Source organism: Rosa rugosa, chromosome 7 (assembly GCF_958449725.1).
Source record: "Rosa rugosa chromosome 7, drRosRugo1.1, whole genome shotgun sequence".
NCBI classification, from domain to species: domain Eukaryota; kingdom Viridiplantae; phylum Streptophyta; class Magnoliopsida; order Rosales; family Rosaceae; genus Rosa; species Rosa rugosa.
Genome location: NC_084826.1, coordinates 6,228,289 through 6,352,398, shown reverse-complemented (window position 1 = coordinate 6,352,398; position 124,110 = coordinate 6,228,289). Strand labels below are relative to the sequence as shown.

Below are 124,110 nucleotides of genomic sequence, written 5' to 3'. Positions count from 1 at the left end.
CGCTAGGGCATTGGTAATGCGCACCAATCTCCCTATTTCTGCTTGGGGCTATGCAATATTGCATGCAGCTGTGCTTATTCGTCGAAGGCCCACTGCCACTCAACCCTTTTCTGCGTCCCAGATGGTGACTGGGTATGAGCCTCATGTCTCACACTTACGCATATTTGGGTGTGCAGTATATGTGCCTATTGCGCCGCCACAGCGCACCAAAATGGGTCCTAAAAGACGATTAGGCATTTATGTTGGATATGATTCTCCAACGATTATCCGCTATATAGAACCCTTGACAGGCGATCTCTTTACCGCTAGATTTGCGGATTGTCACTTCGATGAGACAGTCTTCCCATCGTTAGGGGGAGATAAGAACATCAATGTTCAACAGGAACGACAGGAATTGTCGTGGTATGTCCCCACTCTGTCTCATCTTGATCCCCGAACCGCACAGTCCGAAATTGAGGTGCGAAGAATTCTCGATCTTCAGAACGTAGCAGAATCGATGCCTGATGCGTTTTCTGATATCGCTAAAGTGACGAGATCACACATACCTGCTGCAAACGTGCCTGCAAGGATTGATGTCCCTAAAATCAGAGGACATGACGCCATCTCAAGGGCATTTGAGCATGGCGCCAACGTCCCTAGTGATGGTGACGTTGTGGCTAGGCCCACGGCTCCTGCCAGGAAGCGCGGGAGGCCCATAGGTTCGATGGATTCTCGCCCAAGAAAGAAAGCGAGTTTGGCACAAAATAATCCATTAATCATCGATGTGAATAATCCATCTCATGAGAATATTCCGGATTATGGTTATGTCCAAGAGACATCATTGGGGGACGCTCCAATGTCAGAACCAACTCCAGAGAATAGAGAGATCTCCATAAATTACACTAGTGTACATGAGATGATGGATAGAAATTCTATGGCGATTGATGATGCATTTGCATATCATATTGCAAAAGGAATTATAGAATATGATGATATCGAACCTCGCTCTGTTGAAGAATGTCAACGAAGAGCATATTGGCCTAAATGGAAAGATGCGATCCAGGTTGAATTGGATTCACTAACAAAGAGACAGGTATTTGGGCCTGTAACGCAGACACCCCCAAGTGTAAAGCCTGTTAGTCATAAATGGGTCTTTGTTAGAAAGCGTAATGAGAAAAATGAGGTGGTAAGATATAAAACCCGCCTCGTGGAGCAAGGTTTCTCACAACGCCCTGGAATCGACTACGAGGAGACATATTCTCCCGTAATGGACGTTATAACGTTCCGCTACCTTGTCAGTTTGGTAGTTTCCGAAAAACTTGACATGCAGCTTATGGATGTGGTTACAGCATATCTCTATGGGGATCTAGATTCAGAGATATATATGAAGGTTCCTGATGGACTTCAATTACCCAAATCAAGTGGCTCTAAACCACGGAGCGCGTTTTCAATAAGATTAAAACGCTCACTATATGGATTAAAACAATCCGGACGGATGTGGTATAACCGTCTAAGTGACTACTTGATTGGGAAGGGATATACTAACAATGAAATATGCCCATGCGTGTTCATTAAAAGAACAAGTTCCGGATTTGCAATCGTAGCAGTTTATGTCGATGACATGAACCTAATTGGAACTCTAGATGAGTTGAAGGAAACTGCTAAATACTTGAAATCCGAATTTGAGATGAAAGATCTTGGGAAAACACGGTTTTGTCTCGGTTTAGAACTCGAGCACCGTAGTGATGGGATTTTGATCCATCAGTCTGCATATACTCAGAAAATCCTAAGGCGCTTTAATGAAGATAAAGCAAAGCCTGTGAGTACTCCCATGATTGGTCGTAGTCTTGAGCCCGGAAAAGATCCGTTTCGTCCAAAGGATGAGGACGAAAAACCATTAGAGGCCGAAGTTCCCTATTTAAGTGCAATAGGCGCATTATTGTACTTAGCTCAATGCACAAGACCAGATATCTCATTCGCAGTGAACTTGTTAGCTCGACATAGCTCCGCGCCAACACGCCGCCATTGGATTGGTGTAAAGACAATCTTTCGATACCTAGGAGGTACGATTGATATGGGCCTATTTTATCCCTACAGAGAGAAGAAGAATGACGGAAGAATGGGATCGGACCCCATTAGGCATGGAGCCGCCGTCCACCATGACACAGTGACCGGCCATATAGCCGCCAACGCCGCCACCATCACCAAGGGTAGCCGGCCTCACTCTATCCCCCTCCATCAAAACGACAATGATGTTTTGATGGGTTTTGCTGATGCAGGGTACCTCTCTGACCCTCACAAAGGTCGGTCCCAAACAGGTTATGTCTTTACCATGGGAAGCACTGCGATATCTTGGAGGTCTACAAAGCAGACCCTTGTCGCTACTTCCTCGAATCATGCAGAGATTATTGCTCTACATGAAGCCGTTCGTGAATGTATATGGCTAAGATCAGTGATTCGACATATTCAAGGAAGTTGTGGTTTGAAGTCTACCACAGATGAACCTACATGCATTTATGAGGATAATGCAGCTTGTATTGAGCAAATGAAGTTAGGTTTCATCAAGGGCGACAACACCAAGCATATATCGCCTAAGTTCTTTTATAATCAGCAACAACAATCACTTCTAAAGATTGAAGTGAATCAAATCCGATCAGAAGATAATGTAGCGGACTTATTCACTAAGTCGTTACCTAAATCTACCTTCGAGAAACATGTGAAGAGCACCGGATTGAGAAAGTTATCCGAACTCCCACGATTGTAGCAATCAGGGGGAGATATCGACATCAAGGGGAGATATGATGTCTACATGTTCGATCTCGACGAGTGAAGGACGTGTTGTGCTCTTTTTGTCCTTCGACCAGGGTTATTTTTATCCCACCGGGTTTTTGTTACCTGGCAAGGTTTTTAACGAGGCAACGGATGAAGCGTCACCACCAAGTTTGAAGCGGCACAAGGGGGAGTGTTGAAGGAATATCGATTTAGTGTGCCTTATCAAACTAGGAGTAGCAATAGGAGAGAAGGTTCTAGATTTCCCAATCCTACACGGATTGGTATTCCTTGTAACATTAGAACTAGTACTTTGTAATCCCTATATATAGGGCTCCTATTCTCAATAATATGATTACAATTCTCTCTACAATTTCTCTCAAATCTCTTTTTCCTTAAACAGAATATAAGTTTTTACAAAAAGACGAGTGTTTTAAAAGTGGTCTCTATGGGGATATTGGATTTCATGGGGGCCTGGTTGCTTTGGGCTCACATGAATTTTAGGTTTTTCGTTATTATTTTAGCTTTGGGTCTCCATTCTTTTTGAAGAAAGAATGATGGGCTTTTCTTTTTCTTTTTTTGAGTAAGAAGGATCAACAAAAGACAAAGTTGCTTCTTTGTTAATTTATTCGTTCTTGGGCTAGCTTTGGTTTCTTGTTTTTGTTCTTATTCCAAAAGAGTAGGTGTACTAGGGGTCTGCTTGGTAGTATGCTCGTGTTGGGATGTACTTTTTTGTGTACTCTATATGATGACTTTTTTTGACAGCCTTTCCGAGCAGGTCAGTATTGTACTGCCTACCGAAATGCATAATGTATGACATTTTCAACTAAAAAAAAAAAAAAAGTGCTCTCTTTCAATCTTCCCTTGATAAACCACTTTCATAATACCAAATTTACTATTTCTCTATAACCCGATCTCCCCCGATTGAACCGTGCCAGCATTGTCACCACTGCGTCCCAGCTCAAGAGAGGAAGATGTTGAGTGCAGTTGCCATTTTTGAGCATTGGGTTCTGTTGCCTTCTAGGGTTAGAGCTTGTTTAGGAAGAATGGAAATGAGGAAAGTTGTAAGAGTTGCAAATCCAGTACGAGTGTTCTAAAAGTGGTCTCATTCAACAATTCTTAGGTCACCCACTTGCATGTTACCAAATTTACTTTTCTCTATAACCCGATATCTCGGTCGAACGCTGCCAGCATTCTCGTCGTTGTGTACCGCCTCAGAAGAGGATGATGTTGAGTGCGTCTGTCATTATTGGATTCTGGCTTCTATTACCCTATAGAGTTAAGGTTTTTCAAGGAATGAGAGAAGTGAGAAAGGGCGTTAGAGTTGCAAATTGATCCGTTGTCAATGAGAGAGACCAAATTTGATATCGACAGAAGGGATAAGGGTTGGCTTAGGGGTTGTGAGTCTTGATCCATGTTCTTTCCTTTTGTTTTAGGTAGTCTGGGCTTGTTGTCGCTTGGATCGGGAATCCTTGAGTTTGACGTTGGATCGGGTTGTCAGATTACAGCAGGCGGTTAGAGTAGGCCAGGGCTTAAGTCCGGGTCTAAGACTGGTTCTTGATTTGGGTCCGATTTTTAGGCTTGTTTTTTTAAATGGGCTCAGATCTGAGCCCAACCTTGCTTGGATCGGGCAGCAACACTGTTTTATGTTTGTCTATTTTCTATTTGAGAAAAATTCAGTGTTAGTGCCCAAACTCTAGTGCCAAGGCCAATTTGATACCCAAACTATGTGATACTTGAAGTCTTATTTTGATATTGACGTGATAACTCCGTTCAATTACCGTAACGGCTCCGTCAAATTAATGACGTGGAAAGCACGTGCATACACAAAAATACATAAATGACCAATTTACCCTTTTGTTTTGTTAATTCATTTTTTCTTTCCTTTTCTTCTTGTTCTTCTTCTGCTTCTTCGTTTTCTTCTTCTTCTTCTGGGATTTTGTTCTAGCTTAACCCATGAAACAAAACAATGCAAAATCAGCAGCTTGCTTAGTTTATGATCTCTGATCTATATCTATCAAACCAAAAGTCCATACTTTGCTCAAGTAAACTAAACTTTGACCTTCTACAACTAACAATCTAACATCCTGGCCTATATTGACAAAAACCCAGATGCACAAACCATCAATTTGCATTAAAAAGCTAAAAACCCATTTTGCTTTCTTCAACAACTTCAAATCCAAATTTTTCACCAAGGAAAAGCCCAGGTAGCTTTAGGCATGCAAAGAAGGAAATAAAGGAGTAATCTTTGGAGAAACTAATGAATGTTCTTAAATGTAGTAGAGGAGGAAGATATGAATGGTGCTGGTGAACGACCCCAAGATCTTCGTTAACTCCACCGTACGTCTCGCAAAACCTCTTGCAGCTCAACTCGGCTCCTTTCCCGCTCAGAATCACCGCCACCACTCGAAGACCCCGAACCGGAGTCATAGTCCCTCTTCTTCTTCTTCGATTTGCTTTGTCTCGCCTCTCTTACTTTGCAGTTTCTCTCTCCTCTCCATTCTCCTTTCTTTCTTTCTTCTGAAGTTGTCGTCGCTTCTATGACGGTGGAGACGACGCTGTTTGATTGGCGGAGGAGACTGAAAACATCTTGTTCTGTTTGTCATCTCTCTCGGATCCCCTGGCCAGAGACTCGCCCGATTCAAGTGTTTATGGTAGAGTTGGCCATCTTGGGGTGAAAGATCAAGCCGAGGGCAGATCGGGCCTGGGGTTTTAGGTGAAGAGGAGGAGGTGGGGTCGAAGAACAATTTGAAGACGCAGGTTGGTTTAAGTGAGGAGAAGAAGAAGAATGGGAGTTGCAAAGGGTTGTGAAGAAGAAGAAGGAGGAGGAGGGGAGGGAGGGAGGGAGAGAGATATGGTCATGCTTCGGTTTTTTTTTTTTTTCTTTCCTTCAATTAGTTAAAAGTGAAAAGACTATTTTATCTTTGAAAAAAAATAATTGTCACATCAATTTAACAGAGTCGTTACGGAAATTGGACAGAAGTATCACGTCGATATCAAAATAAGACTTCAAGTATCACATTAGTATAGTTGAGAGTTTATGTATCAAATTGGCCTTGGCACTAAAAGTTGGACACTGACACTGGATTTTTCTCTCTCTGTTTTTGTTTATTTTGTTTCAGTTGTTGCAGTAAGTCTGACCCTTCCTAGGCGTGTTTTTGCTTCATACAAAATATGGCTGATGAATAAAGATAGTTTAATCCCTAAACTATCACGTGTGTTCACTACTTGTGAGGCCGAGTTAACCTCAACACGAGTACTTCCATTGCAGATTAGAGTCATTTCCCAATTGGTTCGCCGATGTCTTCTACCATTGATTAGTCGAATTTAGGGTCTCTATGGTCAACATGACCATCTTTCCAACCTCGAGGTATAGCAAAGATTTTGTAGCTCCATTATTGTCATATTGGACTCAAGAAGTTATGTTCAGGTTTGCTGGTCTAACTTTTGTCCTAAATAGCAGTAAATGACTCCAGATTGTATTGTTCAATTACTTGTAACAATTTCTTCCGCTATAATTAATTTCATTTGATCAAAAACAAGGTAAACCACTTGCAATAAATCCTAGGGAGGAAAATAGTACCACACACCCGAGACCAATTTAACTTAAAAGAGTCTCAACATGGAGACAATATTGATCGGTCGAGATCAACCTCAGGCATCTGACTTTAGACTAACTTTCCACACTATCTTCAAGAACAATGAGTTAAACCATGCATGGTGGTGCTTGGTGCTCCTCCCGTCCCCTGCCACGGCATGTTAAGCTTAAAGCATGCTTTGATGCACCATGAGTAGCACTATTACACAATCTGGGAACACAACCCCAGCTGCACAACTCAAACTCCCTACATAAAGACTTATTTCACTTATGAGCAGATCCTCCGCACTGAAATCTTTAAAGATTTGAATACACCCAGGCATCTCCTTCAACGTCAAAAGATATCACAAACTAAACAAAACCAAGACAACTAGACACATTAGAAGCTTTGACCATAGTATGCAAACCCTTTTAGAACATGACATCCAAAGAGTATGAACTATTTCAACTTGAAATGTATGCATAGGTTACGACTAAGACCTGTTTCAAAAGGACATATATACACAAGGAAGAGTCACTGACATCTGGTTCACTAAATTCTAATTTAGATTATCCTACCAAGTCCTAGAAATGAACAAAGCACTGAACTTTTGTTTATCTAAAGTCTAAACATGTACAATACAATGTCCTCCCTCAATTAGAACTCAACTATCACAACCAACAAACAAGTCACTGAAACAAGGATCAAAAAGTGCTTCTCTTGCTGACTGATATTGATCAAGCCGCTTCTTCAACGCGCGCAAATCTCTCGCATCCTTCGAAGTACGATCCTAGCAAAGAATTGAAAAGTCAAACTTCAGTCATTATATTACGACATCTTAATTCAATTTTCAAATACACTAGACATATTCAGAAACCAATCCTCATTCTGACCCAGATCGTGACAGATATAGATATGAAAGCCAGCAGTAACATGAGAGAAATTAAGAGCGTAGCACAAACAGCTCAACAAACAAAATAAAGAAACTAATAGTAACACGATGATCACTATCCATTGAAGATTATAGATTCATGGCTGCTGCTCAGCTTGATCTTGTAGCATTTGTAAACTTCCAACATGCTTAATAAGTAGTTTTTTTTTTTTAAGTAGTTTAGTTAAAAGAGATACTTACAAATGCTTTGTTTAGGAGTAATATATCCACCAAGTACAGCAACCACAACACATTTGTTCTAGGGAAGCTGTAAAATATGAAATGTCAACAATGATAACACCAAATACCAACAAAAATTAGCAGATAAGCTTGCCAACTTTAATTTAGAGAATTTTCAAAAGTTTCTATCTTTACGAGAAACTACCCATAGGGGAGGCTGAAATATACATTCTGAAGTTTGATTTTCATTAACATTACCCTGCGCAATTGATCATTGTAGTTGAACAAATGAATTATACCTTTCCTTCCAGTGGTCTTGTGTTACCTTCTTCATTTTCTTGTAAGTTTCTGACTGCAAATGGTTTTGCTATCAGTTGTCATAACAAAGATAGTTATTTTTGATAGTACAACTTTAGTTTCAGTCCCTTACTTGTTTATCGCTTTTTGGACCATTAAAAAGCTCAGGATCTGAACATAGGTCTAGAAAGAGTATGGCTTCGCCTGGGTATATATCAAGATTGTTAAGCTTGCTACACCAACAAATGTAACCACTACCATAGCGAGCACATTACAAAAGTAACTTGAAAAAGAACTCACCCGTATTGATTCTTGAAAGAGTGAAATCAATGATTGATATTGCTAATCCAAATGTGCGTATGAGCATCTGCTTTCCTTCAAGAGTGAACTGCATTGTAACTGAACCACTCCTTCTCAAAAGTATGTTTCCCCTGTGACAGAAGCATATCTCCAATTCACAATCATCGATTCACATGTTACTATTACAGACAGAAAATAACCATACCAGTGGAGATCACGGTGCTCAAATTCATATGCCGCTTCAGCCACAGCAAGGGCAGCCGTAACCTGCAATGACAGTACAATAATTTATAACAAATTAACGCATCTGAAATCACCTAAAGAATGCTGTTTTAAAACATAACTTACCTGTACTAATAAACTCCTTGCCTCGTCAAAGTTCAGAAGTACAAAGCTTTCCAGATCTTTGCCACCATGCTCTAAAACAAACACGACATAGAACTGTACGCAAAATTGCCAATTACATTAATTAAACCCATACAGGTATTATATGCATCATAAAAAATAACTCACTTATGCATGAGAAGATCACCAAGAGTTACAGAAGCTCACTAAGACAACACAAAGTTCATATACCAAAAAGAATGAGTTATTAACTTATTATTCTTTTTTATTAGAATGATCAAACTTTACGTGCAATACAGACAAAGCAAACATCAAAATAGACAAGGAAACCTGGTTCTCTGGAAACGCCTCAGGGTGATCATTTTCTGAACCACAGTTTTCATCCCAAGCTTCCCATGCTTTGATCAAGGCAGCGTCATAGGAGCCTTGGCACACCCTCAAACTGCAGCGGAATCAGATCACAGAAATATGACAACAAAATCTTGCAACTGATTACAAAATATATAACGAGGATGATAGAACCTTAAAGTAAATACATACTCTTTTGTTTCTATAAATGTTGGGCATACATTCTGAACATTATCATTGTTTCCTCTCAAGTAATTAAGAGTGCGGGAAAGCACGACTTCCTCAAGCAATTCTTCAGATCTCTGAAGCACAGTAGCCTCATCATGTCATCATCCAAAATCCAACAAACCCCAATACTAGATACAAGGGGTTTCTAGCAAGTACCTTTTGCACTTCAACCCCATTCACTCGTAAGTTGCCATCAATAGGAACTATTTTGCAAACGCAGTTGCCAACCTTGAAAGCTTCTCCATATGTCCCTTCTCCAACTTTTTCAATCTCTTCTGGATCACTGTTTCAAGAAAGTTTCATCTTTGATTAGCTTATGGAAACAAGATCTATCTTCAGATAATATTGCACAAAAAGGAAGTTCAAATTGTAAAAAGAGTGGGACTGAAACATAAGTAATGTAGAAATAACAAAAATATAAGAAGTAATGAACGAACCAATATTTGGAAAATACATCCTGTAATTTTGAGGGAGATGACTGGCCACAAACTTCTAACAGAGCATTAAATCGATCCAACTCCTCAGAAGTCGATACCAAAGAGAGTTCTTTTACAGCAGCATCTATATCTTCACAACCCTCATTGCCCACACCGGGAAGTGATTTGGGGGTGCTCCTTTCATGCACACTTCCATCGAGCAAACTCAAATCAAAACTAATTTGGCCAGAAGACAAGCGAGAATTGACTCTAGAAGATCTTTCTGGGGTTTTCAAACTTGAAGGTTCAAAATTGATGCCACCAATGGGCGAGGGCCGCATGGCTGAAGATTGTAGGATCCTAGCCAATGTGTTGGAAGACCCTAAACCGAAATTCAACTTCTTGGATAATAACCATTTCTCTAATGCTGAGCACAACTTCGGTATTTCAACATTCCCCTTTGGGATTCCAGCAACCCATGTGCGGGGTATTGGCGAGGGGCTCTCCTCTATCAATTCTTCTTCATCAAGCTTCTCAAAGTAAGCTCGTTCCTTTTCAAAGTTGTACTTACTCTGGAAATTTTGAACATCAAAAACAGCATAAACAAACCAAAGTACAATGCTTTCAGATACAAAAACAAAATACACAGACGACTCACTTCAAACTTCAAAGTACATGCATTTGAGGCAATAAGTTGACAAGAACATGCAAAACAGAAAATGCAAGTTTCTTTCAAGAGTAAGAGTCTCACTTTGGGACGAGGAGGTCTTCCTTTCCTTTTAGCCTTCTTCTGAGGAGGCTGATAGTCCAAGCAAGCACCAACAGCAATACTTGTCCTCCCTCTATTAAGCACCAAAATAAGTCAAACCTCGGATGAGAATGTATCTACAACACTTGAGCAAAAGTCTCAACTCCATAAAACCAAAGAACCACAATGTCTGCAAAGCTATTAGAAATCAAGCAAATTTGTGCCAGCCAAACATTTCCACAACACTAATCAAACTCATATCACAACACAAAAGAACAATATCATAAACCCAATTCCTAATTTCATTACTAATCCCAAAAGATAGAGATAAAAATAGAACCTTGTGGAAAGAAAACGGTTCCAACTGACTCGCTTAACCGGAGCAGCAGCAGCCAAACTCACCCTAAGCTTCTCTTTTCGACTCGAACTCGATTCCCTTCTGAAATCAACAAAAACAAAAACCCACTTAACATTCTGAGGACCCAAAAACACCAACTTTATTAATTTTCTCACAAAAACCATGTAAAGATTAGATTTTGAACATACAAGGATTCTTCATCTGGAGTGGGCTTTCTGGGTTTTCTTCTTCTGTAAACCTCCTCAACTGGGTGTTCTTGATCGGTGAATTTCCCGCCTGAAAATGTAATTCGAATTGAGAATGGGCAATAGGGAATGGAATTAGCTCAAGAAAATTTAGGGGTTTGTTTCAGTACCTGAGTTGGAGTACATTTTAGAAGCTGAATTACAGAAATGGGTTCGTCTTCTGCCTCGGGATGAGTGAAAGCTTCTTGGATACGATACTGAAACCCTAACCAATTGGGTTGGTTTTTAGGGCAGCGGAAGTGCGCGGGAACTCCTGTGCTGTCAACCGGTTCAACATTTTGGTAATGTGAACGGGTAGAGTGGGCGGGTCGGGTCGGGTCGGGTCGAACAATGTAGTCAGCCCGACGGGGCTAATTTCAATAGGTTATAGGGCAAATGTGCTCTAGAAGGAGGTGGGTCATTTTCATTCAATATGGAAAAAAATAATATTATACATTGACCCGCTTTAGTGGGACGGTCAAAAAGAGACATCGTTAAACGCAATATCCCGCTCCACACCCGTTCCACATATTGAGTGAAGCACAGTGGAGAATAAAGTAATAAGAAACTGAAAATAATTTTTTTTTTTTGCATAATCCATTAGTAGACTCGCTGACAACCTCAAACCAATAAGCCCTGCAGTTCCTCGCACGTATTGATCCAAAAAAAAAAAATGGAGAGTGAAATCCATACTCCCCATTTTACAATCCACACTCATTCTTCTTTTTTATTTGGTTAAAATTTTGATAAGGAGACGAAATTTAGGTTACTTAAAAGAAAACATAGAGTGTGGATTGTAAAATGAGAAGTGTGGATTTCATTCTCCTAAAAAATTAGGTACCACCTTTTCCAAAAAAAAAAAAAAAATTAGGTACCAAAATGGAGAGGGTCCTGGATCCCAAATTTTTATAGAAAAACCAGTGGGATCCCAAATCCGGAAGCAAGAGTTGAAAAGCCCAATTTCTACTAGTTTAAACCACCCAAAAAGGCCCAAGCCCAAATATGAGAAATAGATCAGAGCCCAAGCCCTAAGAGGAGGTCCACCAGCAGTCAATTCAGTAACTCTGTTGACCTTGCCGCCACCACCACACCAAAGCATCCACCGAGCCTCCAAACGGCCCACGACGAGGGTCTGACAAAGAAACCCCCACAAAACCAGTTAACCTAACCAAACCAGCATCGATTCCTTTGACAACGGGCCAACAAGTAGGCTATATAGCCTCAACCTTTCTGTATCTCTCTATCATCGCTGCAAATTGGCTTTGCTAGATCAACATGGGACGCCAAACAGCCAAGAAAACTCCATGTTGAGATGCTTCCATCCGTGAAGAGAAAACATGGAATGACTCTAACCCGACCAAGACAATCACCAATTCTCCAAATGCGATCGCCATGATCCACCCATATTTGCCATCGGCTCTGACAATACACCACTACCTTTTAGCCGTGCTCGCTTTGGCCTATAGAAGCCACCACCAAACGACACCTTCAAGGATGCACTAGCCTGCACATCAAGTGGCAATCTATCCGGAAAAACACAAACCCCCACGCTTGCCAGCCACGATGGTGCAGAAGACGTCTGCGACAGAGAAGACAATGCAATAGCCGACCTAAATTTGGGCGACTCTAAAGAAAACGCTGTAGTTGTACTCCATTCAGGACAAACATAGGTATAGAAAAGCCAAAAATCATTTGAGACCACTCTTCAAAAATCATTCTACATGGGGCAATGTACTGTGGTTCCACATCAACATCTATTTTGGTTCTTGAAAAACTAAGACTCTTGCCAAATTCGATGGCCAAAAATCTATTATGGCCTTCCAATTTCTTAAGAAGATAATTGCTAATTAAACACCTTCAAATTCATTCCGGGTCGGAAATCTATTCTCAACCCCCAATTTCTTATAAAACATAGTATGTTCACACTTGTTATGTTTAATATGGTTTCAAAATTTGATAAAAAGTTAAGAAACATAATAGACGATATCAATGATCAATTTCAACCATGTCAATATGTTCTTGTTTTCATTGATTTGTTCTTTTTGGTTAGTTGATGTCTCTCTATTAATATTTAGTAAGAAATTACTTGCCCAGTACCTGTTTGGCTCCAGTTTTGTTGTAGCTGGTCAACAGTCTCTTTTCTGCGCGGGCGTGCCAGCACCGTTCGGGTGCGGTCGTCGGGAGTGTCCATTAACCTGACTTCTTTTGAGCGATTGTGAACGAGGAGAGCACCAACCTCGTCGCGGGATTCTTTGTGCCTCGTGGTGAGGACTTTTGCTAAGCTTCTTCAAAATCACACAATCGATACTCGACGTCGTAGATCGAGCAGAGCGAAAATCACTGGGAAGTGGGGAGAACTTGCTAAAGCGTGACTTTAGCTTGGCTGGTTTGCGAGGGCGTTACCCTTGCTTGGCTGGTTCCGTAACCGTTGTGGTCGCGGTACTACAGTCGGCTCTCGAGGAGACTAGGACCTAAACATGTTGACAGAGGGTTTGGTGGCACTGACAGTCGGCTCCTGAGGATTCTGGTATTGGAGTGTGGTCACCTGTAAGAGAAGGAGAGGGGTTGCTCTGGAAAGGCTTGGATGATCATAGAGATTGATTGATGAATTGTGTCTTGTTACTTCGTCGTAGCCTCTATATATAGGCTACCAGGCCACAGTGGTTGGCCTTAAACAAATCATGATGGGTTTTCCAATTAAGCACTAATGGAATCATGATAGGTTTTCCAATTAAGCATTAATGGAATCATGATAGGTTTTCCAATTGGCCACCATGAAATGTAGTTGAATGCTTCCCCACGTGCATGCCATATTCCTTAATTGAATGGAGTATGAATATTCGCATGGGCGTGCCTTTTCTTGCAGCTTGCATAATCTTCCATAATTCTGCATGTAGGCTTTATCTAGCCTCTAAATAATATATTTCGAACTTGTCGACAATATATAGCTTGAGCCACTGACATTGGCTTAATTTCTCCAAGACACGCCTTGTCAGGCCAAAATGCTTATTTTGGGTTCAAACAGTACTATTTGGCCTAGTGGTATAAGTCTCTCTTTCGTAAGTGGAAGGTTGTGAATTCGACTCACGAAAGATAGGGCTGGGCTCGGGTCGGGCCGGGCCCGAAAATTAGTGAGACCGAGACCGAACCCGAAACTGTCGGTTCGGGCCGGTTCGGTCTTTTTGTAAACTGAAAACCGACAGAAACCGAACCTATTCAGGCCGGTTCGGTTTTCGGGCTTTTTCGGCTACGAATCAAATCTACATTAAAAACAATCTCTCCTTTCTCTGCGGATCAATTCTTTCACACCCAGCAGGGGAACAAGAATTTCATTCAATTTCTCCCACCACCAATCCTTTATGATTCTTCCTTTTCATAAAAACAAGGGCAAATTACTGGTCACTCCCTCAACTTTTGGGGAGTCGACAGTTCAGTCCCTCGTATCATAATTTTAACAAATAACTCCCTATACATTCAAATCTCACACAATTTGGTCCAAAATGACCATTTTACCCTCACTTCTTTTTTTTCTTTTCTTTTTTTCTATCCTCTCTCTCACTTCCTCTTTTTTTTTTTTTTCTATCCTCTCTCTCACTTCCTCTTCGACTCAGAACCCGGTGAGGCCGGACGGGTGGTTTGTTTCAGGTTTGTGTCTCAAGCTCGAAGTTTTGGATCAGTGGGTGTTCGGTGTCTTTCTGGGTCGAAGGGAGTGGATGAGTCGGGGAAGCGGGCTGGGATTGGAAGAGGAATTGGATTCTCTTGGGTCGGAGCGGCGTCTGTTGGGGGTCGATGGTTGGTCGGCCGGATTCGATGGCTATCTGGTGCAGATCGAAGGCCGGTTGGGATCGGTGGCTTGCGGAGACGATGGTTCCGGCTCCTTTTGCAGAGATTCCATGTGCCGGCGGGTGTTGGGTGGCCTGAAGTTGTCCGCCGTTGCTTGGACGACGTCGGAGGCGTGAAGGTGGCTCCACGCCGGTGGGAAGGCGGTGTTGGTGGCGGGGTGGCGACAAAGCTGCTGCTTTGGGTCGGGAAGGCTGGATGCCTCGCAGAATGAGAGAGAGAGAGAGAGAGGATAGGGAAAAAAAAAAAAAAAAAAAGAGGAAGTGAGAGAGAGGATAGAAAAAAAAGAAAAGAAAAAAAAGAAGTGAGGGTAAAATGGTCATTTTGGACCAAATTGTGTGAGATTTGAATGTATAGGGAGTTATTTGTTAAAATTATGATACGAGGGACTGAACTGTCGACTCCCCAAAAGTTGAGGGAGTGACCAGTAATTTGCCCTAAAAACAACCACAACCCAATCAGAATTTTGATTCCCACCCAAGATTGGCCTTCACTTTTCACCCACAGGGCATCTTTGTTTTTTCTCCTATTAATCTTGGCTCTCTCCTCCTCCTTCCCCATTGAAGCCATGAAGGTCCATCCAATCCCCAAGAGGCGCAACATCTCCATCCAGTACCATTCAAGAAGCCCACTCTCTGAAGCCCAGGCCCTCCTCGGTCTCACCCACAAGAAGCTCCGCCGCCTCCCCCATGTCTTCAGCCGCGTCCTCGAGCTCCCTTTCCGCTCCGACGCCGACGTCCTCATCGAGGAGAACCCCGACTGCTTCCACTTCGTCGTCGAAACCGAGAGCTTCGGCCACGACGTCAGGGCCCACACCGTCGAAATCCACCCCGGGGTGACCAAGATTGTCGTCAGGGAAAGAGGGTCCGCGGCGGAGCTGACGTTGGACGAGCTGGAGCTGGACATGTGGAGGTTCCGCCTGCCGGAGTCGACCCGGACGGAGCTGGCCAGGGCGGTTTTTGTCGACGGGGAGCTCATTGTGACGGTGCAGAAGATGGAGGGGATGGAGAATTCGGAGGGCGGAGATGGTGGGGAGGTTTGGGGCGGTGGTGGTGGGAATGGGAATGAGGGTTCAGAGGAGGTATGGGAAATCGGCTTGTGCTTGTACATTTCAGCTGCAAATCTGGGTTTTCAGATTTTGATATTTTGGGGCTGAGATCGTCGATACCATTGAGAGAGGGACTGAAGGAGTGAGGGAGGCTAGGTTGATTTAGACGACTGGTGTGACTCGTGTGAGTATTTTAGACTTTTAGGTTGTTTATTTTTTATTATTTAATATTTAACATATTATTATAACACCCAATTATGGAGCGACATGTGGCAACTGCTACAGTATTCGGTTCGGTTCGGGCTTTCGGGCCCTGAAAAAATGAAGACCGAGACCGAACCGAAAATATGTATTCGGGTCGGGCTTCGGACCGAACCGAAAATTTCTATACTAAAACCGAACCGAATCGGGCTTTTTTCCTCGGTTCGGGTCGGGTTCTCGGTCTTTCGGGTCCGGACGCCCAGCCCTAACGAAAGACTAGTTGTATTTCTCAGTTGTTGATGTAATCCAAAAAAAAAAAAAATACACATAATATATAACTCACTCTTTGGGACGTGACGAAAATAATCATCATCTAAATAAACTAAGCAGAAATAATCACTCTTTGGTAATTTTCGAGACATATATTCCCTAACTCTTGCAAATGCAACTAAGAAGAGCGTCATTCCCCATACTTCCTTTCTTGATCGTGTGTATGATGACATTACCCTAAGTCTCCACGAGATGCCATGTTCTTATTTTACATACTCATACTTATCGTAAAGCAAACTCTGACTCACAAATTAGCAAGATTTGGTCTTTATTTCAGTACTCAGTTTTCTTCTCGGGCCATTGCACCCTCCTTATCTTATCTTTGATATAATCACAAAGGAGAGTTTTTTTTCTTTTTTTTTTTATCAAAAGTTTTTTTAATTTTTTTATTATTATTTTTATACGAAAAGACTATTAATTGAGATGAAAGCCCCTAAACTCAATCAAGTTTACATTGTCAAACAACAAGGCATTTGAGGCCTCTCTCGGAACCAGATTCGTCCAAGAAGCACTAGTACTAAGATCATGTCCTAGATTGGCTATGGCATCAGCTACAAAATTTGCCTCCCTAAAAATATGTTTAAAACTAATGGCTGAAAAAGAAGTAGCAAAAGCTTTGATATCTTAAATGATCTTGAGAAGTCTCCATGGTGGTTTGAGGGTTCCATTAACAGCATCGATCACTAATTTTGAGTCGCCTTCAACCTTATTAAGAGTGGGTGTTGATCCATTAATAGTGAAGAAAAGTAACATTACACAATAATAAATTAAGGAGAGTTCTCCTTAAGTTTAATAAGAATTGTGAGCTTCCCTCAACAATAAAAAACAAAAGTACCTTTCAAAAAAAAAAAAAAAAGCAAACTCATATTTTATTTCCTAGCATGCCCTAAGCAAGTAAACACTTTCAAACCCCAACGAGATGCATAAACGATGACTCAAAGCATATGTGCAAGTTCGTAAGCCCTCCTTCCATATGCAGAAGGAAAATCTCCAAACCCCTCTATACTTCTTCTTCCTTGAGTGTTGATCACTAGCGGCATAACATTCGGACTTCGTTTGGTTCGCGGATTTGATAAATGGGAAATAAAACTTTTTATTTTCCTATATATGGTGAGCATAAGGATATGAACAAACTTTATGCATGTATCTGTGAATACTCAAATATCAACCAGATTGTTTTTATGAATTTTCTTACTATTTTACTATGAAAAATAATTGAGAAAATCTTAGAGAATTTGGTATTCCATCGATTATAACACATTTTAAAGATCATGTTTTAGTGTTTTACCAATGATGAGTTTAAAAAAACACGACAATTTGAATAGGAATAGACCTTTGCATGGTTTGGAATGTCGGGATGTTCTATGGGGGCACATGTTGAATGTCATGTCAACCTTGTTAACACTATTTCTTCTTGAAGCTCTCTTGTACCATAAGGTCACCATTCAATTCATAGAGCATAAATTTTAAATGTGTTCCAATTGACAAAATACCAAAACCTATAAGTTTTTTTTTTCTTACTTTGATAAATTGTAGAAAAAATTTACATTGCGATTTTCGCGTTCCATCAATTCGAGAAGTGTTTAAAAATTATTATTTAAAGGTTGAAAAATTTTGGTGAGAAAATGCGATTTTGGCCAAAAAATGTGTGCTATAGTCCCCACAGTTTGGGTAGAATTCATAATTTTTTTTTTGGTAAGAAAAAATTTAGGTAAGAGGGAGAGGCTTCAAAGAGTTATATATATAAATTAAGGCTTGAACAATTATATATAAATTATTAACCGGAGCCTAAGTAAAAAGCAAAAAAATTAGAGTCTGTCTTAATTTGGATACCATCATTGACTGAGATGGATGTTCTTTAACATGGATCATCAATACATTAATTTAAAATTTTTAGTAAAATATTCTTACTAAATGAAAAAATAACAAGAAATACGCTGAAGATAGCAAGAACAATCATCCATCGCATATGGTGGCGTGTCTGATAGTGTCTATTTGCGTCTGAATTATTTGTTTGGAACAGCATCATCAATATTTTGATAACCAATTAAAAGGGGGGAAATTTAAAGCCTCCCAGAATCATTTTCTGATTAGATGAAGCAACCAACCAACCAGTAACAGTACGTTCAATCACTAGTAACATCAACAGTCTTTATCTGAAGAATCCAACTTGTAAAAGCCAGGATCAATAATTTTACTCTTGCTTTTCTGTTCCATCTCTACGTCCATCAAATTCTAATAATATATAAAATCTCACCTTAATCAAATTGGGATCGCTTAGAAGTTGACAATTAGACATAACACTACCACCTAACCACATATACCATCGATAATGCTACTTCAGCCATTACTTAATGCCTTTGTTAAAGTCACATAATTATATATAAGTGTCCATATCATATATAGGATGGATGCTGATGATGCTGAATAGTGTTACTTTATTTGTCTTGAAGAATCCAAGTTCCTCTAACATGTGACGAAGTGGTGTTAGCTCAGTGGTTAGAGCACCCACTACTTAAGATCGAGGTCATGGGTTCGAGTCACCATGGGGATATGAGTGAAATATTTTGATCATCTCAAAAGAAGAAAAGAGCATTTCAAAAAAAAAAAAAAAAAAAAAAGAGAAAAAAAAAAAAAGTTCCTCTAACATGTCAAGTGGTGGTACCAGCTAACACAAAACTTTAATATCGGAAATTAATCCTAATTTGCAAGTTCGGTTATTATAATAATACATTGGCAGTTGATTAATTGAAACTTCAAGGCTTCAACTGCAGGCATGCAGACGTACGATATCTTTCAAATCATTTTTGTTGGGGTTTCTTTATCAAATCTTATGGATTATGCAGACTAACCAACCTATATTTAGTGCTAGCTGTTTGTCAGTTAATGAAAACTTAATTGTGAATTATCTCTCTTGTGTGTACGTCTCAATGCATTTATCTTCAGGCCTATCTTAGTCTTCACTATTTATTTGTCATGTCTGGTACCTTTTAAGTTTTTCAAAAAGAATTGTCGCCGCTTGTTGAAACAAATCAAATGTCGTGTATTCAAAACAATTCGTATAATCATTTATCGGAATCAGATTCGATGTTAACAGAAACACTTTTCCGATTGGATTGAATACTTTTAGCTAACAAATTCTACTCATTAAAAATGATTACTTGCTCCATCGCATGTTGAATCAACAGATCAATCATATCCTGCCAACTAAAACGATAGAGAAAAAACATGCCTTTTAAGTTTTTGAAAAAAAAAAGTTGTTACTATTTGTCAAAATAAATCAAATGTCGTGCACTCAAAACAATTCGTACAATTATTTATTGGAATTACATTTGATATTAACAGAAACACTTTTCCGGTTGGATTGAATACTTTTAGCTAACAAATTTTACTCATTCAAAAAATTACTTGCTCGATCGCTGTTGAATCCAGATCAATCATATTCGGCGGACTAAAACAAGAGAAAAAACACGCCTCTTGCAGTCGTTGAAAAGAGGTGAGCACGACTCATCATATACAATGAATGTGAATTCATTTTGTTTTACTGTTAATGTAGCCTATGACATCATATGAGAGGAATCTAGGCATCTAGGTAGCCAGTCGATATGTTCAGAAAATTGGAAGAATTGGAGTTTACAGATGTGTTTTGGTACGTGGACTCGAAATTATTGGCTTAGGAGTTTGATCCTCAGTCCCCAAATTCTCTGCATGGAGTCTCCTGAATCACCGCATGGATCAGCAATATCCTGCCAAACTTCTTTCAGTAGTACGTGGACGTGTAGTTTCTATCACTCGATCGTCATAATGAGATCAGAATATACTTTTTTTATTTTTTATTTTTATTATTACATTTTAAAGAAATTGACTGACCTGGCCTGATTCTAACACAATATCTCACCTATAGGACAATCGGTCCTGATCACCTGGTCAGCAACTGACCAGGGATCATTTGCTCAATCACCGTCCGATTGAAATCGGACGGTTCACAACTCTCTTCTCCTCTCTCATCACTTAGCTGTGAACCGTCCGATTTCAATTGGACGGTGATTGAGCAAAAATTCCATGGTCAGCAGCTGACCATTGGAACGGGATCGATAGGACAATATGTATGTGTGGCTGTGTGCTAAAGGAGCCGAACTCTTTGATACAACACGTGTAAACGTATACTAGCTAGCTAGCTAAACATATAGGACAGCTGATCCAATTTCAGAAATCAGAATTAGATATTGCGATCATTTATATATATAAAAGTCGAAAATAAATATAATTTTTCAACATTTAGAGTCACAGATTGCGTTGTAATGTTGAAGAAACATGAATATTTTAACCCATGCATGTACGAAGAAAACTAGCTAGGGTACTCCAATATGTCACAACTCACATGCATTCTGCTCAATCAACGGGGTCACTAACGTTATATATGATGCATGCAATAATCATTTCTAAATCATTTGCAGAGTTTAAGTTCTAGCCATAGGTCTAGCTATAACAATTTCTATGATACGTATACATAGGTATACACATGTCTCATCTGTAACTTGAGAATCTCTCGTGTCTCGTCGTGAATTAATCGACAGCTAGAGACTAAGAGTGTGCATGCCCAGTGACAATCAAAATCTCACCGTAACACAAAGTCCTGAGCGTCGGGTAGAAGCAAGTCCTAGATGCACAATGCCGATGCAAACCAGGTCTTATTGCGCATTATTAGATCAATTATTAGAACTTTAACCTCTATAGATCGACCACTTCAATATGAAACCAAGAAGGATCCCCACAATTGCTGCCACTTTGTCGTTGTTGTACGTACTTCAAGTTTTAACTACTTCCGGATTTTGGTAAGTTTCAAAGTGAAAAGACTTCACCGAAAAACATACAGGATTTAGGCAATTTTAAGTTTACCTAAAGCTTACGTTTCCTGTTTCTTGTCGTTCATCAAGAACACTGTCGGACTGTCCCATATGAACCAATCGAGAGGACCAGTACGTGGACCACACTGAATCAGGTACATACCCATATGATCGATCAATTCAATTTCGACGGTACTTATTGGTAGGTAGTTGAACTAAATTATAAGCTCAATGTGTATGGATGCGTTAGGCCAGTGCTGTGTGGTAATCAATAATGATATTCATGATGATTGATCATCTGGATAAGGCTAAGTTTTTTTTTAACTTGGCATGCAGGTGATTAATTAGCTTTAATTAGATCCATGCCTGCACGCAAAAAGGAAGCTAAATGGTTCCAATCAAAATATGAACCGACTTCCACCATCCTTACATTAACATTAGCATTCACGCACCTAACATACTAAACCCTTAACATAAGGGATACGTACACCTGTTAAGCTAGCTGTAGAATTATGATCGAACTTGCTTATTCAGAGTTGATCAGATCGGGGCTAGCTTCATCTTTTTCCAAGTTAATTAGGAACAACATGCCTGGTACTGTTCTGTGCTGACACTGTAAAGCTATAGCTATATCAGCATTTATGGTTGTTAATGCATGCATATGAGAATCGCTTGCTTTTGGTATCTCATGAGCTTATCAGCCAAACTCTCTTTGATATTTAATAATGGAGTTGAATCTCCAACAGTTCCAACACCAGCAAGAAAGCAAGCATTATTCGCTCTTATTGCTAGGGTTTTTACTGTCTTACAAAACGTCTTCTCCGGCGGTCTTCGCACCTTTTTTTTACCTTGCTGTCGTGAGAAACTCTGGTTTTGTGTAGTGTTCGTATGTATGTGTATACACGTATATGATGTCATCATTGACGTACCATACTCAGTTAATAATTTCTTAGCCTTTATGTGTGTGGCTAGCTAGGCTCCGATAACACCTTTGTAACGACCCAATACCAAAGTCCTATTAGAGCAAGTCCACTCGTTGAGTCACCGGGGTCATTTACTATTAACTACTTTTTATGTTTATTTCCACCTTCTGGGTCACGGGCATAGTTTTCAAACCGACTTGGGTCACTCTGGGTCAATTTTGTGACCTGCAAACTGACCCGGTAATCCAGGTCAGTTTGCAAACTGTGCCCGTGATCTAGAAGGTGGAAATAAACACTAAAAAACAGTAAATAGTAATTGACCCGGTGACCCAGCGGGTGAACTTGCTCTTAGATCGAAAATCATTGTTCACTAGCTAGATTCTTTTTCGCTTAAAAAACTCATCATCAAAACAAACAAGTAATCTATAAATCACATGCATATCAATTTCACAAATCTATTATTCAATTCAAACACCAAGCAGATGTAACCGGCCGGGTATTTTCCCGGCCAATACTCACCTACACAACTATATGAACATGCACAACCCATCGGATTGTCACACAACTTTTCCGAAAACATTGAGCTACCAGTACATTAGACAAACTATATATACGAATGGCATGATAAGTATACAAAGTTGAGTTTCCACTGTATACAAATTTGTTTGATCCATCGACATTGAACATTGAACATTGATGGAAGTTAATGTCGATCTGCACAAGTGCTTGGACCCCTTTGCAGATGGATGAGATAAATGGAACCTATTAAATAATCTGTTGCGAAAAATAAAGCCTTCCGCGCACGTATTGATTAATATTAACTCATGCATTGAGTGGTCCTTCAATTCTGGTGCATGTGTTATGCTACCCTCTCCAGATCGAGAACCTCAATTTGGACCATCATGAATATCCATGTAGGAGAGACCTAAAATTATAAAGAAACCAAACCAGTACTCCTATACACTGGTCCTATTTTATATTAATATACAGTTAAGGCTGTTTACCAGGTACTGCTATGAAAAATTTGCAGCTTGCTGACAGCTTAAATCAGATACCAAATTTTGCCAGCAGTATCAGACCAGAAAAATAAATAAATTTGCCAGCAGTCATTTCCGGTCAAAAAATTAATATTTCTCTCTTAATTATTTTCTGGCCAGAGTATAACCTATTGTATCTTCCATACTTTTTTTGATCGGAAGAGGTTAGCCCGTTCATTAGATTCAGCAAGCAGTACAAAAACGAAACACCCCTATGGGGTCGACAGAAAGAATCGTTCCTTAGAGCATCCTAATATCCTATCCTAAAAAAGCATAGGAACCCAGCATACCCCTAGTACACCCACATTTTAGGAAATCCACGCACTATTATTCTAACAAAAACCTAGAAACCTCGAAGTAGACAAAAAATGGTTTCAACTAAGGCACTGGTTTTTGCGACCCAAACAAAATTAAACAGTACTATGGGCCATAGAGACCCAATCCATCCAACCCCATAGTAGAAGGGTAATCCAGCCCACTTGAAACCCTAGAACAGTAAGCCCAATGCTGAGGCCTACCAACCAGTTCAATGCACAAGAGGCCCAGCCACTCCAAATGCAGGCCCAAAGAGTAGGGTAAACCAAAGCCCTAGCCCATTGAGCCCACAAGTATCTGTCCAGCCAAAATCCACCGGTCGCGCCGCCGCCGATACTCGTCGTCGGGGCCATCGCTCCATCATCTTCGTCCTCCAACCCACGAAGGTGGATGAACGCTGCCGTGTCCGCAACAGCTTCCCAACCAGAGACTGATCCCAATCCAGCCCAACCACCGGAACATTGCATCCCGCCACCCGCGTCTGCAACTCGATCCCAGCAATCCATCACATCCCCGTGAAACCACCGAACTGAACTGCAATCTTCATCGCAAATAGACCCCGAGCAGATGCAAGCTGCCCTCACCTCCGACAACGTAGGTACGAGTCGTCCACCAACATCGGCCCAGCAAGCAACACCACCACTTCTCTCAACGTCGCCGTCAAAGAGAATGCCAGTTTGTGGATCCGATTCGACACCATCAATCCCATCACCGATGCCAACCAGTCGACCGCGATCCAAAATCCGGACTCGCCGATCCGCCATAATCCAATACAGTTTCACTCCCTTGGAGCTCGGCCTCATCTCAGCCATCACCCAACCAGCACCCCCAGGCAGCCCCGTCCAAAGCGGAACCCCAAGCGCCAGATCGAAAGCAGCAAAAAGAAATAGAGAGATAGCCACAAGGCTAGCAATGGCCATGATCAATGAGATCTGGAAGGTTTGAGAATTTTGTCGAAGGAGGAGGCCAACGATAAACCCTAGCAGAGCGCTAGGTCAAAGGAGATAATGTTTTACATCGTATCTTCCATACTTTATTTTTCTCATAGTTTCACTTTTTTTTTTTAGAAAGTTTATATTCATATAGGAAAACTGTGGGTGGACATTATGTTTTCTTAAATACTAGCCCTCCTTAACAATTAGGAGTTTAATATATGAGGCCAGGAGAGGAAGCAATACATTTTCTCTTTGGCTTTCAGGAAGGTATCTTAATAAAAAGTGAAAATCATATGAGAATCATGTAATTTTTTTTTTCTTTTGCTTGAAAGGATGCTACTGTTTCATCATTTCAGTACTAGTATGTAGCTTTTGTGCATTACATGCATTTTTGTTTCATATTTTTTGTGAATTGTGTATTGAGTATTTATGGTGAACCAAATTTCCTAGTTGTGGCACCGCATGCCTTATTGTCTCGTCACCCACCCTTTCTTTGTTAGTTAAGACCTGAGAGATTGTACGTAACTATGTATTGCTCTGTTTTTGAGAGGTTACCCAATTTTCTCGTAATGAACGTGAATAGAGTGATACAGTAACAAGACGTATAATAAAACAACGGTTATATGCTTATCATTTTGTTGGTTAGAAAGTCTTAATTTAGTTCAATAATTCGTAATTTATAATGAGCAACGGTTACATTTTGTTGGTCGATCAGATAGTCTTATCTCGGTCAATAACTTGTAATTTATAACGAATAGTTACATGCTTATCATTTATTAGCTAAATACTTACACTGATCGATAATCTCATTAATATACACAGTTACAGACTTATAATTCTGTTGGTGAGATACCCTGTGATTACTTGGCGAATAATATGTGTCATCTAAATGAAACCCAGAATTCCCGGGAACCTATTTATAGGAAAGAAGACATTTAACATTTAACATTTTAAATTTTATGTATAAAATTTCTTTGTGATATTGATGGAAATGGAACAACATTGGCCTTCTTCATGATTGATGACTCTACCATAAAAGGAAACAAAAGCTCTAAATGTTACTGTCAAGGTGAGTCAGCTATGAACCAGAGGCCAGGGCCACAGTACTGACTATATTCTTCAATCCACTAGGTGTTTGCTTCAGTAATATGACATCATTGACATGTATATCTAGTAATTCTCAACTGTTTATTTCTCACCAAAAATCGACAGCATATGAATTTATAGGTCTTCTGCATGCAGTACAACAATTATGCTAAAAGTTGGCTTTGATTAGATTGGACGAGCCCTAACTTTCAGGCAATGATGGTTCCTTAATCTCATATTTTATGTCGGGTAAATATTTCATCAAGTGCTAGTCATTTACATGTTTAGTGATGTTGATATCTTTAATTGCACTACAACCCATTACAATTCGAACAGTTTTGCGATTGATGACCGTTATCGTCCGTTATTTACGATAGTATATCTATAACTTTTTTCAAAAATAAAATCGTAAATTGACGCGAATCTCGCAATGATATGTAAATCAATACTTCAGAAGTTCAGAATAATTCATATGCGTGTCAATAATTTATGAAGGAAACTCGCGTAGTTTTCTTGTTATTTTTTCATTTACTCGAGAGAAACAAGTAAGGTTTAATGGAATTCTGGTAGCAATTCCTGTCAAATTCACCAAGACAACTGGTAACAGATGCATTCCAATTTCCAAGTCCATATCTCATGAAATGCCTTGGCTTGACCAGTTGACCAAGTAACCAACCTACTGAGAATCACATCTTCCAAAACAAGCAGAGCTGTGCCTACAGTGACATCAACAGTATATGGCGCCCCACATACACACCACACTAGCCAACAGGTATATCAATCAATTCCAATAGAGTAATACTAATAATAATAATGCTCCAAAAAAAAGAAAAGAAAAAAGTGAGAGGGGAAAAATATTAAAGTAAAATGACTGATAATCAGTCATGTTCGTAACAGATCAAGGAAATCCCAATAAGGACATCACAGAATTCCATGCTTCTCTTTTACTGTATGTTCTTATGTTGTATCAAGACATCATCATCATCTATCTCAGTCTGAACTCACCACCTACCTCTGATAACTCCATCCCTTCTTCTTATATCCCCACCAATCACACACACAACTTCTTTTTCCATGTTTGCACAGCTGAACGATCAAACTTGTTGTTTTTGGATTTGGGTTTTTGAGAAGGTTCAAGGCTGGTGCTTGAAAGCTCCATCTCCGCTTAGATTCAGATTTCAGAGGCACATTTGACCCACAAAGAGATAACCCATGTAGGTATTCGAGCTTTGTTGGCTATTTATGTTATTTTTTTGTCAAGTGGGCTCACTTGGCTTTGTTTATTGAGGCTTACCTGACATAGGTTTCTGGGTTTTTTTTGTGGTCAGAGATCTGGAATTGTGGGTTTGTTACCTTGGTTTTGGATAAGGAATGTCGAACTGGTTTCAAAGATCTGGCATTTCAAGGTTGCTGTTTTGAGACTCATTACACAGAGGTAAAGAAGATGAATGTTTGTCCTTTGAGTTATTGACATAGAATGATATTGTTCATGTTGCTGAGATGATTAAGTGGAAGATGTGAAATTTAACCTGGTCTAGTTGACATTTGAGTTGTTATGGACTCATGGGTATATTTTTCATGATATGATCTGTTCATATGCTTGTTGAACTGTTTTGGTTGCTTTTCTACTTTGATTTCTGGGATTTTGGCCTTCATCCTTGTTATTTGGTTTATTTTGTTTTTGCAAGTTCTCTTCTTTTATTGTTATTCGGTGGAATTGGTAAAAAAGATTGCAATTTTATCATTACTAGAGAGTAATGGATTTGAAAGAACAGATTTTGATATGATGAAGCAGAAGCAATGTTAATGTGAGATTTTGTTATGTGTAGGCTTCTTGGCATCTGATAGAATGGCCTCTGATCTCAAAGCAGAGTTATCCAAGGAAGCTTTTTTTGGGCTGAAGGTCTGGGAAGTGATTGGCATAGCTGTTGCATTGTTTATCATAATAATCCTTACTGTCCTATCACTGTGCCTCACTTCGCGTAAGAAATCAAGAAAAGCTGGGGCCAAGATTCCCCATAGTCAAATCCCAACTGTCTCAAAAGAAATTAAGGAAGTTCGAGTGGAGCAAATAGCTGCCAGTGAATTTGTTCCCCGTGATGGAATTCTTCTTACCATTCATGACAAATCCAGTGACAGAGAATCCGATAAGGTTATGGTCCATCTGGGTATGGGAAAATCAAAGAATGGAGACAATAGTAGTCGGTCAGGTTCATTTAATCATTTAGAAAAAGATGGTGGAGGGTCTCAATCTGGAGAAGAAGGGAGTTCTGCCACGGGTACAGTGTATAAGCCTTCTTCATCGTATCCCATAACTGCTCCATCTCCTCTAGTTGGTCTGCCTGAATTCTCGCACTTGGGTTGGGGCCACTGGTTTACATTAAGGGACCTTGAGCTTGCAACAAACAGGTTTTCAAAGGAAAATGTCCTTGGCGAGGGTGGATATGGAGTTGTTTACCGGGGAAATCTCATCAATGGGACTCCTGTCGCGGTTAAAAAGATCCTAAACAACCTGTGAGTTGACTGTTTATATCCTGATTCGATTGTGGTTTGTCCACTCTTGTTTCCATGTTCTTGTATTAACTCAAACTGTTATTTCTTTAGTGGCCAAGCAGAGAAAGAATTTAGAGTGGAAGTTGAAGCAATTGGCCATGTGCGCCACAAGAATTTGGTTCGTCTCTTGGGATACTGCGTCGAAGGGACTCACAGGTACCTCTTTGTTTTGAAGCAAACAAGTTCATATTTTATTGAATCCATAAAATGGGTTATCGAAAGTACATGTAGTTCACTAGAATTTTTTTTTTTTTTGGTTCGTGGGGGCGATGGGGGAAGTATCTTTTTTGGCTTCGGTGTATGATAGGTTGATTGATCATTGATCTCTCAGTGTTGTGCATATAGTGCCATACTCTTCTCAAAAGTTATATAATAGCAACGAGTATTTTGGTCATGCAAAAAGATTAGTTGGCCTGAATTGCCTTTTGAATCTCAGGATGTTGGTCTATGAGTATGTCAACAATGGAAACTTGGAGCAGTGGCTTCATGGGGCTATGCGTCACCATGGATATCTCACTTGGGAAGCCCGTATAAAGGTTCTCCTTGGAACAGCAAAAGCGTAAGTCGAACTATTTATGTTCTTTTAATGCCCAGGTGCTGTTCTTGTTTAACAAGATATACTTTTTGCAGTCTTGGTTATTTACACGAGGCCATTGAACCAAAAGTGATACATCGAGACATTAAATCAAGCAATATATTGATTGATGACGAGTTCAATTCCAAGGTATCTGATTTTGGCCTGGCCAAGCTGCTGGGTGCGGGGACAAGTCACGTGACAACTCGTGTTATGGGAACCTTTGGGTTAGTATTCTTTCTAGAGCATGACCACTATTTCCCCCAAGAAATGATGTGTGTTTCAATGTTGGATGTTCACAGTATATATTTATAGACTGATTAGAGAATTAGTCATTCCTCATTTCCAATCCTTATCCCAATTTTTCCACAATTTTCTTTTTTCAGATACGTGGCCCCTGAATATGCTAATTCTGGACTTTTGAATGAAAAGAGTGACGTGTATAGCTTTGGGGTTTTGCTCTTAGAAGCCATCACTGGAAGAGATCCTGTAGACTATGGTCGCCCTGCTCCTGAGGTATTCACAAGCTTTAACATATACTATATAGGAAGTTAATCTAATCATCCTCTGATACCGAATTTGTGTCAGCACACAATCATAAAGGCACAAGAGGCAAGTTAGATTTTGATTTAGTAAAACTATTTTTGTAACTACAAGTTCTACTGTACTATTTTTGTTGACAAGTGCATTCTATGATCATAGTCCAGTTATCAGTCCAAGCTTCCCCAATAGCAATACTTTAGCATCTGCCACAGAAGCTAATGTTTAGTGTCCTAGAATGTATGCACCAGTAGTTTTTGACGTAGTTAGACTAGATAGCTCCCAGCAACATGACTGTGTGGCAGAGCTTATCCATAACTGTATGCATAAAGTCATAATTATACCCATGACTTGTTTCTGTGGTCAATCAAACAAGTACTAATTATCTAGCATGTTCTCATTTCATGTAATCTTCTGATCACTTTTTGATTTTGTTTCTTTTTCCTTGGCTAGATAACTGTCTGGAAGTTTTATTTAATGTTGACTCTTAACTCTCACAGGTAAATCTGGTTGATTGGCTTAAAATGATGGTTGGGAACAGAAGATCAGAAGAAGTGGTGGACCCAAACATTGAAGTCAGACCATCAACAAGAGCCTTAAAACGAGCACTCTTGACTGCTTTGAGGTGTGTTGATCCAGATTCTGAAAAACGACCTAAGATGAGCCAAGTTGTCCGTATGCTCGAGTCCGAAGAGTATCCTATACCAAGAGAGGTCAGTTTCTTATTCTTTGGAACACATATTCTCATGGATTGCAAGTTTAATTCATGTATGGGTAGAGTATGAGCCCACAATATTTCTAATTTGGTATGGCTACTTTTGAATACTGGGAAGAAATCTAATTCTAGTTTCTAGTCATATATGTTCTTATTTTGGCCTTGTTATATCTTCTCGAACATTATATCTGCCTTGGGTGTTTCCTTTCAAATGAACGAGGCTGTAGAACTTTCTTGCTTTGACTAAATTAATCAAATGTCAATATAATGACCAAATTTCCCCTGCAAAACATAACTGATTCTCCATTGCTCTTTTTCATTCTTTTCTGCCCAGTTTGACAGTTTCTATAGCCCAATCTTTATCTCTTCATTTTGTTTTCCAATATTCTAAACTGTTTTCTTTTCAAAGCTTATAGGATTCAAGGCTTTTTAGTTTCTACTGATCCCCAATCAGGTCTTTCAATTGAGAAAGGCTAGCTAATGACTGGATATTAAGTTTTAGAAATTGAGCTCAGCAATATATTTTCAGCTGTTTTTCTGAGTATAAGTTTTCTTCTTGCTGCTCAGGATCGAAGGAACCGAAGGACTCAAGCAGGTAGCATGGAGATCGACTCCCAAAAGGAAAATTCAGATACTGATCGGAGTGATTATCCTGTTTCAAGATCAGAGAGTAGAGACTACCAACAGCGATAATAAAACCAGTAATTGATTTCAGGATCTAAGAAGTATATTGAGGGTAATTCATAATTTTTTTTTCTACTCTTAAATTCTTGGGTTTGTCGAGCTCGTACTATCTAGGTCATGGGGGGAGGGGCTCATGTGGGAGAGGAGATGGTCCTCATATTCTTTGTTTTTATCCTCCCCTCTTTTTTATTTCTTGTAGATTAAGAAATATATATTGTTTGTGTATGGAAGTGGTGGTATTTGTGAACAGTGGAGAACCCGAGACATTGATTGTGTGTACAGAATGGTTGATCTTCAAATTTGTTGGATGCAATGCTCCTCTTTAGTCTGATTGCCTAAATTTGACCAACTCTCATGGAGTTCACATTGGATCTTTATGAAAGCTACTGCATGTAATTATTTACTGTAAATGCTCAATATGGAAAAGATAAATAAGAAACTACAATGAAGAAGCATCTACCTCCCTACTAAGTCTTTGAAGTCTGAATCTCAAGGCACAGCTCTGTTCATACTTAAGTGACAGAAAACCATAGGGTAAAAGAAAGAATGGAAAGTTGAATGAGTATCTGTTGTTGCTTTCAAGAATCAATAACTATGAGCTTGTTAATGACGCCTTGAACTTTCAATCGTCTATGAAACTCTGGTTTCAAATTACATTATACTATGCTTCGCGGTTGTTTCGGAAGAAAAATAACATGTAAGCATTTAAATTATATTGTAAAAGCCATAGTATTAAGGCCATGGAATGATGGAAGGTAAAAGTTTGAAATGGGTCACGTAATAGTTTGAAATGGGGTATTGATTATATAATTTTCACTGTCATGGTTGCCTTTTGGTCTTAGTATTAAGCCAGGCACCCAATTTGTTCATATTGTTGCTAGATGAATAAGTTACTTGTCTCAGAAAACCCAGCAATGTTCTGTTCTACTGAGGTGAGTTTTTTTTTTTTTTTTTGGCTGACACTGCAACAAAATTCACAGCATTATGAACTTTCATCGCTATGTCGATCAATGCCTCTACCTGTTTGATTGCAGGGTAGGCTCTTCTTTGCACAGAATCTGCTGATCATCAGTTCAGCTGTGTTCCGAGTCCGATGACTATAAGGTAACAAATTTTTACTGCCCTCTACATAAGAACATGGTGAGCTATAATGTATGAAAAAGAGGGATGGGGCAACAAAGAGTCAAAGACAGTGACAGATAGGTTCATAATGCATTAGTCATAGAACGATGCATGGTTATCTTGTATCTCTTACCAAGCAAGGCAGTGTTTTGTTTTGTTAAATTGACTTACCTTTGTTTAGTCAAATTGATAATGATAATTAAGTACAAATATATCGTCACCCTTCTGTTTAATAATTTCTAACATGTGGTGCGCAACAAAGGGTAGTAATGCAAAACCTCATGTCATTCTTATTTCCCAAGTATTCTTCTCTGTTAAGACTCCATTGAATTAGTCAGCTCAATATTTTATCACATTGAGTTTGAACTAGTGGATAGCCAACCAAGGAACACTGATTTTGAGATATGGCAAGTTTGATCCTTTGCAGTACGTAGTATATCGTTACAATGGTTACTTGGCCGGCTGTTTTATAATCCATAATCGAATATTCACTTGCTCGAAACTGTCTTGTTTGACTGAAACCCTGCTCTATCACAGCAGAAATGTGTTTATGAAGCAGTATGATTGAGCTATACAGGATATATTGGCTTAGTGGCTTACTGAAAGAGCCAGGGTTTAGAAATGATCCTGATTAATTAGTTAATATATCTAAATGCTCTTTAGATTATTATAGATCAATCCTGAACAAGTCAATGATTCACCCTTACTAGCTCACATGTTTTTTGTTTTTGTTTTTTTTTTTTTGAATTTCTCTCCTTCAAGAATATATTCTAACTAGCATCATTTTCAACTTTCTTGGACACCAAGGATAAGAATAATGCCAGCTTAAGTATCCTGCATATTTATATACTCCTCCAGTCAGTTATTCTTCAAACTGTCACAAAGTTAACAACTATGGCTCAGATGGTTGGCAGAGATGACATAGAGTCGCTAAGAATTGAGTTGGAAGAGATAGGAAGAAGCTTTAGGTCATCGATTCAGAGTCGTAACTCCAGTTTCCGAGCCAATTCAGCATTGAGTTCTGCCAAAGATGACACTGATGCTCAATATGCTGTGCAGTGGGCAGCCATTGAGAGACTGCCAACGTTTGAACGGCTCAAATCATCTTTGTTTGACAAGGGTGATGATGGAAATGAACTTGATGGTGAAGGAAAGCAGGTGGTTGATGTTACCAAGCTTGGAGCTATGGAAAAGCATGTCTTCATAGACAAGCTCATCAAGCACATTGAGAATGACAACCTTCGTCTCTTACGTAAAATCAGAAAAAGGATAGACAAGTAATCCCTGGCTTCTCTTTTGCCTGCTTATAATATATGTGTCAATTCAAATGGAGCTGATGATGCACTTACACGTATACTTGAACGGTCTACTTTAAGTGTAGATGCCAGTGGATATTTGAATCCAGTCATTATGCATATAGAAATCTTAATAGTCAAGTCAGATAAGGTGTACGTTGTTGATAGTTCTGAAGTGTTGTCATATCTCAATTTACCTAAACTTCCATTCTGATGTGCTGATAGTACATTCGATGATTGTATTCATTCTGTTAGTCTATTCATTCATGTGGTATTAAATGTTCCCTTGGGGTTCATCCTTAACTGTTTTTGTAGGGTTGGAGTAAAGTTGCCCACTGTGGAGGTGAGGTATAAGAATCTCAGTGTCGAAGCAGTGTGTGAGGTAGTTCATGGAAAGCCCCTCCCAACTCTTTGGAACTCTGTCAGAAGCACGCTTTCTGTAAGTAGAAAAAGTTCGCTCCATATATGCAATAAATTGTGTAAACAATATAAGTAGGATGCTCATCCTTTTTTGCCTCCAGAGTACAGTAGCTTACAAGTACTATATATGTTCAACTGGACTTCAGGACTACTAAACATGATTTGATTTTTCTGCACAGCTCTTTGCCAAGTTTCTAGGTTCTAAGACACAAGAGGCCAAGATAAGCATTATCAAAGACTTTTGTGGTTCAATAAAGCCTGGAAGGTAGGCTACCGTCATTCCCTTTACTAAGTTCAACTTACCTAATCCGACTTCCTTTTAATCTTTGGGTCTTTGTTGTATATGAACCAATTATATTAATGGACCTTTCGGTGCTTATTCATTCTATTGCAGGTTAACTTTACTGCTTGGCCCCCCAGGATGCGGGAAGACCTCCTTTTTAAAGGCTCTATCAGGAAATCTGGAAAAATCGCTCAAGGTTTTGTAGTATCTTTATACTTGAATATCTTTGTTTATGAGTTGCTTGGGAGAAGTTTGTTTTCTTACTTCATAGTTGCTTGGTTTGTTCAATGACTTTTTGTCCAATAGTTCTCTGGTGAAGTTACTTACAATGGACAGAAGCTAGCAGAGTTCGTCCCCCAGAAAACATCAGCTTATATAAGCCAATTCGACCTGCATATTCCTCAGATGACTGTCAGGGAAATACTTGATTTTTCAGCTCGCTGTCAGGGTATTGGAAGCCGAGCCGGTAGGTTTGTTGTGTTCTAGATGATTATTATTAGTTGTATACAACTTATTGATACAGGATAGTAATGGTTATTTGTTTTCTGCCTACAAAGATATTATGCTGGAAGTCAGTAAAAGGGAGAAGGAGGCAGGGATTATTCCACATCCAGATATAGATACTTACATGAAGGTACTTCAAGCTTTTCTTATATGATCGTTCCTTGTTTATGAGTTCATTTGTATGTTGCACCTTGTGTTATCGGTCAAGGTTATGCTCCCTTTGTTATGACATTGAAAAAACTTGTAACAGGCAATTTCTCTCCAAGGACTGAAAAGAACCCTCCAGACGGACTACATTTTGAAGGTCACTCTGTTCAATTTTTAGTCTCTTTTCCTATAATTTGTGTCTGCATAAGTATTTCTTAGTTTGTTACAATTTATGGTCATCATTTTGTAGATCCTTGGACTTGATATATGTGCTGACACTCTAGTTGGAGATGCCATGCTAAGAGGTATATCTGGTGGTCAAAAGAAGAGGTTGACAACAGGTAATGCAAATAGAGATTGGTCATAATTAGCATTTGCTTGTTGTTACTGAAGTTACTGATTTTCAACATCAACTTTGACCTATCTTGGATGTGAATGGTAATTTTTCAGCGGAGATGATCATTGGTCCCACAAAAGCTTTGTTCATGGATGAGATAACAAATGGTCTAGACAGTTCCACTGCATTCCAAATTGTTGCTTGTCTTCAGCAGCTGGTGCATATAACAGATTCTACTTTACTAGTTTCTCTTCTTCAGCCAGCACCGGAGACGTTTGAGCTCTTTGATGACCTTATTTTAATGTCAGAAGGGAAGATTGTTTATCATGGTCCACGGGATCATGTCTTGGAGTTTTTTGAGGATTGTGGGTTCAAGTGTCCTGAGAGGAAAGGGGTTGCTGATTTCATCCAAGAGGCAAGTGAATTGCAGCTTATAATTTTCATTTCTTCATATTAACGCATAAATTAACATCTTGTTCTGCAGGTAATCTCTAAGAAAGATCAAGCACACTATTGGTACCGCACGGAACCTCACAATTATGTCTCAGTTGATATGTTCTCGAAAAAATTCAAGGCATCTTCTTTTGGGAAGAAGCTAGATGAGGATCTTTTAGAGCCATTTGATAAGCTTCAAGACAATAACAATGCTCTTTCCTTTAGTGTGTATTCTCTTTCTAAATGGGAACTTTTTAGAGCTTGTTCGTCAAGAGAACTTCTTCTCATGAAGAGGAATTCTTTTATCTATGTATTCAAGACAGTTCAGGTCAGAGTTTGTGCTATTGCATTTATACCTTTAAACTCATTTTGGAGTTGAACACTTATAATTCCTATTTTTATGTCTATATCAAAGGACTTGGGAATTCTGAGACATGCTAACATTTTTTCACTGCAGCTTATCATCATTGCATTTATCACCATGACTGTATTTCTGAGGACTCGTATGGATATTGATGTTCTTCATGCAAACTACTACATGGGTTCCCTATTCTTTGCTCTTACCATACTTCTCGTGGATGGAATTCCTGAGTTGTCTATGACACTTCAAAGACTAGAAGTTTTCTATAAGCAGAGAGACCTGTGTTTTTATCCAGCTTGGGCTTATGCAATTCCGGCAACACTACTGAAAGTACCTGTTTCATTTGTAGAAGCCCTGGTCTGGACTTCTCTTACTTACTATGTCATTGGATACAGTCCTGAGTTCCAAAAGTGAGTTCAAGTGAACAATAAGCTTATGTTATTTGTGCTTTGAGTTTGCTTTGAATCATAGTGAGTTTATCGACTTGTCATCTTAATGTTTCTGGAAGTTAAGTGCACAAGATATTTCACACTATGCTAATTGTGGCTGAACTTTTGTTATGATATGATTTTCTTTCAGGTTCATCCTCCAGTTCTTTCTACTTTTTGCCGTTCATTTAACATCAATATCCATGTTTCGCTTCCTGGCATCATTCTTTCAGACCATGGTTGCCGCAATGACAGCCGGTAGTTTTGCAATATTGTTTCTGTTACTATTCAGCGGATTCATTATCAAAAAACGTAATGCTAGTTTACCTTCTCTCCCTTTCTTTTATTAAAATCAGCTGAAGAAACATATGTAATTAGTTATGTTGGTGCTTGCAGCTTCCATGCCTGGTTGGTTAGAGTGGGGATTTTGGGTTTCCCCACTGACATATGGGGAGATAGGCCTCTCTGTGAACGAGTTTCTTTCTCCAAGATGGCAAACAGTGAGCAACTAATGTCATTTCTGCTAATTAGTCTTATTTGAGGTAATTGAAATTACATTCTTCAGTTTACTAATCATATTATCTTTAGATGCCATCAACGAACATTACTATCGGGCATAAAACCCTTGAAAGCCGTGGACTAAACTTTGATGGATATTTCTACTGGATATCACTTGGTGCCTTATTTGGATTCACAATGATTTTCAATATAGGATACATCTTGTCCTTGAGTTTCTTGAAGTGTAAGTTAACTTTCCTTTCCTTTTCTTTTTTTTCTTTCTGTTATTCTATTTTAACTCGAGAACTGGAACTTAAAACACATTGGTTCCTCCCATTATCTACATTCAGCTCCCGGATCATCTCATGGTATCATTTCACATGAAAAGCTTGCCCAAATTCAAAGAACTGATGATTCCCTCGATGATGCCCAAGTGAAAGAAAAGTCTAGAATTCATCCTTCTAAAACCACTGGTATTGGTTACAAATTTGACAATAAGATTTTTGTTCCTTTATTTGTCTCCTATGATTCCACAGATCAAATTTTACTGTTGCCTTTTTTTTTAATTAACAGGCAAGATGGTCTTACCCTTTACTCCATTGACACTGGTTTTCCAAGATGTGCAATACTATGTTATTCCTATGGTAACCCTATTTGGGATTAATTAGTATAAAGTTTGATGTGTTTGTAGTGTTAAAAGCTTTTGACATCACATGACGTTGTTTGTTTCTTGCTTATATTCGTGTTCCAGGAAACCAGGGAGCCAGGATTTAATCAGAAGAAACTTCAACTTCTAAGTGACATTACAGGGGCATTTAGACCTGGTGTTCTTACAGCATTGATGGGCGTCAGCGGCGCTGGGAAAACTACTCTTCTTGATGTTCTTGCAGGCAGAAAGACTACTGGCTGCATTGAAGGAGACATAAAGATTGGTGGATATCCCAAGGTTCAAGAAACATTTGCTAGGGTATTGGGTTACTGTGAGCAAACCGATGTTCATTCTCCACAAATCACTGTAGAAGAGTCTTTGATGTTTTCTGCTTGGCTGCGCCTGGCTTCTCGGATTGACTCAAAGACAAAAACTGTAAGACTGACATTTATAGAATACTGAATCAAATGTTTGGTTTTAAATTCATTTTTGAGATAATATTGTCTAAAGATACTATGTCATCTGTAACAGGAGTTTGTCAATGAAGTCCTTGAGACCATTGAGCTTGATGGAATAAAAGATGCCTTGGTCGGAATACCTGGTGTTAGTGGTCTATCAAATGAGCAGCGTAAGCGGCTTACAATTGCTGTCGAGCTTGTTTCAAATCCGTCCATAATCTTCATGGATGAACCTACAACTGGTTTGGACGCAAGAGCTGCTGCAATAGTCATGCGAGCAGTGAAGAATGTAGCTGATACGGGAAGAACAATTGTTTGCACCATCCACCAACCGAATATTGATATATTTGAAGCATTTGATGAGGTAAAACCAAAAGGCTTTGTTTGTAGTTTGCATCATGCTTAGACAAGGTTGTTACAGTGTCTTACAAGTTGCAGCAAGTTTTTTATCAAATCTTGATGAGTAATTTCTTATTCTTCAAATGAAGCTAATTCTTTTGAAAACTGGAGGGCATATGATCTACTCAGGACAGGTGGGTCAGCACTCGAGTAGAGTTATCGAATATTTTCAGGTTAGTTTGCTTCTGTCGTCAGGACTGGGACATACTAGTTGCCTCAAGCAAAATAAGTTTGAACAAAACTTCGGTCTGCTGAACTTTCTTTCTTTATAAACTTTATGGCAGAGTATTCCTGGCGTTCAAAAGATCAAAAGTAACTACAATCCAGCTACATGGATGTTAGACATCACTTCTACATCAGCTGAAGCTGAACATGGTGTTGATTTTGCCCAAATATACAGAGAATCTAGTTTATATGGGTGAGTACAGTTAATTAATTATCTAGTTACGTGGTATTGAGTAATGTTGAAATTTTTTTATGTTAAATGTTTGCCTGATATGACAGCTTTCCTATAATACATTTGCAGGAATAATATAGAGCTTGCAAGACAGTTGAGTACTCCACCTCCTGGTTCCAGAGATCTGCATTTTGCTACACGCTTTTCACAAAATGGCTGGATGCAGTTCAAATCTTGCCTATGGAAGCAGCACTTGTCTTATTGGAGGAGTCCGTCATATAACTTGATGCGCATCATGCATACGGTTGTATCATCTCTAATTTTCGGGACATTGTATTGGAACCAAGGGAGGAAAATGTAAGTACTTATCTGCTCTCTGTGTGCCTGCAGTGTGCATGTTTTTGAAGTTTCATCTAATGGAAAATAATAAACAAAAGTATTCTATCCTATTCATAAGTTACAGTGTTACACATACTCATATCTAACCACCACTTTTTCTGTTTTAATTTGGATCAATATTCTGTTAGAACCGACCAGCAGAACTTATTCAATATACTTGGTTCTATGTATGCCGGTGTCATCTTCTTGGGCATAAATAACTGCGCAACTGTTCTGCAATATGTTGCCACAGAGAGAACTGTCATGTATCGCGAAAAATTTGTGGGGATGTATTCACCATTGGCCTTTTCGGTTGCACAGGTACACTTTTCTTAGAAATGTCTACTTACAAGTTTTAAGTACTCACAAGAAGCTTAATTAAAATTCTTATTGTGCTAAGTTCTTGCTATCTATAGGTGGTGGTTGAACTTCCCTATATATTTATCCAGGCACTCTTATTTGTGATCATCACATATCCAATGATTGGGTATTATGCTTCAGCATATAAGGTTTTCTGGTACTTCTATGCCTTATTTTGTTCACTGCTATACTACAATTACATGGGAATGATGCTCGTTTCGTTGACACCAAACTTCATGGTAGCTGCAATTCTATCTTCAGTGTTCTACACAGTGTATAACCTGTTTGCTGGTTTTGTGATTCCTAAGCCGGTAAGCCTGAGCCTACTAATTCTCCTTAACATGTTTGGATCCAAGTAGAGAGCTATAGTAAGAATTAGGAAATATATATGACTTTGATATGTTGTTGTTCTTGCAGCAAATTCCGAAATGGTGGATTTGGTTGTATTACCTGACTCCCTCATCTTGGTCACTAAATGGTTTGCTCACTTCACAATATGGAGACATAAACAAGGAGATTATCATATTTGGGGAACCCAAAACAGTGTCTGCCTTCTTGAAAGACTACTTTGGGTTTCACCATGATCAGTTGGCTCTGGTGGCACTAGTTCTCGTTGCATTTCCCATAGCTTTTGCATCTATTTTCGCCTACTGTATCGGACGGTTGAACTTCCAAAGGAGGTGATAAAAAAGTCCTCTCTTCTCATAGAACGGATGTGCGCAACACATATCAGTATATACCGTACCATAGCCAGGAAACCATTTCTTTGCTTCGTTGTAGTTACTATCAGTGGTAGCATATGGTTGTAACTTTATATATTCATCTATAAATGAAGGCAGCACCAACTAGCTTGTGAAATTTCAAAACAGTCTTTTTCAAACTTTTCGCTTGTACAGCTAGACTTTACATAAGCATACTATTAGCAAACACATTAGATCGAGTGCACAAACGACCCAGCAAAGTCTTAACATGTTCCTTCCAGATTTTCATTTTTTTCGCTTGTAGAGGAAACTGAAACTCCTCTTTATTACCAAATCCGTCGCAAAGCATAGATCTACTACCCTTTCAGAACTTCATAAGAAGTAAGGATTTCAAATGGATCCTCTGACTTCTAATTTCTCCCTCTTAAAATTGCATCTAGTTAACTACAAATTCCTCTCACTATATGGATAAAAATAGCCCTACTTAGCTTCAATGCCCCTTCTTGTACATAGAGATGAAGTCATGAAACAGGCTTTAACTTGATGCCGAAAAGGATAATTTTTGTATCAGTTCTACTCCAACAATGGGGTTGGTGTTTGTTTTAAATTAAACAGCTTTTGTTATCATACTTTCAGAGTTTCAGAGTTCCCCAAACAACTGTATTAGTACATTGATGTTGATTTTGATGTGGCCTTGCAGCTGATCCTTTCTAGCTTTTGCACAGAAATCTAATACAGAGATCAAGAGAGCTATTTTCTACTTGTTTCATTCACCAAACTAAAAACTCCACAATCTTCTTCAGTATGATTCAACATGCCAAATAAAGCTATTTGATAAAATAAAGAAAAAGAAACACACATGCACACAATCACAAGCAAGCAATAGCAAGCCTCTTCTTGATTTGGAAGAAGCAAATCAATGATCAGCTGCTATAAAGCAGAGAGAGAAGCACATCCGTTACTCTTTACGCCTTTTCCCACTTCAAGGACTTGACCACTTCCCACGAAAAGTCAGGGTCATCTCTACCAAAGTGTCCATAAGCAGCCGTCTTCAAATACCTTCCTCTTTTGAGATCCAAGTTAATGGCAATCATTCCAGGCCTAAAATCAAAGGCCTCCTTCACTAACTTCAGAATCTCCTTGTCCGGAATCTTTCCAGTCCCGTAAGTGTCAACAAACACCGATAGTGGCTCAGGGACACCAATTGCATATGAGACCTGCACTATGCACCTCCTAGCAAGTCCATTGGCCACAATGCTCTTAGCAGCCTGCCTAACAATGTAGGCACCACTCCTGTCTACCTTGGTAGGGTCCTTGCCGGAGAAGGCACCACCACCATGTGCTCCCCAACCACCATAGGTGTCAATGATGATCTTTCGGCCAGTTAGACCTGCATCACCGTGCGGTCCACCAATCACAAATCGACCTGAAGGGTTGAGATGGAAGATAGTCTTCTCATCTAGGTACTTCTCAGGAACAACTGGCTTAATGACATGTTTCTTGAGGTCAGCTGCAATTTCATCATTGGTAACAGTCTCATCATGCTGAGTAGAAATGAGAACGGTGTGGACACGGATTGGAACCATAGCACCATGGTCATTGTAGTACTCAACAGTGACTTGAGTCTTGCCATCAGGTCTCAGCCAAGGGCAGGTGCCATTCTTTCGAACATCAGTGAGACGAGCACCAAGCTTGGTAGCAAGAACATGGCTTAGAGGCATAAGCTCAGGGGTCTCATCAGTAGCATAACCAAACATGTGACCCTGGTCTCCTGCACCAATCTCCTCAGGCCTCTTGGTGAGGTGGCCATGCACACCCTGAGCTATATCAGGGCTTTGTTGCTCAATGTTCACGAGGACCTTGCAGTTGTCAGCATCAAGGCCTACATCATCCGAAACAAATCCAATGCTGCGACAGGTGTTGCGCACTATCTTCTCATAGTCCACTTCGGCTTTAGTTGTGATCTCTCCGAAGACCATGACCATGTTGGTCTTGGTGCAGGTCTCACAGGCAACTTTGCTGTCAGGATCTTGTTCAAGGCAGGCATCAAGCACTGCATCGGAAATCTGATCACAGAGCTTATCGGGGTGTCCCTCATTCACAGACTCGGAGGTGAAGAGGAAGGTGTCCATTTTCTTAGAAGCTACAAAATGACCAAAATAAGAATGAATAAAAACCTCAGATTTTTAAGTAACTAGTAGCTAAGCAACATATTGGAATCTAACTCTAAATGACCAAGCAATATTAGAAGTGTTGGAATAAGACATCAAGTCCATGCGTAAGATTGCTTTGCTTGGAGCATCAAAACATGGTATCTTATTTTTCACAATTTCCAAAAGTAACTATACTAAAGGAAAGGGAATCAGGCAACCTAGCTTCTACCACACACCCATTAAAGGAAAAATCGGATCAAATTTACCAGAAGGAGAATCAATCTTATTAACCTTAATATCGAAATGGCCTAAATTCTTGACTCAGATTTTGAGAACATATATGAAAGTAAGACTCTTCACAGTAACATCACTGTAAGCAAGTAAAACATGCATTTTGGTGCGGAACTAAGAAATCCAATGAACACTATATAGACCACAAGACTTAGAGGCAAAGAAACAAGAGCCAGAAGTCAGACAATTAAGCCCAGAGTTGGGTGCCAAAGACATGAACTTAGATCTATTCAATGTCCTCCTTACTAACAAAAACAAAAAAAATCAAAATCTGACTGAAAATTATACATAAAGAATTACCAATTAGGCCTAATTGTTCATTTCCACTTAAACATCGGGGAACAAAACAGTCAATTCAAAACTAATTGTGAGGCAATTAAAACCAACAAACAACTCAAGAAACAAAGAACACGTTTACAATCAAAAGACTAATTGAACTTCATATGAAAGACCCCCTAATGACAGTTCTTCCCAAAGAATCCGAAACGAGCCCAGAAGCAAAGAAAAATCTCAAAGCTGTGTACAACACCAAGTAAATTGTAGCAGTTAGCTAAAAAGAGAAACAAGAAAGCAAAAGGCCTTAGCATGAAATATAATGTGTAAATGGTACTCACTGCTTACTTGCTAAGCAAGAATCCTGAGCTGCCTATATTATCTGGGTGCCCAAAGCTGGAATATTTGGCTCTCTCACACTGAGACTCTGGCTCAGGGCTTTGTATTTATAGATCGAGGGAACTTCAAAAAGGTTATGCTGTACGTGTTTCATGAAGTTTATGGCCATTGGATGAGATGGACTGACGACTTGGACTGGAGGGAGTCGGTGGGGGGGGTAAAAGCGACTGACCCTCCGATTTAGTTTTGAGGTTTTGTCCATGGAGGTTTGTATTTGCAGCCATTTTTTTGTCTACGTACCCACTTGAGATTCCATTATATTCGTCGATCAAAAAACTTGAGATTCCATTTCCCCTATTTTTGCTTTTTCAAGCCACTAGCTATGTTTTAGTATCGAACCCAATACTTATTTTAGGGATACATCTCGAATATTTGCTTCCAAAATTAGGGAAACAAAAAGCACCATGAACTGTTGTAGAGGTTTTTCGACTAGGTTCAAATCTCGGTTTCATCTCAATCTACCAGTTACTACATTTTATCGACTCATTTACGGGTTGGGGCTGGGGCAAGGCAAGATCATGAGCGGATTTTAAAGACATCATAGTAGATAATCGTTCACATTCAACATTATACTCACCAATGATCTACGTACCATTTTTTGTTATTCAACTTCTTCTCTTATTTTCTTCTCATGCAACAGTGATTGGTATATGACCTGCAAAACAAGATGTTTATTAAAATGACTTGAAAGAATCTAAAATTTATTCGCCGCAAAGATTGTCAATTTCCCCACCTATCTCTTGAATCCACACCAACTTGGGGTTTGGAGTTGGTGAAGTATTCTATGTCTACCAACTCCATTATGTGGGTTTGAACTCAATAGTCACACATGATCATGTGATTCATAAAATTCACATTAGCTCTCTATTTGCCTTGGCACTCCATGCGTTATGCATATCTGTAAATTGATAGTCTAAACTCTAAAGTCGTACTCGCACCAGCCAAAAACTTGCCTTAAATTTGATCATTAGATGAAAGATAACTGTCACCATGATAATATAATCCTACTTAAAAGCTACGTACTTTGCTTCCAATCTCTTTTAGGTGGTAATGGGGGTTTTATATAAGAAGTTTAACTCATTTATATTGTAATTGTGGTCTGATCTACGTACCTTAGATGCGTAAGAATCACTAAAACAAATCTACTAACAAAGGGTGCATCTCAATCATATATAATTAAGATCCTGTAAGGGGTAGGCCTAGTTAGAGCTCATAATTCATCAAAGTATTGGAGTCCACGTTGTTTGCACATCATGCTAATTGCAAATGGTCTCCACCTAACCTCTTTTGAATTTACTCTATGGAAAAAGAAAGGTATAAATGTATAATGTTAAGTTGTTGGATTATGGTTGGTCTAATTTGAGTTGATTAAGAGAAAATATATGTATAACTTGTTGTTGAATCCTGCCATGATGTCACAGAGCAGTCCTATATATGTCACAAAGCATTATAAGAAAAGTTAAGCATTCTTTTTAACTTGTTAGAGCAAGTTCACCCGTTGGGTTACCAGGTCACCCACTATTCACTGCTTTTTAGTGTTAATTTCACCATCTGGGTCACGAGCACAGTGTATTTTGTGCCCTGGGTCACACTGTACAGTGTTCTGGGTCACCATGGTGACCTGCACAGTGTATTTCGTGCCCTAGGTCACGGGCACAGTGTATTTCGTGACCCAGAGAATGAAAATATACACTAAAAAGCAGTGAATAGTAGGTGACCCGGTGACCCAACGGGTGAACTTGCTCTTATTATAGGAAAAGTTGAGCATTCTTTTTAACTTGTTCATGAATTTATTTGGCCATGTTTCATAATGTTTAGACTCTGAACTCTAAAGTAAAGCTTATATAAAATACTCACTTTTGCCAAGGAAAAGAGAAAAAAAAAAAAAAAAAGACAAAAAAAAAACAGCAAAAAAAAAAGGAACAAAAAGCTCCACAATAAATAAATAAATAAATAAAAATTAAACCTATGCGGTGAAGGTGGATCGAACACCTGACCTTCAGATCTTCAGTCTGACGCTCTCCCAACTGAGCTATCCCCGCACGTTTGAGTAGTAAGCACACATATATATATTTATCTCATATAAATCCCAAACCATCCATGCAAAGCAACAGAATTTGAGCCAGGCGTGGGGATGAGATCACTCCCAGAGATCAGATTATTTCTCTCTCCGTGTCTGCATCCATCCGGGAATGTCGCTGTCCATTTCTTCTACCACAGATTCCTAAAGACTGAGGCATTCTGCCAAAGAATAACCCACATAATAATCCATTTTTCCTAACAAGCAGCCCCAATGCCCCCAAAATACTAGACAATCACTAGTATAATCCATAAACATACCATTTAGATATTCGAACTTTCGAAGTACCATGAAAGCTGTTTATGGAATCACATTTCTGGAAAACGTTTTTCGTTGACTTTCCTAAGTCCTGTAGTTCCTGGTAGATTACAAGCTTTACATAGAAAACATCAGAAACCAAATCTTGCTCTTCCAATTTGGGAGAGAGATTGTCTAAACTCTAAAGATACTCATTCAATTGTCTAGCCACTGCAAATTGTTTTGGTACTACTGCAGAAAACATACAGACCATGTATCACAGAGACATAAAAACATTCACACAAAAGAAATGGTCCATCTGGTGCCAACCCTCTTAATACTACTGGCCGTTCTGCACTCAGATCAGACAACTCCTCGTTTTGGAGGGTTTCTCATGGTCAATTTCACAAGTCTATGGCCACCTCCATTTTGCCAAACACCACGAACTGGCAACCCTTCGGGGGGATCCTTGTCTCTATCTGTTTTTTCTTCAATCAGGTCAGGTCCGGTTTCAGCATCACCAAGTTCTGCAAGTGCTACAGCATCATCACCAAGACGGTTTCTAAGAAACTTGGGAACCTTCTTTTGTTGCTTATTAGCTCCTTTCCCCAAATTTTTCTTTGAGCTGCCACCAGCTGACTGAGAACCATTCTGACCCATCGGCATATGATTCCCAGAATCCAGGTTGATCTGTTCATCCTCAACTGATATATTTGACTTTCCTTTGCTGCAGCGATGATCATTCTTCAATACGACCACTGCATCTTCGACAGGAGGTTTACAATTCAACTTCAAAGCATCTTTTGAACTACTGATCCCATTATCTACACATTTTTCCTTGCCTTTCTTGGAACTGCTCTTTGACTTGCCACCACCAATACTCAAATTGATTCCATGAGAACGACTGCTCTTCACATTGAAATTGTAAGTCTCAACAAGCTCTCTTCGCTTCTCAGCATCAGGACACAGTTGAGCTAGCTCAAGAACCAAGTGTGACAAGCCAAACTGGTCCACACAGGCCAGATATTCCCCGGTGTTGATTAGATCCTTGCGGTACTTTCCAGATATTTCTTTAAATGCGGTGAATTTGCTCTCATCAAATTCTAAAGCATCCCGGATTTTTTCTACAAGGGACTTGTTGGCAGTCTGAACATCTCCGACCTTGGGTATTATTGTCTGACTATTTGCAGGTTCTCTATTAGTTCGAGTAGAAGATACAGTAGGAAAATCAGAGTCTATAGATCCTCTCTCAACAAGGTTTGGAGCTGAAGTAGAGTGGCCAACCTTACTAGTGCTAGGTGACTTCACTGTGCTAAGAAAATTGGATGATACAAAACCATTAGCTGCAGCTTGTCTCACTGGACCAGAGCTTGCATATCCAGAAGGCATAGTCCTATTAATAGTTGCAGTATTACTCTGGGAAAATACAGGAGAACTAGATGATGATAACTGGTGAGAACTACTGGCAGATGATTTAGGTTGACGCCTTGCTGTGGGCCAAGCTGAAGAAGAATTAAGGACATTTACGGTATTAAGGCGACGAACTTGAGATGCCATTGTGCTACCATCCATCCGTTCGGAACCATTTCTAAACTTCTGTCGCCTGCTACTTTGAGCCAGAGGAAGTGGAGGGAAGGCTGATTCTTCTGCTAGTACATTACGAGAGTTTTCTCTTGAAGCATTAGAGCATCGTACAGATGACTCAGTTTCTGTAGTAGCTAATGACTCAAAACGGCCAGCAATAATCACAGAGTCACTTGCTCTTCGACGATCAAAAACTGCTTGGACACTAGAGGATGTATTACGAAACCTTTCTGCATTGGCTGTATCGACACTAGCTTGAACAGTCAGGAAAAGTCGATTATCTTCAGCATCAACATCAGAAACATGTCCTCCACTATGGGGTCCATGATGATCTTCCTCATTACTTCTCCTACACCGGAAGCTTATTGGTATCTGGTTTAGACCAAAAAAAAAAAACACATGATTACATTGGCATCTTAAACATGAATGGAACTTTGAGGATGCAAGTTGATGCAGAACATGGCTACAAAATACCTAAAATGTAGTAGACAAGAAAAAGCAGGAAAAAGTGAAAAAGAACCTATCAGCTAAGATTGAAATAAGTTATATCTTACAAACCTGAAGAGCAGCATTACGCCGGGAGCGAGACATATTCCCTCCATGTTCTTTGGCATTATGCCTCTGCAGATATAAACTGAAGTCAGAGCAACCTTAAAACAACAAGTAAAAACACAATTCTGTTTACATCATGTATTAAAAGTCCAAAATTAACAGCGGAAAAGAAGGCAAGCGAAGACCAAGTTCTAAAATGTCACCTTCATTTCAGATTCAGTTGCAAAAACAACAAATTTTTTTGTTAGGCAGGCATCATCCTTGCATAAGAAGTGCGCTTGTTGAAAATGAATCTGTAAATTAGACTTTATGTCAGCTACTGAGCAAATCTAGAGTATAAAAGTGTACTTGCAACAAGTTATTATAGTATTCATAAGGAGTTATAAATGTAAAACTGGCCTCCAAGTTGTCATAGTTACTGTAGTATTCATACTGTCCTGGACACTGCCTACATCACAGAACAAAAAATGTGTCAGTTTGATAAAGGTTTAAAATAAACACTTAACTTCTCATAAACAAAGCAGCTTACCTTTGGCATATATGACAAGTAAAATGCTCGGTAGACATATGCATGTACAGCTCATTATCTCCATAAAATGGATTCTTGCAAAACTCACACATAGGGTGTCCTTTAAACCCACCTCTTTCACTCTCACTGCCATCTACCTCTGAATCACCTGTCTCTGTATGCCGATCCAATTGTGCTTTAGTATATAACTTTTGCTCACATATAAATATCTGTATTACAACTTAATGTCAGAGACAACAGGGTGCAAATAAATAAAAGAAGAATTTTGGCAAGTTATCAAACTAAGTATAAACCCTCCAAAACAAGATAGACATATGACAACATTATGATGATATCTCATGTCTAAAGCAATACGACATGTTAAATGATAATGATCAGCAGCAGAAATGCATAACCTCAAAGCCACAGTATTTCTCAAAATATCTATTTGGAGTACCACATTATGCGATTAAAAAACATGTATCATGCAAAGTTTCATCCAATATATCTCACCTTCCTTCCCTCCAAGCATAGACTGCACATAAACAGCCTATGCCGATGAAACAAATGACTTTTCAGCTGCTCAACATTTTTAAATTCCCCTTTTTTCTTCGACCCCTCACTCCTTTGTTCATTAATCTTATTACAAAGACTACAGGATAGCCTGCACATGGTCTTTATCATCTTGTAGTGATCAACATCATCAAAAAAGGCTTGTGTTCCTTCATGGTACCAGTATGGTCCAAGTTGACCCTCCATTAGAGGAGTTGGCAAAACAGAAAAATCATTTATCATCCTTGTATAGTCGCCTAACGCCTGGAGACATAAAACAGGAAGAGAGAAATTTTGTAAGAGCAAAAAACACATCCCAATTATGTAGATTAGATGTAAAATAGAAGAACAGTACTCAACTGTTGATCTAGCAGTAACTTCACATCATTAATAATCATCTATTCTTTATTCCTTAGATGCACACTATAAGAACACTAGAATAGTACTTATCTTCTTCAGTATCTCCACTACCAAATAATGGAGACAGATGTTAATCATGGAATATAGTTATACTTGTACTATAGGAAACTGGTTATGAATTGATTGGATCCAACAAGATAGTACATTATAACCCTGGAAAGTACATTACTACATTAAACTTGTTTGGCATTGTAATTCTACATTTCTACCAGACCAAAAACCATAATGTGCACTTTACTACATAAACAGTGATGATGTCTGACCTTGGTGACAAAGATGATCTTAGATTCACTCTTGCAGAGGCAGCAATGGGAATCTCCACAGATGAAACGGAGGCGAATAGTGCAGGTGGAGCAGACCTCTCGATGGCCACAGGGACCATATGCGACCCATTGAAGTGTCTCCGCACAGACAGCACAGCTATCGTCCATAGTTTTTCTTCTCTTTTCTGCCAAATAGTATGCATCATCGGTTTCAATAATGTTACAACATAACCCACACAGTAAAAAGCAATAACCTTTAACATCTAACTATGCTCTAAAGCTTTAACCGAAACACATTTTAGAACCTAAAATCCTTCACAAATATCCATTTCCTCCTAAGCCTATGCATTTGATTGTAAATGAGCTAAAACCCAAACTAATTAAAAACCTCTTTCACAAAACAGCAATGCATTTGTCTACAAACAAAGCAAGCCAAAACAAAGCCCACTAATCCCAAACCCCTAATCAAGATCATTTCACAAAACAACCAAAAGCCACATTTCCATTTCAAGCAAAACCCAGAAAAATTCCAACTCTTTCAAACATACCCAGATCACAAACATCACAAAAATCCAAACTTTCCCAAGTAATTCATATAGATTGATACAGAAAACCAACCTCTGTTGACTCTTTGTGAACAGACCAAAGGATTTGTGAGAGGTAAATTGGAATCACTATTCACTTTACCCACCAAAAATCAAAGAAGAATTTGTATTTGAGGCGCGTGGTGCTTTCGTTTTTCTCAGTAAACAAAGAGATCCATGTGATTAAACCCAGGGCTTTCTCTGGACTCTCTCTCCGATACAATTTCTGGGTGGAATCAAAGGCCGGACTACTTTAAATGACGTCGTATAGGGTTTTCTTTGGGACGAAACGGCGTCGTTGGGGAGTGGGACGTTTGGTATTTAAATTCCTTTTGATGCGCCTTATTAAAACCGAAATTTGGTTTTCCCTCTAAAACGGATTTTTTTCCTTTCTTAGTCTTTTTCTTTTTTCGTTTTTTTGGACCAAAATTTTTTCATTGTCTATGATTATTTCATTTCATAAATTTGGAGTTACTCTTTTTTCTTATTATTTATCAAGTTGGAGTCTCTCCCTTTGAGAGAAACCCTACCTTGGCGACGACCAAGGTGCAAACTTCTCGTCCGGCAGCGGCCCTGGCACCTCAGTTGGCCTTGGCCTCGCCGATGTCACGTGGTTCTGTTGCCGGACGGACGGGGACTGAATGAGCTATTTCGGTTTGTCCTTTGATTGGGTTGCTGAAGTTTCTGGCAGGTGATGGTTGGTTTTGAGTTTCAGGCAGGAGATCTCTGGGAGGTGGCACGATTCGAATTCGTGTTGATAAAGGTTTGGATTGACGGCGTGATTCAAATTCGTTGGCGGCGCAATTCAAATTCTTTGGCGGCGTCGTTCGAGGACGGTGAAATTGAGACGAGTTCTGGGATGCAGCTTGTGGCGACGTTGGTTTCGTTGTGTTTCTTGTGGCGGTGTGTTTCTTCGGGTTTTTCAGGTGTGGCGAACTGTGGCGGTCTCGAGGCGGCGGGGATATGACGGAGCAGGCACTGGGGCAGGGTTGCGCTAGTGATGCGGCTTTGTTGCGGCGGTGGTTTCGTTGTATTTCTTGTGGGGACATGTTTTGTCGGGTTTTCTGACATAGTGAACTGTGGCGAACTCAAGGCGTGGGAATAGGACGAAGCAGGCAAGGGGGCGGGGCTGCACTGGTGGTTTGGAGGTGGTGGCTGGATCTCAGGCCATGCCATGCCTGCTGGGCCTTGAGTGGGCCTTCTTCTTGGGCTACTTGGATTGCAGAATTTTGGGCTAGGGTTTTTGCCCTAGGCCCATCTTTATGTTTTTAGTTAGTCTAATTACAATAATTCATTGTATTAGGAAACTAGGCATTTATATGCTCTTTGTCTCTAGCGTTTCTGGAGTAGTACTGAAGGAGAATATCTGTTATTTCTACGTATTTGAATATATAATGGGTAAGACTATATGTATGTACCACCTGTGGGTATTACCACTAGCTTATTGTCTGTCTATGGTCTTAAATGACAGCGGAAGGGTATGTAACGGCCTATTCTGATTTGTGATGAATATAAATGTTGAATTTCATTAAAAAAAAAAAGTTACTCTTTTCTCAAGATCAAAAGAAAATATTTATCTCCACAACTTTCTATTTTGCCCTCATTTATTATGCTTAATTTTTTTGATATAAAGAGTTCATAGCATTAATATGACCCTGAATCATGGGTTAGATCGAATAGTACAAAAGACTACTCTGTATACACATTGATAGCGCATAGTAGTCTATGCTAGCAAAAACACCTCGCCTCGTAGGTAATCTATTCTACCTGACTCCAAACGCCGAGCACGCAATTGTGGTACGTTGAAACCAAGTACTTCTACAAAGGCTCCTAGAGGAGCTTCAACGAGCATAGACAAGACAAACCCAATCGAGCTAAAAATGATCGAGGTTTGTCACCTAACTAACGAATCAATAACTAAAAAAGCCTAGCCCTATGATAGTGCCACCATTCAGCAATAGCCCTATGAGTTATTGTAAAAAAAATTGTGACATCGATGATGACGAATAAGAATGATGATCTTATTACGTGTCATCTTGAGATTTCACAACCATATTTCAACTAGAAGAAGGTCAGTCACCACTACTATGTCGTCGAGGCACGTGGAGTATGGTTTAATTAGAAGTGATTTTTTTTGTTCTTAGGAGTTGGTGGGGATAAATTTAAGCTTGGAAAAGTTTAAAAATTAGTAAAAGGGTTCGGTGGAAAGGAGATGTGATAAGTAAAATTTCTCTAGATATATTTCTCAAAGTTTCTGGATAAGTCTTTGAGATAATTCCTATATATGTGTCATTGTTTTCATTAGCTGAGTTGTATAAAAGAAGTGGCAAGTGGTAACTAGTAAAGAGTAGTACGTTGCCACAAACATAAGTATCCTAAGCTTTAAATGAGTTGAATAAGAGCATTTTCTCGTACTGTATATGCCCTCAAGGCTTGAGACTTGCGCATCATATCCTTGAGTGATTGAGACTTGAGAACACTGTCCATATGAAAGCTTGAAGAAGCACCATCAATTAACCAAAGTACAAAAGCTCCAAATTAACTCCTTAAAAGCCACTTGATTGCTTCATTTACAGTCTCTGAAGCTGGTTGGTGACCAAACTCACAATTGCTTTGAAGGTAGACATAAATTGGTGTTTAGGGCCTAATTAATGGGGCTCATATAATCATACTTTACATCTTGAGAGATTCTTAATTGACGACCAACCAAACCATCTAGACTCATATTAATTATGCTTGTTAATATGGATGCCTGATCTACTCACTGCTCTTGCTGCGAGGGCTGTTTCTTTCCTGGGATCTTGGAAAGGTGCCCTTTCCATGTGGTATATTGCCTGGGGGCATATTGGTAAAGCTAATATTGGACTGGTCTTCAACCTCTGGTTAACAAGATGTATGCTGTACTGGGTTTAGCTTATTACAGGAGTTCTTTGTGCACCAGATTAAAGATCTCTCATTAACATAATGGTCATTTAACATATTAAGAGAGGATAAGCAGCTTACGCAAACTTTTCTCTTCAATTGCTAGTCTTTTAGAAATTTCAACAAGATCGTGATGCTTAATTTTCAAAACAAAATCAGAGAGAGAGAGAGAGAGAGAGGCATCACACCAAATATCACTTTTTATTAACAACTGAACCATAACAATATTGCTCAAGTACTAGTAGATGCACTTGTAGAAGAAGAGCATCACTGATCAGTACTTCTCTAGAGTCAAGAGTCTAGACCCAACAATACTTAAAAACCCTAAACATTAAAACAGACACCAACTGAGATAACCAACCAGAACTTTCACAACTAAAGCAAACACATACCATAACTAAAGACTCCAACTACTAGACCAGTACCAAACCCAAGACCCTCCTCCGATCCATATCCATATCCAGCACGCCAAATCAGTCATGTGGTATCATTGGAACTGAACCACCGCCACTAGTACCAATAGAGCCACCAGGTATAGTGGGCAAACCACCGGCAGTAGGGACACATCCACCAGGGAGTGTGCAGAAGCCTGATGGGCTAAACCCAATTCCAGTAGCAAAGCCTGGGCCTGAGCCTGGGAAGAAAGCACCTCCAGCTCCTCCATAGAAGTTTTGGGGGTGCTCAACTTGCTCTTTAGTCTTCATCACTCTTGCTTCAACACCCAAAGCCAGAACCACTGAAACAACAGTCAGGATCATCAGCAGGACCTTACTCACTCTCTCCATCTTAAAACACTCAGATCTCTCTTAACAATGACAAAGCTAGCTCTCACACTCTTTGTTATACAAGGAAGAGATGCCTAGCCATGTGCCCAAGGGCCCCTTCTTATAGTGTAAAGGGTTTCTATTTCAGGAAAAACTTACTAAGACTTGGCTTAGCATGGAGAGAGGGTTTCAATTCCTTGCTATGTATGGAACTTACTAATTAATTCAAGGGCATTTTTGGACCGGGAGAAACACAAAACCAAGCTTATTAAGTGACATTAAAATTACACACATGACCTTGTCCATGCCCTTCTATAGTTCTATTGATGATAACACTAGCATTCCAGCATGTAAATTTGTAACATCTACTTGCCTATTCCTGAGTTTTCACCATCTAAAGTTGAAAATGCAAGGGGAACTATGATTTAGTTATATGTTAAAATCATGCTAACCAGGCTGTAGTAAAAGGGGTAAGAGTGTTGGGTAAACTACCTAACAGCATGAACAATATTTAAAGACAGTCATCAATTTGCCAGTTCAGCATATTAAACTTTTGTTACTAGGGTAGATTTGGGAATAGTAATGTCTTTTTACTTGGATAGTTGGAATTGCCAAAGTCACCGTTGCTGTAGTAAAAATGGAGTTGTGGAACTGGTGTAGAATTTATGATGGTAATACCTAACAAAAATTGAAAGGACTAAGAAGTAAAGAAGCAATGGCCCTTAAATCCCAGACACTGACCTTTACGCTCTTTACCCTCCTTCACTTTATTACTTTTCCAGTTTCTTCTAGTGACATGTGCTAATTCATATATCTGCCCCCTACATGACTACTGATACATTTCTATATATATACAAGGAGTTTTAGCTGGTCTGTTGCAGAAATTAATTTCATCACCATCATACTGGTACCTACACTGATATTAATATAGAATAAAAGGAAGGGAAAAAAAAAACTAGTTGTGACTTGGCCACCTGCAAGTTTTAATAGGATTTCTATATAGATGATGGGGTAAACTAGAAAAAAAGTTTGGGGCCGGGGCTTCACACATTTGCCACCTTCTACAATTACAATTTGATTTGAAATGAGCGCAGTGTAAAAACTAAAAAATGTTGCCTGTATTTTTGAAGCTGGGATACACAAATGTACGTAGTAGCAAATTAAAAGCATATGGATGTCCTATTTTTGCTGAAATTCCTTGTCATATTAACCACTTATATGCATATATATGTACTCCCATAAATCATCCATCCATTCATACCGGAATCCATTAAACTCTTTCTTCTTAGAGGTCCTCGATCTAGATCAGCTTCTCTCTTTTTACAGTCGAACCAGTGTGACATTTGACGATTTATAAGTCCAAATTCATCCGTCAAAGAAGAAATCCTTATACATATTCATTCCTATCTTCAATGCAAATAAAAAAAGTTTGCATCAGTACGTCCATCGATCTAGTCATTCGTTTTGGTGTAGCACGGCCATCCAAAGCTCTCTTTCTCTTTGCCTTCCCCTTTCCTTTTTCCTTCACCTTATCACTCTTACCTGTAGAACAAATATTCAAAGTTGGTCGTGTTTCTAACTCTCACATTAGTACTTTAGTTCTCACACAGGAATCAAATTTCAAATTCATATTTTTGTATAAGTTTTTATGAGAATATGAGTACCTAGCATTCTAAAAAATATTGCAAATAGATGGAATCGTTAATATCTCTCCATTAGTTTTACTTGGAACCTAGGACATTTTATGTAATTAAATATGGTAACATATGCATCACCATAAACCAAAGCGACTTACAAATTGCTAGTGTAGTACACCTTCGGGTTTGTTCTAGCTTCAAGCTGTTTGTTGCTTGTGTTTGCTCCCAATGTTTTTCGGGATGCCATTCCAAACGATTGTAATTGTTAAAAGTTTCAATGAATTCACTTTAAAAAATAAAAATAAAATAGTAGCTTATTTTGCATTTTACATTCTTTTTCAAGTCTGAATTTACACACATGTTCTAATGATCTTTGGTTGTAAACAAAGTGATCAAATAATTAGACGAAAGAATTTAACCTAACTGATGAAAAAACGGCGACAGCAAACAAACAAATTCAATATGATAACTGATGAAAAAACGGTGACAACAAACAAACAAATTCAATATGATCGAACCAACAAACCCTTAGAGTTCTTCTAGCTAGCTAGTTCACAACCCTGCACTTTTTTCTGATCTCACCCTGTCTTCCTGTGAGGATATCAATGGAACCCATTTTCACCATAGCGGATGCAAAATTCTTAGCCCAAGCTGGACCAAGTCTAACATTATTCCTCACCATCCCCGCCGTTGAATGGCTGCTAAGAAGAGTTTGATCCGACTCAAATAGGCCACGATGGTTCATCAAGTTAGTGTAGTACTTATTGTCAAGCCTGTTTGGTGTAAGACCATCAAGTTGGACTACATTGTTTGATGAGGATGGAGGACACTTGGCTTTCAAGTCCCTAGCAAACTTGGGATCCAAGGAAGGGTCTTGTGGGTGAGTTTTATTGAAGGAATACAAGCGGTTCGAGAAGGAAGAACAATGTGACACACCAATGGAATGCGCCCCAGATAATGTGACCATTTCATCCAAGCTAAAGCCTTTGCGTGCAAAACTATCCCCGAGCTCCTTGGCATTCGAAGAAGGAGAAGGAAGATCTTGGGAAGGGTCGTCAAATAATGAAACTCTCCCATCACGCCTCCCTGAAGGCACTTGGTAGTTTATGCCACCAACTGCCAAGGCACCGTCACGAGCTGCGAATGCAAGAATGTCAGCACATGACACAGTTCTCGGGCATAGAGATTCAAGTTCCGCCTTTGCCTCATCGATCACTTCAAAGCCTCTTAAGCTTGGGTTGTTTGCCGGATGTTCTTTTTCAGATAGCTTTCCAGGAGTTGAATCAAGTAGGACAGATGCATCACAACCCTGAAATAATACATAGATTTGATTAGTTATAATTAACTTAATAATTCAAAAACTAAAACCATTAGTTTCATGAATGAAAATGAAGCATGTATGCATACCCTGACAAAGCAATCATGGAAATGCATTCTGATAAGGCCAGCAGCAATGCCAGGATTCTTCGCCACGGCTTTGTTTACAGCTTTTCTCACAATTGCTTCTGCAGAAGGACAACTTGTTCTATAGAAACCAACTCTGGGGGTTATGGCTGATGACATGAAGACCATCATAGACATGGTTAGGAAGATCAAGCACAACCTTAACATTGAGTTACTCATTTCAAAGTATAGTGCAGCCGGTGGTGATATGAAAAACTGAATGATTGAGAACTGAAGTGCTGAAGATTGAGAAAATTGTTGAAGTTAAATTAATATTTATAGCTTAAGAAGTGTAGTATGGTTTTCGTGAAACGCGTACGTATAGCTGCAAAGCACAAACTGCAAAGCTGTCTAAGTTTGAACAGTTCAAATATTGCAAAACTTCACTTATATTTTGAAAGATGTCAACTGGCAATGAAGAGGATGATAAGGAGTGCTCATTGTCCATTTTGGTAGTGGTGTCCACTTCATGACAAAAGTTTCAACCTATATATAGCTAGCATTGTTTCTAACGTTTTTTATTATATCATTTGCAGATCGTTTAACTAAGATTTTGTAATGTATTAGTTGGCTAGCTAGTAATGGCTTCTAGTTTACACTACTCGAACAAAAGATAAGTTAAGCGCAAAATGAACAAATTAACTTGATGCGGGTGCGGGTTGAAAACAAAATAACATAATCGATTTGGTGTTTGACCATGCACCATTTCAAGTTTCAGCAAAATGAAACAAAACAGTTTGATAGTCCTCATGCAAGAACACCAAAATAGGAAGCTTGACTTAGCCATGGCACTGCAGGCCTTCCTCTTTGGTAATAATATATAGGCTAGCTTAAGGTATAAGACAATTCTATTTGGTGGTTGACGTGGTAATGAAGTTGGTAAACAACCAAGCCTCTATATGACAAAGCCATACATGGCATTAGTGGCAGCCCTTCTTTTGTTTTGAGGAAAGTTTATAGTGTTAGACTTAATCCTCTAGAATTATTAGCCACTGCTATCTATCCATTTGGCATGTCCTGGATTCCTGGAAGCCTGGTTCCTGTCCATTATTTCTTAATCTCTACACGCTTAATTCTGAGACTGATGCAGAGAGAACAAGAACAAAAACGTACTTAAGCTGGAACAAGTCTTAAGAAGATTACTAATCAAGGCCAGACACATCATCAGCCATAGCCAACAGTCCCAAAATCCAATCCAGCTGCTCCAAGAGATCATGAAAACCTAGCTAGAATGCTGGTATGATCATATGACGGGAAATCTTGAGTGGGGCTGTCGGATCACTAGGATGGTCTAATCCCCCAATCAAACTTTGATACGTTAGCCAACACACAAATTAATCTCAATAGTACAAACCCCCATGCTTCGTAAGCGAAAGTATCGAAGTATCCCTAATTTTTTTTTATTGTCTATACAAATCTAATAGTAATACGGTCTAACTCAAGACCTTCTTAATTCATAGGAAGAACAATCTTCAAATTTAAAAAACTCGGGAGAAATGTCCTAAATTTTAAAATAGCATTGGCAGTTACTCCCTAGAAAACATGAGGTAAAAAACTGAAGTGATCAAATTTTGATCACATGGACTGAAGAAAGTTACCAACTCAGCTAGTGCTACTTACGTTAGTCACAATGTCTCCTTTCGAGGTGTCAAACCTGTTGATGTCAATAGCATACTCGCATGGGGGGGTGTGAATAGCGTGTAAAAATCACTTCCCTACTTTAAGCAGAAAAACAGGAAAAAGAAGCCCAATGCAAGGCCCAAAAAATATAAGAGAACCAGTTTTCCTAAAGCAGCACAAAATCCAAAACCCAAAACCCAAAGCAGTATAAGGAATCTCTTCCATTCCCAAATCTCAACTTAGAAGCCATTTGTGGCTTTTGTGAGGGAAATGGAGCCATTCTAGGAGCATTTGGCAAGGTCAGGTTTCATCTTTGCTGCTTAATTTCAACTACATTTACATTTACAAATACAAGTAATGCATTTCAAAGTCTGATTTGGAGGGCTTTTGTGTTAGGATTTTGCTGAAAATGTGGCTGCAAATCATGCTTTAGTCTCTCTACTGGGTTTACAAAGCTGTTAGTTCTTGAGTAAGCCCATCAATCACTTTACTTAATGTTCTTGATTTACATATTGGATGAACCCATTTAGCTGTTCAGTAGTTAGTTTGGTTTCACTTATCATTTCCTAGTTTATTGAAAATTTTGCTTCAATTGAGTACCATTGAGATGATTCTTTATAGATTAGAAGATAATGGTTTCTAGTTTAGGGTTCATTTCACCAAGAAGTTGTCATATATTGTAATAATTTTGTTTTATGTTCTTGATCATTGACTCCTTATAGGTCTAAGGTGTTTTACAAAAGCAAAAGTATCATGGAACTCTTTGCAAGTTCTCGAGCTTCTCGAGAGAGAGTGAGAGATAGATTTACTAATCTTCCAGAGGATGTTGCTTGTAAAATTCTTTCCTTCGTCAGTTTTAGAGACAGTGCTTGTGTGGGATGTGTGTCCAAAAGATGTAGAGAGTTTTCTCTATGCGTTCAGAACTTGGATTTTGATTCGGCCTATGCAATTTACATGCGGGATAGGTTGAGGTTGTTGAATTGTTTGGATAGGTTCTTGTTTCAACGCGGGGAGAAGGAGATAAAGAGCTTTCGTATTCATTGGATCTTTGAAGGAGAAAGTGCAAGAAACGATGAGCATTTTCGAGTAATGTCATGGATCAATTATGCAGTCAAGTGCAATGTTGGAAGTCTTAATCTTGAGCTCAGTAAGTTTGGGGGGATGATGACATTAGAATTGCCGTCTTGCATCTTTCATTGCAAGTCTTTGAGGCATCTAATTGTGGATGTATTGAACACAGGAGGGAAGATTCTTAAGACGCCCTCCTTTGCTTGTTCCAGTAATCTCCAATCCTTAAAACTGAAAAATGTTACTATTGAGGAGGGGTTTGGTAAATGGATCTCATGGTGTTGCAAATGCATAAAGGAATTATCACTTGAACAGGTATTCAAGACAGAAAGAATCAGCATTGAAAGCTCATCTCTGGAATCATTTAGTCTTAAGAGTGATTATCGTTTGTGTTCTGATGATCTCCTTAAGCTCTCCATCCTTAACGTCTCAGGTGAAAAACTGGGAAAAATACATGTACAATGGAAAACACGTAAACGTGGCATAGATTATTTGCAGATTTTTGCCCCTAATGTTAAAGATTTGACATTGATCGGGATTTTCATGAATTACCTGTCTTTGGGGAAATTAATGTGTTTAGAAAAGTCAATAATTTATCCATTAGGCATACATCATTTTGACAAGGCGTTTGAGATTCTTTGCAGTGTAAGCAGAGCTAAAGTTCTTGCTGTGATCGGAGACATCATAAAGGTAATAAGACACCATTCTTTAGACGTAGTTTTCTATAAAGGATATTACAGGGAACAGATCTTGGTTATGTGACCATGGCGTGGCGACAATAATTAATCTATGTTTCTTATATTAAGCAATTTTCTTTTGAAGTTATGGTGAGACTTGCTATCATGTAAATTTTTATTAATGCTGCAAGCTTTGTATATATCATACTAAAAGACATTAAGTTGAAAAATTTATAAATTGTCAGTTACAACTTACAACACTGAGTCACAGATTTTGCAAATGATAGTCATTGACAAACATGATAGTGATTACGATTTGGAACAGTTGATTGCTATTCATGTGTATTTCGGAAACATATTAGATCAACTTTTGTAACTGTTTTCTCGACTCCCAAGCGTTTTTGGTTTCTCATTCTTTTTCTATTTAACATTTTTCCTTTTAAAATACTGCAGGTTGTGTTCAGGGAAGGCATCATGACACCACCCTTAGATAATGTTTATTGCTTTTCTATGCTTGGGACGTTGACTGACGACCTTGTCCCACCTATGGCCAATCTTCTTAAAACAGTGCCTAATTTGATTAGTTTGCGCATAAGTAATGCAGTCATCCCTCTCAACTCTAGTACAAATGTAAGTAAAGTAGTTCTCCTTCTTTGGCTTTGGTAAATTGTTTTCTTGGTTATTTCAGAAAAGATAAATTGGTCTGTTTGTTTTGTTGTGTCTCCAGTCATCTGGGTTCAATATCAGCTATTGGAAATCCCTGAACCTGGCTTTTGTTGATCATCTTGAGTACGTATCAATACCAATTTTCAATGGAGATAATGAGGTGGAGTTTGCAGCTTATTTGCTCGAAAATGCTAGGAATTTGAAGAGAATGGTCATTTATCACTCAGGCCAACATAGTGCTATAAACTGGCTTCAAAATAAAAGCTTCTGCTATTCCACTGCCAATGTTATCTTTATGGAACCAGTCAAGCAGTTGATCAAGAAAACAAAGGAAACAGAAAGGAGGTATAATATTTTTTTACTTTCAGAAATTTTTATATCACATTTCATCATATCAAAACCTTAATTTGATGTTGATGGATGCAGTATGGCCATTCTATTGAAATGTAAAACTCGGATGTCAATATGTTTTGGTCAGACTCTTGATATATCTTAGTTTTAGATAACGTACATTAGTTGCGCAGGGTGTGTTTATGATTATACCCTTTCAGATTTTTGAATTGCAGTAACATATTTAAACACTATTTATCATGGCATGCACATAAATACTCATCCATAATCTGGTGTATGGTTGATTACATATAGGCTGATGTTCTAGTTGATCACAAGTCCAGAATGCTGAAAAGAAGAAGCTATCCTTAGAACTCGCAGGAATTCTGAAGGTTTTGAAGAGGGTGAGGAAGATGTATCAAAGCTTGTTTCCCATCGTAGTAGATTTACATGCAAGGGTTCTTCTACAGAAGGAGTACTTTGTGCTGTAATTTTTGCCTCTAGCTAGTTGGTTTAGATCACCTGTCAGGGTTCTTTACCTATAAGGTGGTAATTGTTTTCTTGTTTTGGGTCTAAATCAGTCTTAACCGAGCCAACATCTTACTGGATGTTTATTTTGCGTAGAGATACTCCACAAAACTCAGATATTTTATGTTACTGATTCTAAATTTCTGATATTCATTCTTCGCCACAAAAGTCTTTAATTTCAATGGTTCATGAAGATTGAAGACATGAAGTAGCTATCTCTCTTAATTTTGCTGAACATCCACTTCAGATTGCTCGATTTCTCTGACGTAATTTTCTGAAGCACCATAGTATACAACCATTTAACTAGAAAACTAGTAAATTTTATTGTTTTTCATATGGCAGGTAATACTACCGCCGTTAGGCCGGAATACAAAGTTATTTACTGCAATCACGAACAACCTTGCATTTCAAGGTAAATCTTTAATCGGAATCACTAATTAAAATGGTTAGTGAACCCTAACAAGTGCTTACATCCCTCCAAAACCATAATTTTTCCCGCCATATTTTCAACAAAGAAGAATCATTTTCCCGCCACCGCCCAACTCCTAAAGCCCAAGCCCAATCCCCCAATTCTATTTCCCTCTCAACCCAACGACGTCGTCTGGCACATATTCACTTGCACTGACAAACCCAATCCGAACAACCCGAAATACCCCTCTCAAAACTCCCAATGACCAGCAGCATACACCCACAGGACAAGTCATAACCCCAAAACATCAGGTCCATTTTCGTCACTCCAGAAAATCAGGTTTCCCTTCTCTTCTAGAGCCCTCGAAATCAAAAGGAGTGTCTGTGTCCCTGAATCGAAACCCTTCCTCTTCTCTCTGTAATTTTTCTCATTTCGAAAATCCGAAGCGAAACCCTAAATAAATACCCACCTCCACTCTCTCTAATCCTTTTCAAAGAACCCAGCTTTTCTCTCTTTCTCTGAGCCTCTCTCTCTCTCTCTCTATTGGTTTTGTTTTTGCTTAGAATCGGGGGATTTGGGGACGCCGCCAGGGCCGAAAGCAAAACCCTAACCCTAATTCGCATTGCGGGCGCCGCCAAATTTCACCGCAAGGCAACCGCCGGAGCCACGGAAAGGTACGTTGTGTTGATATTTATGGATTAATCGAGTAGTTTTGTGCTGTTTTTTGGGGTTGTATGCGGCGGACGAAAATCTAATTAGGGTTTCGGGTTGGGGGTTTTGGAAAAATTGAAAAGGGGGTTATGATATTGTGGCAGGGGTTTGGTGGGATTCGACTGTAGCTTTTGAATCTGGCGAACTTTAGCAAAACCCTAATCGTTACTGTATATCAATTCGTTTGTAATTTTTTAGTAGATGAAACTATATGATTCCTCAGAAAGGGGAAAAGATTGATTTTTTTTTTTTTTTTTTTTTTTTCTGTATGAGAGGATTATTAGCTACTTTATTTTGGGATGAAGATATTTATGTTTTTTTTTTTGGTGGTAACACAATTGGATTTGTTTATGAATGTTGGGAATTCTCTCATTTGAAGCCCATTAATGGACTATCTTTGTTATGCAGAGTCAGTTCGTAATGGCTGATAATCGAAATGGAAATAGTAAGCCTACAAAGGCAGCTGGAGCAGGAAATAATCCCTATTCCATTGATTTGAATGTCTTCAGTCAGAGATTGAAGTCCCTCTATTCGCACTGGAATGAGCAGCCTGAGTTGTGGGATTCTAGTGACGTTATTGCGATTGCAACACCGCCACAATCAGATGAAATCCGGTACCTTAAGTCTTCAACATTGCAGATGTGGTTGGTTGGGTATGATGTTCCGGATACGATAATGGTGTTCATGAAGAAGCAGATTCATTTCTTGGGTAGCCAGAAGAAGGTGTCTTTTTTTCAAGGTGTGAAGAAGTCTGCCAAAGAGGCTGTGGGTGTTGATGTTGTGACGCATGTGAAGGCAAAGAGTGATGATGGCAGTGCTCTGATGGATACTATTTTGGGTGTAATTCGTGCCCAACCAAAGGCTGATGGCCGTGATACTGTTGTTGTAGGAAGGATAGCAAGGGAGGATCCTGAGGGGAATCTTTTGAAATTGTGGTTTGAGAAGCTGAAGAGTGCAACTGTTCAGCTTGGTGATGTAACAAATGGGTTGTCTGACTTGTTTGCTGTCAAGGAGAAAGAGGAACTTGGTAATGTCAAGAAGGCCGCTTACTTAAATACTCTTGTTATGCAGAAAATGGTGGCGAAGCTTGAGAGTGTTATTGATGATGAGAAGAAGGTCACTCACTCTTCTTTGATGGATGAGACAGAGAAACTTATACTGGAACCCTCTAAAGTTGGGCTGAAGCTCAATCCTCAGAATGTTGATATCTGTTACCCTCCAATCTTTCAGAGTGGAGGAAAGTATGATCTCAGACCTGGTGCTGCCAGCAATGATGAGCTTCTTTATTATGATTCTGCAAGTGTGATCATATGTGCTATTGGATCCCGTTATCACAATTACTGCTCGAATGCTGCCAGGACTTTTTTGATTGATGCTAATCCCCTTCAGAGTAAGGCATATGAGGTTCTTCTCAAGGCCCATGCTGCAGCCATTAGTGAGTTGAAGCCTGACAATAAAGCCAGTGCTGCATATCTAGCAGCACTGGCTGTTGTAGAGAAGGATGCTCCTGAACTATTACCTAATTTGACAAAATCTACGGGGACAGGCATTGGTATTGAGTTCCGTGAATCTGGGTTGAATCTTAATGCAAAAAATGATCGGGTGGTGAAAGCTGGCATGGTCTTTAATGTGTCACTCGGTTTTCATAACTTGCAGAGTGGTATCAGTGATCCAAAGCACCAGAACTTCTCTTTGTTGCTAGCTGACACTGTTGTTGTCAACAATGACAAACCAGAGGTCCTGACAGTAAAAGTTTCTAAAGCTGTTAAAGATGTGGCATACTCCTTTAATGAAGTTGAAGAAGAAAAGCCTGAGAAGGGAAAAGGTCCGGCTAATGGAACAGAGGCCTTGATATCTAAAACCAATCTGAGGTCAGACAATAATGAGAAATCAAAGGAGGAGCTACGAAGGCATCACCAGGCAGAACTTGCCCGCCAGAAAAATGAAGAAACAGCCCGTAGACTTGCTGGTGATGGACATGGATCAGGTAATAATCGTTCCACTGCAAAGTCTTCATCTGATTTAGTGGCCTACAAGAATGTAAATGATCTCAATCCTAAAAGAGATCTGATGATTCAAGTTGACCAGAATAATGAAGCTGTTCTTTTGCCTATATATGGGAGCATGGTCCCCTTTCATGTTGCCACCATAAGGACAGTTAGTGTCCACGCGGAGTCAGCCAACACTAATCAGGCTTGTTATATCAGAATCATCTTCAATGTTCCTGGGACTCCTTTTAGTCCTCATGATACAAACTCACTGAAAAACTTGGGTTCTATATATTTAAAGGAAGTTTCATTTCGCTCCAAGGACACAAGGCACATAAATGAAGTTACACAGGTGATCAAAAACCTTCGGAAGCGAGTTGTGTCCAGGGAGAGTGAGAGAGCTGAGAGGGCTACGCTTGTTACTCAGGAGAAACTCCAACTAGCTGGTAACAAATTTAAGCCGCTGAGATTGAATGACCTCTGGATTCGACCTGTGTTTGGTGGACGTGGCAGAAAGATTCCGGGTACTCTTGAAGCTCATGCAAATGGGTTTCGTTACTCTACCACCAGACAAGATGAGCGCGTGGATGTAATGTATGGAAATATTAAGCATGCTTTTTTCCAGCCAGCAGAGAATGAGATGATTACTCTCCTTCATTTTCATCTTCACAATCACATAATGGTGGGCAACAAGAAAACCAAAGACGTGCAATTCTATGTGGAGGTTATGGATGTAGTTCAGACCTTGGGAAGTAGTAAGAGATCTGCCTACGACCCAGATGAGATTGAAGAAGAGCAACGAGAGAGGGCTAGGAAGAACAAAGTCAACACTGAATTTCGGACCTTTGTGACTCGGGTACAGGATCTTTGGCAGCAGCCCCAGTTTGAAGGACTTGAACTTATGTTTGATCAGCCTATGAGGGAGCTTGGTTTCCACGGTGTGCCTTATAAATCCTCAGCATATATCGTCCCTACTACAAATTGCCTGGTTGAACTGATTGAAACTCCTTTTCTTGTTGTCACTCTTGGCGAGATTGAAATTGTGAATCTGGAAAGGGTTGGGCTTGGACAGAAGAATTTTGACCTGGCAATTGTATTCAAGGATTTTAAAAAAGATGTTCTTCGGATTGATTCGATCCCATCCACATCACTTGAAGGTCTCAAGGAATGGCTTGACGACACAGAGATCAAGTACTATGAGAGCAGGATGAATCTGTCGTGGAAACCTATACTGAAGACAATTACTGAGGATCCGCAGAGCTTCCTTGATAATGGAGGTTGGGAATTTTTGAATTTGGAGGGAACGGATTCAGACTCTGAACAGTCTCAGGAGTCAGACCAGGGTTATGAACCATCTGATATGGAATCCGAATCAGAATCGGAGGAAGATTCTTCTGATAGTGCGTCACTTGTGGAGTCTGAGGATGATGAGGAGGAAGATTCAGAAGAAGTCTCGGAGGATGAGGAGGGGAAGACATGGGAAGAGTTGGAGAGGGAAGCAAGCAATGCAGACAGGGAGAAAGGCAACGAGTCGGACAGCGAGGAGGACAGGAAGAGAAGGAAGATGAAAGCTTTTGGCAAGGCTCGAGCTCCGCCTGCTGGTAGCATCCCAAAGCGGTCCAAGCTGAGGAGATAGATAGGTGGTTGTTTCATGTCTAAGTTAGTTATTATCTCATGCTTTAATGGTCGGCTGACGACGTAGCTTGGAACTTTTATATTATTTTCTAGTAGATCGTTTTTAGGGAATTTGGTTTCATTCCAATAGGTTATGTTATTTTGCTTGTAAATTGGTAGCATCCTCGCTGGAAGTGATCTTTTATTCTCTTTCCTATGGTTTTTGCTTGTACTTGTTGAGTTTTGTTCTTTTGCTTTTGAAACAAAACAATTTATCATCTCGAAACAAAACTACGATTAATGATCCAAGATAATGAGTAAAGGTTCAGGTCGAGTGGCTTCATTTTTACTAAATGGCTATAGTTTCGTCGGAGGACTACTATCTTTCTTCTTTCTATCTTATCTTTATAGATCAATCCTCATTAAACCTCTCAATTTCGTTTCAAATCCATATATGAAATTCCCACGGATTAGCTTTTACTTTTGGAATGAGTTTCAGATACTCAATTGCCAAACACATGCGCCACTGGATTCTTGGCCAAACCTAGTAAAACTTATTATTTATCCAACTGGGTTTTGTCTGTTTCTTCATAGTTTAAAGATTTGAGAACAGAGAGTCTGGCTTTAGTATCATATAAGTTTAGGGGGGTGAAAGAGCAGTTTCTCTAACCATGTATTATTAGTGACCAGATATATATTTTTTTAGGGGAATGAATTTAATTCATAGATAAGAAATCTCTACGATCAAAGTTCATAACTTCCCCCACCTCACGGAGGTAATTCAAAAAAATAAATAGATGCGGTAGATAAACATATGTTGTAAGAAAAAGAGATTGAGGAGAAAGTAGATGTGTATTTCATTGATAATATAAAGGAATACTAGCACAATATCTTTGAGTAAATGAGTCATATTCTAATTAAGACCATCCCTTATTACAATTAGGATAATGAAATTTGTTTCGGCCAGGCACACTAAATATGAATTTCCTTCAACAGAAATCAATATAGAAAAAATATCTATTAAATTCTCAACCTTTGTATAACTCATGATGAGATCACTAAAGTGTAATTTACTCAATACTAATGAGTTCTAACTTAAATAAAGCCGATCAAATTACAGTTTCCGACCTTATTCAAGACACTAGCGTCATAATTTGCAAAGAGGTAGGCAAGGATTCATCTTTGGCTTCAATGATAAAATCATAAATGGTACTGTTAACGAGCTCTTTGCCACACACCACACTGACAAAGACTAGCTTGTTGGGGCTTCCTTCTTGTACTGAGAGACAGTAAACTCTGCAAGCTGCTTCATCTTTGGGTCTAGGGTCTTCCAAAAAGTGATCGAAGAGTGTCGCTCTGTTGTGAGAAAAGTGAGACGAAGAAAGAGAACAAGAAGGGTGATGAAGCAATGGAAAGACATAGTGACTAATGATCTTTGCTTAAGTTACTTGATTTTATACTAGGATCACGAGTGAAAGAATTGTTGGTAAATGATTTATAGGGCAGCAGTTTGGAGCTTTGGATGGAGCAAACAATTGAAGAACGAAAGTTCCATATACAATAAATGTAATCAAAGATGCAAAGTAGAAGGGAATCACTATCATTGATTTTATAGTCATACAAGAAGAGGCATGTATGGCACTAGCACCTGTAGCCCGCTAATGTATGTTACATGTAGTTTTTAGTTCTCACAGATGAAGCTCGTGAACACTAACAAAACTTCACTTCACATTATGCTGACAATTACAGGCAATACAACGCAAAATTGTGTCAGTCTGATAGAAATTCACCATATCATGTAGAATATGTTGCAGTTAAAGAGAAAGGTAACTTTCAAGTATCATGATTAAAAGTAACTGTATCTCAAGACAATTTGTAAGCATGGTGTGGCTTGTTGTACTACCTCTATGTCCTCTCACTAATCCCAGAAAATATAACCAAAAAAAAAAAAAAACAGAGAAGGTAATCATAGTCTCATAGAGTACATCTCCTTTAATTATCGTATCCAGTGATGAACCAACAAATTGTCACAAACTCTGCCTGGCGATGAGCTATTCTTCAACTCTACCTACCGCACTCAAGGGGATAATGCCATGGCTGAATTACCATTATTAATTCATCACATTGAACAAATTGGTCCCTCACTTTTGCCTTCTTTGGCAAATATCTGCTCCACCACCTCACTGATGTGAGGTGGAGGTGCAATAACTTTGAGAAACATCCTGCTGTATTTGAAGTAATACAGAAGTTAAAAAGGGACTCATCTTCACAGGAACAGAAGTAATTTATATGAACGTGGATAGAATAGCAGTTTGCGGAAGTATCTTTAAACAGAATCATTGAAATACCAGTTTGGATACGTACTTTGAATTTGATCAACATATTCTGAAATTATCTTAGCCAAAATTTAAATTAAGAAATTCTCAAAAAAAAAAAAAAAAAATTAAATTAAGAAATCATTACCTCTATATTACAGATTTTGCTGGACTTGCCCGGTGTACCTTACTCAACATAACCATCGGTTCCCCCCATCTCTAAATTGGCAAGTATCCTCATTAGCTTCTTTGACAATCATTATCACGGTCACAAAGGGTCACCTGATTAGCCAAGACAAAGTAAGAATGCAGTAGAAGGGAATAAGAACGGATAGTCGGATACCAGTTGAATACGTAGCAAGTAATGGTAAGTTTGCAGATAAACAGAGGAAATAAATAGTTCTTGAGACAGCCATATTAGAAACTTCAAGAAAGTTCAGGTTATAAAGAGCTCTCTAACAGAACCTAAACCAAAGGCTAATCATTCTAGGAGAATTCAATGCCCAAGAATAATGAAGCCGTATGTTTAAATTTCATGAGAAGCAATTGAACCTAAAGTTCCAAGTGCATCCAGCAGGAATCAAACCACTTATTACGATAGTCATACAGCTAGAACTGACTCCTCCAAATGATATAAGGAATCGACAGTTCATTTCATGTGTCTAATGTAAGGAAAAGGGGAGAATCATAAAGTGAACCTCTAAAAAATTGGTCAGCTGTGCATAAGCCATTTAGACAAGTACCTGTTTCTTATCCTTTTCAATCATGCAGACATATTATAGTCTAGCATAACTATCCTGTCCATTGATAATCAAAATTGCATATGGAGCAGTCATAAGCTTATCCAATTTTGTAACATACACTAAAGCCCCAAGGAAATCTGTAAATGCGTGGACAAATTGAAAACCAAATAAAACTAAATCAAAATTTTAACATACAAATTTAGAATAGAAAAGAAAAAAAAGAAGAAGGGAAAAGCAGAAAGTATAACTGAATACTCGCATACCTAGCATATAGTTTCAGTCACCCACCTAGCCTGGAAAGCAAGGTGACAATGGCACCAGTGTCAGCCTGGCGATACATCTGTCTCAGATCTGTAACAACAGGTACTGCTGATTCATGTACTCTAATACGCCTTTCTTCACAGCATTCAATGTATCTTTAATACGTTAAGGACACTTGAGTCATTAATAACCTTCACGATACAAGTGTGGCATTGCTCCTAACCAACTTAAACTAGAGAGTCACATATCCAAAACCAGGATAAAGAGTGATAGGTATTTGTTATGCAGATCAAAAAAGAACTTGGTAAATGGTTATCAGCATAGTGGAAATTTAAAGATATACAGAGAATACAATAGCAGTGTTAATAATTGATATGGACAGCAACATATGTGAATAACCAAAAGAAAAACAAGCACCATACAGGCTGTCTGTGTTGAGCTTAAATAAAACATCAAAGCAGAAGGATACAGCAAAGAAAATATAGCGCTGGCCTTTCCCTTTCACCAATAATCTCCACAGGAACAAAATCCATCCTTGAAATGGTGGAAACGCTTTGCATCCCTGACAACTATCTCCCTGTTGACAAGCTTAGATATTAGCTTAGTTGCTGCATGACAATTCACACACGCGCGTAGGTTTTTAGTTATTCTTAGTGTAGTTCCAGGAGCAGTACAGATGAGGCCATAAGCAATTGCCAGCCTCTCACTATGATTGCAAAGTGTCTCCTCTGTCTCTTCATAATTCAAATCATGCAGGACGGATTCTGTATGTGGAACAAATCCAGCCTCCTTCAACCTCCTCTCTAGACTCTCAAGCTCTTCATATATTTCCTTAGACCTTGGATGTGACTTGTCTCCTACATGAAATGCCTGAAGTTTTCCATTGATCTCAATCAAACTATGTCCAAGGCCCTTGATCAGTCCTTTCTCCCTCATCAGTACTCGCACATGTACAACACGATCCCATAATCGGGCTGAAGCATAGAGATTTGACAGTTGAACATAATGCCCTATCTCATATGGATCTAATGAGAAAAGCTTTTCTGCAGCATATTCTCCCAAAGTCACATTTCGATGGATCTTGCACGAACTAAGAAGTGCTCCCCATACACTTGCACCAGGTTCAATTGGCATCTTTTGTATAAAATCATAAGCCTGTTCCAACTGGCCTGCACGTCCCAGAAGATCAACCACACACGAATAATGATGGTTTCCAGGCTCAATCCCATAGTCTCTCATGCGGTGGAAAAGCTCCCATCCCTCATGTACAAGGCCTGAATGGTTGCATGCGATAAGGAGTCCAAGAAAGGTAACATCATTTGGTACCACCCCAGCCTGCTGCATAGAATAGTAAACATCAATGGCTTCTTGTCCTCGACCATGCAATCCATAGCCCACAATCATTGCACTCCAGACGACAACATCTTTATTAGGTGTTCTATCAAAGACCATGCGAGCAAAATCTACACTACCACATTTTGCATACATATCAATTAGGGCTGTGTTAACAAAAACATGATTTCTATACTCACTTTTGCTGATATAATCATCCATCCATTTCGCTAGTTCAAGAGAACCCACGTGGGCGCATGCTGAGATAGCAGACCTCAGAGTAATTGAATCAATTCTAATGCTTCTAGAAGAGATCATCTCACGGAATAGCTCTACAGCTTTCTCAGCGTGACCGTTCTTTGCATAGCCAGAAATCATAGCATTCCACATCATTACATTTGGTCTTTCCATCTTATCAAAAAATGATCTGGCAACCATCACCTGCCCACTTTTAGCATACATGGCTGTGAGTGAAATGACCAAGTCAGGTTCAAATTCAAGTCCCATTTTAACTAAACAACCATGAACAGACCTCCCCTGTCCCAAGTCCTCTACATCAGTATACGCTTTGAGAACACTAACCAAAACAATCCAATCCGGTCTAACATTCAACTCCCTCATCACACTAAAAACTCTCAGAGCTTCCAAACACTGGCCATTCTGCGCATACCCTGAAATAATCGAAGTCCACGAAACAACAGACCTCTCACCCAGCCCATCAAACACAATCCTAGCGCGTTCTACTCTACCACATTTGGCATAAAAGGCCACGAGACTGTTCTGCACAAACACATCCGACTCAAAACCATGTCGAAACACCTGGCAATGAACCCGGCGGCCCATTTCAAGCGCGGCCAAGCCACCGCAAGCTTTGAGCACATGAGGGAAAGTAAAGCCATCTGGACTCACACCGGTCTCTTGCATCCTACAATACATTTCTACGGCATCAGCAAACGCATTGTGCTTCGAATAGACCCGAAGGATTGCATTCCACAGGAACACATTCGGGTCAGTAAATTCATCGAACACCTGGCGGGCGTATGAAATGTACCCGAGGTTTGAGCTGCAGTTGACCAATTTGGTGATTAAAAAGCTGCTGGCTTCGAAACCAAGTACAAGTAACTGCGCTTGGATTTGATTCAAGTGGCTCTTGTGGGTGGAATTATCGATGAGAGAGGCAAAGAATGACTCGGAATCGTAGGTGAAATGGAGGAGAGTATGGTCTAGGTTGAGAGGAGAGGAGCAATAGTGATTGGAGAAGGTGAATGAAAACTGAGACAAAGTTCGGAATTTGGCGGGAAGGGGAAGCAGAGAGACTCTCTTGATCAGAGTCAAACTCACACCCATCACCACGGAGTAGCTAAATTTCACATATCATATGAGCAACGCTCTCTTAAGGAGGTGAGCCCCTAAAAATGCAAACATACTACACATGTTCTTTCACTCCTAGAAATGCGATTATTTTTTTTTTTATAAAGAGAGTTTAGAACTCAGTCAGGTTGGAAGGCTCATCCCCACGCCCATATTATTATTATTTATTTAAAGTCACCGCATCGAGGGAGACGTAATAACCTATACCCTAAAAATGCAATTATTTTTACGGATAGAGATTAGGTCTTCGGATTATGGCGAATCGTGGTGTGGCTGCTATATGGCGAATCGTGTATGTTGGTGTTGCGGTGCCGCTGTGTAAGTACTTCTAATCGATACGTATATATATGTTCTTTCACTGTGTTGTATGAAGGGCAAAATGAAATTTATAAGTATAAAAAGTTTTGGGAGGTACATATATATAAATGGATAGAAAGTACAAAAAGTTTGGAAGGTTCGTACATCAAAATGGGAGGCCGGAATAGAACTATTCAAAAATATTTTTGAATAAGGCGTGCCAACTGTCAACACTTGGAGAAAAAAAAAAAAAAAAAGAATTGAAGAAGGATATCACATACAAAAATTTTCTCGACATTAAAGATGAAGGCACAAGAATATAGGACTACAGTACATCTATAATTATCGCATCCTGTGATGAACAAACAAATGATCCCCAACTGTGCATGGCGACGATCTAATCTTCAACTCCACCAACCACAGTCCCGAGGGGATGATGCCATGGCTGAATTATCCGTTGTTCTTCATCACACTGAACAAATATTTGCTTCACCACTTCACAGATGAGGCATGCAATAAGTTTAAAAAAAACATCCTGCTGCATTGAAAGTAAGACAGAAGTTAAAAAGGGCTCATCTTCACAGGCACAAAGGTAACTTGTATGCACATGGTTAGTTTTGAATAGTATGGGTAAGTTTCTTTAAACAATATCATGAAATACCAGTTTGGATAAGTACTACGAGAATTTGATCAATACATTCTGAGAGAACCTCAAAGCCAAATAAGAGCCAAAATTTAAAGAAATCATTACCTCTAAATTACGGATTTTGCTGGACTTGCCGGTGTACCTGAAGTATCCAATCAACATAACTGTTGGTCCCCCCCATCTGTTCCTCAACAAGATTGGCAAGGAGAAGATGACCTTCTCGTGGCTGCTCTCCTTGTCTTACAAGATAACACAACTGATGATATGAAGGATCACTTTCTCTAAATTTCTTAAGTATCCTCATTAGCTTCTTTGACATTTCATTATCACGCTCACAAAGGGTGACCTGATTGGCCAAGAAAAAGTAAGAATGCAGCACAAGGGAATAAGGGTCGATAAGTAGCAAGTAAAGGTAAGTTCTCTGACAGCCATCTTAGAAAATTCAAGAAAGATTACAGAACCTAAACCAAGGGCTAATCATTCTAGAAGAATTCAATGTCACATAAATAAGGGGAAGCTAAATGTTTCAATTTCATCATTAGCGGTTGAACTGAACATTCCAAGTGCATCAAGCAAGAATCAGACCACTTACTACGGTAGTTCTTTTCTTTAATCTATTTTATTTTTTGCCTTTGAGGGGATTTTTTCATACCTTTGATAACTCGGCTGCAAAGTCAGCCCCAAGAAGATTCTTCGCTATATCAGGTGGAAGAACTCTACCAAACCATAGAACAAAGCGAAACCCATCATCATATATGTAAAGGCCTCTGGAATCTAAGTTCTCAGCTACTAGTGGTAATCTATTCTCTATGCTGTTGAAGTCATCAGCATCAGCAGAAGGCTACAAATATAAGAAACAGAAATGAATTTAACGATTTGTGAAAGAAAATTACCATGAAAAAATTTCAAGTCAATGCAAATTCATACCTTCAAAAGATACTCATCGAGCCGTATTAAACTAGGGTATAGAAGCTTCAACAATTTTTTAACTGGTAGAGTCATCATTGTGTGGCCTGCTGCACACCGTTCATCAAGTGATACATCTGCATACCCCCCACGGAGAGGTGCTGACTTACAAAGTGCTAATCCATACATGGGTAAGAACTTCAGAGACTCTGGATATATCATCTTCCCTCCCAAACGGTGTTGTACAGCATAAAGATTTCTAAATTCTTTAAGGGCTTTGACAATTCTAAGCTGCAAAGAGTTCCGAGCATCTTCCAACTTACTCGACAAAGTCTTTTCTATTGCTGCAATTATTTCACGTACGACAATAAGAAAACAAAAATACTAACATATTTACAACATCACTAGCATAGAGTTTCAGTTAACCCACCTAGCCTGGAAAGCAAGGTGACAATAGCACCAGTGTCAGCCTGGCGATACATCTCTCCCAGATCTGTAACAACAGGTACTGCTGCTGTATGTACTCTAATACGCCTTTCTCCGCAGGATGCAGTGTATCTTTAATATATATGTTAAGGACACTTCAGTCATAATGACCTTCACAATACCATTTTGTGGCATTGCTCCCAAGCAAGTTAAACTAAACATATCCAGAACAAGTATAAAAAGATAGGCATTTTTTTTTTTTTTTGGGTGTTTTGTGTGTGTGTTTTCTGTGATAGCCACTCAAAAAGGCAATTGGTATAGTGGAAATTTAAAGGGATACAGATAGTAGAAAAGTAGTGTTAACAATTGACATGGACAGCACGATATGTGAATAACCAAAAGAAAAACAAGCAAGATACAGGAATGTCTGTGTATATCTTAAATAAAAAAAATTGAAGCTGAAGGATACAGTAAAGCTACTTGGAAGTATACTGTCTGAATAGTTAGTAATGTCTCTTCAAGTGAGAGCTGCATCGCAAATGCTTTATCACAATCTACAGCTGGAAGTGCTAATAAATCGGTGGACCTCAGCATAAAATTCCCGTGATAAGATGTAAAGCGGACTCCTACAAGTATAAACGAGTAACAAAACATGAGCATATTTCCAATACAGGCAAATAACAAATGTATGTGCGTACAATGGGAATTACTTTGGAAATCATCTATAGCATACCTTTTCCACATCTTATGCGCATGACTGCCTCCCAGGCAGTTTCCCTAGTAAGATCTCTGGCTAACTCATGTCTCAACTTCTCTCCATGAATGGTAGATTGGAAATTTGGGTAATAGTACACCTGACCCCCGGTATATTTTGCCAGAGTACCTACATTTGAAAGACCAATTAGAATTATAGCATTCAAACTTCTGCTGCATAATAAACAAAGTTCAGTAGAATGGGACGGTATATTGAAAAGTCATAACCATTATCTGCAGGTTACACTAAAAACTCAATCCGACAAATATGCAAACTCAGTCCTTCAAAAATACTAACTACTGGGAAAGAGACATGACAATTTGTAGGAAAACCAGTTAAATGCAAGTATGCAACACATCAGAAAACAAATATTTCTTCACAACTGCAAAACTGGTGGATAACTTAGAAGTCCTCAACATATTGAATTTACCAAACTGCAAAGAGATTCATCAATATTTATCTATGATTCTATGAAAACGAATGTGAAGAAAATGATATGAAACACATCTACCTAATGAGGCTATATCAGTGTACTTGTCACTGAAGGCATATACGTTTACTCCTATCTGGAACTTGGTAAATTCTGCAGCCATCTGCTTGTAGAAAGGATCTTCTGGTAGTCTTAGAGGATGTTCTTTATCTGTTCCATAGACACGAAGATCATCTCCACGCAATTTCAAGCGGCCAACACCAAGAGATGGAAGTGTATTTTGAAAAATCAACAATTTTCCACCAAGTTGACTCTGCACAAGCACACACATCCCCAGAAGTTAATGCAAAGTAGCTGAATAATCAAACTCTCAAAAACTGCATCAAATCATTCAGTAACCACATTACTCGAGAAATACAAAACTACTCTATGATTAATTGAATACTCTGTCCAAAGTTCAAAATACTGGGAGTGGAAAAGCTAGCACACCATAAGCATAAGTGAGGCTTTAAGAGCTGGACCAAAAGCAGACTCCACATTTGAGTTGTCCTGGAACATAGACGGCAAGCTATCTAGGAAGGTCTCCACAACACTTCTTGATTCAGATAAGTTGACCAGAAGATCATCTGGCAATGGGACAAATACGTCATCCAAATCTGAGACCACCATCATTTGAGGCTGAGTTAAAGAAGACTGCACAGATAAATCCAACAGAAAAGAGCACATATGTTAAGAGTAGGATGAAACACGAAAACGTAACTTATGTCAACAGGCCCGAGAAAACACATACCTTCATATTATAAAAATGTATTGTGCTGTCAAAAGTTGCAAACCCTATTTGTGTTCTGGGGTGGCCAGGCAGGTCATCCAAGCATGACCGAATAGTTTGGGCCACAACCTGCAAAAGGCCAGACTTGAATTTCATTCATTCCAACACTTGAAAGCAATCCTTGAAAGTAATTTATCAAAAGAATAACAAAATTACCCCAAATGACAAGTCGGACACAAGGGCTATTGGTTACATTCACTTTATACAAGTAAATTTTAAATTTTAATATTTCCAACATGGAGAATGTGGGCCCTGACTAGCAACTTATCCAATATAAAAAAAATTGAAAATTAAAACAAATAAAAGATTGAGACCCAGCCAATAGTTACATTGACTGTATTAAAGCCCTTACACAAAAAATATATATATATATATATATATATAAACATGAGAAACTCAATAACCATGCTACTCTGGCCACTGCAAAACCCAATTCTATCAGAACAATTCAAGAAAACATGCCCCACACTAAGCACCTGATCCACGTACTTATATCACTTCGACAAAATAAAACCAAAAAACATACTAGACACAATTTCCTAAACTAAATCAAAACCTCTGTCATTATACCAGCATTGGCAACCGAGAAAGAGATGATCTATGAATCAGGCATAAAAGTCCGCAAGGTTCTGCAGTTGTGTTTACTGTATTAAATGAAATACCAGATTTCCATGATGCAAGACTCAGTTTCGCAAAAACATTAAAAAGGAAAACCTGTTTACCTCAATCATACCACTTCTCACTGCAGATGAAGAAACGTCGATGAGGAAAAAATACAGTGGCGGCATAGGAGCCCGCACCATATATTCAGTTGGAGCAACAAATTCCACACTACCATGTGTAAGCTCAGGTCGCTGGTCCATATCAATTCTTCTGCCAGTGGCATCCAAATTGGCAAAGTAATCGCCTGGAACTGAACAAAAGAAATACAGTGTCATTTTACGCGCACAGTAAGAATATTAATGTAAGATATACTTTCCAAAAACCTAACAATGAAACAAACACCCACTGTAGTGGATTCAATTAGTAACCGAAAGAATGTGGTCTCTAGCAGGAAACTTGATCATTTATCATGATATTGAATTGATAACTAAACACTGCATTATTGCAAACAGTACTTAGTTAAAAAATATGTATACAAAATAATGAAAAAGGCTACTGTAGCATAACAGGCAAATTATCTGCTTTATATACTAAAATGAGGGGCATAATGCAAAAGCTTTCAACATTGCTATTCTGTGTGAAATATCCCATACAATATATTGCACAAGCCCTACTCAGGGTATTACAATTGACCAAATATGAACAAAATCGCAGTCCTCAGCTGCTTACGTAAAGATGCATGATGTTGATCTTAGACAAATATTGTGCCTACATTAGACCTTAACTTTTTTTCCCCAAAAAAATAAAAAATAACAACTAAATATGCTTTTGGGGGAAAGGAGATGTGAGTTTTACCATCATTAAGTAGAGCACAGATATTGCAACGCCACTTTCTTCCAGCATCTGTAAATGTCACATATGGGTTTACATATGTCCGACATCTTCTACAGCGAATAATCCCAGCAGCACCAAAATTAACCACTGGCACTTCCTCCTAGATGAAACAAGAAAAATATAATTACAGCAAATCCACCATCAATCAACTTTGATTATTCTGATGATAAGAACACTTACCCCATCAGGTGATTCGGCAAGTGGACAAACAACAGCACCCAGAGGTAGATGCCACCTTGACGACAAAGACTGGGAACTTGGTATTGCACCCGTTGTAAGCCTTAAAAATCTAGGATTGCAGTTCAAGGGGAACATCTCAGCAAGTGGTTTTGGCTCCACATCACCACACAAAGGCCTCGGCAGAGCTTTAGGGTCAATTCCAGGTTCAATTGATCCGGGAACAGATCCAACAGATAATGAGCTGAAGTCCTCTGTCAAGGCTTGGACACCACCAAGTGGGGGTCCGGAGCCAGGATGTTGCGACTGCAGACCCAGTGGAGCTGCCACTGGTGGAGGTACTCCATAACCCACTTGCTGAGCAGCGAAAGGGGAAGATGCTGCAGGTGGAGCGGGAAAGCCTCCTTGATGAGTAAGAAATGGAGACTGAGCTGGTGGGGCTTGTGGATTTCCCCGTGCATATCCAGGGAAAGATGTCTGAGCCCTTGGCTGGGGAGCTGGGAAGGACGAATCTGATGGAGACTGATGAAGACTCATACCTGGTGGAGCAGAATTTATAGTTTGAGGTGGAGATCCCATTTGTACAGAAGGCATCTGCTGCTGTGGTCGTTGAAATGGAGCTTGACCTCCTGGAGGTTGAAAAGGTAGTTGGCCCATAGGTGGAGGACGGGAAGGGGGTGGTGGCGCTGTCGAAGGAAACTGAGGTGTTGAAGAAAATGGTGGAGTCGGGAAACGGGAGAAAGGTCCAGCAGTCGGTGGAGCATTTGCTGTTGGTGGAGGAGGCACGGATGGATCATTAAACCTAGCTGGTGTGCTAGGCCTAAAGGGAGAGGTCTGTGGTCCACCTGCAGGCCCAAAAGATGAGAAAGGCATGGTAGCCTGTGGAGGAGCTGGTGGAGTAGGTCTGAAGGTAGAAACATCTGATCCAACCACAGGCCCAGACGAAGAGAAAGGTGTCTGTGGAGGTGGTCTAAAACCAGATGCCTCTTGTCCAACCACAGGACCTGAAGATGTAAAAGGCGTCATGGTCCGAGGAGGAGCAGCAAAAGGTGTAGTGGTAGGTCTTGGAGTAAAATTTGGTCGACCAGGATTTTCAGTCCCCATAGGTGTCTCTATAATCACTTGCTATTTCAGTAGTAGCAATGCTCTCATGAGATAAACCTGCCACTGCATGCAAGAAAAGAGGTTTGATATACCATCCCAGAAGAATTACTACATCACAGCCTAGAATGACACTCAAACTATTGGAGTGTACGAAACTTACACCAAAAAAGAAAAGAAAAGTTCAATTTTTTACTTTTTTTGGATAGTGTAAGAAACTAAGAACAGATCAACGAAACCTCGTCTAGTCTAACGAAACTCATAAAGCAGCTCATTCAGTATATCGTGTCAAACTCATACTCTTTAATTTCTCATATCTGACTAGACCCTAGCACCATTGATCAGTCGATGAAGTTTCCATTAACAAGAATCAGCAATCAAACACAATTCAAGACTAAAAACCAACGAAGCACCGCAATTCGAACTCTTAAGTCTCTAACACTTCTTAAAGTTTAAATCCCACATGTTCAAAACACAAACTGTGCACAATGGATCAACAGATGCTGATACTAACCTTAACCAATTATGAATCAAATACGTATCAACAATGTGTAAACTGTTAAACTTGTCACCTAATACTCCAATACAGTGATACACTGCATTCGAAATCCTAAAAAGTACAACTACTACAAAGAAGAACGTAAATTGAATAACAACAAAGTAGCAGATCTTAACAATACGATCAAAACTAGAATACCAAGCTATCAAAATTCCATCTTTAAAGCAAAAACCTACAACGATCAGATACGAAAATAAAACTTAGATGAAAAATTGAGCCAAATTTGTGCACTAGGTTGAAATCGTACGTTGAAATTTGGAAACTGAAATAGACCCAAGTGCGATTGGGAGTTCAATTTTGAAACTTTTTGCTGGAAGAGAATGAGTTTTAGGGTTTGATTGTATCGGCGAGGCGAATCGAGATTCAGAGAGAGAAGGAGAGAAAGCTTACCTTGCTAGAGAGAGAGAGAGTTTCAGAGAGAAATCGACGAGGAGAGAGAGAGAGAGTCACTGGGTTAATATGTTTCATCGATGAAAAAACGACGCGTTGTTTTTCAATTTTGGCTTTTTATTTCTTTCTTTCTTTTTTGGCGAGCCGCCCTTCAGAGTTCAGAGTTAGTTTTTTTGCTGGAAGAGGATTAGTACCTGGACCTGGGCTAGGCCAGTAATCCGAATAGCCAGCAAATATCCAACCCAAAATGTTGTAGGTTTGGTCGGATTTTTGCTACGCTAGTCGGATCTTCTCTCTATGCTTGTATATAAAGTTTGTATTAGTGTAAAATACAATAAAGTCTTGAGTTAGACGGTTGTGTCACGTGACATGTCTGATTCACCAATCAAATTTTACAAATATAAAGACTCTAAAATTTGTCACGCAAATGACCGAAAATATGATCTCTAACTTTAAAATTGCACACGAGAGCTAGTCAGACAAAGCTAATGGTATGACTGCCTTACTGAAAACCTACTTGGTCACTCGTCAAATTTATTGACTTGATGAGGATTACCTCATTATACCCTACTCAAAATTATGCAAAGTTACAAGCCATGCACGGTCTTTTCTTCAATACTTTTTTCAAAAACTCGATCATTCAAGACTTCAACGAGATCAAAATGGCGTGATGAGCTACTTAATTGCTCTTGCAGCCTAGCTTGCTACATATTGACGCTCTTTAATCTGTTGAAAACCATGAACATTATGAACATTATGAGAATCAACAACTAGTACTTCAATATACTTGCGATATGATCAACAACATTATGTCATGACATGGTTCTGAGAATCAACAACTCAACAATTCTCAGGTGCAAAGGATAATTTAGAAGCATCTACATCGAAAAAGAACTTATGATGTATCTGTTGAAACCCTCTGAAAATATTTAGACGGGAATTGGCAAAAACATTATGCAAAATTCATTCACCAGTTCAAAAGTTTGAAACGTTGAAGCTTTCTGGAGCTCGAGGTCTGCTGGCCTTCAAAATGAAACACAATTTTTGGGAAGGCAAAGTTTCCAAGTCCTTGAATATCCTCCATCATCGGGTAACATAGGTCGAAATTAGACCTAGGTTGGTCCAAAGGGCTCCATTCATATCTTTCTAGAAAGTATGTGACGACAGCTTGTTGCAAATGGCCGTATGCTTCTTGATCGATAATGGTGTATGGAGTTCCTAAATCAACTATCACCGTTATTAAGCTTTTTGGATCTATCGGGAGAAGTCTCCCATCAAAACTTATACCTGTTAAGTTTATGAAATAGTTATCATCACCAGTACCATAAATTGGGGTTGTTTGTACACCAGAACCTCTAATTTCTGCATCATTACCAAGAGCTAGCAATGCATGGTCATGATGGTGGTCATGGTCCCCAAATATGTGCAGTGGAAGGCAATAAGAGAACTTGAGAAGGGTTATGGGACTTAATTGATAAAGAATAGAAGAAAGATCATGTTTCCCAAGACCAACTACTCCAGATATTGGATTACCTCTAGTATCATTTTCCCGGGAAATTCTACAGTACCTGCATGTATGTGATACACTCATTTACAGATTTGACAACAATTTTGTTGTCATTGTGGTAAATAGAGTTATTTTTTGGATAATTTTAATTCTATTAGAGGTAATTACTCCACCTACGATATTTTTACAAGTTTATGAACAAATTGTTGTCGATGTGGTAACTTGGTTCAATTATATGTAAATGTGTAAAATAAATGTGATAACTTTGTTGTCAATGTTGTAAATTTGGTTCACCTAAATTGTAATTTTAGTTCAATTAGATGTAAATGAGTGTATGATAAACATCCAAGTACCCAACTTAGTGGGTAGTGTTGCCAAGGCAGAGGCTGCTAGTACTACAACAACGAGTACACTGGTGAATAAAACAGCTGGAATATTCATGGTCTTCATGCTTCTAAAGAAGTGCAGGCTCATGGATTGGTTTCGATCAATGGACTGAAGGCAATACATTCATGTATATATATGTAGCTGAAATGGTTTCCAGTTGCTATTGTTGAAGGCGTGTTTAGGAAGATCTAATGTATATATGACACATATATGACTAATCCATATATAAGAGAGACGTGTTTAAGAAATTGGCTTATCTGCTATAACTATAATTTGCTAGAAAAAAAAGTGCATCATCTGGCCCTTAAAACTTCTTGATGTTTTTTGATGTGGCATCAGCTGACCCTAAAAACTATATCTGTCACGCCCCAAATTTTGAATAACACATTCAAAATCCGAAACATGAATTAAACAACTTAAACAAATAAACGTTCTGAATTCTTTTCTCAGAAACAACTCCACCACTTACACAAAATTTCCAAATCGGTAAACTTCGAGTTAATTATTACAATTCCCTCTTACAAAGTAAAATTGTAAAACTCTAAACGAGCATAACGAACCTCACAACATAAAATCAGAGTATCACAAGCAGCTACTCTACACAGCTCGATCACCTTCCTGATTCTCCTGTCCTGTAGGATTACCCGCTACACCGTTTGAATAGTGTACCGGGAATTGCAACAACACAAAACCCGGTAAGCTTTTTGCAAAGCTCGTATGAGTAAACAAGAAAGAACTGTTGATTTATTAAATTACAATTCAAGTAAAATTCAACAGTATTACGTCTGCAAAGAGACATCAAACCACTCATGGAAAACCACAAGGAATACATTTTCACAATCCTCAAATCACAATACACCACACTGGTCCTGCAAACACCCAACCCACATAACACCACTCTGGTCCATCCCAATAACACGTTAGAGCTCTAACTGCCTCGTTACCTCTGACACCTTGGCCTAGGGTCAAGCAACGGCAAAAATACTTCGGTTAACACTATAACCGTCGCGCTTTGGACATCCCCGTCCTCAGCACCATATACTTCGGTTAATAATAAACCGTCGCGCTTTGGACATCCCCGTCCTCAGCACACAACTTCGGTTAATAATAAACCGTCGCACCTTGGACATCCCCGTCCTCAGCACACAAACACTCCGGTTATCCTTAACCGTCGAACTTCGGACACCTCATCCTCAGAACCTTACATTCTCTAACTCTATACATCCTCCAATGTAAATCATGAATATTAACAAGAACTCATCAATCATGTTCATCACATATAAATATGGTAAGTCACATGTCAATTCATAATAATTTAATCATCCCAATTTCCACACTCTTCAATGTCACACCATTCACATATAATCACGTAAATATATATATACGTAATTATCCGCTCAGGGATAATCACTAATACCAACTATAGTTCACATGCAATAAAACCGAGAAATTCATTTGTATCGTAAAAATCATTTTACTTACCCATGGACCGTAGTTGATCAAGTCCATATGATTTTAAAACAAATATTTATTCCATAAATATTTTCACGCAATTACGACAAAATAAGGTAATTAAATTTATTCGGTTCGTAATATGAACCACGTGAGGTTTACTCACCTCTAATTCCCGCTGCGTCTTCTAAAAGCCAAATATAAATAATACTGGTTGGCGACCACGAAAACGAGTTCCTTCATCTAGCCGTAGCTCGCAACATTGCCCTGTACACAATTATATTTCCGTAAACGGCAATCCGATAAAATAAATACGAACCTAAACGAAACCCGAAAATCCCTATCTCCATTACTTCTCAAATTCCACCCAAATCTTACATCTAATACCAATTCGTTATCTTAAAGGTTCCAAGTCAGAACCAAGAGATATCCGACGGTCGGATTCTCGTAAATCGATAATCGAAACCCTAATTCCCAGAAATTCATAATCAATTGAAAACTTCTCCAATTCCAACTAAATTGACATATTCAACCTCTACAAAAATTATAGGATTTAACTAGCTAAAAAAAAAAACATAATATAATCACTGCTCATACACCGCACTATTCATGCGACAAACACTGTTCATGTGGCGGCCAACACCTCCTCTGGCCACCAAATTTCATCCACAGCATCATCTCAACATTTCCAATCACTTTCTCAACTGTGACAAAGTCAGAAAATACCTTGAAGTAGCCGAACAATTAAGCACTCCGATGTACAGTGAAATTTTCCAATTATGCTTTCTTCCTCCATGCTTCGATCTGGGTTATGAGACTTGGCGAGCATGAAGAGCGGCTTAAGGCGCTTCTAATGGACCTGGGTTTATGACTGGAGGTGGCCGGAAATCGGCGTTGACTAATTTGCTACAGTAAAAATGTTGGCTTCGATCTCCACATTTCCGGCCAAATCGTCGTAAACAACTCCCACATGCGTGATAAGGAGGAAGAGACGAGTCTATCGATGCTCGCAGCTCGCCATTTGGTGGTCTAGAGGGGGTGAAAGAGGAGGTTGCAGAAGAGAGAAAGAGAGAGTTGCAGAAGAGAGAAACTGAGAGAGCACGGGGGAAGGAGAGAGAAAAGAAAGAAAAGTTACCTGGCTACCGTAACATTTCAAATTTATACCAATCTATCAAAAACAGTAACTTTCATATTTCGCTTATAACTTTCGCATACGAACTCCGATTTTTACGTACCACATATGCACGCACTCGGTTTAATGTCCTCTACAACTTTCATGAAGGAAGTTTTCCCAAATTCCCAATGTATAAAAAGTCACTTTTTGAGACCCCCTAAATAACGTTCGTTTTTCGAAAATTAATCGTTCGAACTAATTCCACAATTCCTCCGAGCCTCATACTCGCTCCCACTATCGTGAAATCATTTCTAAAAATCCACAGAATTTAATTTGGATTTTTCGGGGTATTACAATCTACCCTCCTTAAAGAAATTTCGTCCCGAAATTTAAGCGTAAGTCAATTCCTCTCGATTAAGGTTGACCTAACTATAGAATCTCCATCTTTTCCAAATCTGTAGTAATCTACAAAGCCTCAGCCCTTTGTATAAAAATACATTCCTATGGCCACTAAATCCTTTCATCACAAACGTAAACTCACAACACAACTGCTCAACATCACTCCACATCAATTACACAAAATCATCACATGGATCATCACATAGATCATCACTTAGATCTTCACAGAGATTATCTCATAGATCCTCACATAGATCTTCACCCTGTACTGGCATACAAGCACAGTAAACACTCCCACAAAGCGTTTCGCTACTCAATTAGCATCACTCAAAACAAATCATCCCCAAAAGCACGCCAATAAAATATGTCACCCAGTGACGATGACTTGGGCTTGCTCAATCCTTGGCTAAGCATTAGGGCTGGCCAATTGGGCCGAAGAAACCGAACCATCCACATTTCGAACCGGCCCGAACTAATTTGGGTTTAACATTTGGGCCTACCATTCGGGCCGAACAATTGGGCTTACTATTTGGGCTTACTATTTGGGCCTACCAATCGGCCCACCAACTTTCAGTTCGGCTACGGTATGAAATTGTACATACCGTAGGTATACCGTATCGACTTTACATACGTATACATACCGTACATACCATATGTATATCATACTGACCGTATATATGTATGAATACCGTACAGACCGTATATACATATGCATACCGTACATACCGTATATACGTTTGTATATCGAGCATATACGAGATCCAAAAAAATATTTGTAGGAGGTAAGGTTCGAACTCCAGACCCCAAACACAAGGGTTTTGCTTCCAACCACTGAAGCAAGAGCTGCTCTCATTAATATACGCTCACGTGTTATATTTATTATGTCATAAGCGACATAAATAAAATAACGGGGGAGGCAAGGTTCGAAACCTCAACCTGCGGCACGAAACTTTTGTCCCCAACCACTGGAGCACAAGCTGTGCTTAATATAATGTGTACAAATGTTATACTTATTATGTCATAGGCGAACATAATAAAAACTAAATGAGAGGCAAGGTTCGAACCCCTGACCTCTTGTACAAGAGCCTTGCTCTTCAACCACTAGAGCACCAGCTGCTCTCGTTACTATCCATGCAACTACTTTTATTTATTCTATCATAAGCGATAGAATAAAAACAAACTGTCGGTACACTCCACGTGCCACGACACGTCGCTTCCGTGATTTACGGAAAGCAGATCTCTTTCGGCGAAAGCTGTCTGCCACAGCGTCTCGAGATTCGGCCTGTCCCCTTACACGCTCAACACGCGCCAACAGCTTTTCCGGGTTTCGGGGCGACTTTAATCCAACGCGTGGATTCAAATTCTGAGATCGTTCATCCAACGGTGGAGATCTGCTCACCTTGTTCTATAAATAGGTGCATTCTGGAGACGCGACTGTTCACTCCAAAGGAAAAGAAATTTTCTTCCGAGCTCAAGCCTTTCTCTCTCAACTCTTCAGCCTTTCTCTTCTCAAATCCCCAGTTTTTCACTCTCAGATCTTCAATCTTTTCCTCCAAATCTTCAATCCTTCTTTCTCAGATCTTTTCTTCCATTTGAAGATTCGATCTCTTCTTTCCTCTGAACTTTCAGATCTCCAACACCCCTTCATCGACCTTAATCCTTCTAAGGTCAATCTCCCACCAACACTCAACAACTTCGTTCTTCAATTTACACTTCCTCTCAACTCATCACCATGGAACCACGAACTCTGCAACTAATGGAGCTACAAACCCAGCAACAAATCGAGGATGGAGGAAACAACCAAGCAGCCAGGAGTAGTGCCAACACAGATTTCTGGCGAAGCCGTGCCAGGTGGGTTCCTACTCCAGATCAGATAAGGATCCTCAAGGATCTTTACTACGACAAGGGAATTAAGTGCCCAACTACAGAGCACATTCACGAGATCTGTCTCCAGCTGAACCAGTATGGATATGTTGAGGGTAAGAACATTTATTTTTGGTTCCAGAACGTCAGGGCTCGAGAGAAGCAGATGAAGAGGTGCAATCAGGCTGCTCAAGTGCCCATGGGAACTAGTTCTCCTGGTACTGGTGGATCCATCGATCTCAATTTTGGGTCCACTGGTTCTACTGGTGCTGGTGGATCCATCGACATCAATTTTGGGCCAACTGGTGGATCCATTGACATCAATTTTGGGTCCACTAGTTCTACTGATGATGGTAGATCCATTAATCTCAACTTTGGTTCCACCGATTCTACTGGTAATGAAGGATTTCTTGATTTAAATTTTGTTTCATATTCTTCCTCACACTTCAACACTAATACCAGTACAACTCTTTTGGCACAACAGGAGGACAAACATCCCTGCAACAACGAGGAGGAGATCACCAGGAGGTTGAAACTCTTCCTCTGTTCCCCGTGCACGGCGAGGACGTCTTTGGTAACCCGAAGACTACTTCCGAGGAAGGTAGCGCATTTGGTTACTATTTTGGTGGCTCAGGCGGTTACCACAGTGGCTCAAACGTTTCTCTTGAGCTCAGCCTCAACCCATCCGGAGCTGCTGACTAGGCTTAGTATAGCATAGTCCTCGTTTCCCTTTTTGTAATATAAAATCAATAAGATTGTGTGCATGTTTTCTTTTCTTTTTGTTTAACCAACAACAACACCAAGGATCGAACCTTGGTCACTCAATACTCTTTTCAAAACCATCAAGAACTCTGCTGCACACATCTTTCAAAATGATTTATCACAAACAATCATTCAACCTAGCAATCAATTAAGTCACACAGAGGTCAAGCTAGTATCCTCTGAGTCAAACCAAACACAATACTTTCGTCGCTAGAATTAGGGATTAATAAAGCTAAACACTTCCTGAGTTAGCTAGGAAAAACCCACGTCTTTAGAGTTACTCTTACAACTCTTATAGAATCTCGATAATTCCATCTATCAATCGCTTCAACAAAAACTCACCACAATTCAATCCCTAACATTTAGCGATTCAGAAATCGAATCAAACTCCATATCACATAGTAATTCACTTGAACCACTATGGATACCTAACAAAGTCACTAAAATCAATATCTGAAATTGCGTTTAACTATATCACTTAAAATCAATCACCAAAGGCACACACTCTCATCCAACATCATTCACAAGAACTGATTCAAACTCTCCCAATTAATTACACCAAAATCAACTCCATTGCAAAACTTTAAGTGTCCCGCCTACTTAAACTTAAAACACACAACAACTTCAAATTCACTGCAGTCCATCTCCATACTACGATCCAAAACTTAAGAAAACTAGTTCACCACACAAAGGCCACAAAATTCAATTTCATTCACTTGAACAAAACTATATTCACAAGTCACGGTCAGGTCATCAACCCATGGTGTTCAAATGAATAAATTTCAAATCCAGTTTTCCTTGTGAATCGTAACGTATCGTTCCAAAATGATGCAAGCAACATCAACCACGTATATAAGACACATCTCGCGAACTCAATTCAAATTCCGAATCATCAAAACTACTACTAATTCCAATTCTACCAACAATCCTGATTCTGAAGGAATTATAGTACTCAACGACAATCCAAAACAATGGTCTCTCATCTCTAACCATCGAGCACAAAATAAAATTCTTGTCTCGCACCTTAAATCCTGCTTAACAACTTACAAGCACAAGGAAGAAGTAACCACAATAATTTCTTCCCTAACCTCAACCCTACTAACAAACTCCACAATGACATCTCATTACAAAACAAGGTATTTAATCCTTGATACGTACATCCCATCCAAACATCTGTACGTCCAACTTAAGAAGACAAAATTTATAACAATTCATACCCGTATCCACACTAGGTACGTGCATAGGTCAACATCATGCCTTCAACCAACACTTCAACATCCAAAAGGACCTCACTTCCATAAAACAAATCTCACCGACTCATCAGAGTTAAATCTAGAGGTCTCTATTCCTCGAAGATTACAACCTGCGGAAACTAAACTTATTCTAATACGAACTTAGAAGACAACTCTACCGTCCTACAGACATACACGCTGTCTAGACCCCATACTAAGACATACCCAATGATTATACCAGTACCAAAGAGTATATGATGGGGATCCGCTGCAGACGGGTCATCACTCGGGGAGTACTGATTATCACCAAATATGTACCTTACGCTCTGATACCAAACTGTCACGCCCCAAATTTTGAATAACACATTCAAAATCCGAAACATGAATTAAACAACTTAAACAAATAAACGTTCTGAATTCTTTTCTCAGAAACAACTCCACCACTTACACAAAATTTCCAAATCGGTAAACTTCGAGTTAATTATTACAATTCCCTCTTACAAAGTAAAATTGTAAAACTCTAAACGAGCATAACGAACCTCACAACATAAAATCAGAGTATCACAAGCAGCTACTCTACACAGCTCGATCACCTTCCTGATTCTCCTGTCCTGTAGGATTACCCGCTACACCGTTTGAATAGTGTACCGGGAATTGCAACAACACAAAACCCGGTAAGCTTTTTGCAAAGCTCGTATGAGTAAACAAGAAAGAACTGTTGATTTATTAAATTACAATTCAAGTAAAATTCAACAGTATTACGTCTGCAAAGAGACATCAAACCACTCATGGAAAACCACAAGGAATACATTTTCACAATCCTCAAATCACAATACACCACACTGGTCCTGCAAACACCCAACCCACATAACACCACTCTGGTCCATCCCAATAACACGTTAGAGCTCTAACTGCCTCGTTACCTCTGACACCTTGGCCTAGGGTCAAGCAACGGCAAAAATACTTCGGTTAACACTATAACCGTCGCGCTTTGGACATCCCCGTCCTCAGCACCATATACTTCGGTTAATAATAAACCGTCGCGCTTTGGACATCCCCGTCCTCAGCACACAACTTCGGTTAATAATAAACCGTCGCACCTTGGACATCCCCGTCCTCAGCACACAAACACTCCGGTTATCCTTAACCGTCGAACTTCGGACACCTCATCCTCAGAACCTTACATTCTCTAACTCTATACATCCTCCAATGTAAATCATGAATATTAACAAGAACTCATCAATCATGTTCATCACATATAAATATGGTAAGTCACATGTCAATTCATAATAATTTAATCATCCCAATTTCCACACTCTTCAATGTCACACCATTCACATATAATCACGTAAATATATATATACGTAATTATCCGCTCAGGGATAATCACTAATACCAACTATAGTTCACATGCAATAAAACCGAGAAATTCATTTGTATCGTAAAAATCATTTTACTTACCCATGGACCGTAGTTGATCAAGTCCATATGATTTTAAAACAAATATTTATTCCATAAATATTTTCACGCAATTACGACAAAATAAGGTAATTAAATTTATTCGGTTCGTAATATGAACCACGTGAGGTTTACTCACCTCTAATTCCCGCTGCGTCTTCTAAAAGCCAAATATAAATAATACTGGTTGGCGACCACGAAAACGAGTTCCTTCATCTAGCCGTAGCTCGCAACATTGCCCTGTACACAATTATATTTCCGTAAACGGCAATCCGATAAAATAAATACGAACCTAAACGAAACCCGAAAATCCCTATCTCCATTACTTCTCAAATTCCACCCAAATCTTACATCTAATACCAATTCGTTATCTTAAAGGTTCCAAGTCAGAACCAAGAGATATCCGACGGTCGGATTCTCGTAAATCGATAATCGAAACCCTAATTCCCAGAAATTCATAATCAATTGAAAACTTCTCCAATTCCAACTAAATTGACATATTCAACCTCTACAAAAATTATAGGATTTAACTAGCTAAAAAAAAAACATAATATAATCACTGCTCATACACCGCACTATTCATGCGACAAACACTGTTCATGTGGCGGCCAACACCTCCTCTGGCCACCAAATTTCATCCACAGCATCATCTCAACATTTCCAATCACTTTCTCAACTGTGACAAAGTCAGAAAATACCTTGAAGTAGCCGAACAATTAAGCACTCCGATGTACAGTGAAATTTTCCAATTATGCTTTCTTCCTCCATGCTTCGATCTGGGTTATGAGACTTGGCGAGCATGAAGAGCGGCTTAAGGCGCTTCTAATGGACCTGGGTTTATGACTGGAGGTGGCCGGAAATCGGCGTTGACTAATTTGCTACAGTAAAAATGTTGGCTTCGATCTCCACATTTCCGGCCAAATCGTCGTAAACAACTCCCACATGCGTGATAAGGAGGAAGAGACGAGTCTATCGATGCTCGCAGCTCGCCATTTGGTGGTCTAGAGGGGGTGAAAGAGGAGGTTGCAGAAGAGAGAAAGAGAGAGTTGCAGAAGAGAGAAACTGAGAGAGCACGGGGGAAGGAGAGAGAAAAGAAAGAAAAGTTACCTGGCTACAGTAACATTTCAAATTTATACCAATCTACCAAAAACAGTACCTTTCATATTTCGCTTATAACTTTCGCATACGAACTCCGATTTTTACGTACCACATATGCACGCACTCGGTTTAATGTCCTCTACAACTTTCATGAAGGAAGTTTTCCCAAATTCCCAATGTATAAAAAGTCACTTTTTGAGACCCCCTAAATAACGTTCGTTTTTCGAAAATTAATCGTTCGAACTAATTCCACAATTCCTCCGAGCCTCATACTCACTCCCACTATCGTGAAATCATTTCTAAAAATCCACAGAATTTAATTTGGATTTTTCGGGGTATTACAATATCTGACGGTTGTGATAGAATCCAAGCAAATTATAGCATGTCGTATTATAGCAGAGAAGCCAAGTCCCGTGTTTAAATACTGTATTCCCACTTCCCAGATACAGAGATTTCTTACACAATTAATACTCATACTTATTCCTAGTTTTCTTGCATCTCAACCCAAATTCCGATGCATCACCAACCCCTCTACATCGATCTGAGTAAGGAACCACTTATACTAACTATTGTTCTTTATTATCGACTCATTCAAACAGGTAGCTGCATCACTCTAGACTATGATCAGATGCCAACTCATATCCATGTACTAATTGAGCAGCCCAAAATTAGGAATTAAAAGCATACAATTCGTTCTTAGTTGACAAAGACTTCGCTTTATTGTGAATGAATTTGACAAATTGCTCACAAACACATGATCGATTTGATAATTTAACATAATTAAGAACTATACCACTACAAGTTTATAACTCTTAGGGTTGCCAAGTTTATATAACTCGTAGGGTTAACAACATTTTAGCACTGAGTCACTTATAATTAACATACCCCTCTATCTTTCTGATTTCTACCCATTGTAACCTCTTAATTCAAAAGCTTGATTATAACCATGTTACTTTGACCGCCAATCTCACTACAGCAAGTGAAATAATACGAAGATCCTAGAAGGAGCCTAGAGCCTTGAAGGAATTGTGTCCTAAAACAATCATTTTGATGTAATTATTATTAATCAAAAGGGCAAGTTTATTGTTCATTGCTTATATTTAATATTTGATTGAACAAGGTCCAAGGAATATGAGTTAAAGAGAAAGTAATCTAAAGAGTTAGATGTGTGAGACCTTTACTCTTTCACACTCTTATCCTAAAAGGTTCCTAGTCATAGGATTATCACTTGGACATTGATAATCCGGAAAGACTAGCACATACTATGTATGCTCAATATGGAGGATGATATGTCTCTTGTCATTTGTGTAGAGACACTAATACAAGTATGTGGGTGCTCTTAACTTAAAGAGTACACTGAACGCGATCATTAGAGTTCTTGTATGGAGTCTTACTTACATGTCAAACTTGAACTCTAAATTGCAATAATACAAATTAGTCCTTTGACCTGAGACACCATAGTTGTCTTATGAGTGAATGGATTATCTCTTGATGATGCAATAATATTGTGTCCCTTAATGGATATAATAGATGCATTCATTGGTATAATCAATTCGGTCATGGAGACATGTGAGTGTACAACAAGGAATCTCTATCCTTAAGTAAATAAGGTGTATGTTCAAAGATGTGATTCAATGAGTCTTTGGCCAAAGCATTGAATGAGATTTAAAAAGGAGTTTTTAATCACATTCTAAGAATCACATAAGAATGAAAATCACATTAGGGGATTGACATATCAATTCCATACCCCGATGATGTGATTTAGAACATCGTGTTAGAGAAGGACCGTATTGTATTGTAATTCCAATTGAATAGGTTCTTTGTCATTCTACATTAACTAGGGTAGTCATGATATGTTGCAAGACGTCACTCATGACTTGTGAAGTCCCCGAGGATTAATAAACATTTATAATCCTAATAACAAGGGAGAATCAAAAATGGAGTTTTTGATTCGTAAACAAAATAGAATGGTTTCTATAAACTTCACTGCCTTGTTAATTAGAACCTAAGAGATCGCACACCATATAAGTGGATCCTTGAGATTGTATATGAAGAAGATTAAACAAGAGTTGGTTATGACCAAATAATTAATTAGATTTATTATTTGGACATAATTAGGTTTTTCGGGTAAAACCGAACCTATTGGGCCTAAACGATTGTCGGGCTTTTCGTGTGGACTTGGGCTTCACTAAATGAGATTTAAATGAAAGCCCAAGACACATTTTTAGTGCCCAATAACAAGTATGGACCAGCCAAAATATTGGCTTTATGAAAGTCAATATTTTCTTTTAGTAATTGGAGTTATTTCCTATTATATAAAAGTGAAAGCATGGACAAAGAGAATAAGTGTGTCTCCACACTATTATTTTCAGATTAGAGAGAGAGAGAGAGAAAGAGTTCTTTCTTGGTCCATTTTTCAGAAATTAAAGGAAAGAAGAACACTTGCATAATTTCTTCTTTTCTTTCATCTTTCTTCATCTCTTGATTCACTTGGTGAAGATCCTTAGAGGCCATATCCTTTTGTGGCTTTACTTGTTACATCAAAGAGAAGATTACAAGCACAAGAAGGAGTACAAGAAGGAGTTCTTAATCCAAGGTGCTTCAAGGTGGAGGAAACACACACAAGGAGAGATCAAGGAGAGGAACTTTGGTGGTTCACTTGGATCGGATTAAAATCACGCTCCACGGGTGAGTAGAACATAAACTCCCTCTTTGTTCTTCCTTACTATGCATGCTATGTTTATATACATATCACAATAAGCCAAGATCATGGGTTAAAGGAATGGATTTTATGTTTAGTTAGTAGTTTAATGGTTAAACTAATTACGCACTAATTAAAAAGTTTTGAAATTCATCCATTCCTTCAATTGGTATCAAAGCCATTGGCTTAATTTTGATATGTTATAAACATGGCTAAGTATGTTGGTTGATGTGATTTTCTTAAGCTTAGAGTAATATGTAATTTAGATCATAAAATTTGTTTTATCATAAAAGTTATGAAGCATGTGATGTAAGGTAGATTTTATGATAGCTAGAAAAAGTTTTCTGGAAATTACATGTAAGAAGTGGTTTAAGTTTTATGAAACTTTGATGCATATGAGATATGTATTAAGGGATTCTATATGTTTCTTAATTAAGGTGTTAATCTTAGAAACATATTAGATTATATATGCCTTAGGGTATGCATGATTTTTGGCTTCAAAGATGAAGCAAACAAATGTTCAATGGAAGAACACAAAACTGGAATTTTATTTCCAGCTTTGGAACATGTCTAAACTAGTTATGAACTAGCTAATTTTTCATGGTGTTTGCTTTCACTTTTGATCCATAAATTCATGAATTGAAATATACCTAATAGTTAATGATGATATAAAATCATTTCCATGTTTCCCTCACCAAATAGTTGGTAGAGTTAGTCATCTTTACTATTAGTTTCTCTAAATTACTCACCAAAAGTTGGAATGAGATAAAAGACATGTCTCCCTAAATTATGAGATAAAAGACATGTCTCCCTAAATCACTCACCAAAAGTTGGTGAATCATGATGTAAAACATCATCCCCTAAATCACTCACCAAAAGTTGGTGATGCATGATGTAAAACATCATCCCCTAAATCACTCATCAAAAGTGATGTGAGACATCATCCCCTAAATTACTCACCAAAAGTTAGTGATGCATGATGTAAGACATCATCATCCCCTAAATCACTCAACTAATTTACTTGCATTAAATTAAAGTAATTTAGTGGTTAACTTATTTTGATTGAGTTAATTATGCTTGTTTAATTAACCTTATTAATCTTGGTTAATTAAAGGATGATTATGGACTATGGCCTAATATAATTGAGCATGAGATTGGCCGACTATTCATTTTGAATGAATGTGGTTATGTAATTAAAGTAGTTAATTCATTTGGGTTATGTAATTAATTTAGTTAATTCATTTGGGTTATGTAATTAATTTAGTTAATTCATTTGGTTGTGTAACTAAGTAGCTTATTTAATTTATTCAAGTTTGATTAAATTTAAATGGGAGCTTGTATGCCCCTTATCCACTCTTGTAATCGAAGATGGAGGCACATGAGGATGATTCAAAGAAGAAGTTTGAAGTCATCTAGCCTTGAAAGAAGTTCAAGTGCAAAGTGTAATAGCTTAACTTAGTTATTTAATTTTCGTAATCGTTACGCGTAATTAAAATCAACCACCCAAACATGACCTTGATCCAACATATTGGCTCATGTTGGATCGAACAACAAGTCCATAATCATCCTATGTGACCTATTATAATTGCATGTTCGTTGCACTTGATCAAGTAATTTTATACTTCCCATGATTCCATTTGAAAAATGTTTTTGATGAAATCAAATTGTTTTTCCGAAAAACAATTAAGTGGGAGTATTTTATTATAGATCAAGTATAATGAAAATGTGATTGCATTAGGATCAAAGCAAATGCAATGTGATTGTTATTAATGAGATTATTAAAGATGAGACTTTAAAATTCCCTCAAAGTGATATTAAGTTGAAAAACGAAGAAGACATTATGAATGCTTCTTTGTGGCCTTCCAACATTGTAATCTCCTATTAGATGTTCTTACATGTGAATATCATTCCGAACGGGGGTATTTCTTGCTAGGAGCATTAAAAAGAGGTTATTCAACATTTGATGTTGTAAGGTAGGGACAAATCTTGGTCAATATTCTATTATGATGAGATTTAATTTTTGATCCCTATACTTACATGAGATGATGGGTATAGCTTAACTAGAGTAATTTATCAATATCCTATTATGGTGAGACTTACTTACTTTAGAGGCCAAAGTTATGGATATTCACATTTGATGTGATTGGATAAGAGTATCCTCTCATGGAAATTAAGTTGACCTATAGTTCTATTATGATGCGGTTGGCTTAATGAAAATGAGTCTTCCATACTCACTAAGAGTTTTAATTATACTCTCGAATTCCTTGAGGGATTTGGAATTTGTTAAAATAGTGAGAGGGTGCCATTTGATTCTTAAGACCCGAGTCACTTGGTTTTAAAATCAATCTCACTTCTTTTATTTTATGTTATGTAGACTGCAATATGTCAGGACATCCTATCACCAAAATTCTCAATGAAAATCGTCTTGAGGGCCCAAACTTCAATGACTGGCTCCGCAATTTGAAAATTGTATTGACATTCGATAAGATCGCTTATGTCTTACAAAATGCACCCCCTCACACTCTTTTGGCTCAAGATGCAACCGATGAGCAACGTGTTGCTTATCAAAAGCATAAGGATGATGACACTCAAGCTAAATGTGTTATGCTTGCATCCATGAACTCACAACTTCAGAAGCAACATGAGAATATGGATAGCGCCAGTTCTATATTACTTCATCTCACTGAATTGTTTGGTGAGAGAAATAGAAATGTGCGCTTCACAGTAGTCAATGAGCTTGTTAAGACAAAGCATGTGAGGGGTGCACCTGTTCATCAACATGGTCTAAAAATGATAGGCCTTATTGAGCAAATTCAAGACCTTGGATTTGCACTTGATGCGGAGCTAGCTCAAGATCTTATTCTTTCCTCCCTAGATGATTCATTTTCTCAGTTCATAATGAACTATAATATGCAACAAATGGATCATACTCTTTCTGATCTTCTCAATATGCTGGTAACAGCTGAGAAGCAAATTAAGAAAGAGAGTGGGAGTGCGGCTATTATCGCTTCTTCTTCATCCAGTAAGTCCAAATGTAAAGGCAAAGGGAAGAAGAAACAAGTGATAAAGCCTAAGGGAGTAGTCCAAAAGAAGAAGAAGAAGGAACCAAAAGGTATTTGTTTCTTTTGCAACAAAGATGGGCACTGGAAGAGGAATTGCAAAGCTTATCTTGCATCCTTGAAGAACAAGTCTTCAACAGAAGGTATGATCAATGTGATTGAATCAATATTTACAGTTAATAATACTTCCACTTGGATAATTGATTCAGGTGCATCCCACCATGTTTGCACTTCGTTGCAGGACCTAGTGGGAGCAAGGAAGCTTAAAGCTGGAGAAATTTCCCTACGTGTAGGAAATGGCACAAGAGTTGATGCCAAAGCCGTGGGGACTTATATTTTGAAGTTACCATCAGGAGATACATTGGAGTTAAATAATTGTCTTTATCTTCCTATATGTATAAAGAACCTTATCTCCATCTCCATGCTTTTGAAGGATGGTTATAGAGTAGTTTTTGATAAACTAAGTGGTTTTGTATCTATTAATGAACGCATGATATGTCATGCTAATATTATTGATGGTCTCTTTCATCTAGCTTTAGATGGTAGTATTAACTGTATGAAGGAAAATGCTTTGGGATCTAAGAGAACTCGAGAAACGGTTAACCCCATTAAGATGTGGCACCTTAAACTTGGTCATATTAGCCAAGATAGAATTCACAAATTATCCAAAAATGGATACTTAGAGTCATTAGGATCTGATCCTATGCCTACTTGTGAGTCTTGTCTAAAAGGAAAAATGACCAAGTCACATTATGGTGGACAAAGAACAAGAGTTAAAGAACTCCTAGGCCTAATACATACCGATGTATGTGGTCCCATGTCCACTATTAGTAGAGGTGGATTCTCATACTTCATAACCTTTACCGATGATTATTCTCGGTTTGGTTATTTATACCTTATGAAGAACAAATCTGAAGCCTTTGAAAAGTTCAAAGAATTTAAGAATGAAGTTGAGAAACAAACCGACAGAAGTATTAAGGCTCTAAGATCTGATCGAGGAGGCGAATACTTAAGCAATGAGTTTATTGATTATCTCAAACAAGAAGGCATTGTTTCTTCATTAGCTCCTCCTGGAACACCACAACTCAATGGTGTCTTTGAAAGGAGAAATCGAACTTTGTTGGACATGGTTCGTTCCATGATGAGCTATACTGATTTACCTATATCCTTTTGGGGATATGCACTTCAAACAGCAATTTATTTGTTGAATAGAGTGCCTTCCAAATCCGTCCCTCTTACACCATATGAGATGTGGCATGGGAAGAAACCAAGTCTCAATCATATTAAGATTTGGGGTTGTCCAGCTTATGTCAAAAGACTAGAAGCAGGCAAGCTTGAAGCTAGATCAAGCAAGTGTTTATTTGTGGGATATCCTAAAGATAGTTTAGGATATTATTTCTATCAACCTGAAGAACAAAAGGTGTTTGTTAGTAGGAATGTCACTTTCCTTGAAAGGGACTATGTCCTTGATGGAAATGTTGAGCAAATGGTAGAACTCAAGGAAGTGTCCAACAAGCCACAAACTAACACTTCATTTCCCGTTGAACAACTTCCTGAACCAACTATAACACAAACTCCAAGAATATCTAGTAGGATCCGGATACCTCTCAAGAGGTATGGTTTGTGTCATGAAAGCCTTGGGGAGTTAAATCTCCTTGGTGACAATGAAAACCTGCATGATCCTTCTAGTTATAATGAAGCAATGTCAAACGTTGACTCAAAGAAATGGCAAGAAGCCATGGAATCCGAGATTGACTCTATGCATACCAATCAAGTCTGGACTCTCGTTGACCCTCCACCTGGTATTAGACCAATTGGAAACAAATGGGTCTTCAAAAAAAAAAGTTAGGCTCAGATGGTAAAATAGAAACCTACAAAGCTAGGTTGGTGGCAAAGGGCTATAAGCAAAGAGAGGGCATTGACTATGAAGATGTGTTCTCTCCTGTTGCCATGGTTAAATCTATTCGGATATAAGCAAGCTTCAAGGAGTTGGAACATCCGTTTTGATGATACAGTCAAGTCTTTTGGTTTCACACAAAACATGGATGAACCTTGTGTTTACAAGAAGGTCAGTGGGAGTGCTGTTGTGTTCCTTGTACTTTATGTAAATGACATCCTACTCTTTGGGAATGATGTAGGAATGTTATCTTCAATTAAAGTTTGGTTGTCCAAGACCTTCCTTATGAAGGATCTTGGAGAAGCTGCCTATGTATTAGGAATAAAGATCTATAGAGATAGATCAAAAAGATTAATTGGATTATCTCAATCCTTGTACATAGACAAAGTGCTGAATAGATTTCACATGGAACAATCTAGGAAGGGTTTTCTGCCTGTCAGACATGGCATTCACCTTTCTAAGAAAATGTGCCCACAAACGATTGAGGAAGTGCAAAAGATGAGCAAGATCCCATATGCATCTGTAATAGGGAGCCTCATGTATGCGATGCTATGCACAAGACCTGATATCAGTTATGGCGTAAGCATAACTAGTCGATATCAGTCCAATCCAGGTTTAGAACACTGGAATGCTGTTAAGAATATCCTTAAGTACTTGAGAAGGACTAAAGATTTATTCCTCGTTTATAGAGGTGGTGATTTGCAATCAGAGTTGCAAGTGGAAGCATACACAGACTCAGATTTTCAATCTGATGTGAATGACAGAAAATCCACATCAGGGTTTGTCTTCACCTTGAATGGAGGTGCAGTAAGTTGGAGAAGCTGCAAGTAAAGTGTTACTGCAGATTCCACTACTGAGGCAGAATATATTGCAGCTGCAGAGGCTGCAAAGGAAACAGTTTGGATGAAAAAGTTCAACACTGAACTTGGTGTGGTTCCTACCATTGAGTCACCGATTCCACTTTACTGTGACAACAATGGGGCAATTGCTCAAGCCAAGGAACCAAGGTCTCATCAAAAATCCAAACACATCGAAAGACGTTTCCATATGATAAGGGAGATTGTTAATCGTGGAGACGTTAACATTCTCAAAGTAGCATCTGTTGATAACATATCAGATCCATTCACTAAGCCTTTATCACAAGCAAAGCTAGAACAACATCTTGAGAAGATGGGTGTACGTTTCATGGCTGATTGGGTTTAGTACAAGTGGGAGATTGAAGGAATTGTGTCCTAAAACAATCATTTTGATGTAATTATTATTAATCAAAAGGGCAAGTTTATTGTTCATTGCTTATATTTAATATTTGATTGAACAAGGTCCAAGGAATATGAGTTAAAGAGAAAGTAATCTAAAGAGTTAGATGTGTGAGACCTTTACTCTTTCACACTCTTATCCTAAAAGGTTCCTAGTCATAGGATTATCACTTGAACATTGATAATCCGGAAAGACTAGCACATACTATGTATGCTCAATATGGAGGATGATATGTCTCTTGTCATTTGTGTAGAGACACTAATACAAGTATGTGGGTGCTCTTAACTTAAAGAGTACACTGAACGCGATCATTAGAGTTCTTGTATGGAGTCTTACTTACATGTCAAACTTGAACTCTAAATTGCAATAATACAAATTAGTCCTTTGACCTGAGACACCATAGTTGTCTTATGAGTGAATGGATTATCTCTTGATGATGCAATAATATTGTGTCCCTTAATGGATATAATAGATGCATTCATTGGTATAATCAATTCGGTCATGGAGACATGTGAGTGTACAACAAGGAATCTCTATCCTTAAGTAAATAAGGTGTATGTTCAAAGATGTGATTCAATGAGTCTTTGGCCAAAGCATTGAATGAGATTTAAAAAGGAGTTTTTAATCACATTCTAAGAATCACATAAGAATGAAAATCACATTAGGGGATTGACATATCAATTCCATACCCCGATGATGTGATTTAGAACATCGTGTTAGAGAAGGACCGTATTGTATTGTAATTCCAATTGAATAGGTTCTTTGTCATTCTACATTAACTAGGGTAGTCATGATATGTTGCAAGACGTCACTCATGACTTGTGAAGTCCCCGAGGATTAATAAACATTTATAATCCTAATAACAATGGAGAATCAAAAATGGAGTTTTTGATTCGTAAACAAAATAGAATGGTTTCTATAAACTTCACTGCCTTGTTAATTAGAACCTAAGAGATCGCACACCATATAAGTGGATCCTTGAGATTGTATATGAAGAAGATTAAACAAGAGTTGGTTATGACCAAATAATTAATTAGATTTATTATTTGGACATAATTAGGTTTTTCGGGTAAAACCGAACCTATTGGGCCTAAACGATTGTCGGGCTTTTCGTGTGGACTTGGGCTTCACTAAATGAGATTTAAATGAAAGCCCAAGACACATTTTTAGTGCCCAATAACAAGTATGGACCAGCCAAAATATTGGCTTTATGAAAGTCAATATTTTCTTTTAGTAATTGGAGTTATTTCCTATTATATAAAAGTGAAAGCATGGACAAAGAGAATAAGTGTGTCTCCACACTATTATTTTCAGATTAGAGAGAGAGAGAGAAAAAGAGTTCTTTCTTGGTCCATTTTTCAGAAATTAAAGGAAAGAAGAACACTTGCATAATTTCTTCTTTTCTTTCATCTTTCTTCATCTCTTGATTCACTTGGTGAAGATCCTTAGAGGCCATATCCTTTTGTGGCTTTACTTGTTACATCAAAGAGAAGATTACAAGCACAAGAAGGAGTACAAGAAGGAGTTCTTAATCCAAGGTGCTTCAAGGTGGAGGAAACACACACAAGGAGAGATCAAGGAGAGGAACTTTGGTGGTTCACTTGGATCGGATTAAAATCACGCTCCACGGGTGAGTAGAACATAAACTCCCTCTTTGTTCTTCCTTACTATGCATGCTATGTTTATATACATATCACAATAAGCCAAGATCATGGGTTAAAGGAATGAATTTTATGTTTAGTTAGTAGTTTAATGGTTAAACTAATTACGCACTAATTAAAAAATTTTGAAATCCATCCATTCCTTCAGCTCACAAACACATGATCGATTTGATAATGTAACATAATTAAGAACTATACCACTACAAGTTTATAACTCTTAGGGTTGCCAAGTTTATATAACTCGTAGGGTTAACAACATTTTAGCACTGAGTCACTTATAATTAACATACCCCTCTATCTTTCTGATTTCTACCCATTGTAACCTCTTAATTCAAAAGCTTGATTATAACCATGTTACTTTGACCGCCAATCTCACTACAGCAAGTGAAATAATACGAAGATCCTAGAAGGAGCCTAGAGGGGGGGGGGGTGAATAGGCTCACAACCAATTTTTTCGTTCAAAAACTTTATCAGGGATTGCAAATGGATGATCAATCTTGAATACTAATATTGAACAGAATGTATTGTAAAATGACTAAAATCAACAAACCAACTAAAGTCGAAAAAGAACACATGTTTTGTTGACGCAATAAAACTCTATCGAGAGAAAACATCTGCGTGGTCTTTCCTCTTGATAGACCAAAATCAAATCACTAATAAAACCAAATTACAAGATTACAACACAGAGGTTACACTGATCGCAGCAACCTTTCTAGACTCACTCACTAGACTGTTTGTACTCAATTCTTGCTAATTGTTTACACAAGTGAACAACTCATAAATCTCAACAAAGACACAAGCTATGAACGCAGCAAGTTCTTCATGAAGATTTCACCTTTGAAGCTTGCAGTACCCAATTGACCTCATGGGATGCAAGAGATGAATATGCATGATTGAATGGTTTGTTGTTTTTCAAACTGTTTTCAACATGGAACAAGACGCTTTGAAAAACAGAAAACCAAAGATATAACTCTTTAACAACTAAGGGATTGAAAACCAAAACTATTTTCAATACCGAGAATAAACAGAGTATCCAAGTATATATAGGAGGAAGAGGAAAATCAGTTCACTTAACAACCCCCTAAGCTCAATTGGAGTAGGTAAAGCCATACTCTTAATTTCATATTACACATGTAAACCCATACCCCAAATTTCAATTTGGAAAACCAAATTTAGAAGCCAACGATCTAAATTCTTTAATCAAGGCTGACACAAGAATGGAACCCATGAAAAACCCATGATTTTGTGAAAGGGATGCAATGCATGCATGAGCTTACCTGAACCATGAGGAAGAGAAGACTTCTTCTGATTTTCAATCATGGAGTTTCGACACGACAGCAAGCGAAGATGGGAAAGCAAGACAACAAACTGATCTTTAACTTGGTCTTTCGACAGCAAGACAACCACAAAGTAAGACAAATTGTAATTAAACAATTATGGTCCTGGGATTGGCTTCATCATACTTGGGCTTGATGAATAAACTCATGACTTGGGTTTCTTCAAACTTGGGCTTCTTAATGAGTAGAGTTTTGTAAAAAGAAGGAATGCCAATTATAAACTTGTACTAACATAATAGAAACAGTTTTACCCAGCCTAATGGGATGATGTCAATAGGCCAACAATAAACACAAGGACAGTTTTTAAGTTCACTCATTGGGTAAACGAGTATATTCACTCTCTCTTGAAATTAATACATAATAACTTTATAATTTTCTAATCAAACCATTCATGTTGTATAAAGTAATACAAAGATTAGCTCGGTAAAAAATCAATCAAATTGAAGATTTTTTTAGTTATTCATTTGTATGAAATACATTGATGGTCACTACTATTGTTAGAACCATCCATTTGTTTGATTTAATTAGATAATTAAACGATTTCCGATTCTGTTGATTTTTTACAGAGATGATCTTTAAAGGTTAATTTAAGATATGGACCGTTGGATTATAAATTTGTTAAATAAAAATATGTTAATGGACAATAGGGTGAATAAGCTCCTTCACCCTAAAGGTGAACCTAAGAATTATCCTAAACACAAGGCAAGTTTAGGATTGCAATAAAAGTATAGTCTTGAATTCTGACATAAAATCAATTGCAACATATCTTAGTACATGTCTGTTCAAGAGTTACCTCATTCAATAATGTTGGTTTAAAAGTAAATCAACCACCTATAACACACATGCAAACTTAGATATGGGTTGTCCTACTTTGCGCGAGTTGGTTTATTTCTTCACTCAAATTTCTTGGGCATGTTGCATGTGTGAATTATCAGTTGAGTGATTGGCTTGTTGATTTGTGGAATTGTGGGTATTAGCATCTTATAATCCCTGGCCTTCTTTGCTTCAGGAAGCTGTTTTCTTTTAATGATTTGACCACACGTACATCCTTATATTTGCAATTATCTTCATGACTTATCACAGCTTGGAGTTTCATCAATTTTTGGTTGGCTGCAAAGGACATGGCCCGATATGCTTACAAGGGGGCCTTTTCTAAGTCTTACTTAGAGTCTATCTGCAGCCTCACCTCTTGGTTATTCATGCAACTCTTAGTCCTTCTTTTTAGAGGAGTGACGACGTTTTCTCACTTCTTCTTTTTGGTTATAAGTATTAATTTTATGTGATTGTTTTAGGCATTGGGCCTAGTTAATAGGCATCTGCTTTGTGTTTCCTACCTTTCATGTTTAGGTTCTGAATGAGTTTATCTTAACTCTCTACTATACTTATAGGGTGCCGCTATTGCCATCCTACTAATTATTTTCTTCACTCTATAAGTTTTTGAGTTATTGAAAGACTAAAATACATTAATATAAAATTACAATAAATGTCAAGAAATGTCTTATTAAAAATTACAATTTATCTTTCTTATTACACCCTACAGAATACGTACTTAAATTTCATTCTTAATCTCTTCATTCATCGTTAAACCCTAACGTTTTCTTCTTAGCATTCATCGTTAAACCCTAACGTTTTCTTCTTAGCATTCATCATCTTCAATCGTTCTCATGTTATGCTAAAAAAAAAATAAAGAATTCGAGACAAAGAGGAACCGAATAGAAAAAAAAAATTCGAGTTAAACCCTAGTATGCTAAATTAGAAAATGATATTTTGGGTTGAAATTAAGAAATTATATGTATGGTGAAGAAAGTAGTTTTTTTTTTGAGGTAAATGATGTCAAACTTTATTGATAGAAAAGAAAACTAATTGATACAAAGTTCATGATTGATAACATCATGAAGAAAAGAAGGAACATAAGAATAGTAAATAGTCTGATTCGAAGAATACACCTGTGCAGCCACAAGATGTGCTGCTTTGTTTGCATCCCTCCTTGTATGCCCTTACATTAGGTAAGTCTTTCAACAGATCTCCGAGATCTTCATAAATCCTCCCCAGCCTAGACAAATTGGCATCTGCACTGGAAAGATGTTGCTTGATGATCAAAGAGTCAGTCTCCACAATTGCAGGTTGTAAAGATTGTTCCCCAATCCACTCCAAAGCTTCCTTGCACGCAAGAAGCTCAGCATGTTCTGCTGATATGAGCCCCGAAATTGGCCAGCCTTTAGCAGCTAGAAACTGCCATGTGCTATCTCTCAGCACCAAACTAATGCCCCCTGCTCCTGTAGCTAGCATAAAAGCTCCATCTATATTTAGTTTAACGCAACCATTAGGGGGACATTTCCATCTTGCCATATTGGCATTCCTTCTGCCTCCACCATTATTATTTGAATTATGATAGACATAGTCTTGCAGTCTAGACAATGCCATCAAAACCACATCACTAACACACCTTGTCTTATTCTCCCAAATTCTTGAATTCCTTTCTTTCCACACCCCCCATAAAAGGAACATCAACAGATCAAAATTAGAATGAGTTAACTTGCCTGAGCAAAATTGCATCCATTCCATCACCCCCATATCATCGGACTCACCAGTGAAACACACATGAGCAAGGACATGATTTGATTGGAGAACTGCCCTAGTAAAAGAACAATTACGGCATAAATGCAAAGTCGACTCAACTCTCCCAATGCAGAAAACACAAAGTTGTGAATCAAGTTGGACATGTTTAGTTGCTAGGCTTTCCAATGACGGTAGTATATTATGACAGAGCTTCCACACATGTACTTTAGCCGTGCATGGGATTCTGGCTTGCCATATTCTCTTCCAAAACTGAGTAGTAGTGTTGTCCAGAATTACATTCCTCTCAGCATTTAAAGCAAAAGCATGTCTATAACCAATTTTGACAGAGAACTCACCTTTCTTCTCTAATTTCCAAGCTATCCTGTCTTGCACAATACGCCGGGACAGTGGTATTGTCAAGATAGCAGCTGCTTCCACCTCATTGAACAAGGAACAAATTTTTGTCTCATCCCAGCAACCTGGCAGGCCAATTAGCTCATGCACTGTCATACTTGTCGTACTTAATGTCCCCCCAGACTGAGGCATTAATGCAGGCAGACCGGGCACCCATGCATCTTCCCAAACTCGGACATTTTCCCCCGTTCCAATCTGCCAATAAGACCCAGATCGTAACAGCTCTCTTGTCCCAAAAATGCTCCTCCAAGAATATGAGGGTGTACTATGAGCTGGAGCTGACCAAAAAGAACAATCTGGAAAGTACCGTGCTTTATAAATTTGAGCAATAAGTGACTCCGGATTACTGGCTATCCTCCAAGCTTGCTTTGTAAGCATAGCCTGATTGAAATCAGTAAGGCTCCGGAACCCTAATCCCCCCTAGTCTCTAGGATGACACAGAAAGTCCCATGTTTTCCAATGTATTTTCCTTTTGTCATCTGTGCTTCCCCACCAAAATCTTGCACACATTTGTTCCAAGTCCTCACAAAAAGTCTTTGTTAGACGAAAAACACTCATGGCATAAGTTGGGAGAGCTTGAGCCACAACCCGAATTAGGATATCCTTACCTGCACCACTAAGCATCTTCCCTTGCCAACTTTGAAGTTTCTTGGCCAAGTTGTCCTTTATATACTGGAAGGTTGCAGTTTTCTTACGCCCCACATAAGTGGGTAGCTCCAAATATCTTTCATGACAATCCACAATCTCCACCCCCATCAAAGAAGCCACCTCCTCCTGTACTTCAGTACTGACGTTTTTACTAAACACAACTGAGCTCTTGTTAAAGTTCACAAGTTGTCCTGATGCTCTACCATAAGTCTCAATCACATCCTGAATCTCATAGCATGATTCAAGAGAGGCTTGAGCATACAACATACTATCATCCGCAAAAAGCAAATGGTTAACAGAAGGAGCTTCATGACAAACCTCAATACCAGGCAGAAGACCAAGCAATTGTTTCCGTTGCAGTAAAGCTAAAAAACCCTCAGTTCCAATCAAAAATAAATAGGGTGATAGAGGATCGCCCTGTCTCAACCCCCGACTAGGTGTGACAAGCCCTCTGGGTTTTCCCCGAATCAAAAGGGAAAGTTTGACTGTACTGACGCACTGCATCACTAAATCAATCCAAACTCTGGTGAAGCCAAGTCTCTCCATAACCTTCTGGAGAAAAAGCCATTCCATTCTATCATAAGCCTTGCTGAAATCCAGCTTCAGCGCCATACAACCATCTTGACCTTCTCGTTTATTATGGACAAAGTGCGCAATCTCATTAGCAACTAGTATATTATCTGTTATCAATCGCCCCTGTATGAATGCACTTTGATAAGGAGATATAATATCCGGTAGTAGCACCTTAAGCCTGTTTGCAATAGCTTTTGAAAAAAATTTGTAAATAAGCAATAGGTCTAAGATCTGATATTCTCTCAGGGTTATCAACTTTCGGAATTAAGCAAATATGTGTGAAATTCACCTGCTTCAACAAGTTGCCCGTATGTAAAAAGTTTTGTACCGCCTCCGTCACATCCTTACCAACTACTGACCAATAATGTTGGAAGAAAAGCGGTGGCATCCCATCAGGGCCAGGTGACTTTGTAGGATACATTTGGAATAAAGCAGAGCGCGAGTTATATCTGTTTGGCGCAAAAACCAGTTGGCTTGCAAACTGTCTCTTTTGCTGCTGTGATTGCGCGGGCGTGCCAGCACCGTGGGGTGCAGTCGTCGGGGTAGTCCCTTGACCTGACTTCTTCTTCAAGCGTTGTGGACGAGGAGAGCACCAACCTCGTCACAAGGCTCTTTTCTATGCCTTCCGGAAAAGGACTTCTTGCCTTACGGATAAGGGCTTTGGTTGTGGTCTCTTGCGTTCACCGAATCGATACTTAGTGTTGTAGACTAAGCAGAGCAATCACTGGGAAGTTGGGAGAAGCACGGGTTTTGCTAAAGCGTGACTTTAGCTTCGCTGGGTTGCGAGGGCGTTACCCTTGCTTCGCTGGTAGTAACGGTGACAGTTGCGCTCGCAGTCGGCTCCTGGGGAGACTAGGACTGGAAGTACGGTCGCCGGGTTGGTTTGGTGATGCTGACAGTCGGCTCTTGGAGAGACTGGGACTGGCGCACGGTCACCGGGTTTCAACGAGGTTGAAGGTTTGCTCCGGGGAGGCTTTGTAATCGCTAGGATTGATTGATTTGAGAGAGTTCCTTCTTTTGTATCGTCTTTAGCCTCTATATATAGGCTGCTGCAGATTCTCCTTCCAATAAGGAATGAAATACTATATTTTAGGCCACAGTTATTGGCCTTGAATCAAATCAAAACTCTTAATAGTTTTGACATCTATCGTAATAAAAGATTAACTCTATTGTAGCAATCTTCTAGGCAAGGTTAATTACCTTTTAGAGTCCTGAACGTAATCTTCCTCTTGAATGCAGTAGGATATGCACGTCTTATATGCAAATATACCGTCGCGAGGACTCTGTAGCTCGCGGCATGCAATCAGAAAGGATAATTGCAATTAAAAGTGATTGTAACTTACTCAAACTGCTCCACCTTCATGAAACTTTAATTGTATGGCAGACTTGGTTGCTTGCATATGATTGGCTAGTGAATGATGGCCCACCATGCTATTTATCCTCTTGAATATGATAGCATGTTGCCATGTTTAATTGCATGAGGAACCTTCCTTACTTGAACCATGCATGAGCCACCATACATACATCATATATATATATATATTCCTCTTTGACCACCATCAAGCATGATTGCATGCTTCCATATATGCCATTGCACATTAATTGCATGGGAATATATGAATATTTGCATGGCTTGCTTGCATGCCGCTGGTAGCGAAGGATAATGGCCCACCTTGACTCCTTCTTTAATTGAACCACCAAAGACCTTAATTGCAGGGGTGGTCTTGAATATGGGTAGAGAAGTATAGCCGGCTTGATCTTCGCGAGCAAACCGACTCGTCCGCATTCTTCCCTCCTGCTCAACCTTGGTAATCAAGCAAATAGATCATCATTAATTATCAAATATTTGATAATTAATAGTAAATCGATTAATATCCAGATTTGCTTTAAAATTGCTTGGCCTCCAAGTAGGCTTTATTTAGCCTCTAGGCAATATATTTCCGAGCTTATCGAAAATAAATCGCTTGGGCCACGGATATTGGCCCGGTTCTCTTCGAGTCCCCCATGTAGGGAAAAAAAGTTATTTTGGGTTCAAACAATATCCATGTACTTGTCTAAATTGCTTTGTACGTAAGGCAACTATTTCATTCTCAACCAAAAAAAAAAACCCATAACATATTGAGGTAGTAAAATCTTTCCAGAACGGTAAAACAACTGAGGGCAAAATGCCGGTAAACAATCACTAATAAAAAATTAGTACATAGAGAACTCACACAAACTCTACTAAGTAGTAGCTGAGACTCTTACTAGAAGGCAGTTTGATATCGTCTTTGCTACTGAATCTGAAGATGGATCTGATCACCTTCGTCACTCTTCAAATCGCACAACACTGGATTCGATTATCAATCACATCACCTCGAGACACGAACCACGGAACCAGAACAGACCCGAGAGCATAAACCATGCAAAACTTTGAGAAGTTTACAACTCTAAACTATCTCATGCACGGTCTTTTTACTTAAATACTTAATCCAAAGCTCGATCATTCAAGATTTCAAGACTTCAACAGTCCAAATAAGGGTTCCATTCATATCTTTCTAGAAAGTATGTGACGAAAGCTTGTCGTATATGGTCGACATATGCTTCTTGATCGAAGAAAGTGTGTGGAGCTCTCGAATCAACTATCACCTCAAGATGATCTGTTATTACGCGTTGTGGATCTGTTAGGAGAAGTCTCCCATCAAACTTATACTTCTTAATTTTATGTACTAGAAATTTTACCCGCGCTTTGCTGCGGGATTTAGTGTTTTCAATGAATTAGAAGCCTTGATTAAGCTAAAGTAGACCTCAGTAACAGGGGATGTCATTCGTTTGATCTCCATTCAAATTGAAACTTAAAGCCAAATTATTTTCATTCACATGTTAATGTACTAATACACAATAAGTAGAAAGAAAAAACTCAGTAAAGAGCAGAATTTTAGATAATTGAAATTTAGCAGCCACTTCTTCCAAAAATTGACCAAAATCTTGGATCACTCCTGAGGTTCAGTGCATCATTGCCATTTTTAAAGTTGTACCAATCTTAGTCCCTGCAAGGTAAAATGGTTGGTGATTAAATTCCACAATGCATATTTGACAAATTTTTCTCGATCTAATATGGAATTATAGCAAGAGCTAGAGCATTGTCTTCTTTGATTGCTACTACAAAATTATAATGCTAGGGTATGAGATGAAGGAGTACATTACCATAAGTGGAATCCATGTCCTACATGCATCAGCTTTTCTCTTCTTCTTACCAAAAATGATAGAGCAAGTGTTAATACTTACCAAGAAATGTGGGGAGTCAGGAAATGCAGCACCATAGCTTGCCTGATGCCTCGTGAATGATATGATTCAGTTGAAGTCAGTCTGGTAAAAAATTGCATTGAGGTTAAGTAATTGGTATGATAATATAGAATCATTGATTTCAAAACGCATTCATTCCAAATCATGAATGCATAGGAATAAAAGATGAACTTAAATGGCCTAATTTTGTGGGTTGTAGTCAAAAACCATTCAGTGAGAATTTATGGAAATGTCCCAGACAAAAACAAAAGGGTTATTATCACAAATGGTACCTGAACTATATCTCAATCTTATCGATGGTACCTAAACTTCAATTTTGATCACAACCAGTACCCGAACTTTTCGATTTCATTTTAAATGGTACCTAAGGCCACATTCGGTCACTATTCCGGCCAAAAAAGCCAAATCTAAAATATAAAAAAATTTAAAAAAAGTTCAAGGCAAGTCTATTACCAAAAAAATCATCACTATATATGATTGCAACCCTTGAAATCATCAAAGATCATCACTATGATTGCCTTTACATGCCATTTTTAGTTGGAATAGTGACTGGAGGTGGCTCTAGGTACCATTTAAAATGAAATCAAAAAGTTCAGGTACTGGTTGTGATCAAAATTGAAGTTCAGGTACCATCGATAAAATTGAGGTATAGTTCAGGTACCATTTGTGATAATAACCCAAAAGAAAAAGAAAACCTTTGATTTTATGAAAGAGCCCGCGCGATGCTGCGGGTATATTACCAATAAGTGAGCGCTTAGGTTGGTGGTTACGACATTGTGGGGAACAATTCAAGAAGAAAATCCCTGCAAAAGTACTAAAAATCTTGCCAATTTCACATCAATTGGTCTAAACCTTTAAGCTCATTCACGGTCAGCTAGGACTCCTGGAATGTAAGTCTGCAAAAGTGAAATCAGGTGACTCATGAAATAATCTTCATATCCAATCATAACACAATACATTATTCATGGTTTATCTAGAACCAATAATGAGGTCAGAGACTCCGTAAAAGTTGTCCAGCGGGTGGATAGTTAATCAATTTAAGAGATTGAAAGAAGCGTAGTTCTTTTCTTTTATATATACCAAATACTAATAGCATCATATCATACAGACAGGCATTAGAAGCAAAGCAGCTATGTGAATTAAGAATACATTAAGAGAGATCACAGAACATTGTCATTCACATATTGTACAGTTGAAATTATTTGTTCTGCTTGCTACTTTGCTTATTATGCAAACACAAATTCTCTCTATCTCGAAAAAGGAAACACTCAAACTAACTTTATATAATGCTATGAACGCAGTTAAGGCAATAAATTAAAAAACAGTCACAGAATGCAAATTGACTATAGTGCAGCAATAGGCAAAACCAATGTGGTAAAATTTAAGTAAGAAACCAAATGATATGTAAATGTGAATTTACCGGAGCATAATTTCCTATGGCATTAACACTTCCAGCTCGACCACAAACTGGACGATGGATTTCATTTTCAACCGCTAAGTTGATTGGTTCCAGTCCCCCCCTGTTGCCACAGAGAGAGAAAAAATATGTAAAGTTGATGAACAGACGCAGAAGCAGACTCGTATAATAACACAGAAGAATGGCAAGACTGACAACCCCAGATTGCCAGCACTATGTTTGAAGATTATCACACAAACTTCACACAACAAAAGCCAAGTCCAAGAAAACAGAAAAAGGGAGGACAAAAGACACAGGCAAGTGACTGTTCAAAGTCGCAGAGGCATGGGAGTCCCCTTGGAACCACAAAGACCTGCCCGGCTGAGTCAAAATTTTAGCACACAGTTAGTTGTCACATACCACCGCACATTGTTAGTTTCCTTCAATGCCCATCACAGACTCAAACAAACAACCCAAGAACACATAAACAAATAACCATTATCAAATCAGTATATTTCTAATAGTACCCGAAGATATTTTCAGCTACCAAGCTCTATTACATATATAACCATCTAGCCAAGACCCAAAATTAAACCACCAAAAATAAAGAAAGGAAGAAAACTACTTCATTCCAAACCCAATATGTCAACATGAATAAACAAAAAGCTAGACCCTACTATCTATAAATGCCATTAAAGGAAAAAAAAAATGCTGAGGCACTTCTAAATAGTAGTTAAGATATTTGAATTATACCAAATAGTATTCAACCCATCAATCAATCAATGATGCAATTCAAAGAGGATGTTCTTCATTTAATCATTACAGAAAACAAAGCTATCAGATGTTTATTCTTCCAAGTCTAAATTGGTATACACATCTATAATGAGGAAAGCAAACAGATCATATCGTTCGAAGAGTAAATTTTGTCCCTGTTCAATCCAAATACTAACAATAATAGGAATGGAAAAGTAGTTGAAATCCAAAAAGAGGATGTACAAAGGAGATAATAATAAGAAAACAATAGGCTGATAATGTACTAATCATTCGGTTTTAGCAGAAACTATGAAGAAGTAATGAAATTAAAGCAACGACCTTTCATTGTACACAATTTTAGAATAGGGTAAAGTGATTGTTTACCTTCAAGACTCAAATCAATCAATTTCAGATAGACCCCAGGCTGCAACAGCTTCCTGACAATTCTGACTGGCTCATCCAAGTACCTTCCAAATCTACAGGTCTTTCATCCTTTAAAAAAATTTCTTGCTAATTCCACCTGAGAAAAGAAATGAAATAATAACTTACAGCCAGGACAATATCCAGCTAGAAATGAGTGATACATGCAATGCGCATCTCTTTTGCTTTAAGATAACCGTGTGAGTACTTGTCATTTCATTTAGCAGTAATCACAAAAAATAAGTTTATCAAGTCACTATCAAATCATATTATGTTCATCAAGAAAGTTTACCTGCAAAGGAGCCTTGCCATTTCAAAGTAGCCTCGAGTTCAAATATTAAGGGTGAATCTCTGCACAGAAATGAATAATGAAGTACTGTTTAGTATTCCAAGATTCATAAGTATCAACTATATAATACACTACTATTAGCAACTACATAAAGAGGCGAATTTCATGAATTACCTCTGAGCATTGTCTTGTATGAATGATTTCCTGTAGTGCAAATGACAATACTAAACTGATATCTAACTTCCTCTTCCACAGCTGTATCATTTCTCCCCATTCGGTCAATCTGATAACATGTATATATTAAACAATCAACAGACAGTTGAACACTTCCGTGCTGGCTTTTCCACTACCAACAACCTTAACAAATGTGATTGCTTGCAAAACAAATGACAGCAAAGCTTTATTATGAGGAAACTTCACTGTTCTAAATAGATCAAGCAGAACATGAATGTATTAACAAAAACATCCTTGACCATAAAGTTGATATCACTTTCTTGTTAGGAACACCCTATCAGTTATACTTGCTATCCCATAATATACATTGATCAATTGGGCATACAAATATGTGTTTGGTAAACACTTGTATGAAAATAGGTACTCGGTAAACTTTGCATAAAAAAATAAGGACACGGTATATTTTAAAGTTCCATGCTGCGAAGTCTATCAACTAAGCTGTATTCCTAAATACCCCTATCATCTTGACTTTTCTGTATATGTTATACGTTAAACTGAAGTCATGTTCAATACAGTAAAAGATGCAACTGTTACTTTCTGTTGGGGAGTAGAATACATGCTGAGTCAAAAATGGGTCCATCATTATTGAAGACCTTAAATTGTAGATATTAAAAGCAGCAGGCTTCTACCTGTGTCCATATTTTAAAACAGGTTCAGCATCCTCATCAACCCTGCTTGAGCCCATAACATTATCAAAACCCAATTACCTGAAACCATGTCATAAATCTCAGAGATGAATCCCAGAAACAAAACCCCAAAAACTTGTCACCTCTACTGTTGCTAACCATTGGAACACAAATAGAAATTTTTTTTTTTCTAAAAAAAGATGTAATCTTCCTGAAACACGCATAACAATATTCACAATCCAATTGACCCCGTACTCAAACTCATATCAATATCACCAAAAGAGTAGCAAGGGCAAAAAAATCAGCAAAATTGGGAAAACCATACCTACAAATTCGCAACCTTTGCCTCTAAGATACTCAAACTTCCCTGCAAAAGCAATATAAGAAAAAAATGAATCAGAAAAGAAGTAAAGGTGGGAACGAAATCTCAAAAAATAAGATGAAAATTGGGTTTTGATGACCCCGTATTCAGATGATGAGCAGAGAATTTCCCTTTGATCGGTCTATCTATTCGTACAAACCAAACAAACACACGCTATTTCTCTCTCTCTCTCTCTCTCAGTCGTTCTTCTTCTTAATCATCGACGTCTCTAGATTGTAAATAGCGTTGGATAAAGTGGACTCGAGCTCGTCTTGAGGCTCGTCGAATGTGATCGTCTGTCAAAACAAAACAAACAGTTTAGAAAATCAGAGACACCATTTGTGCAGATTACTATTGTGGTGTTTCCAAGCCCTTACGATGCTATCTAGCTTCTGCAGAAAAGAAAAAAAAAAAAAAAAAAAACTGAAAGTGACCCATCCTCGTTTTTTCCAATTGATTGCTTGGACTTTGATGTTGACTGCAAGAAGAAGAATTTCAACGAAATCAGTTTGGGTATATGACTAATAGATGAATAATAACGATGATGTTGAAAGAACTAAAGTCTCACCAAGTTGTCACTGTTCTTGTTCTTGATCACCGACTCTGAAGTTGTCAGTTAACAGTGGAACCTTGATTTGGATGGAGGCTTCCCGAAGAGTACAGATCGGCTTTGCTGTTTATATGGATGGAGGCTTCCCGAGAATTTGGCTCGGATATAAACAGTAAACGGCTTATGAACAGTTAACCGACGTTTTATATATAGTAAATAAATTAGAGATCATCATCATTATCATTACCATAAATTGGTGTTGTTTGTACACCACTACACCAGAACCTCTCATTTCCTCGTCATTACCAAAAGCTACCTAGTCTACACCAGAACTTATAGTCATTACCAAAAGCTAGCTAGCAATTAATGCATGGTCATGATGGTGTGTTTTATCTTTAGGAGTGAAGCCAGCATGGGGTAAATAAGTAAATGATTACTAGCACCCAACTCAGTGGGCCGGTTGACGTGTTGCCAAGGCAGAGGCTACTACTGCAACAAGCCAACAAGTACAGCACTGGTGAATAAAACAGCCGGATTCATCGTCGTCATGCTGCTAATAATGTGCAGGATCACGGATTGGTTTTGATCAATGTACTGAAGGTTGGTGCTCATATTCAGAGCATCATTGATATACAAGATTGAACACACAAAAGTTCGTTAATTTGTCTGGAGTTGGACGAGTACTGTACATTTCTTTTTGGAGGGGGGCCTCTTTCTGTGAATCGTTTACTAGGATTAGGTCAGTTTGGTCATATTTTGGAATCTCTTAATTCCATAAGGAACTATACTTGTGCTGATCGTATTGAATTTTGCTTCGTTTGGAGCCAGAATTTAATCTCTGGATAACCCTTCGAAGATTATACAGGACCAGCTGACCACTATTGTAAACTAAAACAATTGCAATTGTATGAAATTGAATCATATTTATTTAGAAAGAATATAAAATCAGATGAGGCCTGGAACTCATCTGGTCTCAATGTCGCTCCACCACTGTTTGGGCTTGTTCATGATTCATTCTTGCAGATTACATTGCAGCAATTGGTCAAGTTTCTTGGTGCACGCCTTTACTATGTTTTTTTTTTGGACAAAAATACATAATATATTGCTTAATTTCCTGTAGAAATTTATAACCATAGATATTATATAAACACAGAGGGTCTTGAAACTGGTAACATATTCAAACTCGGTACTTGGTAGGAATGAGCGACTAATAGGCAGCATCACATAATATATTGCACGCCTTTACAATGTTTTTTTTTTTTTTTTTTTACAGAAACACAATATATCGTTTAATTTCTTGTAGACATTCATAACTAAAAATAATAAACACATAGGGTTAGTCCTTGAAACTGGTATCACATTCACACTTGGTACTTGGTAGGACTAATAGATAGGCAGGTAGCTAGGACTAATAGATAGGCAGCAATATCACAGAACAATATTGCATGTGGTCACATTTCTTCATCATATCTTCAGATTTTTCTCAAGCCTCACTCATGATCAGCACTTCTAGAGTCTAGAGTTGCTTCCAGTGGCCCTGTAATTGGGTAGAACGACTTGACCAGATTCTATATGCATGAGATCCTGCACCAGAATCTCATAGTGCCTCTTGACTTCCTCGGCTGATTTTCCACCCACAGCCTTGGCCAAATTGTGCCACCGGTCCTGTGTGTCCTTGTCGTACACAGCCAGGGCATTCTCAAACAGCTTGTTCTGCTTCAGCGTCCAGGACGAGTTGGAATTCCGCGACGAAGTCAGGGATGCCATTACTCGATTAGGCGAATAAGAAATGAGCCAAAAATAATTAGAGAAGCTGGGAATCTGGGATAATGCTTGTGGAGTTTGAGAGTAGGAAGGTGCAAGAATGCAGAGAAGAGCTCTGGCTTGAGTCAATGAATTAGAAGACTGAAGTCGAGGGGAGATAATGGTATGTGAAAAAGGTTGCCATGCTCTCCTTATAAGCAGGAGAAAAATGGCTGCTTGCAAAGTTATTTCAGACTACTTTAATTTGTATTGGACGCCCTAATTAATATATCATGCATGACGCATGAGTTACTTATTTTGTTTTTTTGTTTTTGTCTATCAAAGATTCAAAGATGCATTTCATTGGAGGATTGAACCACCAACAATACAATGAGAATAGATATCTAGCTAGTGACCTCATCTTCGTGGCCGACACGATCGCCTCCCTTGGCCGTGTCGATCAGCATCTCCAGATTTGGAGGAATTCCGGCCCTATATGCTTTTAATTTAGGGTTCTTGACCAAAAGCTCTAAAATGAGCTAAAGTTATCTCACTTACCCCAGCAACAGATTTTTATTCCCACTAACCCAATTTAAAATAAAAGTATTATTCTTCCCTCAATTTAATTAATGAATTACATGCCTCTCTCTCTCTCTCTCTCTCTCTCTCTCTCTCTCTCTCTCTCTCACTTCATAAACCAGGTCTACATCAATCTCCGATTGGCGACATGCTAGCTTAGTAGCCATTGTCATCGTCCTCAAGGATTATAGATCGGAGTTCGTCCCCGCTGCCGGAAATCTCTTCCTTGACGCTCTTCATAAACGAGTTGAGGTTCTTAGTCGCCGGAACGGGATTAGTCTCTCCGACCCGGCGTTCTCCACTGCTCGTTCCTGCGATTCTGATGGTGGTGGGGCAAAGTACAAGCTCGTATCCCCGACCATGGTGCACGTTAGCCAACGGCCCTGCGACGGCGATGGCGTATGCATGCTCTGCAAGGCGAAGCCATCCGACGAGGAGGAGCTGACCCGCAAGACCTGAGATTTCATCAATTTGATTTCTCAGTTAAGTCTTGTTGTTAGCTTTATCGCTAAGCTTGTTCATATTTTACTGGGTTCTCCTTGTTGGGGGTTTATTAGTTTTGTAGGGAGTATATTGTTAGCATCTATGTTGGGTTTTATTAGAAATTCAAATTTCAGGACTTGAGTTTGCAGACATGAATGATTTGTTGCTTTTTTTTATGGGAGGAGTGGTATGGACCAGTATTGTATTTTTTTAAAGGTGTTTAAAAACGGGATAATGACCATTTACACAATTTTGGGGTTAATTAACCCCACTTACCCAAACACTCTAAGAGATTGCCCACTTACACAATATCTTATATATATTTTGCCCATTTACCCAATTAAGTAATTTTTTATTGCTTTTTATTTATTTTTAAGACAATTTTGCCCTCTCCTTCTTTGTCACTTAGAGAGAGAAGTCATCGGAAACCTCGCCGGACTCCGGTGACGGTGGCCGGCCGAGGACTCCGGTGACCGGAATCCGACAACCGGTAACCGGATTCCGGCGTCCGATTTTATTGCCCCTAATAATACCCAGTAATCATATTATTGCCCCCCAGTAATTGTATTATTGCCCCCCAATAATCGTATTATTGCCCTCCACTAATCATATTAGTGCCCCCCAATAATTGTATTAGTGCCCCCAATAATCATATTAATGCCCCCCCCAGTAATCGTATTATTGCCCCCTAATTTTTTTTTTGTTTTCTTTTTTCTTTCCTTCTGGCCATTCTGCCCCAATTTTACCAAAAAAAAAATATATATATTTGATTTGGGCACCCACATCTTCTTTTCCTCCCATCTTCGACTTCGACGGTTGCAGACATGCCTTCTTCGAGGCTTGAATTCACTGGATTTCACCATTTTATACATTCATTCCATCACAATCAAATTCAAATCGAAAATCCAAAACGCAGACCAGAATCAAAATCAGGATCCGGAAATCTCTCTCTCCGGTTCTGCATGTTTTTCGATCTAGACTGGGACCAGCGAGTCGTCGAGGCCGATTCCGATCTGGACTGAGTCATCGAGGCCAATTCCGATCTGAATCACCACTGGGAAACCCTAAATCCGGGGCAGAAGAAGCCGTCTAATCCAAGGAGATAGTTCAGGAGGCCGTAATCGGACTTGGAGGCTGTCGCGGTCTGATTCGCCGGAGGCATGGGTTGAGCGTTAGTGAGAGAGAGAGAGAGAGAAGCCGTTGCGGTCTGATTCGTCGGAGGTCTGGTTCGCTGGAGACCTGGGTCGAGCGTCAGTGACAGTAAGAGGGAGGCCGTCACGGTCTGGGTTGCCGGAGTCGTCGAGCGCGGCGGAGTCCAGTGACAGAGAGAGGCCGAGAGAGAGAGAGAGAGAGTGAGAGGGAGAGAGAGAGAGAGTCTGAGACGTGTTGAGAGAAAGAGAGAGAGAAATCGGTGAGGGGGGAAGAGAGAGAGAATATATCGAAGAGGGAAGGGGGAGAGAGAGATGAGTGTAATTTATTAATTAAAATGAGGGCAATACTGTCAACATATGTTAGATTGGGTAAATGAGAGTAAAAAACTTTTAGTGGAGTAAGTGGGCAATTTTTAGGCCAAAATTGTGTAAATGGTCATTATCCCGTTTAAAAACCCCATAATCATCCAACCCAGATGCAATCCTATGATGTTTAAATCAAAGTTTTATTTCTTTGTTCTGTTTAAGCGAGTTTGGGGCCAAAGCCATTTCTCTAGTGTTCTAATAGAAATTAGTTTGCATTACCTGGTTGTTTCCACCTTCCAAGGTTGATTGTTAGTCTCATTATTACCCACTGGACATTTAATATCCAGCTCTTGACATGGGTGTCTAAGTCAAGTTTTTTTTTTGGGTAAAATGAGGGCGAAAGGAAAGAAAGATGAAAAAAAAAATGTTATATTGGGGGCAATAGACGTCTATTGCTCCCCAATAGACGTTTTGAATTGATGTAATCTTCAAGTTTTTTTTCTTTAATTAAAGTTTTATTTGTATAAATTTAGGGAGATTAGTTTCTATTTCAGCGATTGAAAGTTCTATTGGAGAGCAATAGACGTCTATTGGGGGACAATATATGGCTGACAGACGTCTATTGGGGAGCAATAGACGTTTATTAGGGTCCAATAGACCTCTATTGCCCCTCTATTGGGGGGCAATAACCTTTCCGGTGAGATTTTCAGAAAAGTCCGGTGGGCGGCGGCCAGTGACCGGAACTTTCGCCAGATTCCGGCGGCCAGTGATCGGGGGGGGGGGGGGGGGGCAATAGACGTCTATTAGGGGGCAATATATGTATATTGGGGGCAAAAAAACCTTTCCGGTGAGATTTTCAGCAAATTCCGGTGACCGGAATCCGGCGAAAGTTGGCCGGAATCCAGCGGCCGGTGACCGGGCTCTGGCGAAGTCTCCTATGGTTTCTCTCTTTTCCATTTTCTCTCTCTCTCTAAGTAACAAAGGGGTGAGAGTAAAATGGTATTAAAAAAAATTAAAAAACAAAAAAAAAAATCTTAATGGAGTATTAGGGAAGACAGGAGTAGAGTGTTTTGGGTAAGAGGGAATTAAAAAAATTTAATGGGGTAAGTGGGAAAAAAATCTCTAAAAATGGGGTAAATTGACAAAAACCCTTTAATTTATATCAATTCGATAGTGGTGTTGTTAGATGTTTTTCATTGCAATTTTTCTTTTTCTTCTAAAAAAAAAAAAAAAATCCTTTTCCCAAAAGAACTCGGAAACATCGAGCACCACACTCACAACAAATTAATTATGATTAATATCCATCTCAATACATCGATGAAGCTATATATAGAGGCCCCGACTGTAGACAGAGCAAAAGCTGATCAAGCTAGAGCGCTTCTCTTGCTAATCGATTTGCAACTTTATTACAATCCCGCTCTAGCTACACTGATTGAGTTAGGCCTCATTAACGCCCGGCCCATTCGTAGCGGGCTTGGAGCGGGCCGGGCTTTATTGTAAATCGCAAGATCCAAGCCTGTCCATATAAAGTGGGCCTCGCGGGCTTTTTCGGGCGGGGCCTTGCGGGTTTTTTGGGGCCAAGCCTTGCGGGCTTTATTTACAAATAAATCTTTAAAGAAACTAATTTTTTATAAACCTATATTTATATATCATACACTCTAAAGAGCAACCTCTATCAATTCAAAGAAAATGGCAAAACCGACTGTTGGATGAGATTATTACAATAAATTATGAGTGTGGTAAAAAATTTAGCCAATTTCACTATATTTTCGAATCTGATTGAATTGGTCAACCGTCATCACTTGTATGTCTTCTTGGTTGACCGATGAGGTGACGACTGTGAAACGTGCTTATTTTTTCACATCACGTTTGTAAATATTTCATATATGGATATGCGTGGGCATAAGATAAAAATTTCAGTTTTAATTACAAAGACGTTGACTTATATCAATTTTCCTCCTAAAGTTGTCTTCTTGGTTGACTTATACAAGTGATAAACCGTCATCACTTGTATGTCTTCTTGGTTGACCGATGAGGTGACGACTGTGAAACGTGTTTATTTTTTCACATCACGTTTGTAAATATTTCATATATGGATATGCGTGGGCATAAGATAAAAATTTCAGTTTTAATTACAAAGACGTTGACTTATATCAATTTGCCTCCTAAAGTTGTATGACTTATACATTGCATTTAAATTGTTGAGGTTCATTCTAAAGCAACCATGAAGTGGAAAATGAATTTGGAGAAACCAACCGCTCGATGGAGAGATTGTAATGTTTTATGGTGGTTGTAAAAAATCTAGCCAATTTGGTTCTCGTTTCGAATTCGATCAAATAGGTCAAACTTAGTTACTTTTATAAACCTATATTTATATATCATACACTCCAAATGGCAAGCTATATCAATTCAAAGATAATGGGAAAACCGACCGTTAGATGAGATTATTACAATAAATTATGAGTGTGGTAAAAAATTTAGCTAATTTCACCATATTTTCGAATTCGATCGAATTGGTCAACTGTTGTTATTTGTATATCTTTTTGGTTGACCGATGGCGTGATGACCCCGGATACGAGGCTTCGGATACAATAATAACACGCACTACATGACGAGTCCGTGATATTTTTCTTTGATTATTTTGGACACCCGAGCTATTTTTAACAATTTATGGAAGTGTAAAGTAAATAAAATTAAGCTAATTAAATTAATTTACGGGCTTTTGGCAGGTCGGGCCGGATTTTAAACCCCTAAACCAAGCCCAGTCTTCTACCCACCGAGGCGGGCTTTTTAACGGGCCGGAGCGGACTTATTGCGAGCCTTCATCGACCCACGGATAATAACCCCGCGAAACCGATGAACAGAACAGTAACCCCTCCGCTTTGAGAGAGAGAGAGAGAGGGTTTGTTTTGTACCTTCAGTTGGGTCCTAGACTTATGCTTGACAGCTGTTATGTTTAGACTATGGCTGGTGCAGCCACCTACCTATATATTTTGTTATCTTAGCCATTTCTGGCAGGTTATGAATGAATGATGCTTTAGCTATTTTCCTTTCTGCATTTCAATTTCCCTTTATTTTCTCTTTGTGCTCCAACAACTGGTATCAAAGCCATGACGCTCCGGGGACTCCAAAACCCAACTCCTTCCATACCCTTCTCCTCCGTCCTTGTTAACCCACCACCACAACCTGCCTCGTCCTCAGCCGCTTCTGCATCTTCCCAGCCCAAATCACCACAAAATGAAACCCACATCTCCGATATTCACAACTCTGTGGAGGTACTGCAAATTCAAAACGAGGAGCTCCACCACTCCATGGAGGCCCTTCAACAACAGGTTTCCCAACAACTCTCCTTCCAGAACCAACTATCTGCCCAATTTTCAGCTTTGCAAAACACCGTCCTCGCCTCCATCCTTCAAAAGAACCACCAATCCACTTCTACCACAGCAGTCACTACCCCCACCACCACACCCATCACTCCTCCCACCACCAACCCCACCACCACTCCCTCCACCACTCCTATCCCGTTTGGCTCCTTCGACGCCATGACAACGACATGGACAGGCCTTGGGTTATCTAACCCACCTCCTCTGTCTTTCGCTCCACCCCTACAGAGCACTTGCTCCCAACCATCTCACCCCTCCACAAGCTCTAACCTTTCGGCCTCCACACCCACATACTCCACCATCACGTCACTCCCCCCACACATGTTCACTCCACCTTATACCAACTCCAACTCATCCTCCAACACCTCCCTTCCTTTAACCAGATTCGCACCCAACAACCAATTTCCCCATGATTTCTCCCATTACAAACGACCCAAGATCCATTTGCAGCAGTTTAATGGGGAAGATGTCGGGGGCTGGCTAACTATGGCGGAGCGTTACCTTCGGGTACAGCGTATTCCACCCTTTGACCGCGTTGCTGTGGTGGCTTCTCACTTTGGCCATGACGCTTCAATTTGGATGTCAGCCTTTGAGCAACGCCACCCAAACTGTTCTTGGGAGCAATTTGTTCCGGAATTCCTCGAATACTTTGGTTTGGGGAGCACCGCTGACTATAAAGCTCAACTCACACATATTCAGCAACAGGGCTCGGCGGACGCGTACATCACGGAGTTCACCAAGCTCGCGTGCCGGGCACCGGAATGGTCGGATGACCAACTTCTCCATGTATTCTGCGGTGGGTTGAAACCAGATATCCGCCATGATGTAATGGCCTTGGAACCGAGGTCTTTGTCGCATGCTCAACGGCTTGCTCGTCGTTACGACGCCAAGCTCAGCGATATTCGCGCTGCTGCACACCGCACGTCCAGGTCCCACCAATGGTCGCTTTCACAGAGGTCTACCCATGGTCCTTCCCATTCCACTACCCTCCAAAACAATTTGACTAACCCCTCATCCCAACCACAACAGCCCCACAACACTCTGCCACCTCCCCAGACAACTCAGAGGCCCTTTCGGCGTTGGTCCACTGCCGAGCAGCGCGAGCGGCGTGCAAAAAATCTCTGCTACACCTGTGATGAACCCTATTCCCCCACCCACATATGCAAAAAGCCATTTTTGGCCATATTGGATCCACCAGAGGCTACCCACATCGAGGAAAACCCTCAAGAATTCCATGATTGCAGCACCGAGCTCATTGAACAGTTGCTTCATCACCAGGAGACAGAACAAATTCTTCCCTTACATGCCATTACAGAAACCAAGCCAGGCGAGATGATGCGAATGAATGGGTCCATCCAGGGACAC

The 124,110-nt window shown here is 39.0% G+C and overlaps 12 protein-coding genes, 3 long non-coding RNA genes and 1 other non-coding gene across 27 annotated transcripts; 5 read left to right on the top strand and 11 right to left on the bottom strand.

Moving 5' to 3' along the window:
• Positions 1–6,765: 6,765 nt before the first annotated feature.
• On the bottom strand, positions 6,766–11,518 carry LOC133721688 (serine/threonine-protein kinase haspin homolog). Its single transcript, XM_062148369.1, has 15 exons — positions 10,833–11,518; positions 10,666–10,753; positions 10,460–10,558; positions 10,123–10,213; positions 9,393–9,943; positions 9,112–9,238; positions 8,920–9,029; positions 8,710–8,821; positions 8,383–8,475; positions 8,240–8,301; positions 8,035–8,165; positions 7,868–7,938; positions 7,737–7,789; positions 7,459–7,525; positions 6,766–7,116 (listed from the first exon to the last, which is right to left on the bottom strand). Exons 1-15 carry the CDS (start codon positions 10,846–10,848, stop codon positions 6,991–6,993), a joined length of 1,797 nt encoding a protein of 598 aa, XP_062004353.1. The 5' UTR covers positions 10,849–11,518; the 3' UTR covers positions 6,766–6,990.
• A 3,517-nt stretch (positions 11,519–15,035) lies between these two features.
• On the top strand, positions 15,036–15,697 carry LOC133722728 (uncharacterized). The gene has a single exon (XM_062149599.1). It carries the CDS (start codon positions 15,110–15,112, stop codon positions 15,695–15,697), a length of 588 nt encoding a protein of 195 aa, XP_062005583.1. The 5' UTR covers positions 15,036–15,109.
• Positions 15,698–26,069: 10,372 nt separating this feature from the next.
• LOC133720974 (probable receptor-like protein kinase At5g18500) lies at positions 26,070–30,660 on the top strand. Of its 2 annotated transcripts, none has more exons than XM_062147467.1 (9): positions 26,070–26,477; positions 26,592–26,698; positions 27,093–27,777; positions 27,868–27,972; positions 28,253–28,375; positions 28,447–28,617; positions 28,777–28,906; positions 29,431–29,643; positions 30,213–30,660. In XM_062147467.1, the coding sequence occupies exons 3-9, from the start codon at positions 27,113–27,115 to the stop codon at positions 30,336–30,338; spliced, it is 1,533 nt and encodes a 510-aa protein (XP_062003451.1). In that variant the 5' UTR covers positions 26,070–26,477; positions 26,592–26,698; positions 27,093–27,112; the 3' UTR covers positions 30,339–30,660. The 2 variants fall into 2 exon arrangements, with proteins under 2 accessions (XP_062003451.1, XP_062003452.1); XM_062147468.1 differs by having other exon boundaries at positions 26,070–26,481.
• Positions 30,661–32,341: 1,681 nt separating this feature from the next.
• Positions 32,342–39,728, top strand: LOC133720369 (pleiotropic drug resistance protein 3-like). Its single transcript, XM_062146627.1, has 24 exons — positions 32,342–32,728; positions 33,062–33,185; positions 33,346–33,431; positions 33,561–33,645; positions 33,756–33,915; positions 34,007–34,083; positions 34,204–34,257; positions 34,351–34,441; positions 34,551–34,852; positions 34,922–35,200; positions 35,330–35,643; positions 35,813–35,973; positions 36,058–36,161; positions 36,250–36,403; positions 36,510–36,632; positions 36,733–36,803; positions 36,911–37,243; positions 37,340–37,630; positions 37,755–37,838; positions 37,950–38,083; positions 38,192–38,419; positions 38,590–38,761; positions 38,857–39,111; positions 39,218–39,728. Exons 1-24 carry the CDS (start codon positions 32,346–32,348, stop codon positions 39,482–39,484), a joined length of 4,332 nt encoding a protein of 1,443 aa, XP_062002611.1. The 5' UTR covers positions 32,342–32,345; the 3' UTR covers positions 39,485–39,728.
• A 506-nt stretch (positions 39,729–40,234) lies between these two features.
• LOC133720370 (S-adenosylmethionine synthase 1) lies at positions 40,235–42,812 on the bottom strand. Of its 2 annotated transcripts, none has more exons than XM_062146629.1 (2): positions 42,567–42,812; positions 40,235–41,644 (listed from the first exon to the last, which is right to left on the bottom strand). In XM_062146629.1, exon 2 carries the CDS (start codon positions 41,631–41,633, stop codon positions 40,467–40,469), a length of 1,167 nt encoding a protein of 388 aa, XP_062002613.1. In that variant the 5' UTR covers positions 41,634–41,644; positions 42,567–42,812; the 3' UTR covers positions 40,235–40,466. The 2 variants fall into 2 exon arrangements, with proteins under 2 accessions (XP_062002613.1, XP_062002612.1); XM_062146628.1 differs by having other exon boundaries at positions 42,560–42,809.
• Positions 42,813–44,586: 1,774 nt separating this feature from the next.
• On the bottom strand, positions 44,587–44,659 carry TRNAF-GAA (transfer RNA phenylalanine (anticodon GAA)). The gene has a single exon. It is a non-coding gene; the product is annotated as a tRNA-Phe (tRNA).
• Positions 44,660–44,986: 327 nt separating this feature from the next.
• Positions 44,987–49,643, bottom strand: LOC133721666 (uncharacterized). Its single transcript, XM_062148348.1, has 8 exons — positions 49,432–49,643; positions 48,814–48,998; positions 48,092–48,394; positions 47,600–47,808; positions 47,470–47,518; positions 47,274–47,363; positions 47,077–47,139; positions 44,987–46,890 (listed from the first exon to the last, which is right to left on the bottom strand). Exons 2-8 carry the CDS (start codon positions 48,979–48,981, stop codon positions 45,298–45,300), a joined length of 2,475 nt encoding a protein of 824 aa, XP_062004332.1. The 5' UTR covers positions 48,982–48,998; positions 49,432–49,643; the 3' UTR covers positions 44,987–45,297.
• A 5,402-nt stretch (positions 49,644–55,045) lies between these two features.
• LOC133723625 (peroxidase 5-like) lies at positions 55,046–56,393 on the bottom strand. Its single transcript, XM_062150517.1, has 2 exons — positions 56,128–56,393; positions 55,046–56,029 (listed from the first exon to the last, which is right to left on the bottom strand). The coding sequence occupies exons 1-2, from the start codon at positions 56,341–56,343 to the stop codon at positions 55,268–55,270; spliced, it is 978 nt and encodes a 325-aa protein (XP_062006501.1). The 5' UTR covers positions 56,344–56,393; the 3' UTR covers positions 55,046–55,267.
• Positions 56,394–57,982: 1,589 nt separating this feature from the next.
• Positions 57,983–61,160, top strand: LOC133723663 (putative F-box/FBD/LRR-repeat protein At1g78760). The gene is made up of 6 exons (XM_062150549.1): positions 57,983–58,082; positions 58,180–58,252; positions 58,506–59,541; positions 59,982–60,158; positions 60,256–60,539; positions 60,840–61,160. The coding sequence occupies exons 3-6, from the start codon at positions 58,537–58,539 to the stop codon at positions 60,850–60,852; spliced, it is 1,479 nt and encodes a 492-aa protein (XP_062006533.1). The 5' UTR covers positions 57,983–58,082; positions 58,180–58,252; positions 58,506–58,536; the 3' UTR covers positions 60,853–61,160.
• A 667-nt stretch (positions 61,161–61,827) lies between these two features.
• Positions 61,828–66,006, top strand: LOC133720293 (FACT complex subunit SPT16-like). The gene is made up of 2 exons (XM_062146545.1): positions 61,828–62,135; positions 62,581–66,006. Exon 2 carries the CDS (start codon positions 62,593–62,595, stop codon positions 65,794–65,796), a length of 3,204 nt encoding a protein of 1,067 aa, XP_062002529.1. The 5' UTR covers positions 61,828–62,135; positions 62,581–62,592; the 3' UTR covers positions 65,797–66,006.
• Positions 66,007–67,353: 1,347 nt separating this feature from the next.
• LOC133720296 (pentatricopeptide repeat-containing protein At3g12770) lies at positions 67,354–72,059 on the bottom strand. Of its 4 annotated transcripts, none has more exons than XM_062146549.1 (5): positions 69,563–72,059; positions 69,096–69,248; positions 68,833–68,969; positions 68,238–68,371; positions 67,354–67,999 (listed from the first exon to the last, which is right to left on the bottom strand). In XM_062146549.1, exon 1 carries the CDS (start codon positions 71,770–71,772, stop codon positions 69,595–69,597), a length of 2,178 nt encoding a protein of 725 aa, XP_062002533.1. In that variant the 5' UTR covers positions 71,773–72,059; the 3' UTR covers positions 67,354–67,999; positions 68,238–68,371; positions 68,833–68,969; positions 69,096–69,248; positions 69,563–69,594. The 4 variants fall into 4 exon arrangements, with proteins under 4 accessions (XP_062002533.1, XP_062002535.1, XP_062002534.1 ...); XM_062146551.1 differs by having other exon boundaries at positions 67,354–67,996; XM_062146550.1 differs by lacking the exon at positions 68,833–68,969.
• A 130-nt stretch (positions 72,060–72,189) lies between these two features.
• Positions 72,190–79,951, bottom strand: LOC133720294 (protein transport protein SEC24 A). 2 transcript variants are annotated; one of them, XM_062146548.1, is made up of 14 exons: positions 79,809–79,951; positions 77,762–78,925; positions 77,543–77,681; positions 76,807–76,997; positions 76,046–76,153; positions 75,745–75,948; positions 75,337–75,568; positions 74,805–74,954; positions 74,541–74,697; positions 74,076–74,203; positions 73,667–73,989; positions 73,392–73,580; positions 72,845–73,085; positions 72,190–72,631 (listed from the first exon to the last, which is right to left on the bottom strand). In XM_062146548.1, the coding sequence occupies exons 2-13, from the start codon at positions 78,860–78,862 to the stop codon at positions 72,852–72,854; spliced, it is 3,156 nt and encodes a 1,051-aa protein (XP_062002532.1). In that variant the 5' UTR covers positions 78,863–78,925; positions 79,809–79,951; the 3' UTR covers positions 72,190–72,631; positions 72,845–72,851. The 2 variants fall into 2 exon arrangements, with proteins under 2 accessions (XP_062002532.1, XP_062002530.1); XM_062146546.1 differs by having other exon boundaries at positions 72,190–72,628.
• A 2,167-nt stretch (positions 79,952–82,118) lies between these two features.
• LOC133722444 (uncharacterized) lies at positions 82,119–84,264 on the bottom strand. Its single transcript, XR_009852742.1, has 3 exons — positions 83,881–84,264; positions 83,321–83,421; positions 82,119–82,349 (listed from the first exon to the last, which is right to left on the bottom strand). It is a non-coding gene; the product is annotated as an uncharacterized LOC133722444 (long non-coding RNA).
• Positions 84,265–88,919: 4,655 nt separating this feature from the next.
• LOC133722451 (uncharacterized) lies at positions 88,920–91,063 on the bottom strand. The gene is made up of 3 exons (XR_009852745.1): positions 90,681–91,063; positions 90,122–90,222; positions 88,920–89,150 (listed from the first exon to the last, which is right to left on the bottom strand). It is a non-coding gene; the product is annotated as an uncharacterized LOC133722451 (long non-coding RNA).
• Positions 91,064–109,977: 18,914 nt separating this feature from the next.
• On the bottom strand, positions 109,978–115,323 carry LOC133720072 (uncharacterized). 6 transcript variants are annotated; one of them, XR_009851665.1, is made up of 12 exons: positions 115,119–115,323; positions 114,928–115,028; positions 114,651–114,846; positions 114,515–114,556; positions 114,193–114,270; positions 113,504–113,612; positions 113,333–113,391; positions 113,005–113,140; positions 111,892–111,991; positions 111,212–111,367; positions 110,454–110,534; positions 109,978–110,215 (listed from the first exon to the last, which is right to left on the bottom strand). It is a non-coding gene; the product is annotated as an uncharacterized LOC133720072 (long non-coding RNA). The 6 variants fall into 6 exon arrangements; XR_009851663.1 differs by having other exon boundaries at positions 111,167–111,367; positions 114,515–114,846; XR_009851661.1 differs by having other exon boundaries at positions 110,373–110,534; positions 114,515–114,846.
• Positions 115,324–116,237: 914 nt separating this feature from the next.
• Positions 116,238–117,066, bottom strand: LOC133722304 (protein RADIALIS-like 6). The gene has a single exon (XM_062149159.1). It carries the CDS (start codon positions 116,865–116,867, stop codon positions 116,610–116,612), a length of 258 nt encoding a protein of 85 aa, XP_062005143.1. The 5' UTR covers positions 116,868–117,066; the 3' UTR covers positions 116,238–116,609.
• Between the last annotated feature and the right edge of the window lie 7,044 nt (positions 117,067–124,110).

Coding starts and splice junctions, on each gene's coding strand:
- LOC133720296 (XM_062146549.1), bottom strand. CDS start 71,772: ATGGGTGTGAGTTTGACTCTGATCAAGAGAGTCTCTCTGCTTCCCCTT.
- LOC133720974 (XM_062147467.1), top strand. CDS start 27,113: ATGGCCTCTGATCTCAAAGCAGAGTTATCCAAGGAAGCTTTTTTTGGG. Junction 27,973..28,252: donor TGCGTCGAAGGGACTCACAG/GTACCTCTTTGT, acceptor TTTGAATCTCAG/GATGTTGGTCTATGAGTATG. Junction 28,618..28,776: donor CGTGTTATGGGAACCTTTGG/GTTAGTATTCTT, acceptor TTCTTTTTTCAG/ATACGTGGCCCCTGAATATG.
- LOC133720370 (XM_062146629.1), bottom strand. CDS start 41,633: ATGGACACCTTCCTCTTCACCTCCGAGTCTGTGAATGAGGGACACCCC.
- LOC133722304 (XM_062149159.1), bottom strand. CDS start 116,867: ATGGCATCCCTGACTTCGTCGCGGAATTCCAACTCGTCCTGGACGCTG.
- LOC133723625 (XM_062150517.1), bottom strand. CDS start 56,343: ATGAGTAACTCAATGTTAAGGTTGTGCTTGATCTTCCTAACCATGTCT. Junction 56,030..56,127: donor TCCATGATTGCTTTGTCAGG/GTATGCATACAT, acceptor GTATTATTTCAG/GGTTGTGATGCATCTGTCCT.
- LOC133723663 (XM_062150549.1), top strand. CDS start 58,537: ATGGAACTCTTTGCAAGTTCTCGAGCTTCTCGAGAGAGAGTGAGAGAT. Junction 59,542..59,981: donor TGATCGGAGACATCATAAAG/GTAATAAGACAC, acceptor AAAATACTGCAG/GTTGTGTTCAGGGAAGGCAT. Junction 60,159..60,255: donor CTCTCAACTCTAGTACAAAT/GTAAGTAAAGTA, acceptor TTGTGTCTCCAG/TCATCTGGGTTCAATATCAG.
- LOC133720294 (XM_062146548.1), bottom strand. CDS start 78,862: ATGGGGACTGAAAATCCTGGTCGACCAAATTTTACTCCAAGACCTACC. Junction 74,204..74,540: donor TACTTCCAAGTAGCTTTACT/GTATCCTTCAGC, acceptor TATATATTAAAG/ATACACTGCATCCTGCGGAG. Junction 73,581..73,666: donor TCGATGAGTATCTTTTGAAG/GTATGAATTTGC, acceptor TTATATTTGTAG/CCTTCTGCTGATGCTGATGA.
- LOC133721688 (XM_062148369.1), bottom strand. Junction 10,559..10,665: donor ACTCCAGATGAAGAATCCTT/GTATGTTCAAAA, acceptor TGTTGATTTCAG/AAGGGAATCGAGTTCGAGTC. Junction 8,302..8,382: donor CAAGGAGTTTATTAGTACAG/GTAAGTTATGTT, acceptor CTGTCATTGCAG/GTTACGGCTGCCCTTGCTGT.
- LOC133720293 (XM_062146545.1), top strand. CDS start 62,593: ATGGCTGATAATCGAAATGGAAATAGTAAGCCTACAAAGGCAGCTGGA.
- LOC133720369 (XM_062146627.1), top strand. CDS start 32,346: ATGGCTCAGATGGTTGGCAGAGATGACATAGAGTCGCTAAGAATTGAG. Junction 35,644..35,812: donor TACAGTCCTGAGTTCCAAAA/GTGAGTTCAAGT, acceptor ATTTTCTTTCAG/GTTCATCCTCCAGTTCTTTC. Junction 37,631..37,754: donor TATTTGAAGCATTTGATGAG/GTAAAACCAAAA, acceptor CTTCAAATGAAG/CTAATTCTTTTGAAAACTGG.
- LOC133722728 (XM_062149599.1), top strand. CDS start 15,110: ATGAAGGTCCATCCAATCCCCAAGAGGCGCAACATCTCCATCCAGTAC.
- LOC133721666 (XM_062148348.1), bottom strand. CDS start 48,981: ATGGACGATAGCTGTGCTGTCTGTGCGGAGACACTTCAATGGGTCGCA. Junction 48,395..48,813: donor AGATCATCTTTGTCACCAAG/GTCAGACATCAT, acceptor TTATGTCTCCAG/GCGTTAGGCGACTATACAAG. Junction 47,519..47,599: donor ACTTGTCATATATGCCAAAG/GTAAGCTGCTTT, acceptor TCTGTGATGTAG/GCAGTGTCCAGGACAGTATG.